The sequence below is a fragment of the Ahaetulla prasina genome, chromosome 3 (genome assembly GCF_028640845.1).
Source record: "Ahaetulla prasina isolate Xishuangbanna chromosome 3, ASM2864084v1, whole genome shotgun sequence".
NCBI lineage: Eukaryota > Metazoa > Chordata > Lepidosauria > Squamata > Colubridae > Ahaetulla > Ahaetulla prasina.
In genome coordinates, this window is record NC_080541.1 from 79065275 (window position 1) to 79209453 (window position 144179).

Here is a 144179-nt window from a genome sequence, read left to right on the forward strand (position 1 = left end):
TCTGGTGTCATTCCTCATGTTAGGGACTCGTTTGTCAATAAGGGCGGGTTTCCAAATGGCTGGTAGGCGGGAGGTATCATCTCGTTTGTTCATGCTGTGTGGCCATCGAGATAGAAAACATTAGCCATTTCAAACCCCTCCAACCCATACATGCAGCAGATTGACACTCACTATGAAGATGTAGCACGACCACGAACACGAAGCCAAACAACAGCAATGCAGCTCACCAGCTCAAATCCCCCTGCAACTCAGACTAATCTGAGCACAACCAAGCCCCCACCCAAACAGGACACACCCCCATCCAATCAGAGCACAGCCAAGCTACCACCCAATCAGTTCAACCCCCCACTAGCAGTTAAAAAGGAAGAAACAGCTGCAATCACACATTGCTCCCAGAAGCACGAAGATGAAGCCTGAAGATGACGAATGAGACTTCGTCGAAACGTTGCCAAGACACTTCCAATTTTACGCGGGAGAAAACCCGAATAACCAAAGACCTACATATATATATATATATAATTAGATTTCTATACCGCCCTTCTCCCGAAGGACTCAGACATATATATATGTAGGTCTTTGGATATTCAGGTTTTATATATATCAGAAGTATATATGTATGTATATATACATATATGTATGTATGTATGTATGCATATATACACACACATAGTGTACCATATATAATTATAGATATATAGATGTACTGTAAATATATAGATATAGATATAGATATAATTTGTTCAGATCACAGCCAAGGGCATATTTACACAGTTTGTTTCTTATATATTCATTGTAGTTTATTTACAATGCCATATAAAATGTACATGTTGACTGAACTTCATGTACCATTTGACCAAGTACTGGGGCAATTATTTCAAGTACCGATTACAATTCACAATAGGTATGAATTTGCTGTCCCAAAAAGTACAACAAAGGGTATTTTCATCCAATCATTGCAGGATCTAGGAACAGAGACAGCAGTTTTACATATCTTCCTATCTGAGTTTTAATGCCCTCTCAAACAGGAAAACGTGCTTAGTATTTTTTTAATTTTATCTGCATTTTTCTCTTTGTCTTTTTTGTTTTACTTTCAGAGGTACTCTATGACAATTCATGACAATGGAAATAACAATTTAAAAAAACTACTACTACTTCTTCTCTTCCTCCTCCTCTCTAATAATCTGCAGTTAGATTCATAGTCTAAGAGTGCCAAAATTATATGCCAGATCAACTTTTGCCCAAATCAACAAGAGTCACATTGGATGCTATGGTTCCTGGCCTTTCATTGAAATTTTTTTATTATTATTGTGGTTGGTCACACAGACAGCCATATGTTTAGACCAGATTTGGCATTTTTATCCACCTATTGAGTTCTTCCCAAGATCCTAGGATAGGCAGATGTTGTTTAATGGTGTTATAGGTACCATTGCAGGATATAAGCTGTACCATGTAAAGCTGCCTTTTGTAATTGATTAATGGTGATTTTGTCAATGCCGATGATGTTAAAATGATGCTTCAAATTTTTTAGAATTGCACCCAAGGCACTTATTACTATTGGTACTATTTTTGCTTTCATGGTAGTCATTTTACTTCTGGTTGGTTGGTCACATAGTCATTATTACTACTATTATATGAATAAATTAGAAAAATATTCAATAAATAAATAAATTAGAAAAATATTATTTTAGTATCCAGCACACACACACACACACACACACACACACACACACACACACACACACACACACATATATATATATATATATATATATATATATATATATATATATATTTTCTGAGGTTTTCACGGGTGTTTGTATATAGGTCTTTGGTTGTTCGGGTTTTCTCCCGTGTAAAATTGGAAGTGTCTTGGCGACGTTTCGACGAAGTCTCATTCGTCATCTTCAGGCTTCAGCTTCGTGCTTCTGGGAGCAACCCCTCCAATCCATACATGCAGCAGACTGACACCCACTGTGAAGATGTAGCACGACCACAAAGCCGAACAACAGCTATGCAGCTCACCAGCTCAAATCCCCCTGCAACACAGACTAAACTGAGCACAAACAAGCCCCCACCAACACAGGACACACCCCCAGCCAATCAGAGCACAAAACCCCCCCCATCCAATCAGAGCACAGCCAAGCTCCCACCAAATCAGTTCAAATCCCCACTAGCAGTTAAAAGGAAAAAACAGCTGCGATCACACATTGCTCCCAGAAACACGAAGCTGAAGCCTGAAGATGACGAATGAGACTTCGTGAAACGTCGCCAAGACACTTCCAATTTTACACGGAGAAAACCGAACAACCAAAGACCTATATATATATATATATATATATATATATATATATATATATATATATATATATATATATATATATATATATATATATATATATATATATATGATATGAAAATATAATGACCCAGAAGTTATTTTTCTACATAAACTGATAGTACACTTATTTTCAGTACTCTGGACATGATGTTTTGACAAGTATAACATACATAAAATTACACAAACACACACCACCATCATCATCATCATTTGTGCCTTGGCCTTTTACAGATAGTACTTGACTTATGATGACAATTGAGCCCAACATGTCTGTTACTAAGCAAGGTAGTTGATTGAGTGTTGCCCCATTGTATGATCTTTTTGTCACAGTTTTTAAGCAAATCACTGCAGTTGTTAAGTAAATCATGCAGTCGTTGAGTGAATCTGACTTCCCCCATGGACTTTGCTTGTTGGAAGCCACTGGAAAGATTACAAATGATGATCACATGACCCTGAAATAATGCAGCTGGCATAAATACATGCCAGTTGCCAAGTGCTCAAATTCTGATCACCTGACCACAAGTATGCTGCAACAGTCATATGAAAATTGGTCATAGGACCTTTTTTATTAGTGTCACTGTAACTTCAAATGGTTGCTAAAAGTAGTTGTAAATCAAAGACTATCTGTCCATTACTTGAAAGTCTAGCTTACTCAGCTTTTGCAACATAAGATTGACAAAGGGCTTTTGCATATCACCACAGAGGTCCCTTTTCCATTTTTTTTAACTGAAAAGAATTGTAATTTACACTACCAGGAGCTTTTTTCCTTTCATATATGGCACCACGTCCATTATTTTTCCTAGCTTTCAGCTTGCTATCTGGTTTTTTTTTTTTTTTTTTTGGAAGAGAGTTTGTTCTTCGTTCTTAATTTATGTATTCTGTTTTGAGACTGTTTTGAATCACAAAGCTAGCTGCTGCTTGATTGGATACATTTCCAGGCATGTTCATGATAGTATGTAGAATATCCAGATGATATCATCTCTATAAACTAACTTTAAAAAAAAAAACTGGAGGGAAAATACTTTCATGTGGGAAAGATGTTCCCATAGATATCCTAACTCAATAACAGTTTAGAATCTGTAGCATCCAATTCATTAATGGTCCCAATTCAAAGTGGTGGTATAGAATTATAAAGTGTACATTATCTGAAGAAGGTGCTCTGGTTATCCTCAGAAGCCCTTTAAAACCAATGTAAGCCCTATTCCCTATCCTTCCATATGCTGCAAAGATCCAAGAGCAGCAACTATCCCCCAATTCTGGAGTGCTTGGAATACTTTACCTGACTCTGTGGTCTCTTCTCATAATCCTAAAAGCTTTAACCAAAAACTTTCAACTATGGACCTCACCCCATTCCTAAGAGGACCATAAGGGGCGTGCATAAGCACACAAATGTGCCTACCGTTCCTGTCCTATTGTTTTTCTTTTCTTCTTCCTATATATATATATGCTTATACCTCCTTATATTTACTCATATAAGTGTTTATATACTATATAATCTTTTTGTATGATACCTACATATATTGTTGTGACAAAATAAATAAATAAATAAATAAATTTGGATATGCTTCCTGCCTACTAATATTGCCTTTAAATGTTGGGCAAACTGTTCTTATTCTCCAAGACTCGTTATTTCTTAATACATTACCACTTTGAATTAATATATGACAAATGCACTTTTTAGTATGTTAAATATTGCTTTGGTATTTTAAAGGATGGTTTAAACATTTTGTAAAGATTATACTGTAATAATAATAATAATAACGGTGATTATAATGTGGTAGAGAAACCTTGATTTTGATAAGCTGCACGTGTTTTCTTCAAACAAATAAATATAAGAATAAAGTTTGCACGTTCCTCACTTTATTGTACTGTCCATAGGGTTTTCATGGCAAAGAGTGGGTTGTCATTTCCTTCTCCAGTGGGAAAGATTGAGGGCAAAAGAAGAATGGGACAACAGAGAACGAGGTGGCTGGATAGAGTCACTGAAGTAGTAGGCGTGAGTTTAAATGGACTCCAGAGGATGGTAGAGGACAGGAAGGCCTGGAGGAACGTTGTCCATGGGGTCGCGATGGGTCGGACACAACTTCGCAACTAACAACAACAGACTTTATTAAAAGGAGTGAGAAGAACAGAATGCTTGTAATAAGAGATTACAGTATGCAGCAAATAAGAGGAAACTGTGGTCTCTAGGTATTGCAGAACTAAGAATCTTTTCCTAAAGCACAGTTAAAGTGCTATCTACCCATCTTTAAAACAGCAGAAAACTATTATCAGCATAAAATTGGCTGTTCCTGTTGCTAATCCCTATCTTGCTGCTGCTTTTCTAGCCTCCATTCTGGCTGGTAGAGTGGACAGTGGTGCCCTGAATTCAGGTGTACCGAGCATGATAAGCAAAACCATTGACTTTAGGCTGCTATAAGTGTCAATTGGGGATAAGATCAAAACAGTATCCTGGAGACATGAAAAAAAAAGTGACTGCCGGGGCATATTTATCCTAGGCTGAAATGCAAACCTGTAATCCACAGGTGCCCCAGCTAGTACAGCCAATGGTGATGGAAAAGATTTAAAGGTAAAGGTTCCCCTCACACATACGTGCTAGTCGTTGCCGACTCTATGGGGCGGTGCTCATCTCCGTTTCAAAGCCGAAGAGTCAGCGCTGTCCGAAGACGTCTCCGTGGTCATGTGGCCGGCATGACTCAACGCCAAAGGCGCACAGAATGCTGTTACCTTCCCACCAAAGGTGGTCCCTATTTTTTCTACTCGCATTTTTACGTGCTTTCGAAACTGCTAGGTTGGCAGAAGCTGGGACAAGTAACGGGAGCTCACCCCGTTACACGGCAGCACTAGGGATTTGAACCGCCGAGCTGCCGACCTTTCGATTGACGAGCTCAACGTCCTAGCCCCTGAGCCACCACGTCCCACCAAGTTTTAGTTTCTAGTAAATCTGTTGTGGATAATAGACAAAATTCCACAACTTTTATTTATAGTGGTTTTCTCACAGCTATTCCATACAAACTTTCCTTTATAAATAGTGGGGCAAATGTGTAGGGGATGATATACACAGGGATAGAAGGAAAGGGCTGAAGTTCTCCCAGTCTCCTAGGCTGCAGCTTTTTGGGTGTCTTCCTTCACCCACCAGTTGGCTGTAAAACTAAAACGCTGAGCTCAAGAGCAAAGAATGTGATGAATACTTTGTTGAGTTAGTCTCTCATGTTAGCCCAGTAATGAAGAAAAGATCTTGTCCCTGTATTTCTTAAGGAGAAATCAGGGGAAATGACTTTTTAAGGAGGAATACTCATAATTCAAATAGAATAAATGAAAAGCATTCTTATTAAAAAAATCAAGCAAAAAGGTTCTGAAAGGGGGAAGAACTACTTGTAAGGCATTGCTATATTTAGATTTTTTTAAAAAAAAAAATTATCAACATAACATTGTTGGAAGAAACGTCCATCTGGGTTCAGTTCCAAGTGGGGAAAAAGACACTGGAAACATGGAGGCTGCTTGGAAAGATGATTTAATGGTGGATTCATATGGCTTGAGTTCCTGAACAGAAAAGGGATGAGATGCTGAGCGTGCCTTGGTTTTATGCCCTCTCTGAGCTTTGAACTTCCTGGGGCACAGGAAGAGTATCCTGATTGGTTGTCAGACTCCCAGGGGGTGGGGGTCTTAGCTAGCCTTGCTGGCTGATGTAATCTTCCCAGGTGCCAAGTGGTGAGTTTCTGTTGCTAGATGGGTCCTATTGTGTTGCAGATGATGGTCCATTGACAAAGGTGGGGAGAATGAGTTTCTGCCTCTGCCTCTGGCCCATTGACAAAAGTGGGGGGAGGCAGGAAGCTGCAGGGAGCTGCTTTGTCCTTAAAACATGTTTTTCCATTTCTCATCCAGGGAAATATATTTTGCTTTTTTAATATTTTCTGAAGTATTTCATTCTTCTAGGAGGGGGGTGGGTGCTAATTTCCTACAACATAAAGATTGAAGAAAGGTATCTCTTAGCAAACACTATTCTTGAAGAGATGCCCATGTCATGTAACCATACTTATTAGCCCATTAAATATTGCATTTTTTCTCACTACCAAACAATATACTGAATCTGCACTACTATTAATCGTTTCATAGTTCCCATCACCAATCTCTTTCCACTTATGACTGTATGACTATAACTTGTTGCTGGCAATCCTTATGATTTATATTGATATATTGATCATCAATTGTGTTTTAAATGTTGTACCTTGATGAACGTATCTTTTCTTTATGTACACTGAGAGCATATGCACCAAGACAAATTCCTTGTGTGTCCAATCACACTTGGCCAATAAAAATTCTATTCTATTCTATTCTATATATGGGTAACAAGAAGTTGATTCATAATTAATTTGGTATTTTATCTTAGTTTTCCTTGATGTGAGACTTCCCATAATTTAATCTGAATTCTGAATTCATTATGAAGTTGGATCAGACCTATTGAACATCAGTGCTGATTCACATCTTTCTGGATCAGAAATTATTGGCATCAGCTGATACTTACAGTAACTTCTCTCTCTAGCATTTGATATATGGAAGTCATCATCATTGACGTTGTCAGCAAATAACGCTCATGTCTTTAGATTAGCTCAACAATGGCATGTGTCAAAGCTGGATCTGTGGCCAAACTATGGTGGCCTTTGCAACAGATTTTGTAGCCTGTCCTCTTTGACTTCTATGGTTGAATACATGAGCATGGAGAATTTGATCCACAAGGCCCACATTAAAACCGATAGTTATAATAAATAGATTTTGTTTTATAGCATTTTCTCCTGACTGTTTGTGATCTTGAAATCAGAATTGAGGATAGATATTTCTGATGTGTTAATTATGCCTACCATTTGTTCACATACAATTGTTGTTCTGTGATTGTGTTCCTGAAAAAAAACCAGAATCTGAAATATGTAACAGAGCCAAGCATCACACACCAACACATAGTTGTAATTGTGGGAGAAGTTAGGAATTGGAAGGGTCATGAGTGCTTTAACATTTGTGTTAAACATGTGCCATAATTGCACTGCTACAGTTGCAGGAAAAATGGGAGATCATTTAATCTGTTTTTAAATCTTGTAAATGTATGTATTGTATATCTCCTGTACCTCATACAGCAGCACAAGAGGTGTGCAGATTCACACTTCAGAGTGCATATTGAATAAAATAAGATACATAGTTATCTAAACATAAATTTCTTCACTGTCTTCTCTGAACCAAAAGTCAGTGTTAAAAAAATATTATAAAGCCAGTTCTACAGTATAATTTTATTTTGCTAACAGTAAATGCAGTAATCCTAGCAGTAAAAAAATCATAATAAATAAAAATGACAGAAAAATAATGAAAGAGCTCTACAAACTGAGAATCAGGAACAAAAAAACAGTTCGGAAATTTATAGTGAGTGAACCACAGACGTTGTGTACCAAAAGAATAATTCTGTCAGACGCTTATAAATTTCTAATATTTTATATTTTAGACTTCCATTATTTGTACTGTGCAACTGTCATACTTTTAAGTTATATTGGAAAAATGCTTTCATTCCTTACATTTATTTCAAAATATATGAATTTATAGCACTTTTTCTTTCTTGGCAGCTATGTTAAAACTAGGATTTTAAACCATTTTACTATATCCAGAAGGGATTCCGTTCAATGCTCAATTGTTCATACAAGATTATAAAGAAATAACAGAAATGTCTGAAAATTGCTCTGATAATGGTAGCATACAGCTTAATGTAAGTGTAGATATATTCCCTGGTAGTCTGTATAAAAATAAATTTCATTCTGAGGCTTAACATTATACAGTATCCTATTATTTACTTTTCCTTTGTAAGGAATAGTAAAAAAAGATATATTTAGAAAAAAGTTACAGCAAAGGCTAAGAGTAATAGGAGCACATATAAAACAAAACTGTAACTGGATACTGTACTGAAATGTAACTTTCACTTGCTAAATAATATGCATTGTATATAAATATACCATTAATAGAGTTGTGTAAAACCTCAATAAACAAGTTAATGTTACAATGTTAATTCTAATATTTTCCTAAACCAATCTGTCATTTTACAAGATTTAATCCTTTTTTTATGCTATAGTTAATTTCTGCCCTTATTATACTTATTTCAGCCCTTATTAATTATATAGTATTGAATTAATAGAAATTGTAAATCCACAAGTTTCACAATTTGGAAGATGTCCAGTAGAATGCTATCCCACAAACTAAAGCAGTCAAAATCACTAAAGTAAGTGTTCTTCTTTTACCCTAACAAAGGATAATAATTTGAAGAAGCAGTAGGAAGGATATAACTATGTTACTGTTAGAAATTATAATTTTCATTAGTATGGCACTTAATATGGTCATGATAATTAAAAAAAACATAAAGGCAATTTTAGTAAAGCACTCCTTATAAAATGTCACACATGCCGAGAAAATAGAAGTTTCCTGTTACAAAATTAAAAGGTAGAAAAGTTTCACAGTACATCCTTTTTTTTCTGAGGTCCTGAAATGGATTTCTTGCTGAGGTCTGTCAGAAAATAGTAATGAGTGTTTAGAAGGTCTCAGCTGATTGTCTGCACCATTTCCTGTAGGTTTTGATGCAAATCTCCTTGTTGTTCTTCAATTAAGTGGAGGGAAGTAGTATTAAATTGCTTTGCAAGGATATTATTCTGAAGCAGATCATCTGCAACCTTGACAATGCAGGTGATATATTCAAACCATTTGGTTCAGTAAATCCTCCACTGGAATAAAAGGCTTTCCTCGGTGTTGCTCTAGGAGAAAAAAATATAAGTGATATGTTGTTAGTGCTAGTAGAAGAATCACTATTAAATCAGTGAGCCCCCTACCCAGTGGTGAAATCCAATTTTTTTTACTACCGGTTCTGTGGATGTGGCTTGGTGAGCGTGGTGTGGCTTGGTGGGCGTGGCAGGGGAAGGATATTGCAAAATCCCCATTCCCTCCCCACTCCTGGGGGAAGGGTATTGCAAAATCTCCATTCCCACCCAACTCTGGGACCAGCCAGAGGTGGTACTTGCTGGTTCTCCAAACTGCTCAAAATTTCCGCTACCGGTTCTCCAGAACCTGTCAGAACCTGCTGGATTTCACCCCTGCCCCCATTGTATACCTGATGAATTGTACACCACAACAACTAGTAGCCCCAACCAAGTAATGGTAAGGGGCTGGGAGTATAGTTCATAACCACATTTGAGCCTGAACTTCTCTGCTTCCTAAAAGTACTTCAAGGGCTTCTAAAATGCCTTGCCTGTGGACTTGTGCAGTGAGTTGCACAAGCACTATGAAAGTATTGGCTTTGGCACATATAAAAGGCTAAAAACAGAATTTCCGCAAGTGAAAGACACTTTGCATGGCTGGAATGGTGCCACTGGAAACAACCCAGAAGAGTGTTAATAACCCTGCCCTTTGGGCTAATAAATCTGATTCAGCACTTCATTGTGCACAGTTGCTGATTGTACCTTACTGGAAGAATTGTTTCAATAGAGTCTTAATTTAATGTCCATTGGACTAATCCAAAGCCTTCTAAGTTAAAACAAAGCAAACATATGCATGAAACCAAGGGCCTTTCAACAGCAAAAAGTAGTAGTTATTAAGTAATTTCTGCAATTGTTGTTTTATATTGACGAGGATTTCAGCTACCTGTGTTTTTAAATGTCCTCCAACATAAAAATACATCACCACCATAATCTGAGGCTTACATGAACTACAGCAGGGGTCCCCAAGCCCCAGAGTACGGACTGCCATCGGTCGACAGCCCAGTAGGAACCGGGCCATGTAAGTGAGCGAAGCCCCACCTGCACACGCGCAGGATCCAGGCAGCATGCGAAACCATCACCACCACCCTGGTCTGTGGAAAGTCTATGGAGAGTCTCAGTCATCCAGTTCATGGTTGTTCCAAAGGTGTTTTTTCAAGAGGCAACTGGACTTTCTGGTTTTTCTTTGAATTTTCTTTGACCCTGAGGACACAGATAAACCTCCAGGTGACTTTAACCCGACTCGCTACAAGAATGCAAAAGGCCAGCTGTTTGTAAGTATAGTATAAATCCTTCCATTCCCCACCATCCAGTCAGAGCTGAAGAAGCTTTTTGGGTGAGAAGCAAAACATCTTCAGAGAAAAACCAGAAAGTCCAGTTGCCTCTTTAAAAAGCACCTTTGGAACATCCTCCATGGAACTAATCCTTGGCGCCCAAAAGTTTGGGGGGGGGGTGTCACTGAGCTAAAGAACTGGCAACTGTGACTTCATTTTGTTGTGAACAGATAATAATAATTTATTTTATATATTTATACATATATATATATATATATATATGTATGTATGTATGTATGCATGCATGCATGCATGTATACATACATACATACATACATACATACATACATACATACATACATACTGAGAGCATGTGCACCAAGACAGGTTCCTTGTGTGTCCAATCACACTTGGCCAATAAAATTCTATTCTATTCTATTCTATTCTATGTAGGTCTTTGGTTATTCAGGTTTTCTCCCGCGTAAAATTGGAAGTGTCTTGGCGACATTTTGACGAAGTCTCATCCGTCATCTTCAGGCTGGTGTTTACAGCTTCGTGCTTCTAGGCGCATTGCTGAAATGGGTCTAGATCAGTGTTGGTGAACCTTTTCGGCATCGAGTGCTGAAATGGGAGTGGCACATGTGTGCGGGAGAGCACCGTAAACCAGAACAGCTCCCCGGCACACACTGTGGGAGTACTGAAAACCGGAAAAGCAGTTCCCCGGTGCGCATGCACACATGGGGAAGCTTAGCTTCTGGTTTCTGGTGTGCCAGTCACCTGGTGTTCTGGTTTCTGGCATGTGTGCGCACAAAAACCATCTGGCCGGCATGCATGCACAGGAAGGAAACCGGCATGCATGCCAGGGAGGTGTTCTTCCAGTTTCCGGTGCTCCTGCGCATGCAAAGACCAGCTGACCAGTGTGCATGTGTGCGCTGTAACCCAAAAGAGCAACGGGCAACGGCTGGCGTGCCTGGAGAGATGGGTCTGCGTGCCACTTCCAGCACACATGCCATAGGTTCGCCATCACAGGTCTAGATAATCCGTTTCCTCAAAGGTCCTTATCAGCTGCAGATTGACTACCTTCTCAACAACCTTCCTCCTAAATGGGAAGGTTGAGGACTCCTCCATAGATATCCCAAACCATTATGTAGAAGGAGGGTCTCTTGAGAAGGGAGCACATTACTGCCTCTTTCAAGATTGGGACACTATCCCCTCTGTCATAAAGGCTGACGTTATTGCTTGGAGGACCTCAGTTAAATTCTTCCCTTTATCTATATACAGTTGAACTTATCGCCTTGATTTAAGAACATCATATTAAACATATGTTGAATCATACCGTCTCATCTTTATAAACAATATAACTCAATTTTCTACAGATGTTTAGATTAAGATGGTGTCATCACACACCTTGTAATTGAGACAGGTTGTTAGCTCTGAAACAAAATCTGAGGAGAAGAAAAATATATATTTTTTTATTTCATTTTGTCACAACAGTATACAAACATCGATATAAAACAACAACACATCATATAAGAAAAATATATATATAAGCAAAAGAATGCAATAACTATGTTAATTTGATATAATGAAAAGGAACAATAGGACAGGAACGGTAGGCACTTTTGTGCTCTTATGCACGCCCCTTACAGACCTCTTAGGAATGGGGTGAGGTCAAAAGTAGACAGTTTTTGGTTGAAGATTTTGGGATTTTGAGTAATTTTGAGTAATTTTCTTGTTACTTTGTGGCTCAGAGCCAGCTTCTGGCCTTTTCCTATCTGTTTATATTTGTGTCTGCAAAGTTCATGCATTAAAGGGGACCTGGTTTGGCTTTGGGAGGAATTCTTGGTATCCATGATGTTTAAAATGCCTCACACACAGACCAATAAAATTTCTGACATTTACAACTCAGTTGGTAATGACTATTTCGTAAACTAGCCTAAGGAATCTCACCACTCTGATGTGTATATGGTAGATAATGTGGTATAGAAAAAGGGCACTGGCCTTTTTAAAATGAAAACAGTAATGGGCAAAAATAACTGTCAGTAGTAGCATCACAAGAAAAGTCAGTCTAAGCCTATAGTGGAACCGGTAGCACAGAAATATTGAAATGCTGATTTCTCACTGCTCAGGTGGATTAGCCCTGGTCAGATTCAAAAGCTTTTAGGGATGATGAAAGGAATATAACTTATATGGGAATATATTAAATACATAGAATAGATAAGTGGGATTTATGGGCAGGAATGTATAAAGGGGTAGGTAAACTTTTTGCAGGCCATGGCATCATCTTAATGGCATGGCATGATCATAATAAATATATTTTATTCATTAATTCCTGGATGGATTGATATACCTTGAGGGCAATTAGGGGCGTGGTGGAGATGGTCAATGGGGGAGATGGGTTGACTGCATTTTTCTGCTCCTTTCTGTAAGTGCATCAAGTCTATTTTCAAGAAAATAAATGATTTGGAGATTGTTACAAGGGTGAAAAATGGATTGCTACAGGTTCTGGCCGATAAGTTGTCTGCCGTGATATATAATATTGAATTGCATTTTACTGAGATAAACTGTTCACATTGGATCAATGAGAAGCTGCCATGATACCAACAATCTGTTCTTAATCAATGAGAATGTTAGTTCACAGGTCTCACTCAAGTTTGAGCACTCTTTTATTTTTATTTTATTTTAACAAAATTTAACAAAAAATGGATGTTCATCTTTTGCCATTCAACGCGGTACTAGGATACTCATCCTAGTATTTAACAGGGATACCAAAACTAAACCAGGGCAGACTTCTACATATGAAGTAAATTAAGATGGGGATGAAATAGCAGAGTTTCGAACTGGAAAAATTGGTTTGTTCCAACTGGAACAGCTTCATAGTACAAGAATAGAATATTCAGAAGACCAGCAGAACACATCCGTGAACATCAATCAGCAGTCAGAAGACACAATGAAAACTCCTTGATGTCACAACACATGGAGAGTCAACTATAGTTCAATTAGGAAACGGGGAACGTCCTTAACCAAGCTAAATCCAAAAATGCTAGGGAATTCCAATGCAAATTTTCAAGCCTCTTCTTCCCTCACTTTTTCTGTGGATAGTATCTTCATATTGGGCATGTGGATTCTATTTCAGCCCCATCCATAGTATGAAGTAGTTTCAGTTTATTACATTACTCCTTTCTACTATATGTTTAGATTGGGCTTCTTTCTTCTAAAATATGAAAAATACCTAGCTTATGAAAGAATATCACAAATTTCTGGTGACCTGAAAGATGAATCTAACAGAAATGTCTTGACTTCACCTCTTTTAACTAGTCACATGAATTGACATCAGCTGAATGTAGATCTTTTTTTTTAACTGAAATGTTCATCATAACAAACATGCTTGCTTGTCGTGTCCCACTCCTCCGCTGACGGCTGGGTCCGGGAAATCCGAATCAGGCTTGCCTCTGCAGCTCTGCCCAAAGTCCTAGCAAAGTCCTCAGAGCAGGCAGGAGACCAGTAAGTGACTTCAGCAAGATAAGTTTGACTTTTGCCTGACTCAGAGACTGCCAGAAAGTAGCTCCTTTATATAGGCCATGGGGTGTGGCTCCATGATTCAGCACTCATTAAGGCCTGCCCCTCCCTTCCCTCTGTTGCCTCCGCCTCTCCAATCTTCTGATGCGAGGGTCACTCCAATCAGCTGTTCTTGGGAGTAAACCCTCCTCAGGCTCACCTGCTGTGGATGAGGGGGAGGGGTCTAGCTGCTCCGTTTGCCTGGGCATGGAGTCAGGGCTGGGGCAGGGAGATGCTCCTTCTTCTGCAGTTTGTGGGGGCATGGAGCCAGGACTTGGGCCGGAAGGCATACATTCCTCAGTGTTGGGGAGCAGGTAAGAAGGCCCCGGCTGCTCTGAGGGCGGGCAAGACACAACACTTGCTGCTGGCAAGCATGCTATAAAAAAACAAACAAAGAAGTACAAAGTGTAACAATCAGCCAACACAGCAAAGTGGTACTATTCTCAATCACCAAAGATTGAGCCATACAGATCTCCTCTCAGATAGACCCTATTTCTTCAACCCTCCTTGATGAAACTGGAGGCTACCAAAAAGGCTATCTTTCAAGTGGAGGATGTTAATGAAGATTTATCTGGTCAAAGGGTACAGTAACTGGAGCTTTCAAAACAACAAGATTGATATGAGGAAATGGCAAATATTTGGGGTGAAAGAAAGCATACACTTTTGAGAAACTGGGTCACAGGAATGTGACCAGACACAAATGTGCTTTGTCTGGGCAGAGTCTGTCTTTATCGTGAATTAGCTGCAAGTCCAATCATTTCTAAGATCTCAGCTGTTATTGCTACAAATTTTTGTTCTTTGTACCTCCCTTCTAAATATGCCAAAAATCCTGGTGATGGCAAACCTCACAGAATGTTACTTAAACTCAAAAGCTAGCCAGCAGATGCTCAAGGACACAGCTCTTTGATAAGCTAGCTTTATCACAGAGAAAAGTACAGTATTTATCTCACAGAGAAAAGTCATAATAGAACAGAAAATCAGTTCCCACCAATTATAAGCCCTGAGCCATGCACATAGCAATCCTAAAGTTCAAATCTTTAATTTCTTTTCTCCATTAGTTAATCCTAATGGTTTATTTGGCTTATTTCTTAATGGGTGAATGGCTTATTTCTTAATGGGAGATGCAGTTGACATCTATATGTTGTTTCTGTGATGGATTTACAACTCTCACATTCTTTGCATCTGATTTTGATCTTTCTGGTTCTGTGCCCAGATTCCAAAATTATTTCTACCACAAGGCATAGAAAGTTGGAACTCGGGAAAGGTTCCCATTCAATTTCTAGGTGCAAATTTGAGGCCAATCTGGGTTCCGGTGCGGAATGCTGCCAGATTCTAAGTACAGTTTGAATTTTGCATCTGAATCACTGGACATCTCTGTTTTCTTCTCTGACATCTGATGCTGATTGATTCACCTTTGTTATTCTCGCAATGGAGAGAAAACATATCCAATCCATATGCCCTTGTTACAGATGGACATCTGGAGTGATGCTGTACCACCTTTTATGGAATCTGCAATGATTTTGCTTTCCAGTTGTTCATCTAACTCCAGCTGTCAGAGGATTGCTACTATTGCAGATTTTGCTCGATTTGCGAAAAAGTTGCCACACTTGGTGTCACTCCGTGTTCAGTACGTTGGTTGTGCTGCAGGAGACTTGATGTCACTTGTCTTTCCCATTTTATCTGATATCCCTGGAAGCCATCACTCCCTGGTTTGCTCCTGTTCACATGACTGTCCAATTCTCATTTCTTTATTCTCCAGTCTTCGGCCACAACATATTCTCTAATCTTTGCTTTTGGTTATTTGACAGAATCTCCCCATTTGATCATATTCTGTACCGCTGATTCTCAATTTTCCACATTCCACAACATGTTTCTCAAGCTTGACAACTTAAAAAAATGTGTGGACTTCAACTCCCAGAACTCTCCAGCCAGGATGCTTTTGTCAGCTCTTCCTTTGTGTATCCAATTTTTTCTTGCATCATCGGCCTTGTCACCTCCTGCATCCTTTTCATGGATCCTTTTCAAAACTAAACACTTTCTCTAGAAGGCTGAACTAAAGAATGAAGAAAAGATGATGTTACTTCAAGGAATCCACTGACTAAAGTTGTTGCATTTGAAGAAAGTAAAAACTTCTAAATCAGTTTGTATGTATGTACCGGTATGCATGTACGTATGTATGTATGTATGTACAGCATATGCACACACACACATACACACATATACACACACACACATAAAAACACACACTTGCTATTTACAGGTTTTTGCTTTCAGTGTATAGATTCTGTTCAGTACAGACAGCTCCAAAATTCAACACTGCTTAATGTTTTTAAGAAACAAATATTTTAAATCAAGATCTTTTTTGTACCAAGGCAAAACAAAGGTAGCTACGGTATTATATGTGAAAAGGCAGCAACATTCACTGTGTTATCTTGTTGAGTAAGAAACATCATAAAGCAAACTGTCAAGCTTAGGCAGCACCAAAAATTCCACAAAACCAAACCCTTTTAGAATTTCAAAGAGAGAAAGATATTGAGGTTGCTTGGATGGAGTCGGTGAAAAAAAGAATGGGAAGATGAAGGAAAGTGAGAATAAATTCAGGAGAAACTAAACCAGTGGTTCTCAACCTTTATAGTGCTGCGACCCCTTTAAACAATTCCCCACAATGTGCCGACCCCTTTAATACAATTCCCCACGATGTGGCGACCCCAACCGTAAAATTATTTTCATTTTGAATTTATTGCGCCTGAAGTCAGATTAGGCTAGCGATTGGGAGTGATTGCAGCTGGTTTGAGAGGGAGACATCAGAGCAAAGATTTCTCTTTTTTAATTCATCGCGCCTGAAGCCGAATTCGGCTAGCGATTTGAAGAGCCTGCAGCTGGCTTGTGGAGTCAACCATTGGAGCGCGATTCTTCGACTCACAAGTTTACTTCCCATATTTCCGATGGTCTTAGGCGACCCCTGGCAAATCATCATTCGACCCCCAAAGGGGTCCCGACCCACAGGTTGAGAACCGCTGAACTAAACAGAGGGGCATTTGATAGGTGGAATACTCAGGAATTACATGTGAAGCCCCAAAAGCTTTTTGCGCATAATATCCACTGCTTATGCTCATCTATAGGTGGTTTCAAATTAAAGCTGATTGATTCTGCAAAGCTGACATTAGTAATACTGACACCATCAAATCATCAGTTGCTCAGGTAAAACTGGACAATCTGACACTTCCAGAGGGTAAAAGGAGTATTTTCTTGCTTTTGCAAAAAAACCATAAGATAATAGGAATAGGAAAATAAACTTTCACAACTTTAACTGCAATTGTGTTAGGCCTTTGGTTAGAAAATGTTATTGTAGTTTTATAGTCAAGTGATGGAGCAGCTATTTTGAAATTGTTCCATTTGTTCATGTCTGACTGAGGAGATTCTTCACAGATATCCAGCAACAAGGAAAAAGTCTACCACCAGCTTTGAAAACCTAACATGCATCATCTGAATCCTGCAAAAATTATATAAATTAAATTATATAAATTAAAATTTTATTATATAGTCTAATGAAAATTCTACTTGATGGGTTTTAACAAATGAGTACACTGGTCAAATCAGGTTACAAGGCAAGTTACAGCTTAGTAACAGCAGAAGCTTTCCAGATGAAATGGGTTTAAATTTCAGGCTTCTTCCTCCCATTCTGAGTCAATAGACTTTTGGCTGCTCTTTTCTCAGCCTTTGAGTGCCCTGTTCCATATCTATATAATGGATCTGTCTGAGCACCAGCTCTGTTCACCAGCTTCAGCCCCGACACCAAAAATGCACATTAAAGTTTGCACAGAAAGAGGAGTCAGATATGTAACTGGAATACTTGCTTACAACTTTGCTCAGGTAATGGCACTTAATCCTAGGGTGAATGAAGCATAACCTTCAACAAAAGTAAAATCTTCCCTAGCTTGGAAATATACAGTATGGGCTGTATCCAGGGGCTCTGACTTCTTGTACCAGTTTCTGTCTTTTCTTTAATTAGCCTAACTCTATGCTGCAATTCAAACATACTTTCTTGGGAATAAGACTCGCTAAATTCAGGGGCTCCTTCTAAATAAACATCACACTGTCAAAGTTTCACTGATTGCTATGAACTATGTTGTTAAGTCACACAAGTTTTCAGTGAATAACTTGCAAAGAATTTAGGTTAGTTGGGGTGACTTTTTTTTGCAGAAGATTTTATGGAGATGTTTCCTATTCAGTCAAATTTAAAATCATCTCTCATTCTGAATGTGTTTGCTTCGGGAAAAGTGGTTCTGAGTACAACAATGTTACAATAAACCTTAGTCAAATTATTCATTGTAAAATTATAGTATTATGAACCACTTTTCCCAAAACGAATATTGGGATTTTCAGCTGAGATAATCTTTTCCCCAAACTTTCTCAGTGTCCATCTAATTGCAAATAGAACTCATGCAAGTTTATCTAATACTAATGAAAAAGGCTATGTGTTTGTCTTAATAAAAAAATATTCAATTTAAATTTGACTCCTGATAAGTATGTGAACACAGTCTGTGTTTAATTACTTTAACAAAATATAAATTTTACAAAAAACTTTATGTCTTTCAAATTAGTCAGCTAGTACAAATACCTCTATCATAAATTAATTTCTGTCCTAGACATTTATACATACTAGTATGTTTCTGAATGTATGGTAAGAAAAGAAAATGACAAAGGTTTTGTGTCTGAAAAATTATCACAGTGGATAATTTAAAATAGATCACCTGACATGGCAAAGCTGCAATTTATTTTATATTATAGTTATAATAATGTTGTTCAGGCATACAAGATTACTTTAACTGTGCAATTTATGTTTATAACCACATGAATATGTTGTACATTGGCAAACTCTTAATTGAAAGCAGCAAAGGAAATTGCTGGATACAACTATAACCTGAACTCTTTAAAATTATACTATGTGACCTTTGAGAATTCTATACTATTGTTTATAAAGCTACACTGAATTTTGGCTCAAAAAATTATTTAGAACGCAACATTTGAAAGAGGTTGGAGGATTTTCTAAATGTGTCTCTTGGTTTGCCGTTTTTATAAACTTCTTGCCACTTGTTTACTGATCCTTCTTTTTGTGGCTGACAGCAAAAATGTTCCTAACAAAAGAAGGCTCCTGCAGCAATATAGGCCAAACAGGGACCACTCTTGGAAAAATAGATAGTTTTGGTTTTTGCCAAGAATCAAGTAGACAATATTTAGGGAAGCAGTTTAAATTTAGGAGACACAGAGGCTTTATTATAAAATTTGACATATTTTTAAAGTAGTCTCCGGATGGAATGTTTATACATAAACTAGATGTTTAAAATAAGAAAGAATTTCCTCAGCTGGTCCTGACTCCTGCTGATTCATCCGTGTGCTTTTCTTGGCAGTGTTACAGAAATGGTTAAAGGGCAATCAAGCTGCCAGGATGTCAGTTATCTTTCTTCCTTTTCAAAGCTTAATATTTAGTAAAATAAAACAAAGGAGCACAAGCACATACAGAAACGTAAAGAGATCACTGCTGGATCAGACAAAGGACTCATCCTGGAAGCTCACAAGCAATACAGGGGCCAACTACACTAGGGGTGTTAAACTCAATTTCATTGAGGGCCGAATCAGAATTGTGTTTCACCTTGGGAAGCTAGGGTGGGCGTGGCCAACATGACATCATTCGTGTCAGGGGTGCCTGTGGTGGCCTGAGTTCTCTGCCAGCAAAAACGGGCTTTCAATCTCCGTTTTTGGCTGGGACGGCCTCCTGCAACCCTCGGCCCTCCCAAGCTCCATTTTCACTGGCAGAGGGTTGCAGGAGGCCGTTTCAGCCAAAAATGGATTGGGAGCCCATTTTCACTGGCAGAGGCACCATGGACTGGTCTTTAGCTGTTTCCAGGGCAGCCTCGCAGACCAGATCGAAGGACCCCGCAGGCTGGATCAGGCCCGTGGGCCTTTAGTTTGACACCTCTGTACCACACTCTTCCACTATTGCTTTCAAACAGCAGCTATTTATGGCATGCTGACTTTGATCCTGGCAATAGTACACAGCCATCAAGAAGAGTGTTCTCTGTGACTCGCTACGGATTTCCTACTCACGAGACCATCTGCTAAAAATTAAGGAACATTTCTTTAAGGAGCAGCTTTCTTTAATCTCACCCCCGCCTGTCTTTACAAACACGGAGGAGATTCTAACACAGGAGGAGGCAATTCCCACGGAGCCATGGATTACTAAAAAAACCAAATGACGGAAACGAAGGAAAAGAGGTAAACGATCTGGGATCTTAAACAGATTAAGAAGTCGCATTAAAACTCCTCTGCCTTCAATTTTCCTAACAAATATACGCTCACTTGCAAATAAGATGGATGAAATACTCCTCTTAAACAAATACTATTCTGATTTTCGCAATTCAGCAGTCCTATGCTTCTCTGAAACCTGGTTAAATGAATCAATTGAAAATAGCAGCCTGAACATTCCAGGATTTCAAATTGAACAATCAGACAGGATTCCAGAAACATCTGGCAAAAAGAAAGGAGGAGGCTTATGCCTATATATTAATTCAACCTGGTGTCAAGATTTTAACATAATTTACAAATTCTGTGACAATTTAGAGACTCTAATTATCAACTGCAAACCTTACTATTCGCCTCGTGAATTTTCCTCATTTCTTCTAATTGCTGTTTATGTCCCACCACAAGCCTGTGTAAACAAGGCATTACGAACTCTAGCTGACCAAATCATGGAGGCTGAAGCCAAACACCCTGATTCACTGGCCATTGTTTTGGGAGATCTAAACAAGGCAAACTTAAGGAAAGAACTACCAAAATACTTTCAGCATGTCAATTGTCCCACCAGAGGCAAGAATACTCTAGACCACTGCTACACAACACTAAAAGATGCCTATCGGTCTTTACCATGTACAGCTGTAGGACACTCTGATCATTGCATGATTCACCTTGTACCTGCTTACAGGCAAAGACTTAAAGCCATAAAACCAATAATTAAATCAGTGAAAACCTGGACGGAGGACTCAGAATTAAAGCTACAGGCATGTTTTGACTGCACTGATTGGAATATTTTTAAAGATACCTCTGCAGACCTGGATGAACTCACAGATACTGTAACATCATATGTCAGCTTCTGTGAAGACCTATGTGTACCTACAAGGAACTTGCGAATACACAGTAACAACAAACCTTGGTTTACACCTAAACTTAAGCAGCTACGACATTCCAAAAAGGAAGCCTACAGAAAAGGTGATAAAATGCTGTACAATCAGGCCAGAAATGCACTAACAAGGGAGATAAGAGCAGCAAAAAGAAGCTACTCTGAAAAGCTAAAGAATCAGTTTTCAGCAAATGAACCAGCAAACATGTGGAAAACTCTTAAAAATATCACCGGCTATGGCAAACCTCCTTCCCAGGCTGAAGGTAATCAACAACTGGCAGATGACCTGAATGAGTTTTACTGCAGGTTTGAAAGGAAACTACAGCCACCTATCTCCACAACCCCCATCTCAGACACACCAACAACAGCCAAGCCTCCTACAACTGACCCCATTTCATTGGGTTCACAACCCCTAGTGATCACAGAAAAGGAAGTGCAGGACCTATTTCACAGACAAAAGCCAGGAAAAGCTCCAGGCCCAGATAAGATAACTCCTTCTTGCTTAAAAGTCTGTGCTGACCAATTGGCCCCCATGTTCACCATATTTTCAATAAATCACTAGAGATGTGTTATGTTCCTTCTTGCTTCAAACGCCCTACCATCATCCCAGTGCCGAAGAAGCCCACCATCAAGGAACTGAATGACTACAGACCAGTTGCTTTAACATCTGTAGTCATGAAAACCTTTGAAAGGCTAGTGCTTTCCTACTTGAAAACCATCACGGATCCGCTGTTAGACCCCTTGCAATTTGCATACCGAGCAAATAGATCAACAGATGATGCTGTTAATATGGCTCTGCACTACATCCTACAACATCTTGAGTCTCCAAAGACCTATGCAAGGGTCCTTTTTGTAGACTTTAGTTCAGCATTCAATACCATAATTCCAGACATTCTTCTAACTAAGCTAAACCAGCTACAGGAACAGACTTGTAAGTGGATCACAAGCTTCCTAACAAACAGGAAGCAGCAGGTGAAGCTAAGCAAGATCACATCAAATACCTGTACAATTAGCACAGGGCCCCCCAAGGCTGTGTGCTCTCCCCACTTCTCTTCTCTCTGTATACCAATGACTGCATCTCCAATGATCCATCTGTTAAGCTACTGAAGTTCGCAGATGACACAACAGTGATTGGTCTCATTCGAGACAATGACGAATCCGCATATAGACGAGAGGTCGAACGACTAGCCTTGTGGTGCAACCAAAACAATCTGGAACTGAACACACTCAAAACCGTAGAAATGGTGGTAGACTTTAGGAGAAACCCTTCCATACTTCCACCTCTCACAATACTAGACAACACAGTATTAACAGTAGAAACCTTCAAATTTCTGGGTTCTATCATATCGCAAGATCTCAAATGGACAGCTAACATCAAAACATCATTAAAAAGGACAACAAACAATGTTCTTCCTGCGCCAACTCAGTAAGCTCAAACTGCCCAAGGAGCTGCTGATCCAATTCTACAGAGGAATTATTGAGTCTGTCATTTGCACCTCTATAAGTGTCTGGTTTGGTTCTGCAACCCAACAAGAAAAACACAGACTTCAGAGGATAATTAGAACTGCAGAAAAAATAATTGCTACCAACTTGCCTTCCATTGAGGACTGTATACTGCACGAATCAAGAAGAGGGCCGTGAAAATACTTGCAGATCCCTCGCATCCTGGACATAAACTGTTTCAACTCCTACCCTCAAAACGACGCTATAGAGCACTGCACACCAGAACAACTAGACACAAGAACAGTTTTTTCCCGAAGGCCATCACTCTGCTAAACAAATAATTCCCTCAACACTGTCAGACTATTTACTGAATCTGCACTACTATTAATCGTTTCATAGTTCCCATCACCAATCTCTTTCCACTTATGACTGTATGACTATAACTTGTTGCTGGCAATCCTTATGATTTATATTGATATATTGATCATCAATTGTGTTGTAAATGTTGTACCTTGATGAACGTATCTTTTCTTTTATGTACACTGAGAGCATATGCACCAAGACAAATTCCTTGTGTGTCCAATCACACTTGGCCAATAAAAATTCTATTCTATTCTATTCTATTCTAACCACTGATAACCCAGCTTTCTGTGAATTTGTCCAAACTTTTCAGTGTGAATTGTATACTTTTTAAAAATCAGTTTTAAATCTGTCTTTGGTTTACACAAAAACACATAAAATCTGTCTACACTCTCTATCCTGCACAAGGCTTTATAGACCTTTAGCATATCACTGACTACTACCTGTGCTAAAAAATATATATATAGTCATTCCGTGTAGGGGATTTGTTTTAGTCCATTATTTTCTTAGCTTTTCTAACAAGAGAATATTGTTTTTGAACCTGGTATAGCAACTAGAATTTAGGCTACTTAAAAATGTTGTCACTTTGTCATCATTAGAATATTTGTTTTCTCAGTTGATGGGAATTTATTAAAGTCATACATTTCCATGATTTTTTTTCTTCCCAATTTCTTTTTTTCAATATTGTCAATATGACATCATCCTACTAATAAGTTGATAGTACATTTTTATTATGAGCATCTTGATATGACATAGGTATGTTGAAAGTCTCCTGCTTCTCTTTCACCATTGCAATGCAGGAAACTTAGAATGTGGAGATTTTTAGAATTTTTTTCGAATAGAACAGAACTGGAAGCAACCTTCTTAGTCTTCTAGTTCAACCCTCTGCTCAAGCAGACCATATACCATTTCAGACAAGTAGCGGTCCAGTCTCTTCTTAAAAATGAAGGGGGAAAAAGAGAGATGCCACCTATTTATTTTACTGCCTATTAACAGAAAGAAGTGAGAGAAGAGGTGCTGCTCTTTACCTCAACCTTCCAGATGGCTCCATGTGTAACACACTGCAGTGAAAAGCACGCATATATAACCCATTACAATAAACGCATCTATAATTGTGATAAATATGCAAAACTAATTATGACCATATATGCTGTAAATTAAAATCTTCATTAAACTTCCAAAGAAATGGCAAATCTTAAATTTCATAATGTCTCTTAAAGAGTCTGGCTTTCAATACATTTTTGTAAAGTGCAGCAGTTACAGAGTAAACCGAGAGCTTAATGACTTCTATAATTTGGGTAAACTTTTGTTATCAAATATTCATGTCTGCTGCTCATGCAATCCAAGAAATTTTCAATTTGTAAAATAAATTAAAAATCTAAAATAGAGACTTTTATTCTCATAAGGACAAATGATTCCCCCCCCTCCCGGTTTATTAATGTCAAGAAAATTCAGTCACCATGATCTATAGAACATTGTATTAGCAACATCCCAGTGATGAGAATGCCAAGACTTTTGCATCCGTAGCTATCTTCCTGATCCAAACAAGCTTGTACAAATTATTAGTAGGTTTGCTGTTCTGCTTGCCCATTTTGTATCAGATACATTCTGGCTCTCTAGAATGGTTTAATAATCATCACATTCTCTGATTCTTGGCAACATAACTGTTCTTTCTTCTCCACAATTTTCATAATTTTATTAGCAAATAACCTTTGCATCTTTTGTGAACAACAAGAATGGAATTTCTACCCTGAATATTTGTTATTTGGTATTGTTGTATGACTTTCATTGTGATTTCAGATTTCTGCCAATTTTTGACAAAGCATCACAGTACAAATAATGAGTACAACTCCTGCCTACAATTATGTAATAGATTAATGTGTTCAGCAAAATCATCAGCAAACTGGGAAATTTGATGATGCAGTGAAAATAGTAGCTATTAAATCAAGCCTGTACCAGGTAGTTATTATTTGATTATTTTTTTCTGGCCATGCAACATTTTATTTGCTTGTTGATTTGTTTCTAAGACTTTTCCAGGGCAAATTTCTACTGATGTAAACAAAAGTAGAAGCAATCTGAATAGCAAGGATTACAAATATAGGAATCCACAAGCAGCCAGAAAAAGAAATTCATCAAGCAATTACAGATTTACAGATTTTACAGCAATTCAGATTTTTTTAATAATTTTTAATTTAATAACAATTCAAAATTGGCAAACAAAGTCAAGATTTACTTTACAAGCTTGTTAGTAACTTAACAACTGCAGTGATTCATTTAACAACTGTGGCAAGAAAGGTCTTGTGGGATAAAAACTCAATAACTGTCTTGCTTGGCAACAGAAATTTTGCATTCAATTGTAGTCATAAATTGAAGACTATCTGCACTTGAATTTAATTCATGGAAGCCACAGATGCTAAGATGAGCTTCTATTTATCTCAGCTCAGTTTTTCCATTTTTGGATTGTTGGACTGAAATTATTTTGTCCCTAGATAAGCAATAAATATCAACAGATTCAGAACAACCCCAAACTTTGCAAATGACTTTCAAGCCTTTAGGTTTTTTTTTAGAACAAGGTTTAGGAAACCCTCAATAGAAGCCCCATAAGAATTTAATGAGATAGAGGGGGGTGAAAGTCCATGATCTTGGGGTAGGAATGAGAATGAAATGATTACATCCACAACAACATAACCAGATACAGACTGGAATGTAGTTTTAAAAGGGAGAAGAACAATTATTTCAATATAGCTGAGATTAAAAATCCAAATTGGAGAGCAAAAACAAAAGAGAACCTCTCTTCTTATGCAACCTGAGGAAAACACCACATGTTCTGTGGGCCCACACTACTACCAGATATTTGAGAATGGAAGAAAAACCAGTGAAAAAAATAATTCATTGGGCAATATGCTATTGCAAGACTCCCTCCTATCAGACTCTAAACTCATCATTTGAATGTTTGATGTGCACAGATTGAAAAGTTTAAATTAATTGCATATTAGCACTGATGGCGGTGGCTTCAATAAAACATAATTGTTTTCACTAGAATTCAGTACAGGGTGTTACTACAATCCAATAATGAAAAAATGGAATTACCCAAATAGCTATTATAGCAAATGACTGAAAGGAAATTTATAATACAATGAAAGAAAGATTTGTGCTACCAATATAATCACCTTCACCACATCAACACTAAGTGTTCCACAGCTTGCTATCGCTATCTATAACAAAATTTGGATTATGCAGAATAAACCTCATGAGATAGATCTACTTTGTATATAACCTGGGTTGGTCTAGTGGTTAAAGCAATTGTCTAGAAACCAGGAGACTGTGAGTTCTAGTTTTCCCTTATGCAAGAAAACCACTTGCGTGACTTTGAGCCAGCCTAACTCATCTCAAAAGATTTTTTGTTGTGTGGAAAATAGGAGGAGGAAGAAAAGATGACAATACATCTACAATTCAAAAAGGCCTTGATCATCTAACCGCTTGGTCTAAAATTTGGCAACTACGAATTTCAACCAGCAAATGCTCAGTCCTACATATTGGAAGAAAGAACCAATCACTAAGTACATGCTTGATGGACATTACCTCACAGATGACCCCCCCACCCAGTCAAAGACCTTGGAGTTTTTATATCTAACGATCTAAGTGCCAAAGCCCACTGCAACTATATAGCAAAAAAGGCTCTAAAAGTTGTTAACTTAATTCTACGTAGCTTCTTTTCCAAAAACACCACGCTACTGACCAGAGCATATAAAACTTTTGCTAGGCCAATTCTTGATTACTGCTCGCCTGTCTGGAACCCATACCATATATCTGATATCAATACAGTTGAGCGTGTCCAAAGGTATTTTACGAGAAGAGTTCTCCACTCCTCCGTAACCAATAAAATACCTTATTCCACCAGACTTGATATCCTGGGTCTAGAAAACTTGGAACTTCGTCGCCTTCGACAGGACCTGGGTTTAGCTCATAGAATCATCCGATATGTCCTTCCTGCCAATGACTACTTCAGTTTCAGCTACAATAACACAAGAGCTACCAACAGATTTAAACTTAATGTCAACCGCACCAGTTTAGATTGCAGAAAACATGATTTCTGTAACAGAATTATCTATGCTTGGAATGCATTACCTGACTTTGTGGTCTCTTCTCATAACCCCAAAAGTTTTATTAAAAATCTATCCACTGTTGACCTCACCACATTCCTAAGAGGACTCTAAGGGGCGTGCATAAGAGCACAAATGTGCCTACCGTTCCTGTCCTATTGTTTCTTCCCCTATATATATATATGCTTATACTACCTTGTTTCTCCTCATATATATGTTTATATATTATATAATCTTTTGTGTTATGCTTCTTATGCTTGTGTATATTGTTATGACAAAATTAAATAAATAAAATAAAATAAAAATAAATGATAGAGATTTTTACAATACGTTTCTCAGGGATCACTCTTGATCAATATTCTGTCTTATCTATTTTATTTGTAACTTTTTCTCCATTACTATTATTCTTCATATTCTTACCAGAATGTGCTCTGGATAACATTCTAGATGAACCCATTAGAGTGCTCTTACTATTCATTCTCCTTTATGTTTTATATAACAATTTAGTGTTTGTAAACTCAGTTGTGTGTGTGAGAGAGAGAGAGAGGGAGGGAGGGAGGGAGAGGGAGGGGAGAGAGAGAGAGGGAGAGAGAGAGAGAGAGAGTGCGCATAAGCCAAAGAATCTGTCCAAAACTATGATACTTTTGTTCTTTACAGAATACTAGCAATTCATTTGATATGTTCTTTCCTATCCTGGCATTTTGTGAATGGGTGTCAGAAATGAATTCAATAGGTTGTACCCTTGTGCCACATTTTTGAACCTCTCAGATTCAAATGTGATTATCGAGCAGGGAAAACTGATTACAGGTTGGAGCCAAAGTACCTTCTCCCCTTTGGATACAAATCCTTCACACCTGTATTACAAAATCTAAATTCACAATACTTTGTTATCAAAGTCCATTCACTGCCATTATAACATGATAAAGCTAAATACTGATATATATTCAGATATTGAGAAGCGATTAAATAATTAAATGCACAATTAACTAAACAATCCTTATTAGAATAATGTGAAATGTTTAGAAATCAAACCTATATTAATATTGATATTTATGTCTTTTCCTGGCACTACCAGTTTTTTGTGGTTTCACAAAATATTGAAAAGCATCCGTTGTCTTGCTATTTAGAGTGTGTGTGTGTTATGTGTACAAAATGCATGACATTGATCCTTTCTACCCTTAGTTACAAATACGTGTCTTTTTGCCTTGTCAAAATCAAATGGAGCCTTTCATTTTGGTATTTTGCATGAGTGCTATTTTTTTTTATTTACATTTATATCCCGTCCTTCTCCGAAGACTCAGGGCGGCTTACAGTGTATAAGGCAATAGTCTCATTCTATTTGTATATTTACAAAGTCAACTTTCTATTCTAGCAAAAAATTGTCCTTGGGTCTTTGGGTAAAATGCACCTCTCCCTTTATAATACACCCCATTTAACTGTTTATTTCATAGATTTAAAGAACTCCTGACCCCAGCCAACTGTTTATATTTTAAAAGGTCAGCACAATAAAACACACACACACAAACAACCAAATAAAAATCTTCCAAGGGCTCACCCACCACCCTGACCCAAAGGTTGAAATAATAACACAATCAGGATGGGAGCTGCACGATCTTGGGGCAAGGTGGAGGGATATTGTTCTATAATAATAATAATGATGATGATGATGCACACTCATAACTGGGCTCGGGAAGTCAGGCCAGGCGCTTTCCTCAAACACCTTTCTTTGTTTTCTCTTCATTTTTAACCACGGCTGCCAGATCCGGACGGCCAATATGGGCACGGTGGGTTTCTCCACACACACCACCACCACCACCACCACCACCACCACGGAGGAATTTTTCGAAATGCAACACCCCACGGCAGCCCTTGGCTTCCCACCCGAGACCAGGACAAAGACGTCCTCCTTATCCCGGGCTGCAGCGGGCCACGTGCAAGCGAGGATGGGTTGCAGAGACCCGCAGGAGGACCAGTCTGCCGCCTCCTCCTCCATCTCCGCGTCTCTCAGCAACGGCCAGAACCCATTTCTGTACTCGGTCAGAGGCCAGAGAAAGAGGGAAGAGCCTTTCCCCGCCCTCCCTTACACTCGTCGCGGTTATAGCTTAGCAAATTTGCGCGGGAAGGGAAAGGGACAAGGGTCCACATTCGTGGAGAAACATGAGCGCCGCGCTGCTACTGTTGCAATTATTGCTCTCCACACGCCCCCACTCCTTTCGTTTTATTTTTTATTTTAATTCAACCGTAGCCACTCCTAAGGGTTTTCAAGTTTCACCCCGGCCAAACCGCTATAAGAAAATCTGCTTCCCCCGCCCCCCACCCCCCTCCTGCTATGGCTTTGGTATCAGGGTTGCCCGACCTCTGGTGACGCAATCGGGCTTCTGGAGCCCCTCTGTGGTCGTCTTTCCCGATTCTTGCCAGGGCGTTTTTATTCATTTCCCTGGGCTTTCCCAGGCATGAATCAGCAATTACTGGAAACAGGCACGGGAAGTGCCCTTTACGTTCATGTTCTGCCTGTGGATTTTCAGAGATGTTGGCTGGGAGAACCGGGTGCCAGACTAGATCGGTTCCAGTGCCTTGACTTTTGATGTCCCTAATGCCTGTCAGCGCCTTTGGCAATGTTGCCTGAGGCTATTAAGAAACTCTGATCCAGGAGTTGGAGGCTTGGGAAAGAATCGGCTCTAACTTTAGACATTTATTAACCGTTTGGTGTCAGCAGTTTACCTGTGACAGCTGCCTTCCTGCCATGACCCACAATCTGGAGTTTAGATTGATTTCAGATATTGCAGTTAACAGCTTTTCACAGTCTCCTTCTTTTTAAAGTGTCTGCAAAGAATTGTTGAGGCAAATTAACTTGTTAAATGTTTAACCTAAACATTATAAAGGTAACCTGGGGGATGTTTACCCTTGTAGCCCTTATTTCTGAGAAGAAAAGGGTGGTGGAAAAAGTTTGCGCATGGCTATCAAAGAGACGCAAAATCAACAGATGGAACTTCTTCATAGTTCATGCCTGATGACATGCTGTGGTTCATTATTAACCGTGATACAATGGATAAATAACATCGGTTAAGTTCATGTGCAGTGTTCGTCAGAAGCCGTTGATTGTAAACCACGCTGCTTCAGTTTTTGGCATAATGCACTAAGCCAAGATCAAACCATATGACGACTTGGTTCAATATGTGAACAAAGGCCACACTGCATCTTCTTACTGTTAAAACAACTCTTTGAATCAGTGCCACACTGGAACAAATAATGCATGAGAGTCATGAGGAGACACAGTGTCTACAAAATGGTTAAAGTTAAATCATAATCCTTCAATAATCTGAAATTTCACTTTTGATTTTTTGCCAATGCTGAACTTTCTTACACTTTGAAGAAATTATGGGCTCGCAGTTTAGAGAAAAATAATAAAGCTCTTCATTTAAAAAAAAAAAAAAAGAGGTAAAAATGTCAGCCGTATTTTATGAAGCAAATTAAGCAGGCAGCAGGTAAAGGAAAAGTATGCAAATGAGCCATTTCATATGGCTGGACAAATATTCAGGATCAATTTGCAAAAAATAGAAGATAATAAAATGCTAGCTCATTCTCTTATATTTTCTGACATGATTTAGCTAAAGACCGTAGCTATAAAAATTCATGAAAGTGGTCATTAAAAAAGTTATGAAATATATTAACAAGACACCATTTTATAAGAAATCAGCAAAAATAACCAGGGTATTGTGAGATTTATTGTGTAGCATAGGTTTTTGTAGTCTACAGCCTTTTTTATCTAAATTTGTATCCTAATATAATTTGTTAATCTTTTTTATTGCCTATTTCTCTGCTAAAATTAAAAGGAATGCCTTTCAGAAAGGAGATCTCATATCTTGGACTTTTCGATGGACCCCTTATAGCCAGTGCTGAAGTGAATTTTTATTCTGGAAGATTGCTTGCATTCCTTAAACTTGAGACTTTTCCCCCAGTTGTAATCTTGTAATTTGTATTGTTTACCCAGCTCACACACATGGGCACCCACATGCATGTACTCCAGAAACAGTATGACCTCAAATACAGTAGAACCTGTATGCTTCTGAACACAACCAAATCGGGTCCCAACCAAAAAATTCACAATTTTTTCCCGTGGCTGATTTCCCCTTCTGCGCCATTTTTTTGTAAGCCCCAAATTTCCAAAATTAGGTTCGGGTCACAACCGAATTGGCTTGCGACCAAAGTTATGGAACGAATTATGGTCGTGACCAGAGGTTCTACTATACAGGTAGTGTTGTGTCTGTGCCCCCCGAGCCGGCCCTGCTACCAGAAAGTAACTTGGAGCCGGGCCTGCTGCCAGAAAGTGACTTGGACAGTGAGGGGGAAGGGCCATCAGGACTTACCTCGGGAGCACCGGCTTCCCTGGCTCAGCTCCAGGAGCCAGAAGCAGGCCAGGTGAAAGAGATAACGAGACCTCCATCCCCCGACTCTCCCCCCCCCCCGCCACGCCTGCAGACCCAGCTGACAGCAATCAGGCATGGTTGAATCCTAGGTTTTGTAGGCAGGAGAGGAGGGAACAACAGAAGCAAGGGTGGGGCAGGCCTAGGAAGTGCTGAGTCATGGAGCCACACCCCACAAGATATAAAAGGCAGCCAGAGCTGCTGTGTCTCTTTGTAACAGGCAAATCCATTGATTGACTAGAGTTGAAGTTTGACTCACCAGCGTCGTGAAAAATAAGGAGAGCTCTTGGCAGACGCTGGCTCTTTTGTCGCCAGAGCTGTTAGTGCCGGCTAATTAAGCCATCATTCAGATGGAGGCAGAGGAGGACAGAACAGCTAGTCCTTAACTTACAACAGTTCATTTAGTGACTGTTCAAAGTTACACCATCACTGAAAAAAGTGATTTATGACCATTTTTCACACGGCCATTGCAACATCCCCATGGTCACATGATCAAAATTCAGATTCTTGGCAACTGACTCATATTTATGATGGTTGCAGTGTCTGGGGTCATGTGATCACCTTTTGCAACCTGACAAAGTCAACAGGGAAACCAGTTTCACAAAACCACCATGTTACTAATTTACCAACTGCAGTGATTCACTTAACAACTGTGGCAAGGAAAGTCGTAAAACGGGGCAAAATTCACTTAACCAATGTTTCTCTTAGGAACAGAAATTTTGGGCTCAATTGCAGTCATAGGTTGAGGACTACCTGTATTGCTTCTAGCTTTTCTATTCAAATAATGCAGGCTGTCCTAGAAGTGAGTAAGAGTGAAGGAATCAATCTCTTACGACAATTACCTTGGCCTCTTTATCTCCCTCTTTCTCCCTCCCTACTGTAGTGGTAAATAATGAACTTGTAAACTGGAAATGTTGAGGTCTTAAGCATTTTTTGCTGAAAGTTAGCTCAATCTGATGTCCTTTAGTAAAAATATATTAATGATGGAAGAATAAATGATTTTTTTTTATTTAGAAATCTGACATTTAAGTCAGGCTTCTCAGACATATTATCTCTTCAACTCTTCATCTGCCTAACATCTATCTTTGTATTTGCTTCTATTTTGAAAAATGAACACTGGCTGGCCTCAGAAATCTTGTGGATATTATTTATATTTTTGGTAGGATAGCAAAACTAGACATACAGAACAGAACACAATAGGAACAATCCATTATATACAATATTGGTAGAATTTGTGCACAGAATCACATGAGAAAAAAAATTGCTTTCGCATCAACTCTACAGTAGATATGTCTCCTGTAATATTTAAACAGGATGGATGTTGGAATGTAATCACTGCATGGTAGGCATAAGAAAAATAGTAGACTAGTATCTATGGTATTTAGAACATGAACATGAGGCACATGTGGAAGGAAAAGTAGTGCTAGAAGAATTACCATTTTTTTCAATGATTAACACTATAATAGGAAATGCAATTGCTGCCTGCTGTGTATGCTAAATGATTTTTTTAGTCCTTTTTGCAGATGAATATATAAAGGTACAAATAGCAGCTGCTATAAGCATGACAAAAAATATTTCCCTGAAATTAGGTCACATTCATTATGCTGCTAGACAATAATCCAGCTTGATTGTCTGTTTATACAACTAGCATATTAATATTTTTCCTCAGAGTATTCCACCAGTAAAAGTGGTAATCCCATAACTTGGAAGCATGTGAATTTTGAAAGGAAGTAGTGAAGATAGAGTGGGGTATATATACATTGTGTAAGTTAAGCAGTTGACTTAGTGTTGAGATATAAAAAGATGAAGATATCATCGTCTCTTAAGTGGAACTCAACTCCTGATGTCTTCATGACATTGTGTCCATGTAACTTTCTTCATAATATAAAATTAAATTTGCTTTTGCTGACTTTCCAGGTTAGCCTATAATCCTAGGCCTTTCCAAATAGTTGCCCATCCAGATACTCACCAGGTACCCCTTAACTGTTCAAACTTAGCCAAAGGTGACTAAGTGCTGCCACCTAGCTAGATGTAGACATATGACATGTAAGTAGAGTTGTTTTCGATTTCTCAGCATTTTTTGCTGTTATCATTAGGATACTTTTTTATTTTATTTTATTTATTTGTCAAACACAACAATATATATAAATATAAGCATGAAATAACCATACTAATTGGATAAAACCAAAGGGAACAGTAGGACAGAAACGGTAGGCACGCTGGTGCTCTTATGTACACCCCTTACAGACCTCTTAGGAATGGGGTGAGGTCAACAGTAGATAGTCTTTGGTTAAAGCTTTGGGGATTTTGGGAAGAGACCACAGAGTCTGGTAGTGCATTCCAGGCATTAACAACTCTGTTACTGAAATCCTATTTTCTAAAAACAAGATTGGAACGGTTCACTTTAAGTTTAAATCTATTGTGTGCTCGTGTATTGTTGCGGTTGAAGCTGAAGTAGTCTTCGACAGGAAGGACATTGTAGCAGATGATTTTATGAGTTATACTCAGGTCATGCTGAAGGTGGCGGAGTTCTAAATTTTCTAAACCCAGGATTTCAAGTCTGGTGGGATAAGGTATTTTGTTGTGATCAGAGGAGTGGAGAACTCTTCTTGTAAAATATTTCTGGACACGCTCAATTGTATTAATGTCCGAAATGAAGTGTGGGTTCCAGACAGGCGAGCTGTAATCAAGAATTGGTCTAGCAAATGTTTTGTATGCTCTAGTTAGTAGTGTAATCTTTCTGGAGAAGAAGCTACGCAAGATTAGGTTTACAACTCTTAAAGCCTTTTTGGCGACGTAGTTGCAGTGGGCTTTGGCACTTAGATCATTTGATATGAAAACTCCAATGTCTTTGACGGAGTGAGGGTCATCTACAAGATATGTGTGTATCATAACCTGTGTGTGTGTGTGTGTGTGTGTGTGTGTGTGTGTGTATGTATGTGTGTAGAGAGTAGATAGATAGATAGATAGATAGATAGATAGATAGATAGATAGATAGACAGACAGACAGACAGACAGACAGACAGACAGACAGACAGATTGATTTATGAAAGGATGAATAGGTATTTTCTAAACAAAAACAAAGTAAATTGTAAGATTGTTTTGAATTTTTGAAACAAACTGCATTTAAACTACATTAGTTTTTAATCTCTAATATTTTAAGTGGCCCAAATCAATAACAATATAAAATCTTCAAAATGGAGAAATCCAATAATTCCTTCAAAGGCTTTGTAAAGGTGGTAAATTTCACAGTTTAAATGAAATTATAAGACTAGAAAGAGAACAAAAAGCTGTTGATGGCTCCCACTTTTATTGATTTATAAAACCCAATCTATAATATTGATGTTACTTTTGGTGCTATAGTTTTTGGTGCTGTAATAATTTTAGCAATGAATGTTATGTTTACATTTTAACAGCCCTACTTTTGCTGTAATTCATTTTCTTAATAGTTTATTTTTAAGAAAGGGGGCATTTTTGTTTCCTGGATAAAGATAAATTCCTAGTTCATTAATCGATCTGTGTTAGCTGTATGTTTGAAGACTAACCCATCCCACTCTGAGAACCTAATTTATCAGGAAGTTATACTGATTGGAGCAGAAGGCTGCCTCAGATTAGCAGAAATAATTCTATGGGGCAACAAAGAAAATTTCTAAACCCTTTTAGCTGACTCCAACCACAGCTAGAAGTGAAAACAAAAATTTAGGGCTCCTCCCCATTTCCATTTTCTTTTATCAAGTATTTCTTCCCTTAGAAATAATGGAAGGGAAAAGAATACCCACCTTGATTACATGATCAAAAATTAGATAGTTGACAACTGGCTCATATTTATGGGGTTGCAGTGTCCTGGGGTCATGTGATCATCCTTTGCGACCTTCTGACAAGCACAGTCAATGGGGAAACCAGATTCACTTCACAACCATGTTACTGACTTAACAGCTGCAGTGCTTCACTTAAAAACTGTGGCAAGAAAGCTCGTAAAATGGGGACAAAACTCACTTAGTAACTGTCTCACTTAGCATCAGAAATTTTGGGCTAAGTTGTGGGCATAAGTTGAGGACTACCTGTAATTTCTTCCCAAAATTTTAGATTGGGAAAAAAATAGCCAATACGAGTTAGCAATGCATGCAGATTTTGGCTTCTGGAAGTCTTTCCAATTTGATCAGATGAACAGGATGGGAGGGATGGGACTTAAGAATAGAGGAATTGGTGCCATTCCGATCCCCGGGAGAGATATTCTTCAGTTACTTCTCTCTCTAGCGCTTGGTCTGATCCAACCCGTTTTTGAAATTGATTTTTCTTTTGACACCATATCCTGTCCCACCAAGTTTTGTACCATTCTATTTTCATTTTTGGAGCGTAATGCTTGTGATGTCCGCAGCCATACTCTTAATAGCTTCAAAATTATGGGGACTACTAGACAATTGAAGTTATGCCCCTTTTAATGTGCACTGCATGTATTTCATGCATGTAAAGAGGGACAAGTTTTCAATTGTATGGTTGAACCAGCCCCTTTGGAATTGGTGACCATTGCCCTAGAGTAGTGCTTCTGATAGACAGTCACTAGGATCCTGAATTTCTTGTTCTGTTTGCACATTCTCTTGGATTGGAAAGTATAACACACATCCAGGAAGAAGGCCATAGCAATGAAGTTTGGCATTTTTTTTTTATTTTATTTTTTTTGAAAAAGTTTTTACAAAATTTTTCCCCCCCTTTCCCCCCTCCCCCCCACTCCATCCCTCCCCTCCTCCAAAACCACCCTCCTCTGCCCCCCCACCCCCCGCTTCCTAGAACAAACACAAGGTATAGTTCAAAAAGCCTCCCATCGACCTGTGCGCTCCCACAGGGAGGGTCTCCTCAGGGTGCCGTCAGCCAAACAATGCCGGCTGGCGACCCTCACGGGGAGAGCCTTCTCTGTGGGGGCACCTTCCCTCTGGAATGCGCTTCCTCTGGGGTTACGATTACTTCCCGACCTCCAGACCTTCCGACGCGAGCTCAAGACTTTTTTATTTCATCGCGCAGGGTTGGCCTAATGTACTACTATTTTAAGTGGGGTTTTATTATTGTACTTTGAATAATTTTAATAGGTGCTAGCCAATTTGAATTAGATTTTTATATTGTCTTTTAATTTTATTTATAAATACTGTTTTATGTTGGCTGTAAACCGCCCTGAGTCCTTCGGGAAAAGGGCGGTATAGAAATTTTAATAATAATAATAATAATAATAATAATAATAATAATAATAATAATAACAATAATAATAATAACAACAACAACAACAACAATAACAATAATAATAATAATAAAAAACAACCAATCATTCGCTAACTTTCCCCCCTTCTTCTCAAATCCTAACTTCCCCCATACAAATCAAAGATAAATACATCCTAATCATTCAAAAGCAATCTGATATCTCTTAATCTGATATCTATTTTGCGTATATTCAATCAATTTTTTCCATTCAGTTAGAGAAGTTTGCCATTTTTGCCAAATAAGCAATATGAACTTGTCTGTAAAGTCAGCTGTTCAAAACAACTTGAAGGAGATTTTACCAATAGTTAACCCTATAGGGTAGGCCCAAATAATATACTCTAGGCCTAATACTACTTTTATTGAGGTTGGCTTTAGGAACAAAATCTTGTAAATCTGAATAGCAACAGCACTTAGACTTATATACCACTTCATACAGTGGTGGGTTGTCCCCGGTTCAGACCGGTTCTATAGAGCGTGGGTGCGATGTGAGCGAGCGCAGGCGGGCACGATGCAAACTGGTAGCAAAGGTAAGTAAAACCCACCCCTGACTTTACAGTCCTTTACACTCTCTAGAGCAGGGGTGTCCAAACTTGGTCCCTTTAAGACTTGTGGACTTCAACTCCCAGAGTTCCTCAGCCAGCTTTGCTGGCTGAGGGACTCTGGGAGTTGAAGTCCACAAGTCTTAAAGGGACCAAGTTTGGACACCCCTGCTCTAGAGTCAGCATATTGCCCCCAACAATTTGGGTCCTCATTTTACCGACCTCGGAAGGATGAGCCGGTGAGAATCAAACTTCTGGCAGTTGACAGAATTAGCCTGCAATACTGCATTCTAACCACTGTGCCATCATGGGTCTCAATATGCTTTCCCTCCCCATTTTTACATTCATGTGAATTAGGGACTGCCTGTCAGATATTTTTATAACCCTCCTTCCTTATTTGGGCTTCAGCAATGATTATCTACCCATTGCCTTAGTAATAGATCTTCCTTCTCTCCTTCAGAATAATCTCTATGCCTATTTATCTATTTCACTTTAGAATAAAGTGTTCTTCACCTCTAAATCTTGAGTAGCCAAAAAAGAAGACTCACCTCCTGAGGATAGAAACAAGTAAGACAATTCCACATCATTATTTCCCTATTAGCGGCAGCATTTACATTCATTCTCTGACCAGCCAGCCAGTCTTCTAATATATCTTGAAAAGTATAATTAAATGCTCCTTTCATGCTTTGGGTCAGGAGGTTTGATGGGTCTTGGTCATCTCTATCCAACATTCAAGGTGGATGCTTTATTTCCCAACAGTAGAACCAGCCTTGTAAATAAAGGTTATGCAGATCTCTTATCTGAGATACGCCATTTTACACTGGAACTTTTTTTCCTCTTTCCATTTGTAATATTTGACTGAAATGTCAGTGAAATTTGCAGGGTAGAAAATAATCCCTGTTCACAATAAATATGTAATGAACTGTTGAGATAATATATACTGTATGCATTTCAAGCGAGGTTCCTAATCATCCAGTAAAAGCCCTATGTAATTTGAATGACTTGTTAATTTCAACACCCGCGTGCTCTAATATGGCTGTGACCCCATGTTCATCAGTTTTCCCTCGGCTCTAAAGAAAAATCACCTACAATCAATTCACATATTTTCCCACAGAACAAAACTACAGAGAAATTGTTCTGTCATAACGACTCAGCATGCCCTTCCACCTACCGTTTTGCTGGGTGGGGGGTTTGTCAGTGTTCTATGATTTGCTGAGACTATTCTCCCTGGGAAAAAAAAGTCCAGATATAAACCATGGGTTTTGCAAGACAGACAATCATAGCTTATAGGACTCAGATATCCAGAGCAATTGCATGCTCAATTTATGCTGGCTGACAGATTGCTAGATCTGGTGAATGCCGTGCTTTGATGGCACAACACATCTGCGGTTGGCATGAAAAATTCACTGGTTTGTCCAATTAAAACCAGCTTTGGGGATGGAAGAATAGATGAAGGGGACCTCTTTCCTTAGTCCAAACAACAGACTAAAGAGGAAGGACGCAGATGGTACAGAAAGCAGAAACATGGCATGAGAGAGGAACAAAAAGAGCAGTGGGAGGAGACAGCCTCAGTCTGCTTCCTAGAGTTATGCAGCAGGATAGACCTCCAAATATTAAATATATTTTAATATTTGTTAAGCTGCATAGGATGAAGGCAGCAACGGAGCCCAAAATCTGCTATATAATGCAATTAGGCAAATCCAATTATGTACTATACATGTGAACTGAACTATGAAATGTATGGAAAGAGAACTGCTGCATCTTGTACAGTGAAGCTGTTTTATAGGAAAGTTCAGAGATCTCAAATGATTGACAACGGAGCTACCACAATATTAATGGCCAATATAACCATGTGATAGTTTGGGCCTGTGCATCTTTTCAGACATCTCCACACCAGTGGTGAAATCAAAATATTTTTACTACCGGTTCCGTGGGCATGGCTTGGTGGGCGTGGCAGGGGAAGGATACTGCAAAATCCCATTCCTCCCACTTCTGGGAGAAGTCCACAGTCTTAAAGGGACCAAGTTTGACACCCTGCTCTAGAGTCAGCATATTGCCCCCAACAATTTGGGTCCTCATTTTACCGACCTCGGAAGGATGAGCCGGTGAGAATCAAACTTCTGGCAGTTGACAGAATTAGCCTGCAATACTGCATTCTAACCACTGTGCCATCATGGGTCTCAATATGCTTTCCCTCCCCATTTTTACATTCATGTGAATTAGGGACTGCCTGTCAGATATTTTTATAACCCTCCTTCCTTATTTGGGCTTCAGCAATGATTATCTACCCATTGCCTTAGTAATAGATCTTCCTTCTCTCCTTCAGAATAATCTCTATGCCTATTTATCTATTTCACTTTAGAATAAAGTGTTCTTCACCTCTAAATCTTGAGTAGCCAAAAAAGAAGACTCACCTCCTGAGGATAGAAACAAGTAAGACAATTCCACATCATTATTTCCCTATTAGCGGCAGCATTTACATTCATTCTCTGACCAGCCAGCCAGTCTTCTAATATATCTTGAAAAGTATAATTAAATGCTCCTTTCATGCTTTGGGTCAGGAGGTTTGATGGGTCTTGGTCATCTCTATCCAACATTCAAGGTGGATGTTTTATTTCCCAACAGTAGAACCAGCCTTGTAAATAAAGGTTATGCAGATCTCTTATCTGAGATACGCCATTTACACTGGAACTTTTTTTCCTCTTTCCACTTGTAATATTTGACTGAAATGTCAGTGAAATTTGCAGGGTAGAAAATAATCCCTCTTCACAATAAATATGTAATGAACTGTTGAGATAATATATACTGTATGCATTTCAAGCGAGGTTCCTAATCATCCAGTAAAAGCCCTATGTAATTTGAATGACTTGTTAATTTCAACACCCGCGTGCTCTAATATGGCTGTGACCCCGTGTTCATCAGTTTTCCCTCGGCTCTAAAGAAAAATCATCTACAATCAATTCACATATTTTCCCACAGAACAAAACTATAGAGAAATTGTTCTGTCATAACGACTCAGCATGCCCTTCCACCTACCGTTTTGCTGGGTGGGGGGTTTGTCAGTGTTCTATGATTTGCTGAGACTATTCTCCCTGGGAAAAAAAAGTCCAGATATAAACCATGGGTTTTGCAAGACAGACAATCATAGCTTATAGGACTCAGATATCCAGAGCAATTGCATGCTCAATTTATGCTGGCTGACAGATTGCTAGATCTGGTGAATGCCGTGCTTTGATGGCACAACACATCTGCGGTTGGCATGAAAAATTCACTGGTTTGTCCAATTAAAACCAGCTTTGGGGATGGAAGAATAGATGAAGGGGACCTCTTTCCTTAGTCCAAACAACAGACTAAAGAGGAAGGACGCAGATGGTACAGAAAGCAGAAACATGGCATGAGAGAGGAACAAAAAGAGCAGTGGGAGGAGACAGCCTCAGTCTGCTTCCTAGAGTTATGCAGCAGGATAGACCTCCAAATATTAAATATATTTTAATATTTGTTAAGCTGCATAGGATGAAGGCAGCAACGGAGCCCAAAATCTGCTATATAATGCAATTAGGCAAATCCAATTATGTACTATACATGTGAACTGAACTATGAAATGTATGGAAAGAGAACTGCTGCATCTTGTACAGTGAAGCTGTTTTATAGGAAAGTTCAGAGATCTCAAATGATTGACAACGGAGCTACCACAATATTAATGGCCAATATAACCATGTGATAGTTTGGGCCTGTGCATCTTTTCAGACATCTCCACACCAGTGGTGAAATCAAAATATTTTTACTACCGGTTCCGTGGGCGTGGCTTGGTGGGCGTGGCAGGGGACGGATACTGCAAAATCCCCATTCCCTCCCCACTTCTGGGAGAAGGATATTGCAAAGTCTCCATTCCTACCCCCTCTCGGGGGCCAGCCAGAGATGGTATTTGCCAGTTCTGCAAACTACTCAAAATTTTCGCTGCCGGTTCTTCGAACTGCTCAAAATTTCCGCTACTGGTTCTCCAGAACCTGCTGGATTTCACCCCTGGCCCACGCCCATTTCAAAGAGTTGATGAGGACTTTTGAAATTTTTAAGGCCAAGGTATGACAACAAATGTTTCTTTTTCTACCTATGCAGCCAGTCAAACCATATTTGTGCATGTTCAATTTGATGACCCAAGACACAGTTTTGAAAAGTTGAGAGCTAAGTGTTTCATGACCTGTTAAAAGAGGGTACAGGCATCATCATTATCTCCTATCTGTAATGTTTCCCTACTTTCCATTCCCTTTCAGTGTTTTCATTACATGAAAAATAGATCGGCAGATGATGCTGTTAATATGGCACTGCACTGCACTACATTTTACAACTTGAATCTCCAAGGAGCTTTTTGTAGCCTTCAGCTCGGCATTCAATACCATCATCCCAGATATTCTTCTTACTAAACTGACTCATCTAGCTGTGCCTGATCCCACTTGTAAATGGTTCATAAGCTTTCTAACAGATAGGAAGCAGCCAGTGAAGCTAGGCAAAATCATATCAGATATCTGTACAAATAGCACAGGGCTTGTGCTCTCTCCATTACTCTTTTCTCTCTATACTAACATCTGCATTTCAAAGGATCCCTATGTTAAAGTAGTGAAGTTTGCAGATGATACAACAGTGATTGGTCTCATTTGAGATGCCGCCAAAACTACATACAGACAGGAAGTTGAACAACTGGAACAACCTTGAACTGAACACACTCAAAACTAGAGAAATTGTTCTGTCATAACGACTCAGCATGCCCTTCCACCTACCGTTTTGCTGGGTGGGGGTTTGTCAGTGTTCTATGATTTGCTGAGACTATTCTCCTGGGAAAAAAAGTCCAGATATAACCATGGGTTTTGCAAGACAGACAATCATAGCTTATAGGACTCAGATATCCAGAGCAATTGCATGCTCAATTTATGCTGGCTGACAGATTGCTAGATCTGGTGAATGCCGTGCTTTGATGGCACAACACATCTGCGGTTGGCATGAAAAATTCACTGGTTTGTCCAATTAAAACCAGCTTTGGGGATGGAAGAATAGATGAAGGGGACCTCTTTCCTTAGTCCAAACAACAGACTAAAGAGGAAGGACGCAGATGGTACAGAAAGCAGAAACATGGCATGAGAGAGGAACAAAAAGAGCAGTGGGAGGAGACAGCCTCAGTCTGCTTCCTAGAGTTATGCAGCAGGATAGACCTCCAAATATTAAATATATTTTAAATGTTAAGCTGCATAGGATGAAGGCAGCAACGGAGCCCAAAATCTGCTATATAATGCAATTAGGCAAATCCAATTATGTACTATACATGTGAACTGAACTATGAAATGTATGGAAAGAGAACTGCAGCATCTTGTACAGTGAAGCTGTTTTATAGGAAAGTTCAGAGATCTCAAATGATTGACAACGGAGCTACCACAATATTAATGGCCAATATAACCATGTGATAGTTTGGGCCTGTGCATCTTTTCAGACATCTCCACACCAGTGGTGAAATCAAAATATTTTTACTACCGGTTCCGTGGGCATGGCTTGGTGGGCGTGGCAGGGGAAGGATACTGCAAAATCCCCATTCCCTCCCCACTTCTGGGAGAAGGATATTGCAAAGTCTCCATTCCTACCCCACTCTGGGGCCAGCCAGAGATGGTATTTGCCAGTTCTGCAAACTACTCAAAATTTTCGCTGCCAGTTCTCCGAACTGCTCAAAATTTCCGCTACTGGTTCTCCAGAACCTGCTGGATTTCACCCCTGGTCCACGCCCATTTCAAAGAGTTGATGAGGACTTTTGAAATTTTTAAGGCCAAGGTATGATAACAAATGTTTCTTTTTCTACCTATGCAGCCAGTCAAACCATATTTGTGCATGTTCAATTTGATGACCCAAGACACAGTTTTGAAAAGTTGAGAGCTAAGTGTTTCATGACCTGTTAAAAGAGGGTACAGGCATCATCATTATCTCCTATCTGTAATGTTTCCCTACTTTCCATTCCCTTTCAGTGTTTTCATTACATGAAAAATAGATCGGCAGATGATGCTGTTAATATGGCACTGCACTACATTTTACAACTTGGGCCGTGGATAGCTCAGGCTGTAAGGAGCCTGTTATTAGAACACAGTAGCCTGCAATTACTGCAGGTTCAAGCCCGGCCCAAGGTTGACTCAGCCTTCCATCCTTTATAAGGTAGGTAAAATGAGGACCCAGATTGTTGGGGGGGCAATAAGTTGACTTTGTAAATATACAAATAGAATGAGACTATTGCCTTATACACTGTAAGCCGCCCTGAGTCTTCGGAAAAGGGCGGGATATAAATGTAAATTAAAAAAAAAAAACTTGAATCTCCAGGGAGCTTTTTGTAGCCTTCAGCTCGGCATTCAATACCATCATCCCAGATATTCTTCTCACTAAACTGACTCATCTAGCTGTGCCTGACCCCACTTGTAAATGGTTCATAAGCTTTCTAACAGATAGGAAGCAGCCGGTGAAGCTAGGCAAAATCACATCAGATATCTGTACAAATAGCACAGGGCTTGTGCTCTCTCCATTACTCTTTTCTCTCTATACTAACATCTGCATTTCAAAGGATCCCTATGTTAAAGTAGTGAAGTTTGCAGAGGATACAACAGTGATTGGTCTCATTCGAGATGAAGACAAATCTGCATACAGACAGGAAGTTGAACAACTGGAACAACCTTGAACTGAACACACTCAAAACTAGAGATGATAATAGATGTTTTTGATGTTAGGTGTCCATTGTCCGAAAGCAATTTTAATTTGAAGTTGTATTCTTATTTCTAAGAGTCCAAAGCTGTTGAATGCAGCAAGTTGGTTGTCAGAGTAATGGCACAATCAGTATAGTTGTGTGTGTGTGTGAGAGAGAGAGTGAGTGAGAGAGAGAGAGAGAGAGAGAGAGAGAGAGAGAGAGAGAGAGAGATTATCCTGGAAAGGCTGGGAAAAGTGTCATCATACCCAGTTAATCTTAGAGAAGGCTAACTCTTTGGTTCCATTCCCAGGACAAACTGCTAAAACTGAAATAAGGATGAGAGGGAAAGATTGGCTGCAAGGCAGAACTATTGTAATGATTTCTACCTCTAATAGTCAGAAAATATGAAAATTAGCAAGAAAACCATTGCTTTTTCTTTCCAGAATGGGATGGGGGATGGGGAGGAGGACAGGACACTAGAACTATTGTTGTCTTTGCTGAAAAGTCACTAGTTACTTTTGTGTCCTTTGGTATAAGCCACTTTCACTAGCAGAAAAAGGAATGGAAAGCAAGGCCATAGCATCAAGTATGGTTAATGCTTTTCTTAAACTGATCTGTTTTTTTTTAAATGTCTCTTATGATTTAGAGATGCTTGGTGGGTTTTTTTTTCTTTTCCCTTTTAGTTCACTTTCCTTTCATGTTGCATTTTACAGAATACAGAATACTAGAGTTGCAAGGGACCTTGGAGGTCTTCTAATCCAATCCTTGGCTCAGGCAGGAAACCCTATACCATTTCAGACAAATGGTTGTCCAATCTCTTCTTAAAACCTTCCAGTGTTGGAGCATTTACAACTTCTGGAGTTAAGTTGTTCCACTGATTAATTGTTCTAACTGTCCCGAAGTTTCTCCTTAGTTCTAGATTGCTTCTCTCCTTGATTAGTTTCCATCCAATGCTTCTTGTCCTGGCTTCAGTTACTTTGGAAGTCTTAAAAGTGTCAACTTGTGGGAAGAGACTGTCTAATGACTGGTGGAATGTAGATCTGACTCTACATTCCACCATGGAATGGGGAAGAGTTTCAGAAAATAGCAATAGTAATAGCACTTAGACTTATATACCACTTTACAGTGCTTTACAGCCCTCTCTAGGCAGTTTACAGAGTCAGCCTATTGCCCCCAACAATTTGGGTCCCCATTTTACCCGCCTTGGAAGGATCGAAGGCTGAGTCAATCTTGAGCTGGTGAGACCCAAATTGCCAAACTGCTGGCAGTCAGTGATCAGCAGAAGTAGCCTGCAGTACTGCACTCTAACCACTGCGCCACCGTGGCTCATAGGTTACTCAGTCCTGGGAAAGAAGCAAGTGTGAGAAAGAAACTCAAACCCTACCTTGATTTTGTTAGGTACAAGTGATAATAGAAACAAACTTTGGCAGGCTTTCTAGATTCTATTCTAATACTCTAAGAAACAGAAAGAACATTCTTGAAATCCCAGCCTACCTCAAAGGGCTGATATGGTTGACCTCTGTAAGTGGGCTAGGAATTGAGAGGAATTTCAGCGATCCCAATAAATACCAACGAAATAGTTCAGATTGTCATTTATTTCATTTTTAAATTGAGAATAATACTTATTTAGTTAGCGATTGTCGACTCAGGGTTGCTAAAATCAAGCTGAGTTACGGACGCTGGCACTGAATAAGGGCAATGAGCCAATGAAAAGCTCTTATTACCAACAGGTGAAGGCCCCCCTTCACTTCGACATGAAAAAGGACTGCCCAGCACTGTGAACTTTGCTCAAGTGCCTTTACTGGAGGGAAACATAACACCAGTGGAAATCCCCTCTTTGCTCAGTGGTGTGAACATCCAATAGGTGTTAAACCCTCATGCTTGTGTGCGTGTCAGAAAGAGGAATGCCCAGTGTAACTGAGACCAGGATATGCTCTGCCCTGTGGTATGCTATGAGAAGCTTTGGCGTTTGCCAGCTGTTTGAGATTGAAAAATTCCGATCACTTGACAGATCCCAATGTCTACCAGTGTATGTCCAAGGAAGAGAAGTGCTTGTGCTCCAAGATCAATAAATCTCCTATGGGACAGATATGGGAACATTTATGGCAGCACCTTTTACAGTGGACTTGGAAGAGAGACAGAATCTATGAGGGCAAAGGGTATATCTTTCTCTTTTTCTACCTCTCTTTATTTCCTTCTTTGTGGCTTTTTAAAAATAACATGCCTTCCTTTTGCCTTCCATGATAGCATTCGAACTATATCAGCCCTAGGGGCTAGAGAAGACAACCTTTGGGATATAGGTAACCCTTGATTTATAACCTTTCATTTGGTTACAGCGTCACTGAAAAAAATGACTTATGACATTTTTCACATTCACAACCATTGCAGCATCCCCATAGTAACCTGGTCAAAGTTTGGATGCTTGGCAGCTGGCTTGTACTGATGACAGTTGCAGTGTTCCAGAGTCATGTGATCACCTTTTGAGACCTGACAAAGTCAAGCGGGAAACCAGATTCACTTAACAAGTGTGTTACTAACTTAATAACTGCAGGGATTCACTTAATTGTCACTTAAAGAAAAGTCGTAAAATGGGGCAAAATTCACTTAACTGTCTTGCTTAACAACATAAATTTTGGGTTTAATTGTGGTTGAGGACTACCTGTACTTCCTTTTTCTCTTTATGCTAAAATGACAGAACAGAAAGTTGGGCCGATCTTTTGCTTGGTGCTCTCAAAGCAAAAGTCACTTTTTCTGTCCCTGTAATTTTCTCGGAAAAATATGGGCAAAGTTTTCTATTGCTTTCTTCTAGTTTCAGGAAGGGCTTTTTATTGATTTGTTTAACTTCCTAGTGCTTTGGATTCCCTAATAGTTTTCCATCTAGGTCTCTGTTTCTCAACTTTAACCATTTTAAGATATGTGGACTTCAACTCCCAGAATTCCCCAGCCGGCATGGTTGACAAACCCTGAACTAGCTTGTAACCATGTCTGACCCTACTTAGGTCTTTTTTAGGATCAATCAAGATCAGCTAAGTGCTGCCAGCTCAGCCGAGTTCTCTGAATAAACAGCCTACATAAAAGGATGACATTCAGCACTTGTTTTCATTTTTCAGCTTTAATGATGGGAAATTGAAGGCATTAAAATAAAGACAGGAAAGAAGACAGCACAGAAATAAGAAATACAGCACTTCTAAATATAGTATTTCTTAAAATACTACCCAAAGAAAGTGCCATGAAAATAAGAGTTCGAATTAAAACTGTTTGAATGAGAATTCACAGACAGTGACCAAGATGTTGCAGAAAATCAGGAGGTTATATGAACATGAAACATCATAAAACTGTAAGAAAAAATCATCTGCTGAATCAGAAACTATCAAAACATGATATACTCTAGCATGCTGGATTACAGGATGTATTTAAAGTATCTCATTGTTAGGACTTCCAAAATCCTAGATTGCTGCTCCTACAGGTACTTCTTTCTGTGCCCACTAAATGTCCTATTCTCATTTTTCACAGTCATTTTAATAGTTAGAAGATGGATCCTCTAAGATGCTTCAGAAGAAAAGTTAGCCTGTGATTTTATCCTTGATTACAAGAACCTCTTTGGATTTAATGTAGACCCATAATTTGAAAGAAAAAGAAGGAGTAGATGAGTGCTTTGTTTGGAAATGAGCACACCTGCAAAGAAAAAAGAGAAAGTTTAGTTGAATTGGTATAAACATCTGAGGGAGTTTCTTGGCTATTACGTTGGTGGTCTTACGTGATTAGGCAACATTCAGTGCCCGAGCAGGTAAAGGGGAAGGCAAATCAAGAAATAGGAGGCAGGGCTGGATTTCAACAGAAGGGGTTGGGATGGGATGACGCCTCATCTTGTGCTTGGAATGGGTCAATTTGCCATGGCCAACTTGTCACGAGACAACAACTCACCATGGCCAACTTGCTGTCCGATAACTCCGTGGGGCAATTTTACAATTCAATTTAATTATTTAAAATAAATAACAAAATATTTTAATGCCTTTCATTTTGTCTCTCTTTTTGCATTTTTAGAATTACCTTTAATGATTCTATTCCAGCATTTCTTTGATATTAATGTAACTCTTGTCCTGCGACAAGTTAGCTGTGGCAAGTTGTCATAGACCCTCTTGTGTTTATTCCATGCTGCTTCAGAGCTGGCCTCCATAGGAATCTTTAGCTGGCAGTCTGTATCTGTGATGGCGAACTTATGCCCGTTGTTCTTCTGGGCTCCGGTGCACACATGTGCGCCGGCCAGCTGGTCTTCACATGTGCGGGAGCGCTGGAAACTGGAAAAACAGCTTCCCCCACAGCCTGCATGTGTGCATCAGGAAGCTGAGCTTCCAGTTTCTGGCATGTGCATGTGTGCTGGCCAGCAGATCTTTGTGCGCTGGAAACCGGAAGACCAGGTAACTGGCGCGCATGTGCATGCCAGAAACCAGAAACTTAGCTTCCCAGCGCGCTCGTGCGTGCCTGGGAACTACTCTCCCAGTTTCCGGCGTTCCTGCGCGTGCACGCCAGGGGGCTGCTCTTCCGCTTTCCAGTGCTCCTTTGCATGTGCACTCCCGTTTCAGCACTCGGTGCCGAAAAGGTTCACGAACACTGGTCTATTTTGATGCCATTTTACTTTTTTACCTTTTTAATTAAAATTAGAAAAACACATATACACTCAAATTCATTAAATTAATCATCTATTACTAGTGTTACATTTCTGTTACATTACCACATATTGTTTTCCTATTGTTTTACCATTTCAGATAGTTTTTACAATGTTACACTGTTACATACTTTTTTTTTAATCAGGTGACAAGAAAGGACTAAGTTTTATTTAACAGCCTTGCGCTACATTTCGACTGTGAAAATAGGGAGGACGGCAGGGATAATTACAGTTGATTTGCACATTAAAAAGACTCATCTTCTTTGGGGCTATCTAAATATGGCATTGCCTTTATGGCTTGGTATCAGGGATGAAATTCAGCAAGTTCTGGAGAACCGGTAGTGGAAATTTTGAGTAGTTCAGAGAACTGGCAAATGCCACCTCTGGTTGGCCCCAGAGTGGGGTGGGAATGGAGATTTTGCAATATCCTTCCCCCAGGACTGGGGAGGAATGGGGATTTTGCAGTATCCTTCCCCTGGAGTGGGGTGGGATTAGAGATTTTTCAGTATCCTTCCCCTGCCACACCCACCAAGCCACACCACACCACGCCCACAGACCTGGTAGTAAAAAAATTTGAATTCCACCACTGCTTGGTATAATGTGCGAGGTTTGATTGGAAACCCTGTAGCTGCGTTTTCTTGCCATTTCTAGCAGAATTTCACAAGATATAATTTGCGTTCTTTTTGGTTGTGACCTAGGATCTTTTCCCACTGTTGACTTCAAGTGTTCTACATCTGTCCTTCACCTGGCGATAAATTATACTGGCACGTGAAATCAATGATCCCTATCCTGCCTTGGTTGCTTTTGTTTCAAGCCACTGAAATTCTCTGACTTGTTTCCAGTGTTACGGGGTCTATACCTAACAAACTTTATGTACATTGAGGCTACACCTAGGGAATAAGGAAAAGAACATGCAGTATAACTAAAGACAACTTAATCTGTCTCACTTATAGGACAGAAACAAGATGAAAGCATTGCCGTGGAGAGACAGCAGAGCAGCGATGTTGCCAGTGGATGTTTGTATCATGGTAACATGCATGTGGGGAAAAGCTCTCAGAGGAGGGATATAATAGACTGTGTATGCTATTGCATCTCTTTTCCCGGCAATAGAATTGTGTCTCGGAAATGTTTAATCAGCAGGTATGGGGGTTTTGCATCATAAATTTGCAAACGGGTGAGCAATCAAATTAAGAAGATTCCCTTTTCCTCCCCATAGGGAACATATCCTGAAGGTTGCTGACTGTACAAAATGCCACCTCCTTCCTGTTCTGTATTCGAACAGAGATAAAATGCCAGCAAAGCACAACGAAAATTCTAGAGATGGAACAATTATATCTTTATAGACATTCACCCACCCACCCAGTAGTTGCTTCTTAGAATGAAGCACATCTTCCTAAACTGAAATCACCAAATGACACACCCATTTTATGAATATCTAAATATGCTTCCAGTTTTGAATGCTTCTCTCTCATGATTGCAATTTAGCACAGCTGTTATACTGTTCCAACCTTCTTTCCTCTAATACAGGTAATCCTCAGTTTATGACCACGATTGAATCCAAAATTTTTGTTGCTAAGCCAGACAATTGTTAAGAGAGTTTTGCCGCACTTTACGACCCTTCTGGCCATGGCTGTTAAGTGAATCAGTGCAGTTGTTATGTTAGTACTGTGGTGGTTAAGTGAATCAGAAAGTTGCAAAACTTGTCAGAAAGTTGCAAAAGGTGACCAATCACATGATGCCGGGACACTGTAACCGTCATAAATATGAGCCAGTTGCCAAGCATCTGAATTTTGATCGTGTGACTAAGGGGATCCTGCAACGGTCATAAGTGTGAAAATCGGTCATAAGCCACTTTATTCAGTGCTCTTGTAACTTCAAATGGTCACTAAACAAACAGTTGTAACTCAAGAATACCTGTATCTTCTTCCTGAGCTGCTACCTTTTTCCAACAGTGACCACTGCATGGTAGACTTTTGTCTCAATATACGCCCTCACATAAATCATCATAATAATAGTACTCCTAACTACAATTTCAAAAAAGCCACTTATGATCTTATAAACAACGACCTCTCATTTCTTGACCGGCAAAATCTATTCTCAACCTGTATCACTGCCAAAGACCACTATAGAGTTTTTCTACTTGAAATCAATAGAATCATCAAACTATACGTACCACACATCACTACCAAAATAAAAAAAAACAAATTACTCATATCAATAAAAAAGCTTCAATCCAAAAAAAAAGCAAACTTCAAAAACCGCTACAGAAATATTTGCAACCAAATAAAAACTGAATGCACCATTTACCACATCCAGCAAGAAGAAGACCTTCTGCGCACAAATTCCAATCGTGCTTTTTATAATTTTGTGAACAATAAACTTAAAGAATCAAGATCCATCCCACCACTAAAAGAATATAACGGCAAAGAATGTAACGATGAAACAGTTAAAGCAAACCTCTTTAACACATTCTTTGGCTCAGTTTTTGTTAACAGTGATGGCTCATATCCGATATTCCCCAATCGTACCAACAATGAGTACAACAACTTAACACATATAGACTTCACAGAAGATAATGTTGAAAAAGCTCTTCGCAAACTGAAACCATCTTTATCTATTGGGCCTGATGGACTATGTGCATACTTCTTAAAAAAACTTTCCACTAATAAAGCATAATCTTTGATAAAGCTTTCACAACTAGTTCCCTTCCCAAACTTTGGTCTCTAGCCACAGTCATCCCTATCTTCAAAAAAGGAGATCCCAACCTAGTTGAAAATTACAGACCAATCTCTCTATGCTGCGTCACCTGCAAAGTAATGGAATCTATCATCAACCAATCCATTACCCTCCACCTAGAAACAAACAACCTACTCTCTAATAAACAATTTGGTTTCAGAAAAAAATTATCATGTAACTTACAACTTCTCCACTGCAAAAACATATGGACTACTAATCTTGATCTAGGCAAAGCAATAGATGCAATCTACATAGACTTTTGCAAAGGTTTTAACTCAGTAGTACATGATAAACTTCTCCTAAAACTAAAATCCTATGGCATTTCAGGACCTCTTCACAATTGGATAACTGCTTTCCTGTCAAACAGACAACAAGTGGTCAAAATTGACCACTTACACACTGTAAGCCGCCCTGAGTCTTCAGAGAAGGGCAGGATATAAATGTAAATTAAAAAAAAATTGGCAATGCTCTATCAAACCCTATTCCTGTCAAAAGTGGCGTTCCTCAAGGCAGTGTTCTTGGACCAACGCTCTTCATACTATACATAAATGATCTCTGTGACCATATCTCAAGTTATTGTGTTCTCTTTGCTGACGATGTCAAACTATTTAACACCACCAACAATACTACTACCCTTCAAAAAGACCTTGACTTTGTATCCGATTGGTCTAAAACTTGGCAACTCCAAATCTCAACCAGTAAATGCTCAGTCTTACATATTGGAAAAAAGAACCCAAACACTAAGTACAAGCTTGATGGACATTACCTTACAGATGACCCCCACCCTGTTAAAGACCTTGGAGTTTTCATATCAAATGATCTAAGTGCCAAAGCCCACTGCAACTACATAGCAAAAAAGGCTCTAAGAGTTGTAAACCTAATTTTGCGTAGCTTATTTTCCAAAAACTCTACACTACTAACCAGAGCATACAAAACATTTGCTAGACCTATTCTTGAATACAGCTCACCTGTCTGGAATCCATACCACATCTCTGACATTAATACAATTGAACGCGTCCAGAAGTATTTTACAAGAAGAGTTCTCCACTCCTCTGAAACAACAAAATACCTTATACCACCAGACTTGAAATCCTGGGATTAGAAAAGTTAGAACTCTGCCGACTCCAACAAGACCTGTGTTTAACAGAATCATCTATTGCAATGTCCTTCCTGTTAAAGACTACTTCAGCTTCAATCGCAATAATACAAGAGCAAACGATAGATTCAAACTTAATGTTAACCGCTTCAATTTTGAGTGCAGAAAATATGACTTTTGTAACAGAGTTGTTAACGCTTGGAACACACTACCTGACTCTGTGGTCTCTTCTCAAAATCCCAAAAGCTTTAACCAAAAACTGTCTACCATTGACCTCACCCCATTCCTAAGAGGGGTGTGCATAAGAGCACAAAAGTGCCTACCGTTCCTGTCCTATTGTTTCCTTTCATTATATATACGCTTATGTGTTGTATAGTTGTTTCATGCTTATGCTTATATATACTGTTGTGACAAAATAAATAAATAAATAAATAAATAAAATAAAAGTTGTTTAAGGATACCATGAACTTCAGGAAAAAGTTTGATATATCTAGCCAGGCTTATCGGGTGGCCGATTGGGCCTGTGAAGCTCAAACAAATGAGGACAAAGAATGAGTACAGAACTCTAGAGAATTCTATACTCTATCTATGGTGGTGGGGGGAGGGAGGGTACCCCAGTATGGAAGTATGTGTGGAAGAATAAGTTTTCATCTAAAACGGCTATTCTCCCAAAGCATTCAGAAATTAAAAAGTTCATTTCCTTGACCCATGCATGAGTTCTGAATTATGCTTTACTGTACAGACTGTACTTAGTATGCCTTTTATTCAGAAGGTAAATTTTCTAATAATGAAAGTGAAGAGTCTCAACTTAATGGATCCTGTGAGCAAAACTGAGTCTGCTGCTTCTGCACAACACAAAGGCCGAGCCTTGCCCTTAGTCTTCAGTGACAAAAGTACAGCAACCGTGTCCTTTTATTGATTCACAGGTGTTGCTTGTTCTGATTATAGGTATGATGCAAACTAGCGATCAGATGGGTGGTAAACCATAAATGGTTTTTCTCTCTGGCTTCTGTACGGTGGTAATCAGTAACACTAAAAATCGGCACATCAGAATCTTAGGTTCCATTTCATCAGACAGGATGGATCCTCTTAACCTTTCTGACTGTTTGCGATTTTGTAGAGGGCTGTCTTAAGAGTCTGACATGCCTGAAATGATGTGAACATGTTGCCCTCTCATCAAAAATCCATTTAATTTTAGACTGTGTTTGACTGGGGCACTTGAAATTTTTGCTAGCTTTTGTCTGTTTGTTATCACAGAGCTAGTTTGTTTCAACGGAGGGCATTATTTTTGGGCTGTGATTCAGAAAGCTCAGCCGGTCATGCAGAGAAAGCTACAGTGTGTGTATGTTTTTGCCTCTATTTTCATGGCATGAGAATTGCTGCTGAAGGGACTAATCACCAGGTACAGCGGATTTGCTTCATAAATTTGCAAATTAGTAGTAAACGATCAAATGGCTTCTTGCCATTCTCAGTTGCTTGGTTCCTGCTGACTTAAAATGGGAGTTTGTGGTATGCAATAATAACATTCTTATCACCGTTTTTGACTTTTACGAGGAAAAATAAACAACTCTGCATGCTTAATGTACCTACTTGGGTTTCCCTTTGTCTATAAAAATAAATTCGGTATGTAGGGGAGCAGGAAAAATACAGCTCTATGCAAAGGCATTTTGTGTTCGCTGGAGTAAGAGTGGGAATTATGTGGCCAGACTTAAACTGATTTAATCACTTCATAGCTTTCATTCTTAGCAACTCTGAGAACGGTAGGAAGGAAATAGAAAAGAACTTAGCACTTTCACTAAATCATAACACATAGGATTCTTTGGGGGAAGCCCTGACAGCTCTATGGGGAAAAAAACATTGCAAGTTTGTATTAATTTGGATTATTTGCATGGAAAAACAGATACTTTCATAAGTATTATAAGTATTAAGTATAAGTATTATAAGGGTTATGTAGCAAACTTCAAAAACCACTACAAAAATATTTGCAACCAAATAAAAACAGAATGTAACACTTACCATACCAAAGAAGAAGACCTTCTACGCACCAATTCCAGTCATGCTTTTTATAATTTTGTAAACAATAAACTTAAAGAAACAAGATCCATTCCACCACTAAAAGAACCTAACGGTAAAGAATGTACTGACGAACCAGTTAAAGCAAACCTCTTTAATACATTCTTCGGCTCAGTCTTTGTAAACAGTGATGGCTCATATCCAACATTCCATAATCGTACCAAAAATGTTAACAACGACTTAACACATATAGATTCTACAGAAGATAACAACAACCTAACACATATAGACTTCACAGAAGATAATGTTGAGAAACCCCTTCACAACCTAAAACCATCATTATCTATCGGACCAGATGGACTATGTGCATACTTTTTTAAAAAAACTTTCAATTAATATAGCTGAACCCCTAAGCATAATTTTTAATAAAGCCTTCAAAACTTGTTCCCTTCCAAAACTCTGGTCTCTAGCCACAGTCATCCCTATCTTCAAAAAAGGAGACCCAAGCCTTGTTGAAAATTACAGACCTATCTCTCTATGTTGTGTCTCATGCAAAGTAATGGAATCCATCATTAACCAATCCATTACACTCCATCTTGAAACAAACAACCTTCTATCTAATAAACAATTTGGTTTCAGAAAAAAATTGTCTTGTAACCTACAACTACTCCACTGCAAAAATATATGGACTACCAACCTTGATCAAGGAAAAGCAATAGATGCAATCTACATAGACTTCTGCAAAGCTTTTGATTCAGTAGTACATGATAAACTACTCCTTAAACTAAAATCCTACGGTATTTCGGGACCTCTTCACAATTGGATAAATGCCTTTCTGTCAAACAGACAACAAGTGGTCAAAATTGGCAACGCTATATCGAATCCTGTTCCTGTCAAAGTGGCGTTCCCCAAGGTAGTGTTCTTGGACCAACACTCTTCATACTATACATAAATGATCTCTGTGACTTAATCTCAAGTTATTGTGTTCTCTTTGCTGACGATGTCAAACTATTTAATACCACTAATAATACTTCTACCCTTCAAGAAGACCTCGACTTAATTTCTGATTGGTCTAAAACTTGGCAACTCCAAATCTCAACCAGCAAATGCTCAGTCTTACATATTGGAAAAAAGAACCCCAACATCAAGTACAAACTGGATGGACATTACCTAACTGACGACCCCCACCCTGTCAAAGACCTTGGAGTTCTCATATCTAATGACCTTAATGCCAAAGCCCACTGCAACTACATAGCAAAAAAGGCCCTAAGAGTTGTAAACCTAATTCTACGCAGCTTCTTTTCTAAAAACTCTACACTACTAACCAGAGCATACAAAACATTTGCCAGATCTATTCTTGAATACATCTGTCTGGAACCCATACCACATCTCTGACATAAACACAATAGAACGAGTCCAGAAATATTTTACTAGAAGAGTTCTTCACTCCTCCGAAAACAACAAAATACCTTATACCACCAGACTTGAAATCCTGGGATTAGAAAACTTACAACTCCGTCGACTTCGACATGACCTGTGTTTAACACACAAAATCATCTATTGCAATATCCTTCCTATAAAAGACTACTTCAGCTTCAATCGCAATATTACAAGAGCAAAAAATAGATTCAAGCTAAATGTCAATCGCTTCAAACTTGATTGCAGAAAATATGACTTCTGTAACAGAGTTGTTAATGCTTGGAACTCATTACCTGACTCCATAGTCTCTACTCATAATCCCAAAATCTTCAACCAAAAACTGTCTACTATTGACCTCACCCCATTCCTGAGAGGACTATAAGGGGCGTGCATAAGAGCACAGATGTGCCTGCCATTCCTGTCTTATTGTTCCCTTCATCATATCCAATTACTATAGTTGATGCATAATTTTAATTATATATATATATATATATTCTTCAAGATATGCTGTTTTATCTATGACATTTGTTTGTGTATACTGTTGTGACAAAAATAAATAAATAAAAAAAAAGTCTGCATTCATGTGGAATCCAGTGTCTTACTAATTACAGAAACTGCCTTAGAAACCAGATTCTCATTTTTCAATAAACCATTGTCACCTACATTTTAGTCTGGATGGTGTATAAACTTAGATGATTGAGAACATCATGTGAACAGGAAATTGAATGCAACATGATTACTCAGAATTTCTTCAAGGAACTTTTGCCCTTTAAACAAATATTTGCCATCATTTTTGAAGATGGGAATATGTACTAAAACAGAAGATACTTCCCATACACTATCATTGCCATTCCTTAATCTCTCCAAAACAGACTGAAGACAATGATAGATTGTCTTCAAACATACTGATCTTAAGGCCCTGAGAACAAGGACAGGTATTGTCAAAAACAAACAAACCAGTCTTGTCTTATTCCATATGAAGGAGAAAATTAATTAATCCAATTCATTGCTTACAATCACATGTCTACATTCTTACTTCATGCTGTTTATATTTGTTTGGCCATAGGCAAATAGAAAAGGAGGGAAAAAGAGAGAGATGGAAGAAGGAAATAGTCCCAACAGTTCCTTCAAAGGAGACCAGAAAGGGCATCAAACCTCCTTCCTCCTTGAAAGATCAGGAATCCTGAAGGCATGGTTCCTGCAAATAGAGAACCGCACTACACTTATGATTCACATAGTTGAACTGTTCTAAAAAGAAAAAGAAACAGTAAAAGGACTAAATTTACTGTGACTTCAGATGCATCATAGTTGAGCCAGAAAATAAAATAGCTTATGAATAACAACAGACCTTTTAGGATCGCAGAGTTCCCCAGTTGCTTTTGAATTGGTGCAGCATTCTCATGTGAAAATGGCCAGACGCTTTTGCTTAATCCCGAAGTTCACAGATTAGCCTTTGGCAAATCAGTATCTTTATTTTTAATGTCTCATTGGATTTCTGTGAGGCTAAAACGATGCTCTCAGAGGAAAACTGATGTTACAAGATGTAATTAACAATCATGTCAGTGTACAGAATCTACATTTTAGGTCTGTAAATTAATTGTAACGAACTTAAAAAGTAAGCCAACTCCGCTATAGTTCTTTGAAAAAAGCTTTATCCCTTTTTGGATTTTTGAATTTACCCTCTTTTGGATTTTTTGAGATTAATGCTGATATCAGAGCTTCATGTTGGTCCTACTGATTTATGAAGAGAGTATCAGTGTTCCAGAAAACCCCCCAACTCAAAGTAAAAACTCTGAAGAAAGCATCTATTTACTAGGATAGGTAAACTGGCACATCTGGGAAAACCCAAATCTGAGAGGTCCAGATTTTCCCTCAATAAATCGAAACTCCCAAAACTCCCCTCTGCCGATCACATGTTCCAATCACCAACCGTCCCATTTCGAGGCAACACTCTGACCACTCCTTCTCCAGATGCAGGATCGGCCTGACCTTGACCTACAGGAAGAATGTTATTATGTCTAATGACAACCCCTCTACTAAATCCCCCCTCCTACTTTCCCACACATGAGAAAGTGGCAGCACGGAAGCTTCTGGCCTAATATGGCTTCCAAAGCTGACAAAGAGCTGATGAAAAAAACAATACAGATTGCTGCTTATTTACACAAGGTCATCCAATATGTGATGAGTCAGTATTTGCCTCCCTAAATTCTATAAGTGGTTATCTTTCAGCTGAGATAATTATAACCAATATTTTCTGTAATAAGTATTGAGTCACATTGCTTTGTAGCCCATTCTTCTATTACAAAATGCTTCTACTAGGACTTACTCATTTTGGAGCATTTTTTACTTGGCCACTTCAAACAATATTCTTCCATTCTCTTTTACACTTGTTTGTATGAGTCTTGGTACACTATCTACCTCTGTGTTTTTGTTTCAACCAGTGAAGAGATGGTAAGAGGTTCTTGTTGTGGGATGCAATGAATAGTTAAATACACACACTTTTGATCCTTTATCTATAGCAGGGGTCTCCAACCTTGATCCCTTTAAGACTTGTGGACTTCAACTCCCAACTTTCCTCAGCAAAGCTGGCTGAGGAACTCTGGGAGTTGAAGTCCACAAGTCTTAAAGGGACCAAGGTTGGAGACCCCGGATCTATAGAATATTCCTTCTGGGATCAGAAGAAGGATCATTCTAGTATTTTTTTTTCCAGCAAACTGAAGATAACCATTAATGTTTTCTTCCTGATCTATAGCTTCTACATTGCTACACTTCCATGAATTCTATTTTCACACAACACTCTTCTGTGGGGGACAATTGTGACCTTAAACTGTAGCCACAACAGGAAAGCCCTCCAGAACCTTGGGTAACTTCTGGAAAAATTTAATGCTGTGTTGTTTAATGCGTGTTTCTGCCCCATAAGGACTTCGACAACTACCTGACCTTAGGATCTTTCGCCGCAAACTTAAAACTTATTTATTTCGTATGGCTGGACTAGCTTGATTTTTACCTTTAAATTTTAATTGAATTTGATGGGTTTTTAAAGTTTTGTAATTTTATGGGGGTGTATGTTATTTTAATATTTGGGCAAATTTAAATTAGTTTTTTAAGGGATGTTTTAACTATTGTGTGTATCTGTATTTTATCTGACTGTTCACCGCCCTGAGTCCTTCGGGAGAAGGGCGGTATACAAATTAAAATATTCATTCATTCATTCATTGTTAGAGTGATTTTTATAGGAAGAAAGATCCTCAGGAAGATATTCTATACTAGAGATGCCAAATTTGTGACCTTCTAGATCAGTGGTCCCCAATCCTTCTGGCACCAGGGACCAGCTTTGAGGAAGAAAATTTTTCCACGGACCAAGGGGTGGTGTGGTTTTCCATGCAACCTAGACTCCACACGTGCACAGATGCTTTGCTCATTCACCTGCTATTTGCATGGCCCAGTTCCTAATAGGTCACATCCCAGTCCCTGGACTGTTCTAGATGGTACTGAATTTAAACTTTTCATCTTTCTCAATCAACATGGCCAATATTTAGAGACGCTGGAAGTTTAAGCCTGGTTAAATCTGAGGATCTTAGCTTTCCATCCTTGCCTCCATTAGACATACCTAACAGCCTGATCTAACTCTGCCCAGAAAGAGAAACTTTTCAGGGGTTTTCTTGTGAGATAATTGCGTTCTATATATATTACCGAGAATAGTAGTGAATCTTTTCCCCAACTTGTATGGTAACGCACCTTATAACAATCGTTGCCTATACAGGTAGACCTTGACTTACAACCATTCGCTTACTGACCGTTCAAAGTTACAACGGCACTGAAAAAAGTGATTTATGACAGTTTTTTATACTTATGAATGGTCATGTGATTAAAATGATTATGGGCCTCTGGTGGCTCAACAGACTAATGCAGTCTGTTATTAACACAGCTGCTTGCAATTACTGCAAGTTCAAGTCCCACCAGGCCCAAGGTTGACTCAGCCTTCCATCCTTTATAACAGGGGTGTCCAAACTTGGTCCCTTTAAGACTTGTGGACTTCAACTCCCAGAGTCCCTCAGCCAGCAAAGCTGGCTGAGGAGCTCTGGGAGTTGAAGTCCACAAGTCTTAAAGGGACCAAGTTTGGACACCCCTGCTTTATAAGGTAGGTAAAATGAGAACCCAGATTGTTGGGGGCAATAAAAGTTGACTTTGTATATAATATACAAATGAATGAGACTATTGCTTAACACAATGTAAGCCGCCCTGAGTCTTTGGAGAAGGACGGGATATAAATTCAAATTAAAAAAAAAAAAAAAAACGGACGCCTGGAAACTGGCTCATATTTATGACAGTTGCAGTGTCCCAGGGTCACTGAGATCTTCTGACAAGCAATATCAATGGGGAAGCCAGATTCACTTAGCAACCATGTTACTAACTTAAAACAACTGTAGTGATTCAATTGACTACTGTGGCAAGAAAGGTTGTAACATGGGGTCAAAACTCACTTAATAATTGTCTTGCTTAGCAATGAAAAATTTGGGAGCAGTTGGTTTTTATAAGTCGAGGACTACCTGTAGTTTCTTCTCTATATAAATTTTGGTTTAAGATAGTTGGGAAGAAAAAGATCAGAAATTCAATAGCCAAGGAAGTGCTATGAAACTGAACTTCTGGCAAATCAATTATAGTCACACGCCTTTCTCAAAGCTGCTACTTTTAGAAAGCCAGTTCCCTAGAAGCAGCCAAGTTGAGGCAGAAAGAGTTGAGACCAATATTCAGTTTTTAGAGTGAAATCTGAAAACAATGATTTGCCAAATGTCCTGTGGTTTATTTTTCCCTCGAGAAAGTGGAGGCAGAATGAGAGAAACAGCAATAAAACGTGACAAAGCTTAGCTATGAAACTAATTTACCACTCCCAGTGGGAGGTGGGGGGTGGGAACCTTCAGCAATAGGACTTTTTGGAAGACCAAGTAGTTAATAAAACAGGTTGGCACCATGCAGCTATGTTGATATTGCTGGATGAGAAATTTTGAAAAATGTCCTACATTTCAAGGCCATTGGGTTGGGAAGGCCGCTGTAAGGAAAATTCCACACAACCGTTAACTTTATCCCACAGGAACGGTTTGATGCTGTGCTCTAATGTCCTCACTATTGTCATTCTCACAATGTTTCGTATTCCCCATAAATCAGTGGTGAAATTCAAATTTTTTTACTACTGGTTCTGTGGGCGTGGCTTGGTGGGTATGGTGTGGCTTGGTGGGCGTGGCAGGGGACGGATTCTGCAAAATCTCCATTCCCACCTCACTCCAGGAGAATAATACTGCAAAATCCCCATTCCCTCCCCACTCCTGGAGGAAGGATATTGCAAAATCTCCATTCCCACCCCACTCTGGGACCAGCCAGAGGTGGTATTTGCTGGTTCTCCAAACTACTCAAAATTTCTGCTACTGGTTCTCCAGAACCTGCTGGATTTCACCCCTGCCATAAGTCATCAAACAGTCCTTCCAGTTAGCAGGAGGGAAGACCAAAAAAGAAGTTTGTCCCGATCTTTGCCGCCGTCCTGTTGCATTTGGGATTTTTTTTTATTTGTTTTGCAGCATGGGGGCATTTAGAAACACAATGGAATGGTGGTAAGATTCCCTGGTGCCTGGATTTTAATGGGAAATGAAGGAAATGAAGAGGAGGAAAAGATCTCGCCAATTAGAAACTGCCTTCTTGAGCTCCATTTTTAATGCTAACAAGTGATTGTGTTGGAAAACTGAACCTTCTGGTTCAGTTCCAATTGGGGAGAAACACACTGGAAACATGGAGGCTGATTGGAAAGATGGTTTAATGATGAACAGGACCACATGGGTTTGAGGTCCTGGGCAGCTGACCACATGGAGTGGAGAGTAAGGGCTATTTATACCCTCTCTGGGCTTTGAACTTGACCTTCCTTTTTCCTGTGCAAAACCATGTAAGGGTCATAGCTAACTTTGTAGGTGCTGATGCAATGAAGGGGCTTGTTGGGCAACTCCTATTGTGCCTGAGGGCTAATCCTACCTTTGTTCAGAATATCCTGTCTTAAATGGATTACCAAATCTGCATTTCTAAAAGTTGGCCGCTTAGTTTCTACATGGGGCAGAGAGCTGAAGCTCTGAATTTCTGTCTGTATAAACATGTTTCTCCGTTAGGGAAATATAATATTCTGACTTTTTAATATTTCTCAAAATATTTCATTCTTCTAGGAGAGGTGGGTGCTAACTTTCTACAGTTATTACAACACTTCCTCCTAAGCCGAAATGAAGCTCTTGCTGGAAGTTAATCATAACTACAACAGAAGTCCAACACTGGGAGACAACTGTGGCATGGTGTTGATCCTAGATTGATTTTGTTGTTAGTTGCAAAGTCATGTCCAACCCATCACGACCCCATGGACAACGTTCCTCCAGGCCTTCCTGTCCTCTACCATCCTCTGGAGTCCATCCTCTGGAGTCCATTTAAGCTCACACAGACTGCTTCAGTGACTCCATCCAGACACCTCATTCTCTGTCGTCCCTTTTTTCTTTTGCCCTCAATCTTTCCCAGCATTAGGCTCGTCTCCAGTGAGTCCTTCTTCCTCATTAGGTGGCCAAAGTATTTCAGTTTCATCTTCAGGATCTAGCCTTCTAAGGAGCAGTCAGGATTGATCTCCTCTAGGACTGATATGAGAGCAATTGATGTAAAGGCATTAAAAGTCTTGGGACAGCTTTCCTGAAGTTTTGCAACATTACTTACTGCCATTTCTAAGGAACAGAGGACAAGATCTAATTTAAAATATCTGGGTTATGATGAGAGATCTACTTTGCTGCATCTGTAGATGCTACTCTGACTTTATTCATTGGATCTTAGGATACACTTCTTCTATCTGGTGACTCCCAGATGTGGTGCACTGTAATCCATAAATCTTAATTCTGATTATATGAAATAACATAGCTGTTGGAGGGGAAGAGTTAAATTGACAAGGTGATCACCAGAACAACTAGACACAAGAACAGTTTTTTCCCGAAGGCCATCACTCTGCTAAACAAATAATTCCATCAACACTGTCAAACTATTTATTGAATCTGCACTACTATTAATCTTCTCATAGTTCCCATCACCAATCTCTTTCCATTTATGACTGTATGACTATAACTTGTTGCTGGCAATCCTTATGATTTATATTGATATATTTTCTTTTATGTACACTGAGAGCATATGCACCAAGACAAATTCCTTGTGTGTCCAATCACACTTGGCCAATAAAATTCTATTCTATTCTATTCTATATATCATTTGTGTTGTAAATGTTGTACCTTGATGAAGGTATCTTTTATTTTATGTACACTGAGAGCATATGCACCAAGACAAATTCCTTGTGTGTCCAATCACACTTGGCCAATAAAATTCTATTCTATTCTATTCTATATATCAATTGTGTTGTAAATGTTGTACCTTGATGAACGTATCTTTTCTTTTATGTACACTGAGAGCATATGCACCAAGACAAATTCCTTGTGTGTCCAATCACACTTGGCCAATAAAAATTCTATTCTATTCTATTCTATTCTATTCTATTCTATTCTATTCTATTCTATTCTATTCTACAATGCAAATCCTGTTCTTTTTATACATGCTTGGACGTTACCTGTATGCATAGAAGAGATGGGTCTAGGCTTGCTTAGAGCCCCCTTGTGGATGATGTTGCAAAATAATTCAGCAATAGAAAACGAAGATGAAGAACACTGTGTGTTCTATCAGAAAAATTAAAACCACGGAGGTTATTACATAATGGAAGAAGGGAAATAGTCGGCTTTACATGTATCCTAGAATATAACATTTGTGGGCTATCTTTTAATTAATTTAATAAAGGATAAAGCCTCAGTCATCCAAAACCATATTGCTGGATTTTAGCTACTGGAGAATAAAATAGTATCTCCCACCTGGTTTACATTTTAAAGCACATGGAATCCAGAAAACTGAATTTCATTTCAGCTGCTCTGCTGCCTGCTTATTTCATTGGCTGATGGGACAAAGCATAGTTGGATTAATTCCTGTTCCTTCCTTAAAAGAAGTTACTTCTCTGTGATTGTATTTTGATGAATAGAATATATTTCCAATCTTTGTTTACCAAAAGCTGCTAACCTCCTTCTTCCCAATCCAAATTTGGATTATTGTGTAGGGTAGTGGCTTGAATCTTCTAATTGCACCATTTCAATTCATCAATTGTTTAAATTGTACATAAAATACTAGGAACAAAACAACAATTTTCTCAAAAATGATTTTCCTTAACATGGAGTAAAAAAAAATTGCATACAACTTCCAAAAACTGCTTTTTCACATGATCAGACCCAGTTGTGATTCATTTGACCCTTAAAATATTAGAAACAGAAAAAAAATCCAGTGGAGGATGGTTTAAGAAATTTGTACTTGAGATGGGAGAGGCTACCATGGTGTAAGAGAAGATTTCAAGCAAATAAAAAAAAAATGAAAAGAAAACACAAGAAAACCAATATCCCACCTACATACAGTTATCTTGTCAGAAGATAATATATTGTAATCCTTTGTGACTTTTGTGAGTTCTCCACATAATTGCAATAATACAAGAGCAACCAACAGATTTAAACTTAATGTTAACCGCTTTAATCTAGACTGCAGAAAATATGACTTCTGTAACAGAATCATCAGTGCTTGGAATACTTTACCTGACTCTGTGGTCTCTTCCCATAATCCTAAAAGCTTTAACCAAAAACTTTCTACTATTGACTTCACCCCATTCCTAAGAGGACCATAAGGGGCGTGCATAAGGCCATAAGCGCACAAACGTGCCTACCGTTCCTGTCCTATTGTTTTTCTTTTCTTCTTCCTATATATATATATATATATATATATATATATATATATATATGCTTATACCTCCTAATATTTACTCATATATATGTTTATACACTATATAATCTTTTTATATGATGTTGTGACAAAATAAATAAATAAAATAAATATAATTCACAGCTGTATTATCAGGGATTGACTTTTAAACTCGCTCTTCTTACTATTGCTTCTTCATTATAATTCCATAATGACATCATCAGCATCATTATCTTATTCTCAAAGGTAAAGGAGGACCAAATACATTTTTCTCTTCTGCACAATGTGTCCAGATTAGCTTTTAAGTCAGATGGCCTTCTCTCTTCTGCAAGGACCATTTTTGGTGAGGACCGAGCTAACACATGATGTTTGCTGCATATTGACAAATTTTGAAAAACAAAACAAAACACCCAACATCCCTCTAAAAACAGTGTACCAAGTCAAAAGCATTGTACCACACAGCTTTGCCCTTGTAAATGCAGAGAGCTGGGGGGACTGATGTCAATCTTTTTCTCTTGACATGTAGGGATCTGGGTGGGCATGGGAAATCATTGCTTTAAAAAATAACCCTCCCCTTACAGAACAAGCCATTACTGAGATTATACTTATGCCTGGAAGGAATTGTTAGAATTTAATGACATCAGAAAGTAACATTCATAGATGGTAAAATTTCAATGATGATTGCCTAAATCACTGAATCATGGCACAATATATCCCTCCTCCTCCCCTCTTTAAATTTGCCTCCATGTTTCTACCACGACAAGCAGAAAAAAGCGGCTTTCTTCAAGAAAATACCGCATGAGCAGTTCAGCTACTCACAAGTGACCAAAAGTTACATTCATTTCACATTATCTTTAAGGATGTAATAATGAAATAAATGCAAGGGTAAGCCAAACAATGGCAAAGCCTTGAGGTCAACCAAACTGCAAGTCACAAAGATCGGCCACTCCTCTCTTATACATCAGGCCATATAAAATTTGGGGGCAGGGAAGGGAGTGGGATGGAGGCTTTATTATACCAGCAAGCCACTGCACGTAATCTTGTTCAGCAATTTTGAGTATCTTCGCATAGTAGCTATTGATCTGAATCTCCCTGCATCTGAGATAATGGTTTGATAAATAGGTAGATAGATAAACTTATTATAGATAGTAGATAGACAACTTGTTATTGTCCTGACAATTTGTGTCTAGTCTCTTTTTAAAAGCATTTCCCCAGGAAGAATATAACCTAATCACACATTCACATAGTCAGAAGAATGATTGCAAATGTTGGCAACTTAAAAAAGCTTCTGATGTCTTGCCTGTGATCCATAGCTTCACTTTTTCCATTTGTTGGTTCCAAGCATATCAACTGTCAGGAATATTCCACTGGATTGTCTGACTGACTTGGTATTGGTTCTAAGTTCCCATTTTCTAGAAATGAGTCTATAAAACTGAATGTAAAATTCAGCCACATCCTGCAAGAAGACATGAGAGTGTGATGGCCCCATTGGAAGCCGGTTTGAAGCAGGCAGATCTTGAATAAGGACCATCCGTTAGATGTCACACGTTTCCCCAGGAATGCCCAGAGAGCCCAGGGCCTGAGGATGGCGCAATCCCAGGTCCATCCAGTACTGGGGGAAGTGGTCAACCAGAGGGAGAGCTGCCTGCTCTAAGAAAAGCAGATGATCAGCTGCCAAAGGCCAGCAGCAAGGAAAAGGCAACAGATCCCCTCCAACCAGGAACAGCTACCTCCTCCGTCCGATCCGTGGGCACAGAGAGCAGAGTGGAGGGAAATATGGAGGAGGTCTGTGAGGCTGCTCAAGAGAAAGGAACACCTGGTGTGGGGTGATTTAGCCAGACACAGGGGAGAGGGTGCATTTGTTGGGAATGTTTGCTTTGGTGTGCACTTCCCTGGCTTTTGTGATCCCTGTTTCATCCAGTGTTTCTGCTTTGTGGACTCTGAACCTCGGATCTTGTTTGTGGATCCAGAACCTTGCTTGCGGAACTTAGATTTTGCTTTGTGTTTTCTGAACTTTGGAACTTGCTTTGTGGATTCCGAAACTTTTTATGGACTGCGGACCTTCTCCTTGCCTCCATGGGGCAGCCTTGGACCTAGTTTGTGGGATCGGGTAGTATTGTCTATGGGTGACTACTGTCAGGGAAAGCGGGGTGGAGCTTTATTGGCACCACTGCAGGGCCTGTTGCTGCAAAGCTGTGCAATAAACAGACTGTATTGGTGTCTGCCCATGCTAGGGTAAATCAGGTCAGAACAAAGGGATTGCAGGGACATGTACCATAGCCTCAGCATTTGCTCATTGTTATCGTCTTCATCTGCAGCTGAAATGTATCCCCATGTTGTAGGTATCCAGATAGAATAATAGGTATATTTTAGGCAATTCCATGTAAAGATAGGCCTCAGTTGGTCCAGTTGCTTCTTGGTGGAAATATTCATGCCAATGTTGTCCCCAAAATTTAGCATCCATCTGATACTAAATTCTGTAATTTGTTCTGTATCATATTTTAACAGCAATTTATAAATTCTTGTGTTTACATGTTTGTCATAATTGCATAATTCTATTTCAGATTCATTCCTACTCCCTCTTACATGTTTCACACCCTTTTTAAACTGTACCTTTAGTTTTGCATGGGCAAATCAAGTCAAATTTATACCTTCTGTACTTAGCTGCACTTGAGTTTTACATGTGGGTTTGCCACCTATAAACAAAATAGACTGAAATTTCGTTGATTTCTGCTGAGGTTTGTACCTTTTCCCTTTAAGGCCTATTAGAGTGGTAATAAGGAAGTTACCATTGTGCTACTGTTTCTTATGAACAAGTAAGATGTTTGAAAAGTGTTTGAATAAATGAAGAGACAGGTTGTTTTAATCAGAAAAAAACCATGGGAGAATTCTGAAAGATTGAAGATACAGTGTTATTGATTTGGTGGCCTTAAAAGGCTTTATCCTTTGATGATTAATTCAGTGAATAAAAATCTATAAAGATAGCTTGGAGTTTTGGAAGGAATCTGAAGTAAATGAATTAGATATCTTGGAATCCTTGACATAACTTACAGCACATATGGTGCTATGCAGAAAAGAGAGGAAAATGCAAGAGAAAATTGATTTTTGCTCCAAGTTTTAAAGTCCCATAATTATCAGCAGTGACATAGCCATCCAATGGCAGGCATTGCCAAATGATCTGAAAAAATTAGACTTCCTGTGACTACATTTAGGAGTTGCTTGATTTACCCAAATTGGCAATAAGATTATCAATTAAATGGAGGTATTAATATCACTGCTAATATGTGTGGTAAATTATGCTGCTGTTAATCACAAGGGCAAAAATTGCTAAGAGTATGGTAACTGTCAGCATTGCAACAAAGCTTTGAAAAAAAAATTGTATTAGTTTGTGAACTCTAATTTCTAAAATCTCACCCTTTCCTAATATAAAATCAAAATATGCATTCCCTTATAAAAATGGATCTGAATGTATGTAGCTTAAAAATGATCAAATATCCAGGCTACAACAAACTCTGCTAGATATTGTGCTCAAGAACTGAAGGAAATGTTACAGTGCCATATGAAAACATGTTAAACAGGTTGTACAATGAGCTTGTTGCATAATATTTAATATTTTAAATATTTACAATTTATAATGTACAATTTGTAATATATGTGGCATTTGTAATATACATGAATACTTTTATGTATTTACTGAATATATTTATATGGTTGCCCAACTCACACACAGTGACTCTGGACATCTTACAATATTAATATTTTACAATGCAAGAACCCATAAACCTCCTCCCCGGCAGCAGTAAATACACAATCACACAAGCCACTTGATCAGCTTTATGTAAATCAATTGGAGGTCTTCAATGCACGGACAGAAACACATCTTCAGGGCCTTCCAGAAAAGTATCAAGGTGTGAAGGCCAATCTTATCTCCAGGAGAATGGTATTCCAAAGGGAGGATGCCACCACAAAGAAGACTCTTTTCCTTGACATCACTAGATGAACTTCCGTAATAAAGGGGATCTACAATGTACCTTGCCTTCCCTCACTGATGGGCTGGGTAGATGTAAATGGGAAGAGATGATACTTCAAATAATCTGGCCCCAAGCAATGAAGGCTTAAAAGTTACTTCTACCTGGAAACAAACTTAACCAATTCAGCTCGTACAAAAGAGGCGACACATGCACTAATCTCAATTTGCACAGAACTATGCAGGCTGTTGCATTTTGAACGAATTGAAATGTCCAGATACTTTTCAAGATCAGCACCATGTAGAGCACATTACAGTATTTCAACAACACCCCCCCCAAAAAAAAGTCAAAACAAAAACCAAAAGTTATGTCTTAAGAGAGAAATGAGAACATATTATAGAATACAGAATATTTTTGTCCTATTTCCTGTCTTTTTAACTAAAACCGTGGATAGAGATCATGTAAATGAATGAACTTGTTCTGTCACTTTATTAGTCTTCATTCAGGTACAGGTTTACCATACCAACTTTACCATAGATCAGGTGAGTGAGTGAGTACAGTGCCCTTTTGACACTAGAACTTTCTTTCCTTCCCTTCCCTTCCTTTTCTTCCCTTCCTTCCCTTTTCCTTTCTTTTTCTTCTCTATTATTTAATAGGGTGGCCTGGGATCCTGTATTACTATAGCTTATTTTATTTTAATTTTATTTTCTGAGTCAGTTCAAATCCAAGTTGATTAAAGGCTAAAGGCCCACAAGAGCAGAGAAAGGGGGCCTTGAAAGACGGACCATCATTAGTCAACACAGCAGTCTAAAACAGAAGTGGGTTTAGCAGGTTCTGACCAGTTCTGGAGAACTGATAGCGGAAATTTTGAGTAGTTCAGAGAACCGGTAGTAAAAATTCTGACTGGCCCCGCCCCCATCTATTCTCTGTCTCCCAAGTCCCAGCTGATCAGGAGAATATGGGGATTTTGCAGTAACCTTCCCCTGGAGTGGGGAGGGAATGGAGATTTTATAGTATCTTTCCCCTGCCATGCCCGCCAAGCCATGCCATGCCCACCAAGCCACGCCCACAGAACAATAAAAAATAATAAAAATAATAATAAAAAATAATAAAAAATTTTGAAATCCACCACTGGTCTAAAACCACAATTAACTTACCTGTCAGTCTTTCACAGTGTGATTCAGAGAGGCATTTCTTCTTTTTTGACAATGTGTTAGTGGCTAGCTTATACCATCCTATATTTAATATAAGGATTGTTCCTTTTAAAACATAGCCAGAAATAAAATCAGTCCTGTTGAATTATTACACCAAAGATTAAATTAGTCTTGCATCCTGTTTCGAGACCTCTCTTCTGGTTAGCTATTGTCACATCAGAAAACAATCAGTAAATATGGGATTTTTGACTCAAGATTCTTACTACATCAATTAACTACACAATCTTCTGCAATTCTGTAATTACATGTAAATGCTGGGCATTATTTAAAAGCAAATCACAGAATCCCACCACAGATATGTTAGGGTAGGTAGGCAACAATTTATTGCCTCCCATTTATTATAATCCTCTGCTTCGTTTTCTTTAACCAATTACCAATCACTGAAATATATCTTGATTAGAAATCACAATTATACCCAAATATATGACATTTTGGACAACTATTCTTTGAGATAAAAATATTATATATAGATGGGGTACTTTTTGACTGGAGGTCTTTACGGATTGAGGCAAAGCTTTCACGTGCTCTGTTGACAATTCTAACAGAATGCTTTAATCTTTATCTGTAACAGAACAGGGGAATAAAAACTGAGAATAGACAGATTGAAAATTGTATCAAGCAGCTAGTACTTCGGGGAGTACAGATCAAGAACAAACAGAAAATCAAAAGCTGTGCTGGGCACTGGATATTTTTAAAAGAGAAAAATATTTTGTAAGTTAAAAGAGGGAAAAAAGCACATTACATGCCTTCAAAAATGTTAATCTAAGTCTGCTGGAATGCAAACTTCCCAGTCAAAAATGGAGTAGCTTATATATGTGAAAAATATACAAATGCTTTTAGAAAAAAAATCCATAATATTATACTTCAGACCAAGCTTGCAAAAGTAACAATTGCCTCACTTTATTTTCCATAAGATAGCAAAATTTTAAGTACATTTATAAATTTACCTCTTGCTCTATATGTTATAGCAAAATCCTCTACTTTCTATAATTTATCCTATCAATCTACCAAAATCATAAATCCTAAAGTTCATTTATTTTCTGTTTTACACAAAAAAAATCCATAAGGCGTTTCCAGTCAGCAATAAACATTGATATTGTCTTTTCTTTGCTCAAAGAAGTCAATTTAGCCATAACAGTAAGTTCTATCATCTTCACCAACCATTCCTCCAGTCTGAATCTTTTCACCTATGTGTATACAATGCACAGTTATCACCTACAAAAAAACCAAGTTCTGTGACTTTTTTCCCCAGTTGTTTGTCCATCAATTCCCAAAGAAAAACTTCTGATGTCCGTTGTATATTAATTTTTTTTAATCTTCTGAATCATTATGTACAGTATATAAAATTTTCTAGCATTTTTTATGTCTACCAAATATGGTAAAATGTTCCTTTTTGTTGTTCACATTTCAAAAATGGATTTGCAATGACTTTCTACATTATAGACAATTTCTCCTGTGGTAGATACCAACAGTACGTCACTTTATAAAAACTGTTTTTTAAGAGTATAACAAAAAAATAAATTTCAGTCCTTTTAACCATATATTTCACCATTGTTCCATCTGTGTATTATAACCAATATTTTAGCCCACTTTATCATACATTCTTTCACATTCATTCTTTCTTCTTCTGTTTTAAACTTCAGTAAGCTTTTTGAAATATATTTTAGCAAAACCTTGTTCCGCATTTGTACATTTATATTTAAACTTTTTTTTACAAAGTTCAAAACCATAATCTCTTTTGTCCACTTTAAATCTAGTAACTGTAAATAAGAAAACCATTGACAATTATATCCCTCTGCTATTAGTTCTTTTGATTTCATTTTATAATCCCCTATGAAAGAAGGCAAATGTACATTTCCCAGGATAATGTTGCAGGATCCGGTTTGGATCAATCACTGGGACCAGAAGTGTAGTCTTCCAAGCTTTTGGACTTGTGCTGGAACTCATCCTCAGGGAACTTCTCTCTCACCAGAATGTATCCTTTGGGCTATTCTTTGCATAGTATTTATGTAGTATCTGGTTGTGTGTGGTTTTTTAAATTGTTGACTGGGGTGTTGATAGCTGGTTATTAAGTTTTTGGCTGTTGTTTTCTTGTGCTGCCGAGTTCTTGGCTCCCACATACCTGATAAATTAGCACTCCTGTTGACTATGGGAACAAATAATGCATTGCAAGGATTGGTTTGAGGTGGGAAATACTTCTAAAGTAACCTACTGGGCCCATTGCCCCGTGACTATGTAAGACAGATGAGGAGGAAGCTAACCACCAGATTGCAAGAACTTAAATGAGCGGTCAGACGAGGAGACCCGAACTTATTGATAGCCTCACTGTGCAATGAACAAGGACATACATTCAATATTGCAGTTACTAAGATTGTTGGCCGAGCAGGTACAAAAATAGCCATGGAAATGAATGAAGCCTGGGAACCAGGTTTTTTGTCAATCAACAGGTCATATCCTTCTAACCCCAAGAGCCTTCTATATCTCAGCAGCACCTATTCCTTCATCCAAAACAAATAGCAAGCTCCAAAGTAGAGTTTCAAATCAGGTAGACCCAATCTTCCTCTTTCCCTTGCATCCTGTAACACCTTGCGCGCAAGCACTACTTATATAACTATTATTCCTAAACTTTATGAAGGTAGCCGGTACACATCTGTTAAGAGTTCTAAATCATTGTTAATGAACTTCATATATATGGAAGTGGGAGCTTTGACATTCATGGATTTTAACTCAAAAATTTTAAGACCAAACAGATGACCTCTCAGTATGAATGGGTACGAACTTAATGAATTATTACTATAAGAGGATATTAAATTAAAGTGTTATCAAGAAATAGAATTTTTCCTAAATCTTTTTAAGTCCTAATGCTACTATATCATCATTTGTCTGAGGTTTTTTTGTGTGTGGATTCAAATAGAAAGAAAGCCATGCAACAATAAAATCTGTATTACTAAATATTATGAAACAATTAGAATCAAGCCATCCAGGTTCAATTCAAGTAGCCAGTAGTGATCTATAGAACCCTTCATAGTCTATCCATCCTGTGCAATCCAACAGGAGAGACACCCTCTGGGTCCTATCTGCTAGGGAGTGTTATCTGACAGGTGCCCAGCCAGCCTTCTCTGTTGTGGTTCTCACACTCTAGAACAGGGGTGTCAAACTCGCGGTGTCACGTGACATATTGGGACGTTTTCCCCCTTCCCTAAACCGGGCGGGGGCGGGGCCAGCACATGACACAACCGGCCCACAGGTCGCAAGTTTGACACCCCTGCTATAGAACATCATTCCCCTGAAGATTAGGCTTGCCTCACCCCTATTGGCTTTTTGCAAAGCCTTTAAGAATCTTGTTTTATTGCTGAGCTTGGGACCGGATGGTGTGGTTGAGTCTGTATCTCGATTATATTGATTGGGTTTATCTCAGCTCCTTTATCTATTGCTTTTAATGATGTTTTTATCTTGTTTTTGTTTGCTATTAGCTACCTAGAGTCATATGTTTGAGATAGGTAGCAATATAAATTGAGTAAATAAATACTTAACCCAATATTAAATTTAGAAAAAAGGATAAAAGCAACATGGAGTCAGCCAGGTTTATTAGAGGTAAGAGACCTATAGGAAGCTGAATTTTATAAAGAAAATATTCTGAAAAAGGCAACAAATCAGATAAATTGCTGGCCTACAGTACTAACTGCTGAAGGAACAAGATAAAAGCATTATTACTTCTATCTGGGATAGAACCAAGCATGCTTCTACAATGAAAGTGATGATGCAACAATTTGTGAATGACTATGCTAGATTATATAGTAAACAGACAAATGATCCAGAAAAGACCAAACAATATTTTATTAAGTTATTTGAATTACTTACAAAATTTATTTATCAAAAGGAAGTTGGTAATCAATGTATAACTGAAGATAAGTCAATGGTAATCCTTATGATTTATATTGATATTGATTGTTCCTGATTGCTTATTTGCACCCTATGATTATCATTAAGTGTTGTATCATTAAGTGTTAAATTTGTACCCTATGACCATCATTTGTGTGGTAAATGTTGTACCTTGATGAAGGTATCTTTTCTTTTATGTACACTGAGAGCATATGCACCAAGACAAATTCCTTGTGTGTCCAATCACACTTGGCCAATAAAAATTCTATTCTAAAAAAGTGAAATTGAATCGCATCACACACGTCAAAACTAGAGAGACATTTCAGGGTTGAAAGAGCCGCAGTGGCACAGTGGTTAAACGCAATACTGCAGCTTCTGCTGACTGCCAGCTGACTGCAGTTTGGCAATTCGAATCTCACCAGGTTCAAGGTTGACTCAGCCTTGCATCCTTCCAATAAAATGACGGCCCAAAAATTGCTGACTGTAAACTGCTTAGAGAGGGCTGTAAAGCACTGTGAAGCGGTATATAAGTCTAAGTGCTATTGCTAATGCTAAAGGAGTAGCTGGTGGCATCACCATTGTCCAGGGATGTCCAGTTGAGGGCTTCTTTCATGTCCCTGGCAGGAGGTAGAGCAAACAATGGGAGCTCACCCCACCCACGGCAGCATTTGGGTCTCGAATGTGGGCTTGCTAACCGCCAACCCAGCAAGCCACCGTGCTCCTACTGAAATTGAATAAAGCTCCAGAACATGATAGAATTCTGTATTATACCATAAGACTTCCCAAGAAATGTTGATTACACCTTTAATTCGAGTAATTATATTTAGGAATATGAAAACTTATAAAAAGAAGTCCTTATCTCTTAGTGTTAGAGAACTCTAAGGCAAGGCCTTATGGCGCAATTGTCACAAACTAGAATTGCCAGGGTACGAAAGCGTAACTGCCAAGTATTACTGCAAATTGGAATGGAACTGCCAACAGTGTATTTACTACATCTCTTCGAGAGAATTCAGAAGATGGTATCATAAAGTTCAAGCAGATTCCCTCTGTTTATTTTCTCAAGAGGTGATTGAAGTACCGTAGATTTAGTTCTCAAACCAAGTGTACACAGTACAGGTTACTTCCAATAAATTACGTTTTCAGCAGCACAGGATCAGCTTTCTCTAACATAAAGATGTCAGGTGTAGATTTTCCAGATGCATACCATTTGCATAATCGTTCTTTTTAAGGGATGCAACTTGCAAATCAATCCTATGCTTCTTCAGCCTAACCTCTGGAGAACCCATGATGCATATTAATCTGTAGGGAAGAGACATGCCTCCACCTCTTTACTACTTGAGATGAAGAATAGACTGTAAAACAGCAACCTGGCTCAAAAAGAAATCTCAAAGATTGCAGTGATTAAGAAGATTGCAATCATATATATATATTTGTATGTAGGTCTTTGGTTATTCGGGTTTTCTCCCGCGTAAAATTTTACGCGGGAGAAAACCCAAATAACCAAAGACCTACATACAAACACCCGCGAAAACCTCAGAAAACACACACACATATATATACATATACATATACATACATACATACATACATACATACATACATACATACATATATATATATATATATATAAAGCTTAGAGTGTGCTTTAAGTTTTTAAGCGTAAAGAACATTTATTAGAAGCCCAATTACACAGAATGATGCTATGCTGTGTGCTTCATGGACAAGAATGATACTTTCTGCTGAATCGTATTTTCTGCTGGGAAGAGAATTGTTTCAGCTACAGCCTTTGAATACAGTACATGTATTACTATAAGCATTACCTTATTACAGCATTACAGCATTACAGCTGATGACACTCAGCTGTACTTTTCCACCCCGGGCCACCCCAACGAATCTGTTGAACTGCTGTCTAATTGCCTGGAGGCCGTACGGGTCTGGATGGGGAGAAACAGACTCAGACTCAATCCATCCAAGACGGAGTGGCTGTGGATGCCGGCACCCCGGTACAGTCAGCTGCAACCGCAGCTGTCTGTTGGGGGCAAGTCACTGGCCCCAACAGAGAGGGTACGCAACTTGGGCGTTCTCCTGGATGGACGGCTGTCGTTTGAAGATCATTTGACGGCCGTCTCCAGGAGAGCCTTTTACCAGGTTCGCCTGGTCCGCCAGTTACGTCCCTTTCTGGACCGGGATGCCTTATGCACGGTCACTCATGCTCTCGTCACTTCCCGTCTGGATTATTGCAATGCTCTCTACATGGGGCTACCCCTGAAGTACACTCGGAGACTCCAGAAGAAAACACACACAAACCGCTATCTGCATGCACTCTCACACCACCACCCAGCACAGATCAACTCCGTAGCCAAGACACTCATCTCTAGAACAAAATGCTTAGCTGACGAACAACACCTAAAACCGAACTACACACTCTCACAAACGTACTAACATCCAATGGATTCCAGAGAAATAAGATTACCAAACTAATCCAAAAGAACCCCCACTAAAACCCAAGACAGAGAACAAGAAAACGCACAGCCCTCCTCCCATATATAAAAGGCACCACAGACAGAATCAGCAAGATCCTCCACAAACATAACATCAAGACAGCATTCTGCACAAACCAAAAATATCCACCATCCTAAGAAACCCCAAAGACAAAATTGAGTTAGAAAATCAAGGAGTATATGAAATCCCATGCACCGCCTGCCCCACCACATACATTGGACAAACCAACAGAAGAATAAGTGCACGCATTGAAGAACACAAGAACTCATTCAAAAGAGGAACCAACTTCTTCCCTGGTCCAACACTTTAAAGTCACAGGACACGATATTGACTTTAAAAAGACCAGAACTATCGCCAAAACTGAACACTTTAACAACAGAATAATCAGAGAAGCCATCGAGATAGAAAAACGCCCACACAGCATGAACAAACGAGATGATACCTCCCGCCTACCAGCCATTTGGAAACCTGCCCTTATTGACAAACGAGTCCTTAACACGAGGAATGACACCAGACCCACACTCACGAGGTCCACACAGGATGTCACCACCCCACATCCACTCAGAAAGCAGACCCAAACCCACACTGATCAGGATGCACGACCAAGGACCAGAAGCCAGACCGCAGCTGCAACATTAGCCATTTCAAACCCCTCCAATCCATACATGCAGCAGACTGACACCCACTATGAAGATGTAGCACGACCACGACCACGAAGCCAAACAGCAGCAGTGCAGCTCACCAGCTCAAATCCCCCTGCAACTCAGACTAATCTGAGCACAACCAAGCCCCCACCCAAACAGGACACACCCCCAGCCAATCAGAGCATAAAAAACCCCATCCAATCAGAGCACAGCCAAGCTCCCACCCAATCAGTTCAAACCCCTACTAGCAGTTAAAAAGGAAGAAATAGCTGCAGTCACACATTGCTCCCAGAAGCACGAAGCTGAAGCCTGAAGATGACGAATGAGACTTCGTCGAAACGTCGCCAAGACACTTCCAATTTTACGCGGGAGAAAACCCGAATAACCAAAGACCTACATATATATATATATAAAGCTTAGAGTGTGCTTTAAGTTTTTAAGCGTAAAGAACATTTATTAGAAGCCCAATTACACAGAATGATGCTATGCTGTGTGCTTCATGGACAAAAATGATACTTTCTGCTGAATCATATTTTCTGCTGGGAAGAGAATTGTTTCAGCTACAGCCTTTGAATACAGTACATGTATTACTATAAGCATTACCTATAACTTGACGCTCACCGATTCATTCGGGGTATTCTCAAACTTCTTAAGTATTTTCACAAGAGATGGAAAGCTCGAATTGTGTTATCAGTAATTTTTTGGTCCTGACTAGAAAACTCTTAAACTGGAACTTTTAAAATACCACCAGGAGTCAGATTTCATGCTAATAAGCTGCTTTCAAAAAAACACATCTATGCATAAGAAACAGTAATATTTCTGTGGGGTACTTTGGATAGATTAGAGGGCAAGACGGCATAATACAAACAGCATGGAAACTCCAGATTTGGAAATCGGGATATATTTCTCATATACTATGCAAATATATTTTCTGGACCATTCAGTATCCACTTCTAACAGTAATTGAGTATTTTTATTCCACTCTGTTAATAAATCATGCAACACAGGAAAACTAATGTGTTTTTTTTAAAAAGAAAACCATGCATGGAAGCATTACTTCCATTACTGGGAGCAGTAGGCTCTATTAACTATAGCAGTGGTAGTCAACCTGGTCCCTACCGCCCACTAGTGGGCGTTCCAGCTTTCATGGTGGGCAGTAGGGGTTTTGTCGGATACTGAAGCACTTTCCTTTTTTTTAATTTAATTGACTTTTTTAAAAAAAAATTCATAGCATTATTTAAAAACATTTTCATTAGGTTTTCATAAAATTCCCTGTGACAATTTAAATTTCTGAAAATATACTATTTATATCGCCCGCGCATAAGTTTAGTTCACGTTACGTAAGTGAAACTAAATGGCGCTATTGTGCGACCGCAAGCAACAGAGCCTCGTCCCAGAATAGCTCGCGCATCTCCCCTCACACCATCCAACTGTACCAGATAAGCAGAGCTGGTAGCTGGCGCCCCCAACCGGTTTTAATTCGGCCACTATTGAATAGGTATTTTAAATTGATATTTTAACTTTGTATACTTATTGTTTTTATCTTCGGCTGTACACCGTCCTGAGTTCTTCGGGAGAAGGGCGGTATAAAAATTTAAATAAATGAATAAATAAAATAAAATAAAATAAAATAATAATGATGATAATATGATTATGATTATTATTAATAATAAATTTATTAATGTTAACTTTTATTCATTAGATATGAAAGTCAACTGAATATGTAAAATGTATCACAAATGTTATTATTATCATTAAACATGAAACTCAGTCAATTGAGGTGTCACAAATATTATCATCATCATCATCATCATCATCATCATCATCATCATCATCATCATCACCATCATCATCATTATTATTAATAATAAATTTATTAATGTTAACTTTTATTCATTAGATATGAAAGTCAACTGAATATGTAAAATGTATCACAAATGTTATTATTATCATTAAACATGAAACTCAGTCAATTGAGGTGTCACAAATATTATCATCATCATCATCATCATCATCATCATCATCATCATCATCATCATCATCATTATTATTAATAATAAATTTATTAATGTTAACTTTTATTCATTAGATATGAAAGTCAACTGAATATGTAAAATGTATCACAAATGTTATTATTATCATTAAACATGAAACTCAGTCAATTGAGGTGTCACAAATATTATCATCATCATTATTATTAATAATAAATTTATTAATGTTAACTTTTATTCATTAGATATGAAAGTCAACTGAATATGTAAAAATGTATCACAAATGTTATTATTATCATTAAACATGAAACTCAGTCAATTGTGGTGTCACAAATATTATCATCATCATCATCATTATTATTAATAATAAATTTATTAATGTTAACTTTTATTCATTAGATTTGAAAGTCAACTGAATATGTAAAAATGTATCACAAATGTTATTATTATCATTAAACATGAAACTCAGTCAATTGAGGTGTCACAAATATTATCATCATCATTATTATTAAGATTTGGTTTGCATTTATATGAGTTTATATGCCTGTATCAATATAGTCAAGTTAGTGAGTATTTGGGAGGGGGGGAAAATAGGACGTGTTGGCAATTCGTAGGGGTCCTATAGAAATCCAGGACTGAAACATGAAGAAATTCCTTCATCTGATTGTTTTATGGGAGCTTCAGATGTCCAGAAAACTTTCCACATAAAACTTTCCCCTTGCCCTTTCCCAGTTCTTTATAATGTACCTTTACAATGCTAAGGAATGAAACATAATACAAGGCGTATTACTGTGGAACCGGTGGGCGGTTACAAAATTTTATACTAACAGAGATACAAAAGTGGGCGGTAGGTATAAAAAGGTTGACTACCCCTGAACTATAGTCTTTGCCCCTTCCCTTTATCTCTTGTTAATTGCATCAGCTCAGCAGGTTTGAAAATGTCTTAATATGTTAGCTTGTAAACCAAAGCCATTGATTTCTCATGATTGCTCCACACCATCTCCATCACAGTACACTTTTAAGGTAAATATATACTCTTCGATATATATATATATATATATATATCTTCTCTTCTCTTCTCTTTTGGAAAACGTACATTGGTGCAAATCAAAGCATCAAATCCTGCAAAACATAATAAAGGGGGGGGGGAACTGCAACAGGTAGGGTTTAATAGCTGCTGGTTCTTCTTCGTTACCTTTATCATGGGGAAGAGAAGGAGATAAAACCGGTATGAACTTTTATCTTTCTATCTCAAGATGGTGCAATGGGGATTGTTCAAACACTTCTGGGACAAACTGCAGCCCATCTCTTCGATAAGCAACTGGTTTTTCTTTTCTCTCTTCGATGAAACTGACCTCCATAACGACTTTATTTATGCATGTACCGAGTTATGCAAACCCGCCCCACCCTTTGTTAGAAAAGATCAAAGCACAAGCGAAAGTGCAGCGTCTAGATATTTCTGTCCGAATAACTGAGTTGTAGGAGCATTGCCAAGCAACAAACCACGGGCGGGGAAAAGGAAGGAGCGGGGGGTGGGGGGAAGGAAAAACAAAGTTTAGTGGCCGGGCCTGTCGCAAGTGTCAGCCGGCACGGTCTGTGCAAAGCCGGCCGAAGTCCCCGCTGCAGCCAACGGCGCTCTTTGCAGCGAGAGAGAGGATCTGCGGTGCGCGGCTGCTTGAAGGCGCGAGAAAGGGGAAAAGGATTGCTCACCACGCTCGCCATGCACCCCTCTGCCCGCCCCGTCTACTACGGCGTTGTTTTCGTCTGGTGTATGTATTTTTTCTACGCCAGCGCCTACTTCGTGGCCAACCTGCAGAAGCCCAGCATAGCCATAGGCAGCTTCAACCCATTTTGGGGCAGTCAATGGAAATACCTGAGTTTTCTCAATGTGGTAAGTGTGCTAACGCCTCTCTCTCTCCCTGCTGACAGACGGACGGACGGCCTGGCAGCTTCTTCAGCCTAGCCAAAGAAGACTAGGGCTGTACTTCCGGCAGCGAAGAAGTCCAGCGTGGCGGGAATCTGCGGGATTCCAGGCCAGGTGTTGGGCGGGTAAAAAATGGGAGAAAAAGCCTGTGTAAGCTATAAGGCAGGCAGCGCGAGAGAGGGGAGCTGCTTTTGTCTCTCTCCCCCGCCCCCCCGCAGCTAAAATTCTAATATAAAGGAATCATGGAATGCACAAGACGGATAGGGAGATCTCAGAGATCAACTCTCTTCCACCAGCTCACGCTTTTCAACCCCAAACGGCTTAAAAACAAACACAACCGTTTGTGTGAGAATTGATTGAAAGATCCATGCCCTGCCAGCAAATAAAATAATAATGATGATAATATGATTATGATTATTATTATTAATAATAAATTTATTAATGTTAACTTTTATTCATTAGATATGAAAGTCAACTGAATATGTAAAAATGTATCACAAATGTTATTATTATCATTAAACATGAAACTCAGTCAATTGAGGTGTCACAAATATTATCATCATCATCATCATTATTATTAAGATTTGGTTTGCATTTATATGAGTTTATATGCCTGTATCAATATAGTCAAGTTAGTGAGTATTTGGGAGGGGGGGAAAATAGGACGTGTTGGCAATTCGTAGGGGTCCTATAGAAATCCAGGACTGAAACATGAAGAAATTCCTTCATCTGATTGTTTTATGGGAGCTTCAGATGTCCAGAAAACTTTCCACATAAAACTTTCCCCTTGCCCTTTCCCAGTTCTTTATAATGTACCTTTACAATGCTAAGGAATGAAACATAATACACAAAATTAAATCCAGATGTTTAAAAAATAAACAGTTATCAAGTTCAGATTCACCACACCTTAACATGCATTCAGTGAAAAGAAAAGTATTGTGTAACTAGTTCTACAAACTGGAGGAAAACTCTGGATTAAGGTTCATCAAATGATGGTCCACTTTTTATTTATGGTATTTATAACACATCCTGTTTCAGGGGCATCTAAAATAACAATCTATGAAACAATTCAATACTCATATTTTTAAAAAGTAAGTCAGTGCACTAAGCTATAGGAATGTAGCCAGGTTTTAACCATGAATCACAATGAAATCTATCAGCACCAGCAAAATTAAATGGGAAATTTCAATAATGCAGGGTGTGTAGCAAACCTCTTTTGAAATCAGTTGAAGTTTCAGATGGGTAAATAGGTAAACCGCCTTGGAGTCGCTGCAACAATGAGTGAGATAGATGGTATATAAATTAAACAAACAAACAGCTTCACTTACACAACACAGTCTTCATTGTGATTTCTCAAGAATGAACCTCTTATTATATACTTAAAATAAAGCAATGGTGGTAAAGATGATGGAACTTGCCAAGTTGTCTTCTTTGATTTGAGAAAAGACAATATTTCTGTTTATTGCTGATTGAAAACCCTTATGGAGATTTTACATAAAATTTTGATCTGTGGTTTAGATGATTAGATAGGATAGATTATAGAAAGAAGAAAGACATGTTGTAACTTTATAAAGAAAAAGATAAGTTTATAATTATACTTATAACTGCTGTAAAGAAGATTGGAAGCCACTTCTTTGTAATATGTTCTTTTCTATTTTTCTTTTCCCCCTTTTTTGTACTTTTAACTTGCTCTTTAATTTTTTTCCTTCTTTTTTCTTTGCTTTTATTAGTCTGCATTAGTTTTTAACCTTTAAAAAAACTTTTAATAACATATTTTTTTAAAAAAGAATGATCCTGTTGCAGCATATTGCATGTTGAAGAGTTCATACATCATCAATCAGCAATATTTGCTTTTAACAAGGAAAAAATATGATGGACCATAGTTTACATTTGTTAGCGATCATTTCTCTTGTTTATGTTTCTGTATATATAAAGTCATAATATCAGATTTATTCAGGTGGTTGCAGCAAAGAAACACAGTGCATTGCTCCAAGCATGTAGTACTTTCAAATTGTTCATTGATACATACATATGCCCATCTGTATACCTACTCTAAGATTCTGTGAGGATTAAGGGGACCCTAAGCACAATAACCTGTTTGGCCTACAAGTTTGTGGCCTGGTACCTAGGTATTTGACCTGAATGCTCACCTATTAGAAGCCTTATATTGATGAGATAATTTAAAGCAGTTACCACATTTGCTGCCTCTTAATCCTATCTGTCTAGAGACTTTAGACAACGTGGCAAGGATCTGACCAGTTTGCCTTCTGGTATGTTGATACCCTATGGCCAACTCTATCCACCTTTTCTGTTTTCTGTTGTGAGGGTTGCCCTGATATGTATACAAGACTCCAAATATATCCCCGATGTTGCTGTTGGTCTGCAACACTTATTTGTTGTCCTAGGTTCCCTGTTAATGTTGTCCTGGGTTCCCGCAGGAACGGGTCTCAGCCCTCGCTGAGACAATTTAGTGGGTCCTCGCAAGGACGAAAGAAGCCAAATAAAAGACACCACACCAGGAGTTCTTCAAAATGAGAGAGTACGAAGAAAGGGTTGTAAAAAGAGATGTTGTAAAAAGATTCCCCTTAGATCGCAACAGTCTCTTTTATTATGCAGTTTTAGCAGGGAGGGGTAACTACAGCAATGAGGGAATTTAGCATATAGAAACTTAACATCACCAATCAGCAAGCGTTTAGAGTATACGTATTAGCAAAATACCACGTGTTTTTCAGGAAATCATGCGTTTTACCTGAATAGAAACTCAACTTAAGGAATGCAAAACTAGAAGCTTATCTCAGGGAAGGCTAGGGGCCCAAATCAGGGAGAGCAATACTATGCATCTAACTCAGAGAAGGTTAGGCGGAATAGAAACTTAATTCAGGGAATCATGTCTGTCATGTAGCACTGAAAAAAGTCAAATCAAGTTCTCCCGGCTGTGAGGCCTAAGAAAACCTGAACCAATGATATATCCATATGTCCTCTGTTTTTATTTTTTAAGATGGGTAATTGATATATCCATATGTCCTCTGTTTTTATTTTTTAAGATGGGTAATATTCTTCTAAAGCTATGACATCCCCAGTGGATCCCCCCTCCGGGAGACCCCGCAGGGAGTCAGTACACTTTTCCAAAGGAATGGTTCCCGATTCAGAGTCTTCATCAGCCTCAGAGGCTAATTCTAAAAGAGGTTGTTTATATTCATTTTCAACAGTGTTTCTTAGCAATAGGACATAGTCGTTGTTTCAAAAATGCTAGAACTCTCCCCATGACACATGGGCCAATTGTACATGCAAGGAGCAATAAAATCAGAGGACCAGCTAGGGCAGAGAGGAGGGTGGTCAACCAGGGAGAGAGATTAAACATTCCCTGATACCACGTATGGGAGAGAGAACGCTCTTGTTCTCTATCTTTCAATCGGGTATTTAATTCTGCCATAGAGTCAAGCACAACACCAGAACTTTCAGTGTAAAAACAACATTCTTCTTTCAAAGCTACACACAGACCGCCCTGTTTTAAGAATAGCAAGTCCAAACCCCTTCTATTTTGTAACACAACCTCGGAGAGAGAGGTCAGGGAATTTTGGAGGGCAACCATAGATTGCTCAATGCGTTTGAGATCATCTATTTCAATACTGAGCCTGCGGATGTTTTTGTCAGCCACAACCATTCCTGCGATTCCAGTTGCAGCACCAGTGGCTCCTAGGCCCAGGAGAAGGGCCAAAGTCATAGTAGTAACCACCTCCCGTTTGGTTCGTGGAAGGTATTGGGGTGTTTCTATGCGAGAAAAGAACTCATTATTGGAAAAAACAGACATTTTAGGGAGAAGATAAACCTGAATGCAAAAAGCGTGTTTGGTGTGTAAAATGTCTCCACTGACACATGCAGTAGCACCCGTAGAGCAGGCCCAAATAGAGCCATTGGAAGGAATAGAGTAGTGTGTATAGGAAAAGTACGGGCTGCCACAAGGGCATCATGCGCAGAGGAGACCAGGGACACCAATGGATTGTTGCTTTTAATCAAGGGCTGTAAAAAGGGCGAATTGACTTGTTTGTTTGGGCCCACAGGTGGGGATGTTTCTAAGGACATGGTAAGACGAATTATGAATATATTTCCTGGATGTCTGTAATCGGAATTATCTCTCGACCTTCCCCCCCATCTTTTCCCTTTAAGCCATTCAGTAATCGGAAGACTCCTTCCATGAGATGTAAAAGTAACAGTCATAGGATTGAGGCGAATGCCGCAGCAGGCCCAATTGGAGCAGGAATTCCAAGGCAAATTGTTATCAGGGCCTAGTATAGCTTTGATATAGTCAGTAGTATAGGGAGCAGTCCACCAAATCTTTCCGGTTGACACACATTGCCAGGACTTACAGTACCAGTCAGAGATGGTCCCACATTCATCTAGGTGGGAGAGATCAGTAAGATGTCCTGGGCAGATATACAGGCCTGGACCAATTGACCAGACGTCCCGAGGGGAAGGATTACATTTTGTTTTACGTTTAAATCCATGGGCGCCGACCAGCATTTCAGCAAAGTCAAAGTAGAGTGCAGGAAACCAAGGCCACAGAGTTCGATTAGAGATGGAATGAAGGACGCCTCCTTGGAAGTCCAAAATAGTCCAAGTATAATTTGCGGGACGATGCAGGTTCTGCTGTGCTCCGGATAAGGAGCGCCGCGAACGGAGAGCTGCAGAGGTAGAAACGTGGGAAGAGGGCAAAAAGCGAGATACGCCAGGGGAAAAATGGGCAGCAGAGAGAAGGGAAATTTTCATGTCAAAAGATCTTTCTTGCTTTGGGAAAAACAGGGAGCATGCATAAGTGCTGTAGTCTTCAGATGAGATGTTAAAAATTAACAGAGAAGTGGAACAGGGAGAAGATATAATGTAAGTATTGTTAGAGGGATGGACTGGATATCCATTCTTTAGCCATGTCCACTGAGCTGGATGCAGCAAGGGATGGCGTTGTCTGCAAACAAGTTCCGCACGACCCCCAAGAGGGGTTAGTATTCTACAATGAGGAACTCTTATATAAGCACTTAAACGTTCAAGGAATGTACATTTAGGAAGAGAGGAAGAGGCATTAGGGACAGAAGAGGCAAGAGAGATCAGTGATAGGATCAGAAGGATCTTCATCTTTCTTTTTTGGTTGATTGAGATGACAGGGGCGAACACAGCGAGCTGGAACCCACAGGACTCGATCAGGCAATTGAACTGCAGCGTAGCCTTTTCCCCAGGTAATCAATTGAGCTGGACCTTTCCAAGCTGGATCCGGAAGATGCCTATAATATACCAGAGGACGAGAAGAGGGGAGGGAGGAGGAAAACTGTGTCGAGGCGGCAGTGGAGGCAGGAGATCCAGTTAGATTAAGAAAATTCAATGAATACAAGCAAACATTTAATACATTTTGCAACGCCGGGAGTGTCGGGGGGCTGATGCCTTTTGACCCCAAGTGTCTGTCCAAAGCCTGTTTAAGAGTCAAATTCGCTCTCTCTATAATGGCCTGGCCCTGGCTATTGAAAGGAATGCCGAATTTATGGATTATTGACCAGCGATGGCAAAATTGTGCAAAGGCAGAGCTCGTATAGGCTGGTCCATTGTCAGTTTTTAGAGTTTTTGGACATCCCAACGTTACGAAAGTCCGAATACAATGATTAATTACTTGTTTTGCGGTTTCACCCCTTTGCAAGGTTGCCATGATGAAACCTGAATATGTATTTCCAAGGGGTAAAGGATGGATATTGAGTTACATCCATTTGCCATAGTTGACAGGCCACTGTTCCTCTGGGGTTGTCCCCCATCGGAAGAGAGTTACCTTGGCGGCTGCAAGTAGGGCATTGATGTATGATCAGATGCCTCAGCAGCCGTGAAGCCAAATTGTTTCATGAGCGCCTTTTTGTTTTGATGAAAATAGGAGTGACTGTCCCAAGGAGAGACAGGAGAAAGTGTCAAAAGAGAGGAGGCAGAGGCCGCAGCGTCTGCTACATAACAAAATAGGGATGTGTACGTTTGTCAAGAGAAGGGGACAAGTAAGATTGAAAAATAGTTTGTACTATTTGAGTAACAAACTATGTGGAAGACAGAGAAAAAGACAATCAATCAATAAAAACCCAACTCCCACCCTTTTTATTCATGTGTGGAAGTTGGTCACTAACAAATCCATGCTATCAAAAACTTCCAAAAACAAACCACATTATTAGCAAAATCACCATCCGTCTTACTTTACTCATACTTTTTCAGCACTAGTATGAAAACTTCCTCTTAACTTTCTCTTCATATTCTGTAACCTTCTAACTTATCACATCCTATAACTTTCTAACTCATCTCTGAAATAGTTCCTAAAACAGGGCACATATTGTGCTGCTAAAAGAGAAAAAGAAACAATACAAACAGCAAATAAGGGTCACACTGAGTCTGATTCAAAAAAGAAAAACATGGCGGAAGCTTTAGGGTGAGTCTGTTTATGTGGAAAACCTGAGTGCATTTTCCAAAAAACAGATCTACGCTTAAAAAAAATGCATCCATACATAAGAAGATAGCCATGTGTCTGAAATGCTGTAGGGTTTCCTGCCTGGGCAGGGGGTTGGACTAGAAGACCTCCAAGGGTCCCTTCCAACTCTAATGATGTATGTGAACAGCTGCAAAAATACAAAACTAAAGGAAACAGTTTTTAGTCAACTCAGTGCTTTGAAAACATTTATAAAGGTATAGGTTTAATCAGGCAGTTTAAACCTCAAAAAGTTAAAAAATGAAAATTAAAAGCAAAATCAAAATTGTATGCATGATTAAAAATTAAAATCAAAAGTGTTTTCAGGGTTGAAGATTAAAATCAAAATTGTTTTCATGGTTAAAAAGAAAATACATCTGCATAGTTTTTACATAGCTCTTTGCAAAAGCAATGCTTCCAGAGAGCCTAATTGTCCCTCCCTTCTCAGACAAGAAAGAAGAGAGAGAAGAAAAAAAAATGGAGTGGGGGTGAATGGTTCTCCCCCGTAGCCCGCCCTTTTCCCTGGCACTACAAGGAACAAAAGGGAGGGGTAGTTAAGATAAGCCAGAGGGCAGAGAAAAAAAGTTAAAAGTAACTCACTGGAAAGACACTCTCATGCATATGAAGAGAAAAAAAAATCCAAAAGTAACTCACTTGCTTGCAAAAGGAAAGAAAAATGTTTTATTTCTTTTCCAAAAGTACCTGGCTGCTTGCATACGGAATTTATGCAGACAGATACACACACACACACACACACACATGCAGAGACAATTTCTCACACATGCACACATTTCTTGCAAATCCAAAAAACAACACAGAAATTTCACACCTTCTCAATGAGTTTTGCACATACACACATTCCATGCAAATCAAGCATCACAATTATCTCTACAATTCTTATGCAGGTCTGAAAATGATCACATACATACATACACAAGCACACACATCATCAAACAACATTTACAGACCTGGGGAACTTGTCTGAGAAAACTCAGCAGTTTAAATCATGACTGTGATTGTGGATCCTTTTAAGTCATTTTTGATCTAAGTGACGTCTGCAAGTAAAATGAGGCATTCAAGGATCATGTGCCAGATGTACAAAATTTTTATAGGGGCTCTTGGACTTTCATGGAAATAAGTTCCCAATGTTTCCCATGTAGTCGCTGTGAGCAAATTCTTTTCCAGATTGTTTCCAGATATAGAGAAGCAATTAAACCAAATCAGTTGCTGATCACCCATGGGGGAAAGGGAGGGGTGCTCTGGGGGAAGGGAGGCAGGCAGGGGAAAGGAGGCAGTTTTCAAAGCAGGGATGGAAGAAACAGGCATTTGGTACAATACGCTTTCTAGCTCAATATGCTTTGAAGGTTCAGAGTGGGGGGAAAGGGAGGAGGGAAAGGAATGAGCGGACATAGGAACTAAAGGAGAGTGAATGCCGTAGGAAGTAACAGCTTCTTTTAAATTTTTAAGCACCCGTACATTGATGTTGTCATGTATCGGCTGTCCTCCTCCTGCTGGATTGAGGTTTAAAGGGTAAGCCGATATCGGGGGTTCAGTTCTTAGAGAAAGAGAGGAAGAGGGACCAAGGCAGAAAGAGTTCCTGCAGCCGTGTCTGTATCCTCCGAAGGGGGGGGAGACGCTGCAGAAGGAGAAAGAGCTGTGTCTGCAGGGGGAGCAGAGGCAGCTACAGAGACAGAAGGAGACTAGAAAAGAGGTAAGAGATTTCTTAGAAAGAGGATAGACAGTGGTGCCATTAACTTTTTGCAAACAATTAGCCTTCTTCACCAGAGAGTAAAGCTCATTCCTATGCCATGATGAGACTTTCGAGTTCGAGGAGCTCATTACTTACGTGTGCACGTGTCGCATCCCGGACGGGTAAGCAATGAGGGTGAAGGTGACGCACCGCTAGACAACGATCGCGCCTCTGGACAACACAACAGGACTGGACGAGCCCCCAGATGTTGCTGTTGGTCTGCAACACTTATTTGTTGTCCTAGGTTCCCTGTTAATGTTGTCCTGGGTTCCCGCAGGAACGGGTCTCAGCCCTCGCTGAGACAATTTAGTGGGTCCTCGCAAGGACGAAAGAAGCCAAATAAAAGACACCACACCAGGAGTTCTTCAAAATGAGAGAGTACGAAGAAAGGGTTGTAAAAAGAGATGTTGTAAAAAGATCCCCCTTAGATCGCAACAGTCTCTTTTATTATGCAGTTTTAGCAGGGAGGGGTAATTACAGCAATGAGGGAATTTAGCATATAGAAACTTAACATCACCAATCAGCAAGCGTTTAGAGTATACGTATTAGCAAAATACCACGTGTTTTTCAGGAAATCATGCGTTTTACCTGAATAGAAACTCAACTTAAGGAATGCAAAACTAGAAGCTTATCTCAGGGAAGGCTAGGGGCCCAAATCAGGGAGAGCAATACTATGCATCTAACTCAGAGAAGGTTAGGCGGAATAGAAACTTAATTCAGGGAATCATGTCTGTCATGTAGCACTGAAAAAAGTCAAATCAAGTTCTCCCGGCTGTGAGGCCTAAGAAAACCTGAACCAATGATATATCCATATGTCCTCTGTTTTTATTTTTTAAGATGGGTAATTGATATATCCATACCCCAAAGATTGCTTTCCCCTGTTATATGTGGGAAAGTAAAATAAATACAGCAATGACTGTTTTTCCTGGCGTAATGTTGTACCCTTTAATGTATTTGTATTAATTTGGTACTTTTAATACAGTATCTGGAATATAATTGTAGAACTGGCCTAGACATTTTACTGCTTGAGGCAAACAAAAAAGATGGTACTCTCCTATCCTCCATTGTGTTTGTGGTAAGATAATTGAACTGTCATTGAATATTACTTCAAAGCTGTAGAAGTAGTAGACCAATTTGTAATGCAGGATAAACCCTATGGCAAGTTCGGTCCAGCAGAAGGGAATGACATGGATGGTCAAGAGGAATCAATGAGAGGTTAGCTCCCCTCCCTTCTATTATTTGGTATCTCAAGCATCATTCCATCAAATATAGGCTTGATCTTGTATAATGTTTTGTGATGCATTTCCATGAGGACAATTCAAAAGGCTTCAACTGAATTGAAAGAGGGGATTTAATTGAATCCCATTGAAGTGGAATGCAAGATTGAAGCAGCAACTCACTTCGATTTGTTCTCTTTGATTATTTGTATATTGAATTGCTCTGCTTTGATGATTCAGTTTGTTTTTTTCAGAATACTGGATTCAATTATTCTGTTGCATCAGATCCAAGCAATCTGATTTTCTGGAGCAAAACAGTATTGCTAATCAAAATAATACTACGCAAGGACTTAAATATGGACAAACTTCACATTGACTTAGATATTATAAAATAACCTTTTTGTATTAAAATTCCTCCCACAGTAGAATCCATATTACTTTTTTTAGATGATTTTCTTCTTGTAATGACTGGATATTTTCACTTAATTGCCTTCTCTTATTTAAATTCATTAAATGAGGCAGTTTATCACCCAAACTAAATCATTAAAACATTTCCAGCAAGAAAAATACATTTAACCTGAAAACTATCCTCTAAAGCATAAGCATGTAATTTGATGAGGTATAGTATGTACAACTTAATTTTGTATGATCAATTGCTCATTAGATGTAATTAATTTAGGTTTTGCAGGTTATTTTCTATGCAATCTCCTTGCTGACCAGTGCATTCATATTAATGAAGAAACGAAGAATTGCCACAACCATGACTTCCTTTAAAGACTTGATCTTTAGTAGCTTGGTTTTTCCATTATCCACAGTAAGTTGCAATAATATTTATCAATACAAGATTAATTATATGTGTTATGAATCAGATAATTATTTGGATAAACAATAATTTGATTTTAAGTTAATTCCTAGTGTTATAGCAGGAGCAAGTTGTAGCTGATACCCAGTTTAGTATATACTTTCCAAACGTTTATAGGGATTACCTTAGGAAGGAGTACACCATTTTGAGGATAACAAAAATGCTATTGTAGGCAGAACCTAATTCTTGAGTAAAGAACCTAGATCCTGTCATACTGAAGAGACTCCTTTTAAAATGGAAGCCTTGTTGGTGTGGTTGATTTGATAATTTCAAGCAGAAAATATATATGTTATAGTGATTTCTTTGTCTGATATATAGTTATAGGTACTACAAGCTGTAGAAAAGTTGCTGATAGCACTGGGGAGAGGCAATAGTTATGACATAGGAAAAACGTCTGAGAAGTCAAGTTTAGGCTGCTAGGTAGTAAGACTGAAAGAGTACCAAAATACCATCCTCAAAAATGCTCTGTTTGCATGACTAGAGTAGTTCATTGCATGTATGAGACAACACTGTCAGACAGAGTTTAGATTTAGACAGAAGACAAAAAGGCTATGAAAAAGGATCATTCCAACAACATTTGGGAAAAAAGTCATAACTGGTAGACTTTTCTCTACCAATGCAAGATGTCTCCGGGTTAAATTTGGTAGTGACTTAATGTGCAATTAAGAATTCCTGGATGTGAATAAAAACAAAAATATTAGTGGGTATAAAGCAGTGGAATAGATAGAACTGGTGGATGTGATCATTCCTGGATAAACAAGACAATCCCTCAAAAGAATCTTTATTGATGGCCACAAATGTAAATTAGATCTAGAGATATGCTTACCTAGTCAGAAAGCTTACAGTGACCTTGATTTAGTGAAGAAAATAAAGAAGCATTATAATGAGAAGTAGAACTAATAGTAGAAACTCAGCTGAGATTGGGGAGGGAGAACTGTGAAATATGTTGGCAAAATATATATGTGGATGGGACGTATTATTAGGGCAACCACTTTCTTTTTTACTTGTACTCTGAGGCCTTATATTACATCTTTCATCTGCTTTCCAACTCAAAGCAGCAAAAAAGTGTCTTATTTTTACCAGACGTGGTCCTCCAAGAATCACAAAAAAAGGATATATGAAGACCTCATGTTACCTGCACTCACTGGTTGCCTAGTCCTGCTTTATATCTTGTTTCTTTACAAATTAAATAACTATTGATTTCATTTAGATCTAGATTGCTTTTGTAAGATTTTAAAAAAATTAAGGTAAACATTGTTATTACAAGTCCTTGTTCAGCAATTACCCATTCAGCAACCATATGAAGTTCTGATGGTGCTGAACAAGGAAATTTATGACTGATCCTTGTAGTTGCAGCCTTTATGGCATTCCTGTGCTCACATGATCACAATTCAAGCACTTGGCAAGTGACTCACAGTTACAACGTCACAATGTTCTGTGGTCACATGATGACCATTTGCAACCTTCACTACTGGCTTCCAATGAGCAAAGTCAATGAGGAAAGTGTAGGAGGTTGTAAATGGCAACCATATGATGTCACAGCACGCAGCTGGATTCACCTAACAATAGCAACTGGAACTGTCAGAACTGCAGTCATAAGTTGGTGTGGTCATGTGATGTTTGGCTTTATGACAGTGTGGCTTAGCAACTGAGTTCCTGGTCCAAATTACTATAGTTAACCGAGGACTACCTTTTAGAACAGGGGTCTCTAACCTTGGCAACTTTAAGACTTGTGGACTTCAATTCCCAGCTTCACTGGCTGAGGAACTCTGGGAATTGAAGTCCAAAAGTCTTAAAGTTGCCAAGATTGGAGAGCTCTATTTTAGAAGGTCTCCAAGCTTGTAAACCCATCACCTTCCCATTTCAAAAACAGTTGATCTAAAAAGTTGCCATTTTAAAAACCCGCCTCCATATCCTTTGTAAGTGTAAATGTAGACCGTTTTTGCTATTTATTATTGTTTGATACCACTGATACCTACCGCTGCTTTAAAAAGGAGCAAGGGAGGGCCGTAGAATGATGGATGGATGGATGGACAGACAGACACTGTAAGATAGGTATATACTGTAGATAAACATTCATCGTAAATTCGGTCAATGTACTTCTTTGCTTTGTTCTAGTTTGTGTTTACTACATTTTGGAGTCTATACCTCTATGATCGGAACCTTATTTACCCAAAATATATGGATTCAGTTATTCCTGAGTGGGTTAATCATGGAATGGTGAGTAAAAAGAAACTAAGCTGAACGTAACAAAAACAGTCAGAATAAGCTATGCCTATTATTCCAGCTAATTATTCAGATTTAGGTTCATTTGTTTCAATAGTCAATCACACACTTAATCTGTTATAAAAAGTTAACGAGAAGAGCCTCAAATTGGCAGAATCATGGCCAGACATCACAATTTTTCATTTGTAGAGTTCATCTTCTCTCTTTAACTTTTCATACTATTATATGCAAAAAGTGGGAGTGCGAATTGCCAAAAAAGCCTTGAAACTCTGGAGGAAATGTTAGTGGATTCATCCTTGCCAAATTTAAATCAATGGAAAGATGCGAATTCATTACATGAGGGCCAGAAATAGCTTTTCTAGGTTTATTGCAGTTCTTGCAGAAAAGGCTTGGCTGTGAACCATATTTATATAAATACAGGAAGACTGGGAATACAAATAATTATTTATAAATATTTGGGAAGGACTGAAACAGCCTAAAATACATTGTATAAGTGTTGCCAACTAAGGTTTGTAGCAGCATCAAATGAGAATGCTAAATGATTAAATATACTAGTCATGTATGAAAACTGATGCTAACAGTTATATATAGTATTGTGCCTCGTCCTCCCTCCTCTCCTCAGCCGGGCCCCTCCCTCCTCCTACCGGGCCTGCTATCAGATTCAGAGTCTGATAATGAAGAGGAACGGCCTGGCATGCCTCCAGCCCCCAGCCCTGGCACCATGCCTGGACAGAATGTCAGGAATGAACAAACAAATCTCACTCCTACAGCGCGTGAGCACGAAGCCAGCCACATGCTAGAATTGCCGGCAGCAGATCCAGAGGAAGGGAATTCACAGTGGACGGATCCTCGCTTCCGGAGATCTGAGAGGCGATGTCAGCAGAAGGAAGGGAGGGGCAGGCCTGGATAAGTGCTGAGTCATGGAGCCACACCCCATGGCCTATATAAAGGACCAGCTTGAGTCAAGCAACTTTGGGTCAAGCAAAGTCTCATCTGGTTTGCTGAAGTCACACCTTGGATTCCTGCCTCCCCTGAGAAATCTGAAAGGAATTTGGCAAAGCTGCAGACGCTTCGTGGCCACGCTTGATACAGACTTCCCAGACCCGGTCGTCGGAGGGGGAGTGGGACACGACATATATCTTCTAAATTCAATGTTTAAATTGGTATGCTATTAACCAGGAACAATATGTAGACACATTTTTGCTAGTCAAGGGCAACAATGCTTCCAGTGAAACATAGGTATGTGCGATCTTTGGAGGGTCAGTGTTAGGAAAGATTGATACACTCTTAAGTCATAACAGCCAATCCAACAAAGATATCTTGAATTTTAAAATCTTCTCTGTCATGGCTACTGGCTATTGATTCTCAACTCAGGATGATAGTATCAAATGACAACAATAGTTACCACGACCCCCTCTCTCCAATTTGTATAACATGCCAATGTATACAAATGTATACCATGTATACAAAATGTGTAACACTTTCCATCATTAATTTCCATCATTCACACAGCTGGAAAGATGATCAGTAAGAATGAAAACGAAAAACCTACATTTTGACCTCTGAATTGGACTGGTCTGGGGCCGTTGTAGCTTTAGCAGTTTTCATAGGCAATATGCTTTGGCAACTGAAATATTAAACCGGCACTAATATTAAAATGAGATTTAAATCACTTATTCCAGAAGCTTACTTGGTTATTGGGGATAATAATCATTTTCTCAAAGGCTTGAGGGGTTATGATCACAAAGAGAAATTATTCACAAATCTCAGGATATAAATATAAGAAATAATAAAATAATCTTTAAGCTGGTTTAGTTAGGCACAGACTGGAGTAACATTAAAGTGATCAGTGGGATGTGCTGAAGAGTGGAAATAATATCACTGGAAACTTGCAGATTCTATGGCCCAAGTCTTGTGTCTTTTGATACTGGAAATAGCTTGCTATCATACCAGTATTTCCAGTACTTTTTTAATTACAAAAGAAGAACAGAGAAAATAGAGCACCCCAGTTGTCCAATTGGCACTAAACAGTGAGTGAGATGGAATGATTCCTTTTTAATGAAAGAAGGGATGGACTGGATCATCCCTCTTTGGAGGAAGTTGAGGAATTTAATGAATTGACAGCTTGCTTTGGAGAGATTGGGTCCCTATTTATGCTGTATTAGAAAGGAAATGTCCACTGACATCACTGGAAAATGAGGTCAGATGCAATCCAAATAATTTAGAATTCATGATAAGTCATAGGATGTTCTGTCCTCCCTCGCCTCCATCCGAATGATGGCTTAATTAGCCGTCACTATCAGCTCTGGCAGCAGAATAGCCAGCATCTGCCAAGAGCCTCCATTATCTTCTACGACGCTGGTGAGTCACCTAGAAACAAACTTCAGCTCTTAATCAGTGGATTTGCCTGTTACAAAGAGACACAGCAGCTCCGGCTGCCTTTTATATCCTGTGGGGTGTGGCTCCATGACTCAGCACTTCCTAAGCCTGCCCCACCCTTGCTTCTGTTGTTCCCTCCTCTTCTGCCTACGAAACCAAGCCTGATTGCCGTCAGCTGGGTCTGCGAGCGTGGCCTGGGTGGGGGGAAGAGTCAGGGGATGGAGGTCTCGTTATCTCTTCCACCTGGCCTGTTTCTGGCTCCTGGAGCTGAGCCAGGCAAGCTGGTGCTCCCGAGGTAAGTCCTGACGGCCCTTCCCCCTCACTGTCCAAGTCACTTTCTGGCAGCAGGCCCGGCTCGGGGGGCGCAGACACAATGTAGGAGGTATTTTTCTTTAGAAATAGAATGACATCTCTCAAAAAGCAAATTATTCAATATTAATTGTTAAATTTATGAGAGGAACTAGATGTTGATTTCTTTGGCTATCCCCTTTTTATTTTATACTTGAAATTATCTAAACAGTTTAAATTCATTTACAAACGAATGCACAATAGTACTAAAAGCCCATTCTAAAGCAGAAGAAAAGCATTCGAAAGGGCAAAGCACTACTATATTGCTCAAGATGTGAGGTTCCCACAATCCCCCAGGTGTGGAGGGTACCAGATTGAGCAAGGCTACAACTACATTCATGTTGGAAGCATCTTTTCAAGGCGCTTTCAGGATGAAAGGATTAACCAATGACATCACCATTGCCTAGGGGATGTCCAAGGAGCAGGGGTGAAATGCTTTCAGTTCGGACCGGATCTGCCGATCCGGTAGCAATGGCAGCGGGTGGTTCGGAGAACCGGTAGCAAAAATCCCTCCCCTACCCGCCCATGCCCAGCTGAGCCACGCGATCGTCAAAGCCTTTTTTTTTACTTTTTAAAGCATTTTTTACAACCTCTTTGGCTGGAGAGGATGTAAAAAAAAATGCTTTTAAAAGTAAAAAAAAAAAGATTGCGCACCACAGTTGATCACCCCCCATGCGCTGTTCTACTTACCCCATGCCTCCTTTTGGTGTACACTTCGCGCACACCTCGCATTTAGTGCATGGTACGCACTGCGTAGGCACGCACAGTAGTAAACCGTAGTAAACGGTTCAGATTTCACCACTGCCAAGAGGCTCCTTTCACATCCCAGGTATTTTCCCAACGACGTGGTACCTATTTACTGCTATTTGCATGCTTTTTCTATTTCTATTTTATTCCATTCCAAATTTCTATTGCTAAGCAAGACAATTGCTTTTTACCCAATTTCTGACCTGTCTTGCCACAGTTGTTAAGTTTATCACTGCATTTAAGTTAGTAACACGTTTGCCACACTTGCTTCAACTGGCAAAAAGCCAAATCCACTTGGATTATGCTATCCTTATTGTCAGTCTCTGTTACCTCTGTTCTCAGTCACTGCATTTACCTATTTCCCCCAAGGTAATGAAGTCTAGCAGATTTTATATTCTTTAAAACTTCTCTTAGATAATGTCAGATTAAGGAAGAAAACACTACCTTAACAATAGGTACAGTTAAGGATAATTTAAGTCTGTCTCACATACGGACTGGAAAAGAGAAGAAGGCAACCTTATGGTTATGTGGCATAAGACAGATACTGACCGGACATTAGCTACAAGTGGAAATGAGAACGATCCTAAATGTGCATCCTAAAATAACCTGCAGCATTATGACAGATACAGATAGTGCTTATTTAGTGTCCACAATTGGGCCCAGCAACTTGGTTGTTAAGCAGACCAGTCACTATGTGAAATTGTGATGGTGCTTATGGTCTTACTTCAGTTTCTCCTTTGCTTTACAGAGCGGCAAAGGTTGTAAATATACAAAGTTACTTTTTCATCATGGTCATAATTGACCGTGCTAAATGTCAATTGCTAAATGAGGCAGTCGCTAAACAAGGACTACCTTGTCCCACATTACAAACAAATCAAACTGTAAAGTCTTCCGTTAGGAGTAACACAGCAGTCTGTCTTTAAAGAAAATGTTAAGTTTTCTGCTCAGTATTTCACTGTACATTAATTGAATGTGCTATTATCATTTCATAAAATCTCAGAGCAGCAGGTACTGAGTAAAGCAAACCTTTTTTAATGAATAAGTAAATAATACCTTTGTTATGATAAATAAATAAAAGCAAGGCAATACAGAACTCATCCTGAAAGGAAGTGTCTATGGGCAACTGAATTTCGTGTATTTTGATTATTTACAGCGAGATGCCTTGTTCAGATCAGGTGTTTCCCTTCTCTCTTTTTATTAGCAGGAGGATTATCCCAGTATGATAATAATTTTCTCTTGTTGGTTTTTTGTGTTACAAGTAAATGAAAAAGAAAACTGAGAACGAAAACTGTAAAAATGAGTCACCAACCCATTTTTATCAACCCTCAAAGATTGATGACAGTTGAGGCATAATTATAAAGATTTGCTTTTTAAACAGTTTTTTTTTATTTGCTCAAAATACAAAGCTTGCATTTATTTGAATGAATGGTAAATTAAACAATATGTTATAGTGGAAATGAAGTTTAATTGCTTTTAATGGCTCATGGTGTGCAATTTGACTGAAGTTATATTAAAAATTGCTATGAGAAGGGACCGGTTTCCAGAAAAGAAAACATAATGCATTTAAAGGGCTTTCATCTAGCTTTAAGCCGCAGTATATGGTCCATTACTAATGTCATTTCTACAGTCAGCTTTCTATTCTCTAGCAAAAGGAATTCATTTGGGAGAGCTAATTAAAAGCCATTGGCAAATAGAAAACTTTGCAGTAAGTGGCCAATCATGCAATGATTGTGGTCTTTGGCTGTATCAACATTAATCACTGTGAGCTAATTTGCTGTTGTAAACTGTATTGTTCTTTCATTGTATACTGCTACAAATGTATAAATGAGGCGAAGTTAAATGATTTTTTAAAAAATCCTTGCCCAGCTCAGCTTTACCATCCATAAACCTTTGGTTTATTTGGTTTCATAATTACCCATTCAACCCTTTCACGTGCCCCTTATATAGTAATAATATAGTATACTTTAATGGGTGTCAAACCAGATGTGTCATGCACAGGCCAGGTCCACCCTAGCTCCATGAAGGCAAAAAACATCATGATACGTCACGTGACATCAACGTGACGTGGGGAGTTTGACACCCGTTATATACACACACACACACTTTTTATACACGTATTAACTTATATAGTAATAATACAACAAATATCTGATTTGTTAAACTGAGTTGAGAAATAAAGAAGGGACTGTAGAATCTAGAAGGATGATTTTGGTGATTTCATAGACTCACTTGTATACACATTTCTTGGCAAAAAAGTGATGGTTTGCTGTTTTCTTCTGGGATTATTTAATTCTTCATCCAAGTACACTTAACCAAGCTCAACATGACTTTGCTTCTGAATCAACCCAAGCCTGGTCAGTTGCTGCCATCTGGAGGTTTGGGATAGAAGAATTATAAAGTTTTTAAAAAGTACCGTATTTTTTGCAGTGTAAGACACACCTTCCCCCCCCCTCCCCCCCAAAGAAAAGACGGTGAAAATCTGGGTGTGTCTTATACTCAGAATGTAGTCCTGCCCAGCTTTTCAAACGGAGGTTTCAGAGGCTGAAAAAAGCATCAGAAATGAAGCTTCAGAAAAGAAGCCCCCAAACAGAGCTTCAGAGGCTTTTTTTCTGAAGCTCTGTTTTGGAAGCTTTCAGAGGCAGAAAAAAGTTTTTTTCTGAAACAGAGTTTCAGAGGCAGAAAAAAAGAAGCAAAAAAAAAAAAGCAAGGCACAGAGCTCACAAGGAAGGAACCTGTTGCTAAAATTCACCTCTGGGAACAGCTGATTGGGGGGTAATCCTTTAGTTTTCCATTTAAAAAGCCACATTAAGGAGGAAAAGGTGGAAGCGCTCCACTTTTTTGTTGTTGTTGGTACCTCTACATATTTTTTGGAAGATCTCTGTTGCCTGTCGGGGTAGCCAGACTTCCCTATATCCTTACATCCACTTACATCAAAATATAACTCTTGTGTTACTAGGGGAGGTTGTACTTTTTAATTTTTTGCATCACAAATGCAGTTTGTCTAACGCATTGTCTTTTTTCCAGCATACTTTGGTATTTCTTTTGACCCTGGTAGAAATTTTTGTTGTCCCTCATCAGTATCCATCAGTGGGTAAAAGCCTCAGTATTTTAGGAATGATTGCACTAACCTATCTACTTTGGTAAGTTTCTAAAAATAAATGGGTTTTGTTTATTTGTTTCTACATGATGTTTGGCAAAACGCGAGAAAACAGTTCTGTTCTTCATCTAATTGAATATCCAACCTCAGTGTCCTCAATGGAAGCAACTTCCTTTTCTCCCTCCTGGAGGAAAAAAAATATATCCTCAAATACAGCTACCATGAACTCTGATCTGACCTTGAAGGACTTTGGAATTTGCGTTATACATCTTTATCTACATCACATGAGGGGATAATCAACTCCTCAACTTAATCAGATAATCATGCTGGTTATCAAATTGCTATTCCATAGAACCAGTTTGCACAAATCGCTGCCTCTGCTACCAGTTCTGCTGTTTTAAACTTTTCTCAAAACTTCTGTTTTAAAACCAAGGATGGAAAACACCTCCTGGTCCTCTTGATGTTGCAAAATTATAGTTCCTAACAGCTACAGCAAATGGGAATTGTAATTTGGGAGGTCGTAACATATTCCCAACCCTCCTTCAAATATAAAGTTTATGTGAGTATTCTTCAACTTAGTTCCCACCAAAAATACTGAACTGCAACTTCCTTAGAATTATAGGATTTGCAACTCAAAAAAAGAGAATGTTAGTTAGGGAAGTTTATTTTAAAGGGGTTTTCCTCCCATGTGTATTGGAGAAAGTCCGTAAACCAGATTAGAAGGAGGAGGAAGAGACTAGCCTAATAATACTAGCTGTTATTTATTTATTTATTTGTTTATTATTTAAATTTTTATACCGCCCTTCTCCCGAAGGACTCAGGGCGGTTCACAGCCAGATAAAAAATACACAATAATACAATATAAATACGATTAAAATACAATTAAAAAACTTATTAAATTGGCCAAGATTAAAAATTTAGGATAAAAACCCATTAAAAACCCATAAATTTAAAACTAACCCAGTCCAGCGCAGATGAATAAGTGAGTTTTAAGCTCGCGACGAAAGGTTCGGAGGTCCGGAAGTTGACGGAGTCCTGGGGGGAGTTCGTTCCAGAGGGCGGGAGCCCCCACAGAGAAGGCCCTTCCCCTGGGCGTCGTCAGACGACACTGTCGCGCCGACGGCACCCTGAGGAGTCCCTCTCTGTGAGAGCGCATGGGTCAGTGAGAGGTATTCGGTAGCAGCAGGCGGTCCCGTAAATAATGAAAAATTTAGATTTTTGGTGCTTTAGGCCAGCCTAATAATGAACTAAATGAACTGGTTGCTTCAGGCAAGAGATGCTGAACAATGGAAATAAAATGAAGTGATAGGTGATAAGAGTTATGTCTTTCCATCAGCCTGCTTTGCGTCTCCTCAGATGAATTGGGTCGTTCCCAGATTTGAAATACTGGTTGGCTTCTGCATATGAAATTAGGCGCTAACATCATCTTGTCCTTTTCTTTGATATCATATATATTAAGACAGCTTTATTTCTGCTGTTACTTCTAAATCATAGGCAGGGACATGAATAAGCGGGTAAAAAAAGTTTTTAAAAATGTAGCTTTAGCCATGTAATTGAAGACACAGACACATGATGTATATAAAAAAAGAACAGAACTTCAAATGAGCAGCCATAGTCTCCATCTTCATTTTTTTGTTTCACCCATGGATGCCCCTGGCCTCAGGCAACAATATTGAGAAAATGTAATACTCCTCAACCTTGCCATTAGAAGACTTCAGAGAGAAATATTGAATCAGAAACATTCATATTGTTCACTATAGGTAGTCCTGGTTTAGTCATTGCCTTGTTTAGTAACCAACCTTAGTTATCTCTAAAACTTATTTCATGAATATTTTTTTTTACCTGGTTCGCCAGTTGCGCCCCTTCCTTGACCGGGATGCCTTATGCACGGTCACTCACTCTCTTGTCACTTCTCGTCTGGATTATTGCAATGCTCTCTACATGGGGCTACCCCTGAAGTGCACTCGGAGGCTTCAGTTAGTCCAGAATGCAGTTGCGCGGGTGATTGAGGGAGCCACACGTTGCTCCCGGGTAACACCGTTCCTGCGCAGTCTGCACTGGCTACCTGTGGTCCTTCGGGTGCGCTTCAAGGTGCTGGTTACCACCTTTAAAGCGCTCCATGGCTTAGGGCCCGGGTACTTATGGGACCGCCTGCTGTTACCTTATGCCTCCCACCGACCCGTACACTCACACAGAGAAGGCCCTCCCCCTGGGCGCCGTCAGACGACACTGTCGCGCCGACGGCACCCTGAGGAGTCCCTCTCTGTGAGAGCGCATGGGTCAGTGAGAGGTATTCGGTAGCAGCAGGCGGTCCCGTAAATAATGAAAAATTTAGATTTTTGGTGCTTTAGGCCAGCCTAATAATACTAGCTGTTATTTATTTATTATTTAAATTTTTATACCGCCCTTCTCCCGAAGGACTCAGGGCAGTTTACAGCCATATTAAAATACAATTAAAAACTTATTAAATTGGCCAAGATTAAAATTTAGGATAAAACCCATTAAAACCCATAAATTTAAAACTAACCCAGTCCAGCGCAGATGAATAAGTGAGTTTTAAGCTCGCGACGAAAGGTTCGGAGGTCCGGAAGTTGACGGAGTCCTGGGGGGAGTTCGTTCCAGAGGGCGGGAGCCCCCACAGAGAAGGCCCTTCCCCTGGGCGTCGCCAGACGACACTGTCGCGCCGACGGCACCCTGAGGAGTCCCTCTCTGTGAGAGCGCATGGGTCAGTGAGAGGTATTCGGTAGCAGCAGGCGGTCCCGTAAATAATGAAAAATTTAGATTTTTGGTGCTTTAGGCCAGCCTAATAATACTAGCTGTTATTTATTTTAAATAAATAAATAAATAAATACATATTTTCAATTCAGTTACAGGTAATCCCCAGGTTACAAACGTTCCCTTAGTAAACATTCAAAGTTACGTGATCAGTGCCCCCCAGTGTTTCCAAACGAGGGAAAGCAATTTGGGAGCATGAGGTATTTCAGTGGGTCGGGGAGGTCTTGGGTGGTCTTAGGCAGGTGGCGTGTTCCATCAGTAGGCCCCCCCATGGCCTTCCCCATCCTGAAATACCTCGTGCACTTAACAAACCTCACATTCGATTAGTGAATGTGTGGGCAAAAGGAGGGAGTGATCTCGTTCAAGGTACGAGATTCACTCCCATGAATCCTCGGGTTGCGAATGGAATGGGAAGGCTCCATTACATTTGTAACTCGAGCACTACCTGTATTACATTAACTAGATCTCTCCACTAGAGCTGCAGTAGGGAGGATGTGGCGTGATGTCACATGAGTGACAATGTTGAACGACAGGCCTTTGTATGTGTATACTGAATTTATTTATTTATTAATTAATTAATTAAACTTCTATACCGCACCATCTCCCGCAGGACTCAGGGCGGTTTACAGCCATATTAAAATACAACAATATAATAAATAACAATATAAAAACAATTAAAACCAAATATTTAATGGCCAAATCACTAAAACGGTAAAAACCGATTAAAACCCATTTAAAATTTCGCTAAAATGTTTCTTAGGCTAGTCCAGCTCGCTGAAATAATAAAGTCTTCAGTTCACGTCTGAAGGCCCGGAGGTCAGGGAGTTGTCGTAACCCCGGAGGAAGTTCGTTCCACAGGGCCGGTGCTGCCACAGAGAAGGCCCTCCCCCTGGGGTTGCCAACCTACATTGTTTGGTCGACGGCACCCTGAGGAGACCCCCTCTGTGGGAGCGCACAGGTCGTTGGGAAGCAATCGGCGGCAGAAGGCGGTCTCGTAGATATCCCAGTCCTAAGCCATACTGAAGAAGGCTTAGTGTATCTATCAAAAGGATCACAGATCCCATGGAATCAATCCCATGCTCAGTGAGATCACTGCCTCTTTGCAAGTCTTTCCAGGTGAAAGGTAGGAATATAAATTCTGTAATGGATGGATGGACGGACACATGAACGGATGGATGATAGTTGCACAGTTATACTGATTTTTGAGTTGATCATTACTGGGGGAGTATTCTAACTATAATTAAACATGAACTAATTGATCTTGTTTGTTTCATAATGAGATACCCTAACTGAAAGAAATTAATTCTCTTCCCAGGATCTTCTACTTTTTTGCTAAAACAGGAAAATGGCTATATCCTATCTTCAGGTTTTTAAGTCCACTTGGCATGATAGTGTTTTCAGGGATTGCTGCTGTCGCCCTTTTCTTTTACTACATGTTAGGAAGATTTCTCAACTGCATGATTTGGGGTGAGTCTATTCTTACAAAGAAATCCTTTGAAGTTATCAGAAAAACATTTATGTATCTATTTGAGTATGTTTTGATCCAGGATCCTGTCCATTTGTCATTGTTTTTCAGATACGGATTGATTTGTACATTCATTAGAAAATGAGACTTTAAAAAATAGCAGGCTATGATAAGCATATTCTTCAAGAATAGGGAATATTTCTTTACTGTCTATTACTTAGCGTATGAAAATAAGACTTGGCTAGGCTGAATAAATGGGCTAATCAGCATAAAACTAGGAAGTTATGAGATCTAAATTAGAGTCCCCTGGTGTATCCCACCACAGAGATACTTTGGGAAAGTGGTTTAATTCTCAGCCAAGAGTTGGCTATTTGTGGGTAACAAAAGGTCCTTTTCTTAGTAAATGGTTTCTTTTGCTGCAGGCTCAATACTCTTATTTGTATATAATACTAAGCCAGGATTTGTTGAGCAATCCAATAATGGTATTGTTTACAGATAATCCCTAGACATAATGGGTAGATTCACACATCATGCTAAACCAAACAAATGCTTAGCTCTCCATTCACGAACCATGCTCAGAAGTGAGCAGAGGTAAGAATATTATACTCTATTTACTAAGTCCCATTTCCACAATTTATCTTTTTCATCACATAGGAAAGTCAGCAGCACTGCCAAATTTTGTTGTCAGTTGCCGATTCTTAAGGTAGTGAAGCCTCTTCGGCAGACAGCAAAACTATGTTGTGTTTAAATCTTCATTACTCATTCCCCCCCCCCCTATTTTTGGTTACCTTTTATGCCTTTGCACAGGTGACGCAGTTCCAGTGCTTCACAAGAAGAAATGCAAATGAAAAGGTGATGGTGTCATCCCAAGAGCTAGACAGATGATGAAACTAAGAAAATTTCTACGAAATCTCTCTGTATAAAGCCAAAATAAATTCTTTGGAGTAAAAAGTTCTGCCAGCACAGAAGAACAAAGATCCAGGAAACATGTGGACTACTGCCAAAGAAGTATTGTCATTGATTAGAGAATTCAGATTGTTATATAGCAGTGATGGTGAACATTTTCAGCACCCTGAAGAGGAGCTGCAAAGGGGGCATGCACACGCATGCACACACCGGGAAATGAATTTCCCAGATACCTAGTCTTTCAGTTACTGGTCCGCATGCGCGCACAACGATCAGCTGGCTGGCACGCATGCCCACGCCAGAAAACTTTCCACTTTCCGGCACTGCCGCATGCACAAAGGCCAGCTGATCATTGAGTGCGCATGTGCACCAGAAACCCGGAAGAGGAACAGGTGTTGCTCGTGCCAAGCGAAATGGCTCCATGTGCCTTAGGCTCGCCATCATGGTTATAAGGGATGACCAGAATCTGCTAAGAGACAAATATAACACAAACGACTAACATGATTTTGGCACACAATTGCATATCAAATGAGGCTAAATTCTATTTTTTTAAAATTCAACTGCAATTCTAATTTTATTCAGATACGTTTATAGCTATTTTCTTTATTCAACATGCGCTGGTATAAATTACTAAATTGTAACAGAACAAAACACCCCAAAGTCAGTCACATATTTTTTTATGATAATTGGCTTTCTGTAATATGAAATCTGAAACTATAAAATGCTCAGTGTTAAATAATATATATGAGAGTCCAGTAAGGCAGCTGAGGCCCACAAAAATGGCTAGATTGAATTAGGATTATTTTGAGGATAAAATGAAATAACATCTGATCTTCTTCTTGACCTCTTTAGATGAGCCCAAGCTACAAATACAATAATTTAGAAACTTGTATACAAAGTAATTAGGATTGGAATTTCTATTGCTAGGTGATGAGGTCATAAAGCATGATGTCATGTGATTTAGCAATGGCAATCCAACCAGTTGCCATGTTGCTGTCATTAAGCAAAGACCATGTAGGTTGTTAAGTGAGAATCTCACATGATCAGAACTTCCTGCCAACTCCTCCATTGCTTGTGGGAAGCCAACTGGGAAGGTTGGAAATCATTATTGCATCATGGGGGGGGGCAATATTTCAACAATAGGATATCCTGGCTGGTTGCCAAGCACCCAGATCACAATCGTGACAGCAGAAGTGCTGTGGCAGCCAGCACTTTTGAGGACCAGTCACTGAGCACCATTCATACATTATAGCAGTTTCTGAATATATGGTTATTGAATGGGAACTATCTGTTGTGTCTGCACCCCCTGAACCGGGGCCCCTGCCAGAAAGTGACTCGGAAAGTGAGGGGGAAGGGCCATCAGGAGTTACCTCTGGAGCACTGGCTTCCCTGGCTCAGCTCCAGGAGCCAGAGGCAAGCCAGGTGGAGGATATAACGAGGCCTCCGTCCCCTGACTCTTCCCCCCCTGGCCACGCCTCCAGACACGGCTCATGACAATCAGGCCTGGCTGGACCCTAGGTTTCGTAGGCAGGAGAGGCGGGAACAACAGAAGCAAGGGTGGGGCAGGCCTAGGAAGAGCTGAGTCATGGAGCCACACCCCACAGGATATAAAAGCAGCAATGGCTGTTATACCCCTTCGTGGCAAGCAAATCAACTGCTTAACTAGAGCTGAAGTACTGTTTGTTCCTGGTTGACTCATCAGCATCAAGAGAGATAACAGAGACACTTGGCAGACACTCGCTAGTTTGCTGCCAGAAGCTGATACTGCCAGCTAATTAAGTCATCGCTCGGACTGAGGCGAGGGGGACAGAACACTATCTGTATATTCCTTAAAAAAAACAATAAGCACATAAAACAATCCAAGAATTCAGAGCATTGAACTTGGAATGTGGGTATGCGGCATAAATCAACAAGATGGAATTGAAATAACCTTATTTAACAAAACAAAATTAATGCCATGAATAAGTTAATGAATAGTTCTTGTATTTTGCATATTTATAGAGGATGAATAAGAAAGCCGGAGGCTTATTTCTAATTATTACGTTATGTGTTTACTTTTAGATCCCGAGTAGGATCAATTTAAGTTAATTTACAGAAAATAAATTGTGAGTAGGTCTACTTTTAAAAATTAAAGTGCCATAAGAAGAAGAAAACAACCCAATGAAAATCGAACTGAAGGGCAATGCAGTGTGTTCCCATATAAAACATTATTTCAAAAACATGTATGCAGGATCTATAACAGCGAATGCACTCACCTGCCTTTTGACTCAACCATTACTCTAGAAAGCCATGTTTTATTCACAGGAGTCTGAGTGTGCTACTAATGCCTGAACGATAAACATCACAATACAGGTAGTCTATATTCCATGTCCTAATGGAGACTGGCAACTCCCCCACTAAGTGAAGCAATCGCTAAATGGGAAATCATGTGAAGATAGCTACTGTCGTGTCCCACTCCTCCTCTGACGGCCGGGTCAGGGAAGTCCGTATCAAGCATGGCCGCAAAGCCTCTGCAGCTTTGCCAAAGTTCTGTCAGAGTTCTCAGGGCAGGCAGGAGACCAGGATGTGACTTCAGCAATCCAAATTAGACTTTGCCTGACTCAAAGAATGCCAGAAAGCAGATCCTTTATATAGGCCATGGGGTGTGGCTCCATGACTCAGCACTTATCCAGGCCTGCCCCTCCCTTCCTTTTGCTGACGTCGCCTTTCCATTCTCCGGAAGCGTGGATCTATCCACTGCATCGTTTCATCCCCAGCTGCCGGCAATTCCAGCTTGTGGCTGGCTTCAGGCGCACATGCTATCGGGGGGAGGTTTGTTTGCTCAGTTTGTCTGGGCATGGTGCCAGGCTGGGGGCTGGAGGCATGCCAGCACATTCTTCTGCACTATCAGTCTCTGGCTGAGATAGCAAAAGATGAGAGGGGCCCGGCTGCGGAGAGGGGGGCGAGCGAGGCACAACAGCTACGCTTTCTGGCTTGAAACTGAGAAGAGTACTGAGTGTCACTCCTTCAGTTTTTCTTTGCCTCCTTAAAACCAGTGGAATGCTCAGGTGCATGCTTATTGTCTTGTACACACGGAAAGCAATGTGATCGCAATGGTAACCTATGGCTGAGAACTGCCAGCACATTACACAAACAGCTTATTCTCTTGAAATCTCTTCCTCTCCAATCTCTCTGCTCTGGGAGGAAGGAAGAAACCGGGGGAACAAACCACAGATCAGACACACGACAACTCATACTGATGTAATAGAGATCACATGACCGAGGGATGCCAAAAGTCATAAACTGGCTATAAAATTATATAAATTATATAATTTATATAACCAAAACAAAATTAATGCCATGAATAAGTTAATGAATAATTCTTGTATTTTGCATATTTATAGAGGATGAATAAGAAAGCCGGAGGCTTATTTCTAATTATTACGTTATGTGTTTACTTTTAGATCCCGAGTAGGATCAATTTAAGTTAATTTACAGAAAATAAATTGTGAGTAGGTCTACTTTTAAAAATTAAAGTGCCATAAGAAGAAGAAAACAACCCAATGAAAATCGAACTGAAGGGCAATGCAGTGTGTTCCCATATAAAACATTATTTCAAAAACATTTATGCAGGATCTATAACAGTGAATGCACTCACCTGCCTTTTGACTCAACCATTACTCTAGAAAGCCATGATTTATTCACAGGAGTCTGAGTGTGCTACTAATGCCTGAACGATAAACATCACAATACAGGTAGTTTATATTCCATGTCCTAATGGAGACTGGCAACTCCCCCACTAAGTGAAGCAATCGCTAAATGGGAAATCATGTGAAGATAGCTACTGTCGTGTCCCACTCCTCCTCTGACGGCCGGGTCAGGGAAGTCCGTATCAAACATGGCCGCAAAGCCTCTGCAGCTTTGCCAAAGTTCTGTCAGAGTTCTCAGGGCAGGCAGGAGACCAGGATGTGACTTCAGCAATCCAAATTAGACTTTGCCTGACTCAAAGAATGCCAGAAAGCAGATCCTTTATATAGGCCATGGGGTGTGGCTCCATGACTCAGCACTTATCCAGGCCTGCCTCTCCCTTTTGCTGACGTCGCCTTTCCATTCTCCAGAAGCATGGATCTATCCACTGCATCGTTTCATCCCCAGCTGCCGGCAATTCCAGCTTGTGGCTGGCTTCAGGCGCACATGCTATCGGGGGGAGGTTTGCTTGCTCAGTTTGTCCGGGCATGGTGCCAGGCTGGGGCTGGAGGCATGCCAGGACATTCTTCTTAGCACCATCTATTGGTAAAATGTTGGCATTACTTTTCAAGCAGACATTCAGCCCATAGATTTATTAGCAATGCTCACACCTACGTGATTATTTATCCTGAAGCCTAGTATCCATAACCAGGAGCAAGTACATTTATTTGTTTGTATCCCACTTTTATTATTTTTATTATTCATTTATTAAATCCATCCATTCAAGTCACATGATTTATTAAATCCATTCATTTATTAAATCCATTCATTTATTAAATCCATTCATTTATTAAATCCATTCATTTATTAAATCCATCCATTCAAGTCACATGATTTATTAAATCCATCCATTCAAGTCACATGATTTATTAAATCCATCCATTCAAGTCACATGATTTATTAAATCCATTCATTTATTAAATCCATTCATTTATTAAATCCATCCATTCAAGTCACATGATTTATTAAATCCATCCATTCAAGTCACATGATTTATTAAATCCATCCATTCAAGTCACATGATTTATTAAATCCATTCATTTATTAAATCCATCCATTCAAGTCACATGATTTATTAAATCCATTCATTTATTAAATCCATCCATTCAAGTCACATGATTTATTAAATCCATCCATTCAAGTCACATGATTTATTAAATCCATCCATTCAAGTCACATGATTTATTAAATCCATTCATTTATTTTATTTATTAATTATTATTTTACAAATAACTCAAGGTAGCAAACAGATCCAACACAGCTTCCACCTCCTATTTTCCCCACAACAACAATCCTGGGAGTTGAATTGGGCTGAGACAGACTGGCCCAAGCTCACCCAGCTGGCTTTCATGGCATAGGGTGGGATTTGAATTAAGAATCTCCTGCCTTTTAGTCCAGTGCTTTAACTACTAGACCAGGGGTCTCCAGCCTTGGCCATTTTAAGACTTGTGGATTTTACTCCCAGAGTTCCTCAGCCAGCAAAGCTTGCCAAGGTTGGGGGACACCTGCCTTAGTTGTCTCCCACCCAGTTATTAAACCAGGCCTGCCTCTCCCTTTTGCTGACGTCGCCTTTCCATTCTCCAGAAGCATGGATCTATCCACTGCATCGTTTCATCCCCAGCTGCCGGCAATTCCAGCTTGTGGCTGGCTTCAGGCGCACATGCTATCGGGGGGAGGTTTGCTTGCTCAGTTTGTCCGGGCATGGTGCCAGGCTGGGGGCTGGAGGCATGCCAGGACATTCTTCTGCACTATCAGTCTCTGGCTGAGATAGCAAAAGGTGAGAGGGGCCCGGCTGCGGAGAGGGCGGCGAGCGAGGCACAACAGCTACGCTTTCTGGCTTGAAACTGAGAAGAGTACTGAGTGTCACTCCTTCAGTTTTTCTTTGCCTCCTTAAAACCAGTGGAATGCTCAGGTGCATGCTTATTGTCTTGTACACACGGAAAGCAATGTGATCGCAATGGTAACCTATGGCTCAGAACTGCCAGCACATTACACAAACAGCTTATTCTCTTGAAATCTCTTCCTCTCCAATCTCTCTGCTCTGGGAGGAAGGAAGAAACCGGGGGGTGGGGGGGAACAAACCACAGATCAGACACACGACAACTCATACTGATGTAATAGAGATCACATGACCGAGGGATGCCAAAAGTCATAAACTGGCCATAAAATTATTTTTTAGCACCATTATAACTTTGCATAGTTGCTAAATTAGCGGTTGGTAAGTGAGGACTACCTATAAAAGAGGACTGATTAGGGCTCTTTTAGAGAGGAAGGTGGTGTCTGCAGTTTTTCAGGTTGAATGCAACTCTGAAGAGCTGGTGTACAACTGCAAATTTCTGACAGCTTCCTATTTTCTCTGCAATGTCAGATCTTAATGTAGTCTAAATTATTGAAGGAACTGGAGAAAAAAAATCTAATAACACTTTTCAATCCCGAGCTGCAAATATCGTTTATTAGTGTGATAACTATGTTGTTTTGTTCGTAAAGCCAGGTGCCAGTAAATAGGATAAGAGTGCCTGCTGGAACCGTGCTTCTGTCTTTGATGCTGGATATGATATATTGCAACATGGCGGTTATAAGACATTTCCCAGAATTGATTTAATTTCCCTTAAAACCCATCAATCTGTTGATGAGCAAACTCCGTAAGTTGACTGTGTAATGTATGTGAATAAGACTATGTTTTCCTTGAAAAATATTATTCATTGGAATTTAGATGAATGGCAGATTATTATGTACTCCTTAAATTTATAAATATCATGGCTTCACCTCCCCAGTATTTAAGTTTTTAAAAAATTAAATACTAACTAAGGCTTTTCCAACCTTTTGATTATTTTGGCCATTATTTCTGCATCTTTTCCATTTATATAAACTCGGTTGTTGTTTTTTAGGATCCAACTGAAATAAAGTTTAAGAGGAATCTCAAAGTTCCTTCACAGTCTCATAGTATTCTTTGTAAACTATCTCCATAAAACTGTCAGTTTTTTTTTTAAAAAGTGATTCAAGAGCAACTGTTTAGCACCATCTATTGGTAAAATATTGGCATTACTTTTCAAGCAGACATTCAGCCCATAGATTTATTAGCAATGCTCACACCTACATGATTATTTATCCTGAAGCCTAGTATCCATAACCAGGAGCAAGTACATTTATTTGTTTGTATCCCACTTTTATTATTTTTACAAATAACTCAAGGTAGCAAACAGATCCAACACAGCTTCCACCTCCTATTTTCCCCACAACAACAATCCTGTGAGGTGAATTGGGCTGAGACAGACTGGCCCAAGCTCACCCAGCTGGCTTTCATGGCATAGGGTGGGATTTGAATTAAGAATCTCCTGCCTTTTAGTCCAGTGCTTTAACTACTAGACCAGGGGTCTCCAGCCTTGGCCATTTTAAGACTTGTGGACTTCAACTCCCAGCGTTCTGGCTGAGGAACTGTGGAAGTTGAAGTCCACAAGTCTTAAAATGGCCAAGGTTAGAGACCCCTGCACTAGACCACAGGTGTCAAACTTGCGGCGTCACATTGCTGTCACATGATGTTTCATCACCTTCACAGAGCTGGGGTGGGGATGGCCTGTATGTGATGCATCCGGCCCGCGGGCGGCCAGTTTGACACCCCTATGCGACTAGACCAAACAGCATGCTAGCAAGGGTTGGAACATGGGAGAGAGAAATTATGACTAGATCAGGGGTCTCCAACCTTGGCAACTTTAAGACTTGTGGATTTTACTCCCAGAGTTCCTCAGCCAGCAAAGCTTGCCAAGGTTGGGGGACACCTGCCTTAGTTGTCTCCCACCCAGTTATTAAACCAGGCCTGCCACTGCTTAGTTTCCCAGATTCAGTCAAGGCTGATCAAGACTACCAAGACTGACCTGAGAGTTACTCTCAAAGTAAATAATTTCTTGTATGTTTTCCACTTTTAAACAATCCAGGAAATCAAATTTTGGCTAAACTATTCAAATTCCTGATATTTTTCCACTACAATGTTAGGCAAAATTTGAAGGTAACAATTATATTCAAAGCGTATACAAATATATAATAACTATACAGTATGTTTCCCATGCCTCTCTCTTCATTTTCTTCTGTCCCTTTCTTACAACTAGGTTGTTGGAGTTTAAGATCTCAATATGTTAAAAAAAAAACTGATGTAACATGAAAACTATTTTGGAGCAAGTAACAATGTATGAAGAAAATTGGGATTGCAAAGCTAGACTTTAATATTTTTTTCATGCAGCAGCTGACATGCTTGAAATTACCATAGAACTGCTTTAGGGTTGTAATACTCCGGCTTCCCCTATATTATTAGGCCACCTTACGGAGCACTTTTTGCAGGGCAGGACTGATGACCTCTTGAGTGATGGAGTGGTATCTGCATTCCCAGAGTCAACTTTGCCAGTTTTTAACGTCTAAATGAACCTTTCCCTATTCTCAGGTATGGCTGAGAAAATAACAACAAACTATTTATTCTGTAAGGTGGCTCAAGGGGCTAAGACGCTGAGCGTGTCGATCGAAAGGTCGGCAGTTCAGCGGTTTGAATCCCTGGTGCTGCTGTGTAACGGGGTGAGCTCCCATTACTTGTCCCAGCTTCTGCCAACCTAGCAGTTTGAAAGCACGTAAAAAATGCAAGTAGGAAAAATAGGGACCACCTGTGGTGGGAAGGTAACAGCATTCCGTGCACCTTTGACATTGAGTCATGTTGGTCACATGACCATGGGAACGTCTTCGGACAGCGCTAGCTCTTCAGCTTTGAAACGGAGATGAGCACCGTCCCCTAGAGTCAAGAACAACTAGCACATATGTGCGAGGGGAACCTTTACCTTTACTTTGTCCCAGGCAGGATGAAAGATTCTAGATAGCTTAGAAATCTATTTAAATAAACAAATAGACATCCTTAAGGAAGATGCAGTTCTTTTTAGAACAGGCAGGGAAATATGCATTCATTCATTTTATTTAGGCTTAAAGGGGGAATATTTTTCTCAAGAGTGTGACTAATATTCATAGAGTTCTTTTGGTTGGCGTTTTGAATTATTGTTTTTCATACATTTTTATTAGGGCAGCCAACTCTATTGCGCATAGGGTTTGCATAGAGAAGGAGAATCAATCCCAGGTCTTCCAGTTCCAAAGCAATGGAAAAGATTTTCTGTTTGAAATTGTAAAGAGTTTCTATTAACTGGGGAAGTAACGGGAGCTCACCCCGTTACAGAGAGCTCAAGTCTCAAACCTGGGCTGTAGGTTTTCTCAGCATCATTAACCATTGAGTGCCCACCTATCAGTTTGAAAGTATGCAAATGCAAGTAGATAAATAGGTATCACTTCATAGGAAGGTAATAGCATTCCTTGTGCTTCGGTGTATAGTCATGCTGGCCACATAACCACAGAAACATCTTTGAACAATGCTAGCTCCCAAGACTAAGAAATGGAGATCAGCACTACCTCTTAGATTGGAAATGACTGGACAGGGCAAATCTTTACAAAGATTTTACCTTTCTACAGAGGTAGGCAGCACATGAATTAACAACCGGTTTGCCCCAGCACCAAAAATGTGAGAGAGCGCTTTCTGCGCATGTGGTTTGCCTGCGCACGCACTTGCACACGTGCACTGTCAGAATTCAGGCAGATGCCCTAATTAACTCATGGGCCTCAAACCAAGTTTCAAAAGAAATTCAGTCATTTATTAGGAGCAACATGTCAGCAACTACCCAAGTGAAGTCAACTCTGCCACACGTAATTATGGCTCAACTCTGACCTTATTTCCCCCCTCCTCTCAGGCTATGTCATAAATCACATTCTCCAACAAGGCACTTTCGCAGGCTGTAGAAAACACAGCTCACAGACCAGCTCTGGTAATCTGAGATCCAACCTTGAGGAAGGTATGCATGGAATGTGCTTTTGAACATGACTGCTAAATTGCTCCATCAGTTCTTTCTTTCTTTCTTTCTTTATTTTGTCACAACAGTATACGCAAACATTGACATAAAACAACACATCATATAAATATATATATAAGCAAAAGTATGCAACAACTATATTAATTTGATATAATGAAAGAGAACAATAGGACAGGAACGGTAGGTCCTTTTGTGCTCTTATACATGCCCCTTATAGTCCTCTTAGGAATGGGGTGAGGTCAATAAAAGGTAAAGGTAAAGGTTCCCTTCGCACATACGTGCAAGTCGTTGCCGACTCTATGGGGCGGTGCTCATCTCCAATTCAAAGCCGAAGAGCCAGCGCTGTCCGAAGACGTCTCCGTGGTCATGTGGCCGGCATGACTCAACGCAAAGGCGCACGGAACGCTGTTACCTTCCCACCACAGGTGGTCCCTATTTTTGCTACTTGCATTTTTACGTGCTTTTGAAACCGCTAGGTTGGGAGAAGCTGGGACAAGTAACAGGAGCTCACCCCGTTACACGGCACCACTAGAGATTCGAACCGCCGAGCTGCCGACCTTTCAATCGACAAGCTCAACATCCTAGCCCCTGAGCCACCGCGTCCCTGTTTTTGGTTGAAGTTTTTGGGATTTTGAGAAGAGACCACAGAGTCAGGTAGTGAGTTCCAAGCGTTAACAATTCTGTTACAGTAGTCATATTTTCTGCAATCAAGATTGAAGTAGTTAGCATTAAGTTTGAATCTATTGTTTGCTCTTGTATTATTGCGATTAAAGCTGAAGTAGTCTTTAACAGGAAGGATATTGCAATAGATGATTCTGTGTGTTAAACACAGGTCTTGTTGGAGTCAGCGGAGTTCTAAGTTTTCTAATCCCAGGATTTCAAGTCTGGTGGTATAAGGTATTTTGTTGTTTTCAGAGGAGTGGAGAACTCTTCTTGTAAAATATTTCTGGACGCGTTCAATTGTATTAATGTCAGAGATGTGATATGGGTTCCAGACAGGTGAGCTGTGTTCAAGAATAGGTCTAGCAAATGTTTTGTATGCTGTCCCCACTTTCTGCCCATGGCAACTTGAGAGCAGACCAGAAATGCTTTGCAAGTTGACATGCTCATCTTAAAAAACGCAGCTAAATAGGACAGCATAGCATCAGGGCATCACAACCACTGGTTCACTCGAACCAGGCTGAACCGGCTGAATCCCACCCCTGTTTTTCTATTAACTGGAAAGGTTACTTAGACTTATTTTAACCTGGCATTAGACACCTTCCTGAGTTGCCTTTTTCATTCATTAATAAAACATCTGCATGTTAATCTTCCTGCATTGTACCAATATTTCTCTGCAACTGCTTGATGTATAAATGCTTTTAAAAGGTTGCAGTCAGTAGTTTTCAATGTCATTTGTGCCACATTTGCCAGCAGATGTCTTCATTTGCCAGGGTCTGCTCTGAAAAGTTGGGGACCATCTGAGAAATACTTGCAATTCATGCAAGACAATGAAGGAGACAAGAACTTCAGTGACATGAGCAAAAGTTTCATTCGTATTATTAAATATAGCATAGATATTGGATTGGAAAAGCAAAAGTTTCATTTGTATTATTAAATATAGCATAGATATTTAGATATTTAGACATAGATATAGCATAGATACTCCCGTTAAAGACCTTGGAGTTTTCATGTCAAATGATCTAAGTGCCAAAGCCCACTGCAACTACATAGCAAAAAAAGCTCTAAGAGTTGTAAACCTAATTTTGCGTAGCTTCTTTTCCAAAAACACCACACTACTAACCAGAGCATATAAAACATTTGCTAGACCAATTCTAGAATACAGCTCGCCTGTTTGGAACCCTCACCACATCTCTGATATTAATACAATTGAACGTGTCCAGAAATACTTTACAAGAAGAGTTCTCCATTCCACTGAAAACAATAGAATACCCTATTCCACCAGACTCGAAATCCTAGGCTTAGAAAACTTGGAACTCAGTCGCCTTCGACAAGACCTAAGTTTAACTCACAGAATCATCTATTGTAATGTCCTTCCTGTTAAAGACTACTTCAGCTTTAATTGCAATAATACTAGAGCAACTAATAGATTTAAACTTAATGTCAACCGCTTTAATCTAGATTGCAGAAAATATGACTTCTGTAACAGAATCATCAGTGCTTGGAATACTTTACCTGACTCTGTTGTCTCTTCCCACAATCCTAAAAGTTTTATCCAAAAACTTTCTACTATTGACCTCACCCCATTCCTAAGAGGACCATAAGGGGCGTGCATAAGCGCACAAACGTGCCTACCGTTCCTGTCCTATTGTTTTTCTTTTCTTCTTTCTATATATATGCTTATACCTCCTTATATTTACTCATATATGTTTAGATACTATATAATCTTTTGTATGATTCCTACATATATTGTGACAAAATAAATAAATAAATAAATAAATAAATAAATAAATAAATAAATAAATAAATAAATAAATATTGGATTGGAAAATAAAGTCAAACTCTTACCTGGTAGTCCTAGAGGACAGAACGTACTTTCCCATCCAACAAATTGTTCTGTGCCATTTCATCGACAAAAACTTTATTCTGCTGAATTGCTCAACTACTTAATTTGATTGAACTTTGGGTTTATGCTATACATGTACGTGTACATGGATCAACAATTAAGACATGCCCTGATAAGAAACATGTTCTCCGTTCTAAGCAAACTACACTCTTCCTTGTTGCCAGTAAGTGAACAATGGTCCTTGTGCATGGCTCAAAGGACTGCCAAAACCAATATTTGGTGCTACTGTGTGTGCTCCCACTCCTGGCTCAGCGACAACTCTTGAAAACAAAACAGCTTCTAGAGCAGGGGGTTGCTTTGTATGGAGGCTATTATGCATCCTAACCGGCACACAAAGTCAGTGTTTCAAAAATGCCAGTGACAATTATTCAAAGGAGGAGGTGGAGGAATGAAAAATAAAAATCAGTGGGCAGTTGTAAATAAATTTTTACTTTAACTGAGAAAAATCAGATTGGAAAGGACAGCCAGACTGCTTTATTTTACTTAAAGGATTCTGCTCGTTTTGCTCAAGCGCACAGATGCAGCAAATGCATTCAACCTGTGCTAATAGCTGAAGAAGTAGTAATATAAATAAATCGTTGGTGCCCCATGCAAATATTAACATGCATTTTGCAAGTCTGCTGGTAAGCCATACCTTGAAACTATTATTGTTGCCTCAGACGGGAATAAACACCTGCAAGCCTTTTTTTTTTAATTCAGTAATTGTATTTATAGGTTCTCTTTATGTCGTGTGCTTATTAATAGATTACTGTATTGTTCAAAAGTACGTAATAGGAGTCTGAATGACATGTTTGCTTCAGAAAGCAAGGTTTGCCTCGCTTAAGTCATTCATTCAAGTCATTCAAGTCCTATTATTATTATTATCCTTTAATCTGAATGCTCATTTCCAGTGGAAGAAGGAAGATTGTTCTGCAAATGTGCCATGCATGTAGGGCATCTTCCTGTTTAAAACAGTCACCATCTGTCTTATTTGGAGATGTTTCCTTCACATCCATTCCAGCCACCTCAATCCATATAACCCAAGCTGCATGTAAAGCTACAAAAAAGGAAAATAGATTGGAGGGATCTCCAATACATGAGTCTGTATTGTCACCCGAGTAGATTTTTTTTTTAAAAAAAAATGTGTTTCTCCACTTTTTTTTTTCATCTTACCCTCATTACATCTTTTCAAAATAAAAAGTGTGGAAGAATTCTGGCAACGCTCCTCCTTAAAAGCCAACTGACAAAAATGTTATCAAGTTTTAATTGCTGGAGGGAAGATGGAAACTGACCAAGAAGAGATTCAATCTAGAAATGGGGAGGAACTTTCTGACAGTGAGAACAGTCAACCAATGGAACAGCTGGCCTTCGGAAGTTGTGGGAGTTTCATCACTTGAGGCTTTCAAGAAAAGATTGGACTGCCATTTGTCAGAAATGGTGTAGGGTTTCCTGCTTGAGCTGGGGGTTGGGCTAGATGACCTATAAGGTCCCTTCCAACTCTGTTAATCTGTTAAAAAGCCCTCTTGTGGTTTATTTTTGGCTAAACTGCAAGCAGTTTTGTGGGTGTTTGCCATTTTAGTGTATGGTTTTGTACATATAATGCCGCTAGCTGTATGACTCAGCCAAAGAGAGATAAGCATAAGAGCTAAGGAAAAATGATTTGCACAGAACAAGATTTCCACACAAATCCTGCTTAATTCTGCAGTGGCTGGGAATTCATGGCACCAGCTCGGCCTTTTAACATCCTCCATTCTTTCCTATCTCATTGTACGATGTCTCAGAAAGTGGTGTACAGTGTAAAATAAATCCCATGGATGTGTTATCAACCTGAATCTATTCAGGCCATTCATGTTTTTATAAGGAAAAAAAAAACAAGTGTGTGCCAGTCAGAGTTAAATATTTAAATAAGGTTAAATAAGGGGGAAAAATCTGCCTACCAGGTATTCATCTGGCTAGCGTCCTTAGTCTAGTCAGCTTCAGCACATTATTTCACTGGTTTTGAGCACGTGTGCGCACTTGCACGTGTTGGGTTGGGGATAAAAGACAGCTTCTAAAACAGCTGATCTTCGGAAAGAGAAGCACTGAGAAAAAGCAGGCAAAGCGCAAGATCACTTCACTCACTAGTGCCTCGTTAGGGCTGAAAATCAGCTTCTAAAGCACAGCTGATCTTCAGAGAGAGAAGCACTGAGAAAAGCAGGCGAAGCACGGAAGATCGCTTCACTCACTAGGGCTAAAAAAAAGCTTCAAAAAAGCTACATTCAGAGTATAAGATGCACCCAAATTTTCAGTTTGTTTTTGGGGGGGGGGAGTGTGTCTTATACTCTGAAAAATACAGTAGCTTTTATGCTGTGAATATAATTTCTCCAGTTAGTTCAAGAAACTGGAGGCCATCACATGGGTGCATCTGCATTTTTAAACAAATGAATGCAGGGGCTCACTGCCCAGATTAATGCAGATGTAAATCGTCTGAAACGTCTTCTATCTATTCGTGCGTATGTTTAACTTGTGCATTTATTTTGAATATGTTTTCCCAAAGAAGTTAATACAGAAGCTTAGATTTACATGCCTCCTTTGCAAACAAATGTGACAGCATGCAGCCAAGCAGTTTACCTGGCCAATTTCTTTTGTTCATCATTAAAAAAAAGAGGTTCCTGTAATTTTGCTTCAGTTGGCTTGAGGCCCCACGGTCTACCATTGTATTCGAACAAATCACGGTATTTCGGTACAAAGAAACAGAAAGCAGCTGAAGTCCTGCCAGCTCTTTCAACAACCCTGGGCTTGAGGCTTGCAGGCAGAAGCCAACTAAGAAGTCCCCTCCTCTCGTCCAGGTTTCCTGGTATTGTTATTACAGCAAGAATCTAATGCCAGCTAAATGGATTTGACCCTTTTGCTAAATAACTAACACATATTTCCCTGATTACTGTATTCTTGTGTTACATGATGTGTGAAGGAGAGAGGATTGCTGCCTCAGGATATTCTAAGCCACATTTGCAACTGTTGAACTTTCCTAGGAGATGTTAGTGGATAATTATTGTGTCGATCATCTTCACCATGGTTTCCCTCCATCGCAAAATTGCAAAATTGCATCAACTCTGGCAAGGAGGAAAAGTTGCAATGGACTGGATGAATTCATTGGGTCAATCGCTGTAAAGCAGGGGCGGGTTTCAAAACTCGTGGGCGCAGGCACGTTTGTATCTGAAATAGGAAACGATTAATCTTTGTAAATGGGATATTAATTTTGTAAATGAGTATCTTGTTTTGCAGGTATCTTACTCTCTTAAACAGCATTAACTTTTTAAAAAAGGTTGGTCATGTTCTTTTTTGGCTGTAGCTTCTGGCAATACAGACTCACTCACAGTGTGACATACGTACTTTCATATATTGGTAGGGAGAAATATGAACTGGTTTCAGCTAAAGTTGAAAAATCTAGGTTGGGGAAGCTGGGTATTGGATAAAACTCTATTTTTTGTTACTATTCTTCATTTTCAGGTAGATAATTTTGAATTTCAATTGCCTTATTTTCAGATAAATAAGTGCTAAGACATTATCACATGCTGTGGTATCTTGTCCAACATGGACTACTAAAGAAATACAGTATGCTTACATTTATGCAGAATAAAAAAGTATAGAAGTTACCACCCATTATTTAAGCATAATTGTCTTTCCATTGAAAACAGATGTTCACCATTGACCCATTCAGTCAGGAAGATGCAGAGTTAAGCACACACGTAGCAAGTGTCCTTATTGAAATACTTTCTCTATCTCCTTGGACTTACATCTAGACCAGCGGTCACCAACTGGTGATCCATGGACCACTGGTGGTCCACGAGAAAATTTTGGTGGTCCACAGAAAAATTATTTGCATTTTTAATATTGCTCTAAATCAGGGGACCTCAAATTACGCCCCCTGGGATGGATACGTGCAATGAATGTTTGTGTTGCTGCACAGAGTCTCCCCCTTTGAGGTCTTTTTGTGTGGGTCTGAGGGGGGAGAAATTCCGACTTGGTGTCTGCTTCAGCCTCCTGGTGTGGGGCTTTGGGCGAAGGCTGGAGGGAAGTGCCGCTGATGGCGAAGAGCCGGAGGACCTTGTTCCAGTAGGACTGCATCATGGCCTGGAATTGGCTGACCATCTCAGCCTGCTGAGCCTTCAGGTGCCTGTACCTGCCCTTGCATTCCCACAGGTCATTCCTCTGCTTGGAAAACCTATGCTCGTAGTCCTCAGTGAGGTGCTTCTACTGAGCCTCCTTCTTGGTCAGATCCAATTTGAACTGAGGCTGTTTTGCCAACTCTTTCTTGTGGTGACTGCTTAGCTCCAACAACTGCTTCCTGTTGGGGCCCTAAGGAACCCGGGCGGGGAGGTGAGGAGTTTTGGCCACGCCCACCCAGTCACATGACCACCTAGCCACGTCCACCCACCTAGTCATTAGGCAGATCATATTAGTGGTTCACGGGATTTAAAATTATGGATTTAGTGGTCCCTGAGGTCCAAAAGGTTGGTGACCCCTGATCTAGACATAGAGGTAGAATTAAACAATAGAAGCCAACATTACATTAAGCAAATCCCTAAAAGTTGCAGTGCCCAGTCAGGAGAATCATATGAGCAATCTTGACTGCTTGGAGGAAGATAAAGAGCTATATTAATTCAGATGGGAGACTACCAGGAAATACCTAAGCTGTGGATGAGACACAGAAGTTGGCAAAACATCCCAGAAGAAAAACAGTGGCAACCATTTTCAGATTGTTGCCAAGAAAATTACAGGGATGTCTAATTACTGCAATCACCAGAAGTCAAGCTGGATTCAGAAGTGTCCGTATCCTTTACATTATGGTATCCTTTCAATGTACAGTGTAGAATTAGAAATCCTGGAATTGGCTGCAACAGAAATGCTGGCTAAGAATCCTGGGACTTTAAATCTTTACAACATAAGAATGCCAAGGCTGAGGAAAACTGCGTTAGGACATCCAAGTGATTCAGTAACATAATGAGATTAGAACTTGCTGATAACAGCAGGGAAACAACTGCAACAAACAAACAAACAAAAGAGAGCAAGCCTGGTGATGCCAGGCCTAACCGAAGAACAATGTACAATGGTATCTCAGTATTCATAGTAAATTTGTTCGGGGAGGCACAATGAGTACCAAAAATGATAAGTTCTAAACAAATTTTCCCATAAGGAATAATGCAGTTAGTCCAGTGGTGGGATTCAGTTGGTTCAGACCAGTTTGGGAGAACCAGTAGTTAAATTGCTGGTTGGCCCCTCCCCTCCCCACCCCACTCCTTCCAGGAGTCTTCACGCGCCCCATCTTTACTCCCAGGTAAGTGGAGGGAGGCCTCCTAGGCCCAAAACTGAGTGTGGAGGCGGCGCCCCGTGTGGCCCATTTTTGCTCCCAGGAGGCTTCAGTGAGGCCTCCTAGGCCCAAAATGGGGCGCAGGGGGAGGAGATTCCGCCGCAGCTTGTTTTTTCTTCTGGGGGTGGTGCAGGAGGCCGAGTGCTGTCTGTCATACACCTGGCCACTCCCACCATGGCCATGCCCAACCAGTCAGTCATTAGGACAGAGAACCGGTTGTTAAATGATTTGAATCCCACCACTGAGTTAGTCACAAGGCAGCACCCTGTAATTCTAGTTTGTGCATTGAGTACCAAACAAACAATGAGTAGTGGGACAAAATTTTCACGTCAAAATGCATTGAATACCAAATTTGATGAGTTTCAAAGCAGTTGAGTACTAAGGTACGACTAACACTATCCAGTCAAAGTTCAGTTCTTTATTTGCTTATACCATATAGACAGAATGTTGCTAGATTAAACTGTACTACCATAACCTAAAAGATATACCCTGGCAGATTCTCGAGAGTACCTATCCTAAATCTCTTCCCACAATCCAGTTCTGAATTGTTCTGTCTCCTGTCTTTCCCTTTCCTTGAAATGTGTTCCTCCTTCCTGGGAATCTTCTGCATTACTGTAATCTATCTCATCACCTCCCATTCCATAGACACATTCCATTAAAGATATAGTAGTTAAGGGGTTGGCCTAGAAACCAGGAGATTGTGAGTTCTAGTCCCACCTTAGTAAAAAAGGTAGCTGCATGAATTTCGATAAGTTACTCTCTGTTAGCCCAATCCATGGGTCCAATCCATGGATCCAAGCCCAAAGTCACAAAGAAATCCAATAGAGTCCAATTCTTTATTTGCTTACACCTGGGACACAGAATCTTGCCAGACTAAAGCTATAACCTTCTAACCTAATACAGGAAGTCTTTGACTTATGAACTTTTGCTTAGTGACTGTTCAAAGTTAAACCGCACTGGGAAAAGTGACTTATAACCATTTTTCAAACAACTGTTGCAGCATCCCTGTGGTCAGGGTGTGGCTATCCTGAACTTCTTTCTCCCACTCCTGTCTTATTTTGGGATTGCATAGTCTCTTAATTTGGATTTCTCTCTGGAATATACTGCTTCTTCCCTAGGAAACTGCAGTGCTCCTGTTGGGATTCCCTCCCCCTACTCCTTCTACACTGGCATATGCCATCACACCAGTGGGGGGTTTCAAAAATATTTACTACGGGTTCTGTGGGGCGTGGCTTGGTGGGCGTGGCATGGCTTGGTGGGCGTGGCTTGGTGGGCATGGCAGGGGAAGGATACTGTAAGAGTTCTGTTATGTATTCATGTTTGTACCTTTAAATATTTGAGCGGGAAATCAGCACGTTGCTGATTGGTCGAAGCCTCCAGCAGAACTGTATAAAAGGAGAGGTTTTTCCCCCAGCCTGTTGCTGGGTTCACCCTATATTAAAGAGCTGTTGTCACTACCCTGGTCTCCAGCCTCGTTACTTCCAGAACTTAACATTGGCGACGAGGATGGGATATCGAGGCTGAGGAGAACCAGAACCGAGCTGAAGCACGATAGACCCGAACCCAGCAAACCCAGGGCAGAAAAGCGGAGATGGCCAGTTACACTCCGCCCGCACCGTTTGACCCGGCTAAAGAGAAATGGGGAACGTATATGACCCGTTTCGAAAGCTTTCTAGAAGCCAACGAACTGCAGGAGTTCAGATAACCGAAGAGGGCTTATTTCCTAAGCCACTGTGGTCCGGAGGTCATCGATATCGCGGAAGCCCTGGCAGAGCCAACACCGTTGCAGTCGGTGTCATGGCCAACTTTGCAGACTTTGCTTAAAATCACGCCGCTGCGCCATCCAAATACGTGCGGCGGTTTGAATCGGAGGCGAAGGCAGATGGAGGCGAATCCGCCGGTGACTACATGGCGCCCTAAGAAAAGCGTCCAAGGACTGCGGATACCGCGACTTAGGCGAGGTGCTCCTCGAGCAACTCATCCGAGTCAAAGATATCCGTTTGCGGCGGCTGCTAGCAAAGAGCAACCTCACACTGGCCAACGCTCTGGGCGAAGCCAGAGCACATGAAATGTCCACCCAAGCGGCAGAGACACTGCAGAAGCCGGTCCCACAAAAGGCGGCGCAAGGCAACTCCGGTGCACCAGGAGGAGGTTCAGACCGAATCCGGCGGGAAGACGAGGAAGGGTCTGCCGCACCGAGAAACGCGACAAAGGGGACCGAGGCGAATCACGGAAGCTGCGGGGTCAACACCAGCGCCAACGCTGCAAGTTTAAAGGCGCGACATGTCGGTGTGGGAAGAAAGGGCACCTAGCTCAAGTTTGTCGGCGGCCCAACCTTCCGCCGAAAATTCAAATCGGCCAATCAGAGCGCGGAATCGGCAAAGGCGGCCCGCGATTGGCTCAAACAAAAAGCGCGGATTCAACCAAACAACTGTGGTCATAGGCCGCGCCTCGACCAAAGTGGAGAAGAAGATCTTCACCAAGCCAAAAATAGAGGGTGTACGGTGCCGGCTTGAAGTAGACACGGGATCAGCGATCACCATCATGTCCTGGGACACTTTGGCGAAGTCGCTGCCGTCCGTCGCGAAGCGCCACCTGCAAGCACAACGGCTACGAGTGCACGACTACCAGGGGAATCGCATCCTTGTTCGAGGGACCACCTCCGTCCGAGTCGAGTACGGTCCACATAAAAAGACCCTGCCCATCACGATCGTCGAAGGAACTCTGCCCAGCCTGTTGGGACTAGACTGGTTTCGTGCCCTGGGCATGGGAGTGACCGGCATCTACAGAAGTGACTGTAACCTGAAAGACATTCTCTTTAACGAGTTCGAAGATGTCTTCAAGGACTGCCTGGGCAAGTACAAGGGGACCCCCATTTCCTTCAACTTAGACCCCCAGGTAGCCCCCATTAGGCTTAAGGCGAGGAGAGTCCCTTTTGCCCTAAAACCAAAAATCGATAAGGAGCTGGATAAGCTCATTAATCAGGGGATTTTGGTGCCAGTCGATCACGCAAAGTGGGAGACGCCAATCGTCACCCCCATAAAACCGGACGGGTCAATTAGAATTTGCGCTGACTACAAGGCGACGCTTAACAAAGCCTTACAGAAAAGCGCTTACCGGTTCCGTGGTGCAACACTTATTGCACTCTTTGGGGCAAGGGCAAGTCTTTGCAAAGTTAGACTTGGCCCAAGCCTACCAACAACTGCCAGTAGACGCCCGCACAGCCGAAGCCCAAACGATTGTGACGCACAGGGGGGCCTTCAAGTGCACCCGACTGCAATTTGGGGTCAGTGTGGCACCAGGGCTGTTCCAAAACCTGATGGAACGACTACTGCAGGGGCTCCCAGGGGTAGTTCCCTACTTCGATGATGTCCTAATTTCAGGGGAAAACATGGAGGAATTGGGGGAGCGGTTAAGAAAGGTCTTGAGCATTTTCCGGACAGCCGGATTAAAAGTCAAGACAAACAAATGTCAGATAGGGGTCGAATCCGTCGATTTCTTGGGCTACCGGATAGACAAGAAAGGAATTCACCCTACTGAGAGCAAGGTTAAGGCAATTAGGAAGGCTCCAGCGCCCAAAAACAAAGCAGAGCTGCAGGCATTCCTGGGATTGGTTAATTTTTATGCGGTCTTTTTAAAGAACAAAGCAACCGTTGCGGAACCGCTGCATAGGCTCTTAGGAAAAAATACTGTTTGGTCTTGGGGAAAGTCAGAAAATAGGGCTTTTGAAGCAGTAAAGAACTTGCTCTCAAGTGATAGCCTGCTCATCCAATATCACGACTCATTACCCCTAGTGCTGGTTTGCGATGCCTCCCCTTATGGGGTGGGGGCTGTACTCAGCCATAGACTTCCAAACGGCACAGAAGCCCCCATAGCGTTCTACTCGAGAACGATGTCCTCCCCAGAGAGGAACTACAGCCAATTAGACAAAGAAGCACTAGCCATTGTGTCAGGGGTCAAAAAATTCCACGAGTATGTCTTTGGGCGGAATTTTGAAATCGTGACTGACCACAGACCGCTACTAGGGATACTGGCTGGCGACCGCCCAACGCCTGTGGCACTTTCGCCACGCTTGACCCGTTGGACTATATTCTTAGCCGCTTACTCGTACAAGCTGCAGCATCGACCAGGAAAAGAAGTGGGGCATGCAGACGCGTTAAGCCGATGCCCACTACCAGGGGCGACCGAAGACCCCACTCCGGGGACGCCCATCTTACTTATTGACTCGTTGGACTCTGGCCCAGTCACATCTAAGGAAGTGGCTCGGGCATCATACCGGGACATTGTGTTAAGGACTGTACTCGGTTGGGTACAGAGAGGGTGGCCGCTGCGCCGGGCGAGCAGTTCAAGAATTTGTTAAAAAACGAGATGAGCTCTCGGCTCAAGGGGGGTGCCTGTTATGGGGTGATCGTGTAATAATTCCTGATAAGCTAAGGGGAAAGGTATTGGACCTCCTCCACGAGGGTCACCCAGGGATCGTAAGGATGAAGGGGTTAGCTAGAAGCTATGTATGGTGGCCACTCATGGGCGCAGAGATTGCTGAGAGGGTAGGAAATGCCAAGCTTGCCAAGAGTCCAGACCTCTACCCCCAACGGCCCCAGTCAGAGAATGGGAAAAGCCCCAAGGGCCCTGGTCAAGAATCCACATTGACTTTGCTGGCCCTTTCCACGGCCAAACATTCCTAGTGGTTGTGGATGCATTTTCTAAATGGTTGGAGATCATAATCATGAAATCCACTACGGCCAAGCAGTAATCGCAACTCTCGCCACCTATTCGCAACTCACGGGTTGCGGACACTCTGGTGTCCGACAATGGGCCCCAATTCACGGCAGCCCAGTTTGAAGAATACCTGGCAGAGGAAGGCATCCGACATGCCCTCTCTGCGCCTTTCCACCCTCGTCGAATGGCCTTGCAGGCGTTCCGTCCGGGCGCTAAGGAGGCATTGTCCAGGCTCAAGCCAGGTGACTGGCAAACAAAATAGACTTTTCCTAGCCGTCCAGCACAGAACCCCAAGCACGGCCACGGAAAAGCCCAGCCGAATTGCTAATGGGACGGAAACTCCGGTGCCCACTTGACCGTTTGAACCCCATTACACACCCGAGGGTTACAAGGGGAACTAGAAAGGACAAGGAAATGAGCATAGGCGACGGGTGTGGGCCGAAACTATGGGGACGGCCCTAGTTGGTTCGCAGGACAAATAATAAAGATAACCGCCCAAAATCGTGCGTGGTAGAGCTACCAGACAACCGAGTGTGGAGGCGCCACATAGATCAGTTAAGAAAGCGAATAACTGACCAAACCGAACCAAAGGAAACAGATCATGACCAATACCAATTTGAATCCACAGCTGACAATGACCCGGGGGAGGCGCAAGACTTAGCTGAGGTCCCAGAGTTCCAGCGACGCCATCAGGTCCCGAGGAAGCAGCAGGAAAGTTCCAAAATTAATCCAAGGCCGGATGGCCAAGAAAAAGAGTCGGCCAATAATCCGGAGCCCGTTGGCCCAGAGAAAGAGCTGGGAGGAGAAAACAGCCCCTCCGACCAGCTCAAAACACCACCCAGAACTGAACCGCGCAGGTCAGAAAGAACTAGGAGACGCCCAGGTTATTTGCGTGACTACGTCGAAAAATAACATGTAAATAAATATGTAAATAGAGGCAAAGTGTTTTCTGGGAGGGGAGGAGTGTTATGTATTCATGTTTGTACCTTTAAATATTTGAGCGGGAAATCAGCACGTTGCTGATTGGTCGAAGCCTCCAGCAGAACTGTATAAAAGGAGAGGTTTTTCCCCCAGCCTGTTGCTGGGTTCACCCTATATTAAAGAGCTGTTGTCACTACCCTGGTCTCCAGCCTCGTTACTTCCAGAACTTAACAAGTTCGATTCTATGACTCCCGAGGACGTGGACAGGCTGCTGGGGAGGCTGCATGCCACTACATGTTTACTGGACCCGTGCCCCTCCTGGCTGGTGCTGGCCACACAGGAGGTGACACGAGGCTGGCTCCAGGGGATTATAAATGCTTCTTTGATGGAGGGGATCTTCCCCGCCGCCTTGAAAGAGGTGGTGGTGAGACCCCTCCTCAAGAAGCCTTCCCTGGACCCAGCTATTTTGGGTAATTACCGTCCAGTCTCCAACCTTCGCTTTATCGCGAAGGTTGTAGAGAGTGTGGTGGTGTGGCAGTTTCCTCAGTACCTGGAGGAAGCTGTCTATCTAGACCCGTTCCAGTCCGGCTTCCGACCCGGGCACAGCACGGAGACAGCTTTGGTCGCGTTGGTGGATGACCTCCGGAGGGCCAGGGACAGGGGTTGCTCCTCTGCCTTGGTCCTGTTAGATCTCTCATCGGCTTTTGATACCATCGACCATGGTATCTTGCTGCGCCGGTTGGAGGGGTTGGGAGTGGGAGGCACCGTTTATCGGTGGTTCTCCTCCTACCTCTCTGACCGGTCGCAGACGGTGTTGACAGGAGGGCAGAGATCGACCGCGAGGCACCTCACCTGTGGGGTGCCGCAGGGGTCGATCCTCTCGCCTCTCCTGTTCAACATCTATATGAAGCCGTTGGGCGAGGTCATCAGTGGCTTTGGGGTGAGTTATCATCTGTACGCTGATGATACTCAGCTGTACTTCTCCACCCCAGGCCACCCCAGCGGTTGTCAGTGCTGTCCCGTTGTTTGGAGGCCGTACGGGTCTGGATGGGGAGAAACAGACTCAGACTCAATCCATCCAAGACGGAGTGGCTGTGGATGCCGGCATCCTGGTACAGTCAGCTGCAACCGCGGCTGACTGTTGGGGGTGAGTCACTGGCCCCAACGGAAAGGGTGCGCAACTTGGGCATTCTCCTGGATGAACGGCTGTCGTTTGAAGAACATGTGGCGGCCGTCTCCAGGAGAGCTTTTTACCAGGTCCGCCTGGTGCGCCAGTTGCGCCCCTTTCTGGACCGGGATGCCTTATGCACGGTCACTCATGCTCTCGTCACTTCCCGCCTGGATTATTGCAATGCTCTCTACATGGGGCTACCCCTGAGGTGCACCCGGAGACTTCAGCTAGTCCAGAATGCAGCTGCACGGGTGATTGAGGGAGCACCACGTTGCTCCCGGGTAACACCACTCCTGCGCAGTCTGCACTGGCTACCTGTGGTCTTTCGGGTGCGCTTCAAGGTTCTGGTTACCACCTTTAAAGCGCTCCATGGCTTAGGGCCCGGGTACTTACGGGACCGCCTGCTGTTACCTTATGCCTCCCATCGACCCGTACGCTCTCACAGAGAGGGTCTTCTCAGGGTGCCGTCCGCCAAGCAATGCCGGCTGGCGGCCCCCAGGGGAAGGGCCTTCTCTGTTGGAGCTCCTACTCTCTGGAACGACCTTCCCCCCGGTTTGCGTCAAATATCTGACCTTCGGACCTTTCGTCGGGAATTAAAAACTTATTTATTCATCCAAGCGGGACTGGACTGATTTTTTAGATTTTTTAAATTTCTAAATTTTAAAATTTTAAATTTTTTATATTTCCTGTAATTTTATATGGGGTATTTTAGGTTGGTCAATTCGACGGTTTTAATTCGGCCACTATTGAATAGGTATTTTAAATTGATTTTTAACTGTGTATATTTATTGTTTTTATCTTGGCTGTACACCGCCCTGAGTCCTTCGGGAGAAGGGCGGTATAAAAGTTTAATAAATAAATAAATAAATAAATAAAATCTCCATTCCCTCCCCAATCCAGGGGAAGGTTATTGCAAAATCCCCATTTCTTCCCAATCAGCTTGGACTCGGGAGGCTGAGAATAGATGGGGACGGGGCCAGTCAGAGGTGGTATTTACCGGTTCTCTGAACTACTCAAAATTTCTGCTACCGGTTCTCCAGAACTGGTCAGAACCTGCTGAAACCCACCTCTACATCACACCTCACAGGGTTGTTGCTGTGAGGAAAATAGGAAGAGGAAGAAATATTATGTCTGTTCCCTGTCTTGAGTTACTGATAAAAGTAAATAAGGAATGAAAAGGTCTTTTTTAAAAAAGCAGTTTGTGCCTGAAAAACAAAATAATATTCTGGCTAAATACAATATAGAAAACATATACTGGATATTAAATGGATTAAATAATAACTGTGAATACAATCAGGGAGTTTCTGTTGTCAACTAGCAAAATTTATAGGTTTGAATCCACCATTTTGGTCTTATTGTAAAGTTCACTAAGTCAAACAAAACCCATTAGGCAAAAAAAATCATTCCATATATTACAGAGATTTTGTTGTCAATTTTAATTTGGCAGTATTTATAGCCAACTTGCTGTGACAGTGCCATCTGGACAACTAAATAAAGTTTTATCTTTCTTGCAATATAATCTGGCAAGGGCGTCTCCTGGCATTGGAAAATATAGAATTTGACAGAAAGAATCCTGCCTGAGACTGGCAAACTGGTTTGTTTCTAGCAAAAAAAATAATAATCATTGTGTTGTACTTCCAAAGCTCTGAATAAAGGGCTGAATGTTATCTCTAACTGAACTCATCCTGTACCAAAGAAATTATAAAAGATAATTGGAAAGTCTTGACCTTTGTTATCCTTTCCAGCCAGACAAAAGAAAAAAAAATAGATGGAGACAGGAGAATTTTTTAAATGCCAAAGTTTGCTCTTAAAAATTCCAGTAAAGCCCAAATGAAAAGAGAATTTCATCAATCTCCTTTATTCTAAAAACGTTGCTAATCTTGTAAAAAGGGGGGACTGTTGTTCATCTGATTGAATTTATGACCACAATGATCTAAACACCCTTAAAATTGGCAGAGGGTTGTTTTTTTTATTGTGTGCTCATCGCTATTGTCTTTATTTATTTATTTTTACCCCAATGGATGCTTCTGCCACAAACAAAGGGGTACGTTCATTGGACATTTTCGGGAGCGAGGGAACTCTGGGAAACCCCTTTTAATATTCCAATGTGGTCTTTCTCAGCATTTCAGATCTCTGGGGAAATCTGGGAGTTGAAATCCCGTCTTCTTAAAGTTGCCAAAGACTGTTCCAGTGTGTTCACTCACGGGCTGAAAAGCAGAGGGAACAGCTTGCAACTGTTTCTGTCAGTGGATTAGCGTGTCACAGCAGCCGTGAGGTCACGGGGTACTTTCTGCCTTGGGAACAGCTGCTGCATCAGCATTTCCTTTCCACCCCCCTCCCCACATCGGTACCAGGGCTTCTTTTTCCAATAAATCAACGAAGAATGGGCACCTCTGGACTCCCCGTGGCCGAAACTTGCCCTTAGGTCTAGTAGTTTGGCAGATAACATGGCGGGGATTATATTTACTTAAGCACCTGTCCTTGCTTGTCCGCCAATTTGTGAGCCCAAGGCAGATACCTAGCTGGAGCAGAGATGGTCAAATTTCTGCCTGGAGCCCACTATAAAAAGCTGCAAATCACCGGGGTCAGCTATTCACAGCCACCACATATGGCAATCATCACTGTTTTCTGGAAGGAAGATTAATTTCATTAGAACAGGGCAACCAATATCTCCCCCCCCACCCCCACCACAAGCCTCTTCAACATACACCATCTTTAGGCCATTTGCTTCCAACTTCTCTTTCAAGTAAGCGGGATAACCCAAACAACGAGGCTTCATCTGGATCAAACACACAGCTTGAGAAATGCTGAGCTCTGCTGTGTGGGGCAGTCCTGTTTTTTTTCCCCCTCCCCTGATTCACTCTTGCAAAAAGCATGCTAGATTCACGCAAAGCTTTCCTGTAGATCGGCATTCCAAACCCTCCTGTTGGGAACCTATATTTTTCTTGGGGATTATGATGATGATTATGATTAGGAGACGAACAATTGCTATCTCTTTATTATAAATGTTTTTTTAAAAAAATAAGGAGTTAAAATAAGGATTGCAGGGAATCCCCCCCACACACACACACATCCAGGAATTTCTTAGGCCTGTTTGTGTATATACTGATGTATATATACTGTGTGTTATGAGTTTAATGCCTGTAACAAAATAAGCTTCACTGAATTTCTGGATTAATGACTTCAGGAGTGCAGCTTAAGTCAGCAAATATGCAGAAAGGGGAATTTGCATTCATGAGAAATGGGAAAGGAAGGGAAGATGATACTAAGGAAAAATTCTGAGGCTTAAGATCTAAGGGTTAGGGTTACTTTTGAAAATGGGGAGAGTAGCGGTAAAATTGGTAGATAGCAGCTATTCATAAAACAGACCAAGACCCTGTTCCAGAGAAGCAAAAGCATAATAAGTAACAATGTTTGTTATTATGGATACTGCTGCTTATATATTGGTCATTATGCTATTTCTCATTGTTAGTATTTATATTTTATGTTATATGATCTAATTTAACTGATTTGAACGCAGACCACAATTCCATCTGCCCCCCCTCTCTTTCTCTCCCTCTTCCTCAGGGATGTCAAACTGGCGGCCCACAATCCGGATGCGTCACGCGCAGGCCACGCCCACTCTAGCTCCGTGAAGGGGGAAAAAACGTCACGATACATTATGTGACAGCAACGTGACATCGCAAGTTTGACACCCATGATCTAGATCTATCCATCTAGATCTCTCTCAACCTAACTGTAATTTTTATTCATTTTAGCTGAAGGCTTTCAGGGCAGGTTTCAAGAGAAGATGCTTGCACCCTTCCTCTTAGCATAGGTGCTTTTCTTCCACCTGTCACGTTCTGCGTGTGTGTAAAACTCTTCTGGATCATCAAACCTTCCAAAAGAGGAACCGAGTCTGTTTCCTCTTGCATAAGCAGGACCACATGTTTGCGAATGCATGTGTGAATGTGTATGTGCACACAAATATAATTACCATATCCCAACACCACCACTGTTTTTTTCCCCTTTCCAGGCGCCACATGAGCTAAGGCATTTTGTTGAACAGCAGCCTGAATCTGAGAGGGGCGAACAGAAGGTCATACATCACAACAGGATACTAAGAGGACAAGAACTTAAATGCTGCCGGCTGACCAAGAGACGCCGTGCAAATGAAGAATGCCGCCCCATCCCCCAGGGAAATTATTCATAAGCCTGGACTATACGATAAACCAAAGGCTTGATTTAAGCAACTGCAATAACAATGGATCACATTCCAGAAGGGCCAAAAACAAATGCTACAGAGAAAGGAAGATACACACCCCTCTTCTCACTAATTCTTAATACTTCGTTGGATAGGACCAAACAGATAGTTGGCAAGTTGCATCTTTTTTACATGTAGCAACTCCTATGTGGCATGTGGAAAGTATTTATTGCAAATTGTTATTCTTTTGTCAATTTAATCAAGAGAATTAAAAAAAACACATATGTTTGTACATACATGATTATTTGCCTACAGACTGTAGCCATTCCATTGTCACACCTACTGTGCACCAACTCATGAAATTCACACCATGCATCAAGACTACGAACTGTGTGCATCTTGCCAAAATCAAATCCAACCACTTGCAGCATCCCATCCCAGAGATAAATATGATGCCCTCGGGATGCTTGGATTTAAATTTTAATGACCTTTGCCATTGGCATGCTCCTGTTCTATCAGATGTTTCCCAAGCTTGCAGATGTGAGCAATAGGTTGCGTGGGCATGATGCATAAATCAGTCTGAAATACAGTCTGAAGGAGATTTAATTTTTCCTCAGCAGAACATGCAAACTGAAAACTTGAGATATTCCAATACAAACCAATATACCCTGCTCTTCCAAGGTTAGAATTTTTTCTTCATTTGGGATTAAGTTCATTGCTGGAACTGCTGGAAATCTTCAGTTTTCCCCATATTCTTATCTCATCTTGCAGCTACAATTTATGCAGTTTCCTCCAGTGGTGAAATCCAAACTTTTTTACTACAGGTTATGTGGGCGTCGCTTGGCGGGCATGGCAAGGGAAGGATACTGCAAAATCTCCATTCCCACCCCAGTCTGGGGCCAGCCAGGGGTGGTATTTGCCAGTTCTCCGAACTACTCAAAATTTTCACTACCGGTTCTCCAGAACCTGTCAAAACCTGCTGGATTTCACCCCTGGCTTCCTCCCACTCCTTTCTGTGCTGGAAATGTTCGTAGTTTCAGAACACGCAGAAGGGCAAAGAAGCTCTTTCTATTAACATACCTTTGCTTTGGAGTCTATTTCTTTCCTGGAGCAAGGAAACGTTCATTGTTATCTGCTCAAAAAAGTATAGCAAAATTTAATACCAAACTTAAATGAGCATTTTAATACTAACCTAACAAAGTAATCAAATTTCACTTGTGGGTGAAATGATTTGCGGTCAGAGTAAAACTAGCCTGATTCAAACGCCTGAAGTGATCTTGCCCTGGAATACAATCTGCTGTTCTGCCCAACAACATTCATTGTATACCAAGATAAGGATAAGTGTGTCCCACATTTCTGACATTAAAATTTTTGTTATCTACCTGGGACTATTAAACTCCTGGGAAGTTTCAATATAGGCAAGCTGTTTGAGCCAGGGGTATACATTTGGAATTTTGAGAGCTTTTATATTCAGTGAGTCAGTCAGTCAATTCGTAAGGTTGCCCAATTCAAAGTAATTCTCCATGGCTTAGGGCCTGGGTACTTACGGGACCGCCTGCTGTTACCTCATGCCTCCCACCGACCCGTGCGCTCTCACAGAGAAGGACTTCTCAGGGTGCTGTCCGCCAAGCAATGTCGGCTGGTGGCCCCCAGGGGAAGATCCTTCTCTGTGGGGGCTCCCACCCTCTGGAATGAACTTCCCCCGGGTTTACGCCAAATACCTGACCTTCGGACCTTCCGCCGCGAATTGAAAACACATCTATTTATTCGCGCGGGGTTGGCCTAAATTTTATTGGTTTTAAATTTATTACTAATTTTAATGGGGTTTTTAGTTTTATATATTTCTAAAGTTTTTAGGCCAACTATATAATAAGTTTTTTAATTTGTATTTTAATTGTATATTTTTGTATCATTTTGTTTTATCTTGGCTGTACACCGCCCTGAGTCCTTCGGGAGAAGGGCGGTATAAAAATTGAATTAATAATAATAATAATAATAACAACAACAACAACAACAATAATAATAATAATAATAATAATAATAATAATAATAATAATAATAATAATAAAAAAAAATAATTCTGAGCACCGCATAATTTAAAAACGATCATTAGAATAAAACAAAACAAAAAAACCCATATCAAAACAGCAGAACAAACCAACAACTGAAGCTGCTTGTCCCACATTTCCTACAGGTGGGCGTATTCAACACTGGCCACATGCCTAAGGAAACAGCCTGGTCTTTAAAACTTTATGAAAGACCAATAAAGTCAGGGCTATCCAAATTTCAGGAGTCAATCTGTTCCACAGGATGGGTACTGTGATAGAGAAAGCCTGTTTGCTGAGCCCCATCACTTGGCGTCACTTGATGGAAGGACCACTAAGAATGCCAATTCTGGTAGGATCCAGTGGAACAAGCAGACCTTCAGGAGACAGGCAGTCCAATAAACTAGACCTAAGCTGTAAAGGGTTTTTTAAGTAAGAATCAGCAACTTAAGTCGCACCAGAAGCCAACAAGTAACCATAGTAGCAAGAAATGAGTAGTAATGAGGTAGTATGGTCATAACAAAGCTTGCCCATAAATATCTGTTCTGCTGCATTTTAAGCCAGTTGCAGCATCCAGTGGTTTTCAAAGGCAGCCAAAGTATATTGCACTAATCCAAGTGGGATGGTGCTAAGGCATTTTTAATTAAAAATATATTGTTATACACAGTAGCATGAAATCACAGCTGCCAGTTCTTTAGCTGGTGCTGGCCTTCATTTGCAATGAATTCTTCCCAAGAACTTAGGACAGATCAGCATAGAATATTTGCAGATCCAACTATTGGGCTTTTTGTAATTGACAGGTGGAAATTTTGTCAATGCGCAGATTATTATTAATATAGCTGATTGCACAATCAGCCAGATATTTAGACTAGCTTTGACATTTTTTGTCCCTTTATTAAATCCCTCTCCAGAACCTGGGGTAAACAGATGTTGTTGTCCAATGATATTAGGTATTAAAGGATACAGTATAAGCTATTCCAAATAAAGCTGCCTTTTGCAATTGACTGGTAGTGATTTTTCTCAAAGCTTATGGCTGTGGAGTGGTGCTCCAGATGTTTTAGAATTGCACCCAAGGCGCCTGTTACTATTGGTACTAGCTTTGCTTTCTTTTACCACAATTGTTCTACTTCTATTTGCAGGTGTTTGTATTTTGTTATTTTCTCCAGTTCTTGCTCTTCTGTTGTCTGCAGGCATAGCAATTGTCTGCAGACTTTTTTTGTCTTTTTTTATCAACAAGTCTGGGATATTTTATGGCAGGTGCTTGTCTGCTTGAATGCTAAAGTTTCAGAGCACTTTAGCTTCTTACTTTTCTATAACTTTGTCTATTTTGGGGTCTCACCAGTTCAAGTTGCAATTCTTGCAGATATTCCAACGCACCATTATTGTTACTTTGTCATGCTGTTGTTTGTAGTCCGTCTGTGTGATACTCTTGCAGCAGCGAACTAGGTGGTCCACGTTTCTTCAGCTTCTTTGAAGAGATGGCACTTGCTGTCTGCTGCTGTCTTTTCCATTCTGGCTTTATATGCATTTGTTATTATTATGGTTGGTCTCAGTTATTATTATTGTTTTAAAGCATTTTGCATTCACTTGCAGAATGATAGCCTTCATGGAGAAGGCTTGAATAAGGCACACAAAACAGGAATAGTAAATATAGAGATTGACGTTTTCCTTTTTAGCATTACAGAATTTATTATATTTATTTATTTATTTATTTATTTATTTATTTATTTATTTATTTATTTATTTATTTATTTATTTATTATTTTGATTTTTATACCGCAACTCCAGGGCCACAACAGCGGCAGCCACCACCGCCCCATGGTCTATAACCTCCCCTTCTTCAATTCCTGGGTCATCTGATTCCAGGAGGGCTTTGTGTTCCTCCACGTAGGGCGTAGCCTCCGCAATTGTACTAATTTTTTTCGTAATGCCCTCCCCGAAAATCATCAATCCTCTGGCATCAGCCATCTGAAGCCCACTCCTTCTGGTACAATTTGCTTGACAAAAGTAATATTTCTTTCTCATTTCACGTACCTGTCTGGGAATCTGCCTCAGAATGGCTATCTCCTGCCCCTGTAAGTCAGTGCCCCACTCCTATGTTTTCTAAGAATTTCATCTCTCGTCTCTCTTCTCACAAATTTGACATGAACCTCTCTGGGAACTGCATGCGTGCGTGCATATTGTGAATTAACTCTATAAACTCGATCCAGATCCCAATTCATGAAATCAACACCTCTCCCAAGAAATTCTCCCAACAATTTAGTCAGAACATCTCTCAAATCTTCAGTTTTCCCATATTCTTATCTCATCTTGCAGCTACAATTTATGCAGTTTCCTCCAGTGGTGAAATCCAAACTTTTTTACTACAGGTTATGTGGGCGTCGCTTGGCGGGCATGGCAAGGGAAGGATACTGCAAAATCTCCATTCCCACCCCAGTCTGGGGCCAGCCAGGGGTGGTATTTGCCAGTTCTCCGAACTACTCAAAATTTTCACTACCGGTTCTCCAGAACCTGTCAAAACCTGCTGGATTTCACCCCTGGCTTCCTCCCACTCCTTTCTGTGCTGGAAATGTTCATAGTTTCAGAACACGCAGAAGGGCAAAGAAGCTCTTTCTATTAACATACCTTTGCTTTGGAGTCTATTTCTTTCCTGGAGCAAGGAAACGTTCGTTGTTATCTGCTCAAAAAAGTATAGCAAAATTTAATACCAAACTTAAATGAGCATTTTAATACTAACCTAACAAAGTAATCGAATTTCACTTGTGGGTGAAATGATTTGCGGTCAGAGTAAAACTAGCCTGATTCAAACGCCTGAAGTGATCTTGCCCTGGAATACAATCTGCTGTTCTGCCCATCAACATTCATTGTATACCAAGATAAGGATAAGTGTGTCCCACATTTCCTACAGGTGGGCGTATTCAACACTGGCCACATGCCTAAGGAAACAGCCTGGTCTTTAAAACTTTATGAAAGACCAATAAAGTCAGGGCTATCCAAATTTCAGGAGTCAATCTGTTCCACAGGGTGGGTACTGTGATAGAGAAAGCCTGTTTGCTGAGCCCCATCACTTGGCGTCACTTGATGGAAGGACCACTAAGAATGCCAATTCTGGTAGGATCCAGTGGAACAAGCAGACCTTCAGGAGACAGGCAGTCCAATAAACTAGACCTAAGCTGTAAAGGGTTTTTTAAGTAAGAATCAGCAACTTAAGTCGCACCAGAAGCCAACAAGTAACCATAGTAGCAAGAAATGAGTAGTAATGAGGTAGTATGGTCATAACAAAGCTTGCCCATAATATCTGTTCTGCTGCATTTTAAGCCAGTTGCAGCATCCCATCCCAGAGATAAATATGATGCCCTCGGGATGCTTGGATTTAAATTTTAATGACCTTTGCCATTGGCATGCTCCTGTTCTATCAGATGTTTCCCAAGCTTGCAGATGTGAGCAATAAGTTGCGTGGGCATGATGCATAAATCAGTCTGAAATACAGTCTGAAGGAGATTTAATTTTTCCTCAGCAGAACATGCAAACTGAAAACTTGAGATATTCCAATACAAACCAATATACCCTGCTCTTCCAAGGTTAGAATTTTTTCTTCATTTGGGATTAAGTTCATTGCTGGAACTGCTGGAAATCTTCAGTTTTCCCCATATTCTTATCTCATCTTGCAGCTACAATTTATGCAGTTTCCTCCAGTGGTGAAATCCAAACTTTTTTACTACAGGTTATGTGGGCGTCGCTTGGCGGGCATGGCAAGGGAAGGATACTGCAAAATCTCCATTCCCACCCCAGTCTGGGGCCAGCCAGGGGTGGTATTTGCCAGTTCTCCGAACTACTCAAAATTTTCACTACCGGTTCTCCAGAACCTGTCAAAACCTGCTGGATTTCACCCCTGGCTTCCTCCCACTCCTTTCTGTGCTGGAAATGTTCATAGTTTCAGAACACGCAGAAGGGCAAAGAAGCTCTTTCTATTAACATACCTTTGCTTTGGAGTCTATTTCTTTCCTGGAGCAAGGAAACGTTCATTGTTATCTGCTCAAAAAAGTATAGCAAAATTTAATACCAAACTTAAATGAGCATTTTAATACTAACCTAACAAAGTAATCAAATTTCACTTGTGGGTGAAATGATTTGCGGTCAGAGTAAAACTAGCCTGATTCAAACGCCTGAAGTGATCTTGCCCTGGAATACAATCTGCTGTTCTGCCCAACAACATTCATTGTATACCAAGATAAGGATAAGTGTGTCCCACATTTCCTACAGGTGGGCGTATTCAACACTGGCCACATGCCTAAGGAAACAGCCTGGTCTTTAAAACTTTATGAAAGACCAATAAACCTCTCTTTTCTGCACTGCCGCATCTCACCCTCCAGACCTTCCACTTTCTGCTTGTTTTCTGCTGAGACTTGTTGAGTATCCTTTAAATCCTTTTGGATAGTCACAATTTCTGCTCTTATTTCCGTTTGGCCTCTTTGCAAATCATCCAGTTTCTTGTCCATATTGGATAACTTTTCCAGAATTCTCTCCATCTCTCCAGCAGTTGGTCTCTGACCTTTGCCATTTGGAAAAAATTCAAAATCCTCAGGCAAGCACAGTATCCTTGTAATTTCCTCCGGATCCACCAGGGGCACTCACAGGAGCAACGAGTCCAGAGTACAGTTAGTCAACCAGGAAGTCAAGGGAAGTGATGTCATCAAGATTCTCATAGTGAAGGCGGAAGCTGGACGCCACCACTGTTCCCCAGAGGAGGGGCCTCAAACCCTCCCTCCTAAATTTCTCCATCACCTCTTCTCTCCAGAGCTCCACAAAACCGTAATCTTCTTATTTTAAGTTCTCCTCTCTCCAGAATGACTCGTGCTCCTTCCAGCCGCAGGGGAGAAAAACCCCCGCACTGGAGCACTCCACTGCCACCGATATCCCTTCCTTCTCCATTCCTCAATTCTTCTCCGTTCCTGTTCACCACCAGGCTGCTGCAGTTATAAATCAAAGCCCGGTGTCACGGGCACAGCGCCCAGGCGACGACCAAAGTAATGGCGTGGCCGTGGCCTCCAAACCCCGCCGAGCCTAGGACGCGCCAGCATCGGTCCCCCAGTCCTGTATGTCGGCTGGTGGCCCCAGGGAAGATCCTTCTCTGTGGGGCTCCCACCCTCTGGAATGAACTTCCCCGGGTTTACGCCAAATACCTGACCTTGGACCTTCCTGAATTGAAAACACATCTATTTATTCGCTGGGCTGGCCTAAATTTTATTGGTTTTAAATTTATTACTAATTTTAATGGGGTTTTTAGTTTTATATATTTTTAAAGTTTTTAGGCCAACTATATAATAAGTTTTTTAATTTGTATTTTAATTGTATATTTTTGTATCATTTTGTTTTATCTTGGCTGTACACCCCCCTGAGTCCTTCGGGAGAAGGGCGGTATAAAAATTGAATAAATAATAATAATAATAAATAATAATAATAATAATAATAATAATAATAATAATAATAATTAAAAAAAAATAATAATTCTGAGCACCGCATAATTTAAAAACGATCATTAGAATAAAACAAAACAAAAAAACCCATATCAAAACAGCAGAACAAACCAACAACTGAAGCTGCTTGTCCCACATTTCCTACAGGTGGGCGTATTCAACACTGGCCACATGCCTAAGGAAACAGCCTGGTCTTTAAAACTTTATGAAAGACCAATAAAGTCAGGGCTATCCAAATTTCAGGAGTCAATCTGTTCCACAGGATGGGTACTGTGATAGAGAAAGCCTGTTTGCTGAGCCCCATCACTTGGCGTCACTTGATGGAAGGACCACTAAGAATGCCAATTCTGGTAGGATCCAGTGGAACAAGCAGACCTTCAGGAGACAGGCAGTCCAATAAACTAGACCTAAGCTGTAAAGGGTTTTTTAAGTAAGAATCAGCAACTTAAGTCGCACCCAGAAGCCAACAAGTAACCATAGTAGCAAGAAATGAGTAGTAATGAGGTAGTATGGTCATAACAAAGCTTGCCCATAAATATCTGTTCTGCTGCATTTTAAGCCAGTTGCAGCATCCAGTGGTTTTCAAAGGCAGCCAAAGTATATTGCACTAATCCAAGTGGGATGGTGCTAAGGCATTTTTAATTAAAAATATATTGTTATACACAGTAGCATGAAATCACAGCTGCCAGTTCTTTAGCTGGTGCTGGCCTTCATTTGCAATGAATTCTTCCCAAGAACTTAGGACAGATCAGCATAGAATATTTGCAGATCCAACTATTGGGCTTTTTGTAATTGACAGGTGGAAATTTTGTCAATGCGCAGATTATTATTAATATAGCTGATTGCACAATCAGCCAGATATTTAGACTAGCTTTGACATTTTTTGTCCCTTTATTAAATCCCTCTCCAGAACCTGGGGTAAACAGATGTTGTTGTCCAATGATATTAGGTATTAAAGGATACAGTATAAGCTATTTCAAGTAAAGCTGCCTTTTGCAATTGACTGGTAGTGATTTTTCTCAAAGCTTATGGCTGTGGAGTGGTGCTCCAGATGTTTTAGAATTGCACCCAAGGCGCCTGTTACTATTGGTACTAGCTTCGCTTTCTTTTACCACAATTGTTCTACTTCTATTTGCAGGTCTTTGTATTTTGTTATTTTCTCCAGTTCTTGCTCTTCTGTTGTCTGCAGGCATAGCAATTGTCTGCAGACTTTTTTTGTCTTTTTTTATCAACAAGTCTGGGATATTTTATGGCAGGTGCTTGTCTGCTTGAATGCTAAAGTTTCAGAGCACTTTAGCTTCTTCCTTTTCTATAACTTTGTCTATTTTGGGGTCTCCCCAGTTCAAGTTGCAATTCTTGCAGATATTCCAATGCACCATTATTGTTACTTTGTCATGCTGTTATTTGTAGTCCGTCTGTGTGATACTCTTGCAGCAGCGAACTAGGTGGTCCACGTTTCTTCAGCTTCTTTGAAGAGATGGCACTTGCTGTCTGCTGCTGTCTTTTCCATTCTGGCTTTATATGCATTTGTTATTATTATGGTTGGTCTCAGTTATTATTATTGTTTTAAAGCATTTTACATTCACTTGCAGAATGATAGCCTTCATGGAGAAGGCTTGAATAAGGCACACAAAACAGGAATAGTAAATATAGAGATTGACGTTTTCCTTTTTAGCATTACAGAATTTATTATATTTATTTATTTATTTATTTATTTATTATTTTGATTTTTATACCGCCCTTCTCCCGAAGGACTCAGGGCGGTGTACAGGCAAAAATAAAACAGGCAATACAATGTACAATTTAAAATGCAAATTAAAAAACTTATTTTATAAGTAATTATAATTTATAAATTACAAAGTAATTATAATTATAAATAATTAATATTTAGAAATAAAAGAATCTGATTAAGAAGACTGAGTATACTAAGAAATGTACCATTCCCCAATGGGGGAATCTGGGGCACCAAGGAACCAACAGACACTAGATTGCCTGAACTTTTTTAAAAAAAATTAATTGTTGAGCTTGTCTTACTTTGGAAGAGGGATTACAACCTCAACAGGCCTTATTTGCTGGTTTTGGGTTTTGTCGTTTTAATCAGCACCTGCCATTTTGCATATTACAGCCTTTGAGCTTTTTTTTTTTAAACAGACTACATTTGATGTGTGATCTCTAGTCACGATGATTTTCAAAGGAATTGGAAGGTATATAGTTTTAGTTTTGGTCCGAAGTCTGTGAGGAATTGGATGGGTTATGATCTTGACTTAATCGCAGCAAAACAGACTGTAACTGTTAGTTTGGAAGACTACCAAACTCAGCACACATCTGTAACAAAGAGAAGTCTAATTCTAACCACGCTTTACATTTTCGTGTCTCAGAAAAGTAGACTATAGCAGGAGTCCCCAACCTCTGGGCTGCAGCCAACTAGTGGGCCATGAGCCATTTGCAATCAGGCTGCAAAAATGGCAGGTGTGTATGTGCTCCATTTGCGTGAGCAGGGGACATGCGTGCACACCATTCGCACAAATGGAGGTACACGCTTGCTTGCCATCCACTCGGGCAGAACCATCCCTTATTCCCCCTCCCTCTTCCACCAGTCCACAAAGCCAGAATGTTTGGAGAACTCTGAACTATAATGTTAATGTGTCTATTAAATATGTATCATTAAATGTACTCTATGGAGGTGTGCTGAAATCATGTCCTTAAGGTGATTACCAGCGGCGGGTTTCACATTATGTTACTACAGGTTCGCCGTGCACAAGCGCGCCCAGTTCGTGCATGCGCCTGCCTTCCGTGTTTTTCTCAGCAGGGCCATTCGCACTACTATTCCTAGCAGAATACACCAACATTTTACTGATAAACACCCTCTCAACCATCATATTCATCAACCCAAGAACAACAATCCCACAACTATTCACAGTAAACCTTATAATAAAAACAATGGCATTAACAACACTATTCCTATGAACCCGAGCCTCCTACCCACGATTCCGCTATGACCAACTCATACACCTTCTATGAAAACAGTACCTCCCTCTCACCCTAACAATATGCCTA

At 40.2% G+C, this 144179-nt stretch overlaps 2 protein-coding genes across 7 annotated transcripts; one reads left to right on the forward strand and one right to left on the reverse strand.

The window, feature by feature from the left end:
• Positions 1–7660: 7660 nt before the first annotated feature.
• Positions 7661–86142, reverse strand: LOC131194539 (uncharacterized). Of its 6 annotated transcripts, XM_058175638.1 has the most exons (3): positions 80797–86142; positions 63503–63608; positions 46856–47623 (listed from the first exon to the last, which is right to left on the reverse strand). In XM_058175638.1, the coding sequence occupies exon 1, from the start codon at positions 85972–85974 to the stop codon at positions 84619–84621; it is 1356 nt and encodes a 451-aa protein (XP_058031621.1). In that variant the 5' UTR covers positions 85975–86142; the 3' UTR covers positions 46856–47623; positions 63503–63608; positions 80797–84618. The 6 variants fall into 6 exon arrangements, with proteins under 6 accessions (XP_058031623.1, XP_058031624.1, XP_058031621.1 ...); XM_058175640.1 differs by lacking the exons at positions 46856–47623; positions 63503–63608 and adding an exon at positions 7661–9117; XM_058175641.1 differs by lacking the exons at positions 46856–47623; positions 63503–63608 and adding an exon at positions 14091–14322.
• On the forward strand, positions 80233–108290 carry ADTRP (androgen dependent TFPI regulating protein). Its single transcript, XM_058175644.1, has 6 exons — positions 80233–80814; positions 90972–91106; positions 93273–93374; positions 99879–99994; positions 104042–104193; positions 104999–108290. The coding sequence occupies exons 1-6, from the start codon at positions 80644–80646 to the stop codon at positions 105037–105039; spliced, it is 717 nt and encodes a 238-aa protein (XP_058031627.1). The 5' UTR covers positions 80233–80643; the 3' UTR covers positions 105040–108290.
• Positions 108291–144179: the final 35889 nt, after the last annotated feature.

What these genes read in the sequence shown, in the direction of transcription:
- LOC131194539 (XM_058175640.1), bottom strand. Translation starts at nt 85,974, where the DNA reads ATGAAGATCCTTCTGATCCTATCACTGATCTCTCTTGCCTCTTCTGTC.
- ADTRP (XM_058175644.1), top strand. Translation starts at nt 80,644, where the DNA reads ATGCACCCCTCTGCCCGCCCCGTCTACTACGGCGTTGTTTTCGTCTGG. An exon ending in TGGTTTTTCCATTATCCACA is followed by an intron (nt 91,107 to 93,272) that starts GTAAGTTGCAAT and finishes GCTTTGTTCTAG; the next exon opens with TTTGTGTTTACTACATTTTG. An exon ending in AGTGGGTTAATCATGGAATG is followed by an intron (nt 93,375 to 99,878) that starts GTGAGTAAAAAG and finishes TCTTTTTTCCAG; the next exon opens with CATACTTTGGTATTTCTTTT.